At 42.0% G+C, this 144,179-nt stretch overlaps 1 protein-coding gene and 1 pseudogene across 10 annotated transcripts; one reads left to right on the plus strand and one right to left on the minus strand.

The window, feature by feature from the left end:
* Positions 1-9,304: 9,304 nt before the first annotated feature.
* On the minus strand, positions 9,305-88,490 carry LOC106601847 (nuclear GTPase SLIP-GC). Of its 10 annotated transcripts, none has more exons than XM_045715624.1 (29): positions 88,169-88,488; positions 83,363-83,444; positions 83,016-83,131; positions 77,304-77,393; positions 77,063-77,148; positions 76,885-76,969; positions 76,415-76,469; positions 75,414-75,500; positions 75,189-75,282; positions 74,449-74,665; positions 70,714-70,938; positions 66,115-66,315; positions 65,592-65,852; positions 65,101-65,194; positions 64,140-64,516; positions 60,793-60,959; positions 59,002-59,119; positions 58,539-58,647; positions 58,253-58,380; positions 52,270-52,354; positions 49,552-49,703; positions 49,368-49,444; positions 49,024-49,229; positions 48,549-48,799; positions 48,230-48,349; positions 47,467-47,617; positions 44,515-44,556; positions 43,981-44,259; positions 41,471-43,101 (listed from the first exon to the last, which is right to left on the minus strand). In XM_045715624.1, exons 2-29 carry the CDS (start codon positions 83,433-83,435, stop codon positions 43,088-43,090), a joined length of 3,960 nt encoding a protein of 1,319 aa, XP_045571580.1. In that variant the 5' UTR covers positions 83,436-83,444; positions 88,169-88,488; the 3' UTR covers positions 41,471-43,087. The 10 variants fall into 10 exon arrangements, 9 of the variants coding, with proteins under 9 accessions (XP_045571584.1, XP_045571580.1, XP_014049727.2 ...); XM_014194252.2 differs by having other exon boundaries at positions 41,471-44,259; positions 64,140-64,313; positions 64,395-64,516; positions 88,169-88,487; XM_045715625.1 differs by having other exon boundaries at positions 41,471-44,259; positions 64,395-64,516; positions 88,169-88,487.
* Positions 88,491-113,995: 25,505 nt separating this feature from the next.
* LOC106601834 (protein mono-ADP-ribosyltransferase PARP14-like) lies at positions 113,996-118,639 on the plus strand (annotated as a pseudogene).
* Positions 118,640-144,179: the final 25,540 nt, after the last annotated feature.

The following is a 144,179-nucleotide window of genomic DNA, read 5'->3' on the forward strand; positions in this document are numbered from 1 at the left end:
GTTTAAATGAGTTGGGGTGATGGGTGTACAGTGTGTTGTATACAGTTTAAATAAGTAGGGGGTGAGGGGTGTACAGTGTGTTGAATACAGTTTAAATGTGTAGGGGTGTACAGTGTGTTGTATACAGTTGAAATAAGTAGGGGGTGATGGGTGTACAGTGTGTTGAATACAGGTTAAATAAGTATGGGGTGAGGGGTGTACAGTGTGTTGAATACAGTTTAAATGAGTAGGGTTGAGGGGTGTACAGTGTGTTGAATACAGTTTAAATGAGTAGGGGTGATGGGTGTACAGTGTGTTGAATACAGGTTAAATAAGTATGGGGTGAGGGGTGTACAGTGTGTTGAATACAGTTTAAATGAGTAGGGGTGAGGTGTGTACAGTGTGTTGAATACAGTTTAAATGAGTAGGGGTGTACAGTGTGTTGTATACAGTTGAAATAAGTAGGGGGTGAGGGGTGTACAGTGTGTTGAATACAGTTTAAATGAGTAGGGGTGAGGTTCGTACAGTGTGTTGAATACAGTTTAAATGTGTAGGGGTGTACAGTGTGTTGTATACAGTTTAAATGAGTAGGGGTGAGGGGTGTACAGTGTGTTGAATACAGTTTAAATGAGTAGGGGTGAGGGGTGTACAGTGTGTTGAATACAGTTTAAATAAGTAGGGGGTGAGGGATGTACAGTGTGTTGAATACAGTTAAAATGAGTTGGGGTGATGGGTGTACAGTGTGTTGAATACAGGTTAAATGAGTAGGGGGTGAGGGGTGTACAGTGTGTTGAATACAGTTTAAATGAGTAGGGGTGAGGGGTGTACAGTGTGTTGTATACAGTTTAAATAAGTAGGGGGTGAGGGGTGTACAGTGTGTTGAATACAGTTTAAATTAGTAGGGGTGAGGGGTGTACAGTGTGTTGAATACAGTTGAAATAAGTAGGGGGTGAGGGGTGTACAGTGTGTTGAATACAGTTTAAATGAGTTGGGGTGATGGGTGTACAGTGTGTTGTATACAGTTTAAATTAGTAGGGGTGAGGGTGTACAGTGTGTTGAATACAGTTTAAATAAGTAGGGGGTGAGGGGTGTACAGTGTGTTGAATACAGTTTAAATGAGTTGGGGTGATGGGTGTACAGTGTGTTGTATACAGTTTAAATTAGTAGGGGTGAGGGGTGTACAGTGTGTTGAATACAGTTTAAATGAGTAGGGTTGAGGGGTGTACAGTGTGTTGAATACAGTTTAAATGAGTAGGGGTGATGGGTGTACAGTGTGTTGTATACAGTTTAAATTAGTAGGGGTGAGGGGTGTACAGTGTGTTGAATACAGTTTAAATAAGTAGGGGGTGAGGGGTGTACAGTGTGTTGAATACAGTTTAAATGTGTAGGGGTGTACAGTGTGTTGTATACAGTTGAAATAAGTAGGGGGTGAGGGGTGTACAGTGTGTTGAATACAGTTTAAATTAGTAGGGGTGAGGGGTGTACAGTGTGTTGAATACAGTTTAAATAAATTGGGGGTGAGGGGTGTACAGTGTGTTGAATACAGTTTAAATGTGTAGGGGTGTACAGTTTGTCGTATACTGTTGAAATAAGTAGGGGGTGAGGGGTGTACAGTGTGTTGAATACAGTTTAAATGAGTAGGGGTGAAGGGTGTACAGTGTGTTGAATACAGTTTAAATGAGTAGGGGTGAGGGGTGTACAGTGTGTTGAATACAGTTAAAATTAGTAGGGGTGATGGGTGTACAGTGTGTTGAATACAGATTAAATAAGATGGAGGGTGAGGGGTGTACAGTGTGTTGAATACAGTTTAAATAAGTAGGGGGGAGGGGTGTACAGTGTGTTGTATACAGTTGAAATAAGTAGGGGGGAGGGGTGTACAGTGTGTTGAATACAGTTTAAATGTGTAGGGTTGTACAGTGTGTTGTATACCGTTGAAATAAGTAGGGTGTGAGGGGTGTACAGTGTGTTGAATACAGTTTAAATGAGTAGGGTTGAGGGGTGTACAGTGTGTTGAATATAGTTTAAATGAGTAGGGGTGAGGGGTGTACAGTGTGTTGAATACAGTTTAAATGAGTAGGGGTGAGGGGTGTACAGTGTGCTGAATACAGTTTAAATGATTAGGGGTGTACAGTGTGTTGTATACAGTTGAAATAAGTAGGGGGTGAGGGGTGTACAGTGTGTTGAATACAGTTTAAATGAGTAGGGGTGAGGTGTGTACAGTGTGTTGAATACAGTTTAAATGTGTAGGGGTGTACAGTGTGTTGTATACAGTTGAAATAATTAGGGGGTGAGGGGTGTACAGTGTGTTGAATACAGTTTAAATGAGTAGGGGTGAGGGGTGTACAGTGTGTTGAATACAGTTTAAATGAGTAGGGGTGAGGGGTGTACAGTGTGTTGAATACAGTTTAAATAAGTAAGGGGTGAGGGATGTACAGTGTGTTGAATACAGTTAAAATGAGTTGGGGTGATGGATGTACAGTGTGTTGAATACAGGTTAAATAAGTAGGGGGTGAGGGGTGTACAGTGTGTTGAATACAGTTTAAATGAGTAGGGGTGAGGGGTGTACAGTGTGTTGTATACAGTTTAAATAAGTAGGGGGTGAGGGGTGTACAGTGTGTTGAATACAGTTTAAATGTGTAGGGGTGAGGGGTGTACAGTGTGTTGAATATACTTTAAATGAGTAAGGGTGAGGGGTGTACAGTGTGTTGAATACAGTTTAAATGAGTAGGGGTGAGGGGTGTACAGTGTGTTGAATACAGTTTAAGTGAGTAGGGGGTGAGGGGTGTACAATGTGTTGAACACAGTTTAAATAAGTAGGGGGTGAGGGATGTACAGTGTGTTGAATACAGTTTAAATAAGTAGGGGGTGAGGGGTGTACAGTGTGTTGAATACATTTTAAATTTGTAGGGGTGTACAGTGTGTTGTATACAGTTGAAATAAGTAGGGGGTGAGGGGTGTACAGTGTGTTGAATACAGTTTAAATGTGTAGGGGTGTACAGTGTGTTGAATATAGTTTAAATGAGTAGGGGTGAGGGGTGTACAGTGTGTTGAATACAGTTTAAATGAGTAGGGGGTGAGGGGTGTACAGTGTGTTGAATACATTTTAAATGTGTAGGGGGTGAGGGGTGTACAGTGTGTTGAATACAGTTTAAGTGAGTAGGGGGTGAGGGGTGTACAATGTGTTGAATACAGTTTAAATAAGTAGGGGGTGAGGGATGTACAGTGTGTTGAATACAGTTTAAATAAGTAGGGGGTGAGGGGTGTACAGTGTGTTGAATACAGTTTAAATGTGTAGGGGTGTACAGTGTGTTGTATACAGTTTAAATAAGTAGGGGGTGAGGGATGTACAGTGTGTTGAATACAGTTTAAATGAGTAGGGGTGAGGGGTGTACAGTGTGTTGAATACAGTTTAAATAAGTAGGGGGTGAGGGATGTACAGTGTGTTGAATACAGTTTAAATGAGTTGGGGTGATGGGTGTACAGTGTGTTGTATACAGTTTAAATAAGTAGGGGGTGAGGGGTGTACAGTGTGTTGAATACAGTTTAAATGTGTAGGGGTGTACAGTGTGTTGTATACCGTTGAAATAAGTAGGGGGTGAGGGGTGTACAGTGTGTTGAATACAGTTTAAATTAGTAGGGGTGAGGGGTGTACAGTGTGTTGAATACAGTTTAAATAAGTAGGGGGTGAGGGGTGTACAGTGTGTTGAATACAGTTTAAATGTGTAGGGGAGTACAGTTTGTTGTATACTGTTGAAATAAGTAGGGGGTGAGGGGTGTACAGTGTGTTGAATACAGTTTAAATGAGTAGGGGTGAAGGGTGTACAGTGTGTTGAATACAGTTTAAATGAGTAGGGGTGAGGGGTGTACAGTGTGTTGAATACAGTTTAAATTAGTAGGGGTGATGGGTGTACAGTGTGTTGAATACAGTTTAAATAAGTAGGGGGTGAAGGGTGTACAGTGTGTTGAATACAGTTTAAATAAGTAGGGGGGAGGGGTGTACAGTGTGTTGTATACAGTTTAAATAAGTAGGGGGTGAGGGATGTACAGTGTGTTGAATACAGTTTAAATTTGTAGGTGTGTACAGTGTGTTGTATACAGTTGAAATAAGTAGGGGGTGAGGGGTGTACAGTATGTTGAATACAGTTTAAATTAGTAGGGGTGAGGGGTGTACAGTGTGTTGAATACAGTTTAAATAAGTAGTGGGTGAGGGATGTACAGTGTGTTGAATACAGTTTAAATGATTAGGGGTGAGGGGTGTACAGTGTGTTGAATACAGTTTAAATGAGTAGGGGTGAGGTGTGTACAGTGTGTTGAATACAGTTTAAATGAGTAGGGGTGAGGGGTGTACAGTGTGTTGAATATAGTTTAAATGAGTAGGGGTGAGGGGTGTACAGTGTGTTGAATACAGTTTAAATAAGTAGTGGGTGAGGGATGTACAGTGTGTTGAATACAGTTTAAATGAGTAGGGGTGATGGGTGTACAGTGTGTTGAATACAGGTTAAATAAGTAGGGGGTGAGGGGTGTACAGTGTGTTGAATACAGTTTAAATGAGTAGGGGTGAGGGGTGTACAGTGTGTTGAATACAGTTTAAATAAGTAGGGGGAGGGGTGTACAGTGTGTTGAATACAGTTGAAATAAGTAGGGGGGTGAGGGGTGTACAGTGTGTTGAATACAGTTGAAATAAGTAGGGGGTGAGGGGTGTACAGTGTCTTGAATACAGTTTAAATGAGTAGGTGTGAGGGGTGTACAGTGTGTTGTATACAGTTTAAATGAGTAGGGGTGAGGGATGTACAGTGTGTTGAATATAGTTGATATAAGTAGGGGGCGAGGGGTGTACAGTGTGTTGAATACAGTTTAAATAAGTAGGGGGTGAGGGGTGTACAGTGTCTTGAATACAGTTTAAATGAGTAGGTGTGAGGGGTGTACAGTGTGTTGTATACAGTTTAAATGAGTAGGGGTGAGGGATGTACAGTGTGTTGAATACAGTTGATATAAGTAGGGGGCGAGGGGTGTACAGTGTGTTGAATACAGTTTAAATAAGTAGGGGGTGAGGGGTGTACAGTGTGTTGAATACAGTTGAAATAAGTAGGGGGTGAGGGGTGTAGAGTGTGTTGAATACAGTTTAAATGAGTAGGGTTGAGGGGTGTACAGTGTGTTGAATATAGTTTAAATGAGTAGGGGTGAGGGATGTACAGTGTGTTGAATACAGTTGATATAAGTAGGGGGCGAGGGGTGTACAGTGTGTTGAATACAGTTTAAATAAGTAGGGGGTGAGGGGTGTACAGTGTGTTGTATACAGTTGAAATAAGTAGGGGTGAGGGGTGTACAGTGTGTTGAATACAGTTTAAATGTGTAGGGGTGTACAGTGTGTTGTATACAGTTGAAATAGGTAGGGGGTGAGGGATGTACAGGGTGTTGAATACAGTTTAAATGAGTAGGGGTGAGGGGTGTACAGTGTGTTGAATACAGTTTAAATAAGTAGGGGGTGAGGGGTGTAGAGTGTGTTGAATAAAGTTGAAATTAGTAGGGTTGAGGGGTGTACAGTGTGTTGTATACAGTTTAAATGAGTAGGGGTGATGGGTGTACAGTGTGTTGAATACAGGTTAAATAAGTAGGGGGTGAGGGGTGTACAGTGTGTTGAATACAGTTTAAATGAGTAGGGCTGAGGGGTGTACAGTGTGTTGAATACAGTTGAAATAAGTAGGGGGAGGGGTGTACTGTGTGTTGAATACAGTTGAAATAAGTAGGGGGTGAGGGGTGTACAGTGTGTTGAATACAGTTGAAATAAGTAGGGGGTGAGGGGTGTACAGTGTCTTGAATACAGTTTAAATGAGTAGGTGTGAGGGGTGTACAGTGTGTTGTATACAGTTTAAATGAGTAGGGGTGAGGGGTGTACAGTGTGTTGAATATAGTTTAAATGAGTAGGGGTGAGGGATGTACAGTGTGTTGAATACAGTTGATATAAGTAGGGGGCGAGGGGTGTACAGTGTGTTGAATACAGTTTAAATAAGTAGGGGGTGAGGGGTGTACAGTGTGTTGAATACAGTTGAAATAAGTAGGGGGTGAGGGGTGTAGAGTGTGTTGAATAGAGTTTAAATGAGTAGGGTTGAGGGGTGTACAGTGTGTTGAATATAGCTTAAATGAGTAGGGGTGAGGGATGTACAGTGTGTTGAATACAGTTGATATAAGTAGGGGGCGAGGGGTGTACAGTGTGTTGAATACAGTTTAAATAAGTAGGGGGTGAGGGGTGTACAGTGTGTTGTATACAGTTGAAATAAGTAGGGGGTGAGGGGTGTACAGTGTGTTGAATACAGTTTAAATGTGTAGGGGTGTACAGTGTGTTGTATACAGTGGAAATAGGTAGGGGGTGAGGGATGTACAGGGTGTTGAATACAGTTTAAATGAGTAGGGGTGAGGGGTGTACAGTGTGTTGAATACAGTTTAAATAAGTAGGGGGTGAGGGGTGTAGAGTGTGTTGAATACAGTTGAAATGAGTAGGGTTGAGGGGTGTACAGTGTGTTGTATACAGTTTAAATGAGTAGGGGTGAGGGGTGTACAGTGTGTTGAATACAGTTTAAATGAGTAGGGGTGAGGGGTGTACAGTGTGTTGAATACAGTTTAAATGAGTAGGGGTGAGGGGTGTACAGTGTGTTGAATACAGTTTAAATAAGTATTGGGTGAGGGATGTACAGTGTGTTGAATACAGTTGAAATAAGTAGGGGGCGAGGGGTGTACAGTGTGTTGAATACAGTTTAAATAAGTAGGGGGGAGGGGTGTACAGTGTGTTGTATACAGTTGAAATAAGTAGGGGGTGAGGGGTGTACAGTGTGTTGAATACAGTTTAAATGTGTAGGGGTGTACAGTGTGTTGTATACAGTTGAAATAAGTAGGGGGTGAGGGGTGTACAGTGTGTTGAATACAGTTTAAATTAGTAGGGGTGAGGGGTGTACAGTGTGTTGAATACAGTTGAAATAAGTAGGGGGTGAGGGATGTACAGTGTGTTGAATACAGTTTAAATAAGTAGGGGGTGAGGGGTGTACAGTGTGTTGTATACAGTTGAAATAAGTAGGGGGTGAGGGGTGTACAGTGTGTTGTATACAGTTGAAATGTGTAGGGGTGTACAGTGTGTTGTATGCAGTTGAAATAAGTAGGGGGTTAGGGGTGTACAGTGTGTTGAATACAGTTTAAATGAGTAGGGGTGAGGGGAGTACAGTGTGTTGAATACAGTTTAAATAAGTAGGGGGTGAGGGGTGTAGAGTGTGTTGAATACAGTTGAAATGAGTAGGGTTGAGGGGTGTACAGTGTGTTGAATATAGTTTAAATGAGTAGGGGTGACGGGTGTACAGTGTGTTGAATACAGTTTAAATAAGTAGTGGGTGAGGGATGTACAGTGTGTTGAATACAGTTTAAATGAGTAGGGGTGATGGGTGTACAGTGTGTTGAATACAGGTTAAATAAGTAGGGGGTGAGTGGTTTACAGTTTGTTGAATACAGTTTAAATGAGTAGGGGTGAGGGGTGTACAGTGTGTTGAATACAGTTGAAATAAGTAGGGGGCGAGGGGTGTACAGTGTGTTGAATACAGTTTAAATAAGTAGGGGGGAGGGGTGTACAGTGTGTTGTATACAGTTGAAATAAGTAGGGGGTGAGGGGTGTACAGTGTGTTGAATACAGTTTAAATGTGTAGGGGTGTACAGTGTGTTGTATACAGTTGAAATAAGTAGGGGGTGAGGGGTGTACAGTGTGTTGAATACAGTTTAAATGAGTAGGGGTGAGGGGTGTACAGTGTGTTGAATATAGTTTAATTGAGTAAGGGTGAGGGGTGTACAGTGTGTTGAATATAGTTTAAATGAGTAGGGGGTGAGGGGTGTACAGTGTGTTGAATACAGTTTAAATGAGTAGGGGTGAGGGGTGTACAGTGTGATGTATACAATTTAAATGAGTAGGGGTGAGGGGTGTACAGTGTGTTGAATACAGTTTAAATGTCACGTCCTGGCCAGTCTAAGTGTTAATTGGTATTGTAGTTTGGTCAGGACGTGGCAGAGGGTATTTGTTTTATGTGGTTAGGGGTGGTGTGTTTGTTGTAGGGCAGTTGATTTAGGTATTCCGGGGTTTTTGGGCACTGTTTGATTTTCATGTATTCTATGTTGAGTCTAGTGTGTCTGTTTATATGTTTGGGTTCATTGGGGTTGGGACTCTCAATTGAAGGCAGGTGTTGTCTATTTGCCTTTGATTGAGAGTCCCATATATGAGGGTGTGTTTGTGTTTGTCTTTTGTGGGAGATTGTTTTTGCACTGCGTTTTTGGATAGCCTGCAAAACTGTTGCACTGTCGTTGTTTATTGTTTTTGTATAGTGTTCACGTTAGCGATTAATTAAATTCAAAGATGAACACGACATCCGCTGCATATTGGTCTACTTTGTCAGATGAGGACTTTTCTATTTCTTCAGAAGACGAAGACAGCTGTGACATTAAATGAGTAGGGGTGAGGGGTGTACAGTGTTGTATGCAGTTTAAATAAGTAGGGGGTGAGGGGTGTACAGTGTGTTGAATACAGTTTAAATGTGTAGGGGTGAGGGGTGTACAGTGTGTTGAATACAGTTTAAATGAGTAGGGGGTGATGGGTGTACAGTGTGTTGAATACAGTTTAAATGAGTAGGGGTGAGGGATGTACAGTGTGTTGTATACAGTTTAAATGAGTAGGGGGTGAGGGGTGTACAGTGTGTTGTATACAGTTTAAATTAGTAGGGGTGAGGGGTGTACAGTGTTGTATACAGTTTAAATGAGTAGGAGGTGAGGGGTGTACAGTGTTGAATACAGTTTAAATGAGTAGGGGTGAGGGTTTTACAGGTTCATAACCAACTGGCATTTGATCTAACCTGTTGGAATTAGACACTCCCACACCGTTTGGTCATTACTTCCTCTGTCTAAAAGACTCAGTCTGATGTTCTCTGCCCCCGACATGCAGTCTAAAAACACCTGAAATGTGGGGTGGAAGTTTGGGCTATAGTCATAGTGAAACTGCCCACTCTGAAACACAAAATTTAAATTAATATTATCCAAATATAGACATCAACAGAGAGCTAGAATTACTGTATCTGGCCATATAGCCCTTAGAACTTGTTATCCTGTGGGAACTTCATGGTGTCAGGTACATGCACATAAAAACCACACATCATACCAGCAATAGCACATTACAAAGGAATACTTATATAGGAATGTATGGTAGTATGTGATGGCTATGCTTACTTTTGGCTGTATGGTAGAATTTGCCACGAGCTCACAGCAGAGACCATATTTTCCTCTAGGACTCAATGTGCAGTTGGAGCTGGATATAATGAAAGTACTCCCCTTCTGTTGATGTTCCACCTTCGAAGATAATTGTTCCATTACTTCAGGGCAAACTGAAACCTTCACACTAACAGAAATCAAGTAATGGCTACAGTGCCTTCAGAAAGTATTCATACCCCTTGATTTATTCCACATTTTGTCGTGTTAAAGCTTGAATTCCAAATTGTTTTCCTTTTCTCACCCAACTACACACAATACCCGATAATGACAAAGTAAAAACATGTTTTTAGAAATCTTTGCAAATCTTTTGAAAATTAAATGAATATTTAATATTTAAATATTCAATTAAGTATCTAATTTGCATAGGTATTAACACCCCTGAGTCAAAACATGTTAGAATCACCTTTGGCTGTGATTACAGCTGTGAGTCTTTCTGGGTATGTTTCTAAGAGCTGTGCACACCTGGATTGTACAATATTTAACGAGGCAGGTCAATTAAGAACAAATTCTTATTTACAATGACAGCCTACCCCGACCAAACACGGACGACGCTGGGCCAATTGTGCGCCGCCCTATGGGACTCCCAATGGGATGCAGCCTGGATTCGAACCAGGTACTGCAGTGACGCCTTATTCTTAAATAAATTATTCGATCTCTGTCAACATGGTTGTTGATTATTGCTAGAGTCATTTTCAAGTCTTGCCATAGATTTTCAAGCTGATTTAAATCAAATCTGTAACTAGGCCACTGATGAACATTCAATGTTCTCTTGGAAAGCAACCAGTGTATATTTAGCTTTGTGATTTATGTTATTGTCCTGCTGAAAAGTACATTTGTCTCCCAGTGTCTGTTGGAAAGCAGACTGAACCTGGTTTTCCTGTAGGATTTTGCCTGTGCTTTGCTCTATTCCGTTTCTCCCTAGTTCTTGCCGATGACAATTCATTACAGATAATTATATGCGTGGGGTACAAAGATAATGTAGTCATTCAAAATCATGTTAAACACTATTATTGCACACAGAGTGAGTCCATGCAACTTATTATGTGACTTGTTTAGCATATTTTTACTCCTGAACTTATTTAGGCTTGCCATAACAAAGGGGTTGAATATTTTTTGACTCAAGACATCTCAGCTTTTCATTGATAATTCATTTGTAAAAAAAAAAAATAATAATAATATATCATTCTACTTTGACATTATGGGGTATTGTGTGTAGGCCAGTGACACAAAAGCTCAATTGAATCAATTTTCAATTTAGGCTGTAACAACAAAATGTAAAAAAGGCATGGGGTGTGAGTCCTTTCTGAAGGCACTGTAGCTTGACTTTTTCAGTCTACAAAACAGCTCTTGCAGTGTGCAGAATGAATTCCTTGAGACTGTAAATATTACCTTACAAAGTGGCACATTCTTGGGCAACAAAATAACATTCAGTATGCGCTGCTGAGGTCTGTTCCCTTGTGGTTGGAGGAACAGCAGCACCTGGCTTCGGACCGGGAGGATGGAGAACACATCCCTGATGAGGCCAAAGAGGGAGAGGTGTGTGATGTTTACAATCACGTGTGTAGCAGTCGTCTTCAGTGGCTGAACAATCTCCATGTTGCCATCAGTAACATGGGCTACGGACAATTTCTCATCCTTCTCTGCAGAATAAGAACAATGCTTTAATTGACTGTAAATAATGCTTTAATTTACTGTAAGTCTCATCCAATGTATTATTATTATTGAATGTATTATTCAGTGGTAGTGTCATGTCATACCCGTTTTATTATTGTATTATTAGAAATGATGTATCACTTACCATCACACATACAGTGTGGGAGATGCAGTTGGCAGACAGACTGCTCAGGACAGTCAATGCTGAATAGGGGTCCTGCTGGTGTCATGGAGCCCAGGAAGATGCTGTCCCATTGAGTCATCATGTAAACCACATCTCCCTTCCCTTCCATCAGAAACACCAGTCCAGTGGAACTGCACTGGAAAAGACCTGCCTTGGGGCATTGGAGCCTGCAAGGCAGACAAAGGGCAGAGGTGACATTTAAAAACTCATTTTATAAATCAAAAGTGTCCAGTGCTCTTGACATAATGTCTTTGTAGATTATGTGTGGAACTGATTAGTGGTAAACATGACCATAGGAAAAGGCCATGATGAAGTAGTGGACGTTTCAGTAATCAATAGTTACCTATATGTAGGGTTGTGGTTATGTGTTGTAAGTTCTTTGACAATCTCAGGATTTAACATTGTTACACCTGTTGACACCTGTAACAGAAAAAGGAAGACCAGGCAACCCTAGTACATGGGATCAAATACTCTCAGACTGAATTGTTATGGTTGAGATGTGGTTAATCAACTCCCCACAAACATACCTGCACACACTTCCTACCATTCCCAGACTGTGATTCAAATACTTTAGTTTTTGTGTGTAAATCCAGTCTTGGAGTGAATTGCACTGTACTAGAGCAATCCATCAGTTTCTCATAGCACATCTTCATCTTGTTATACTCCACAGTGACATCATCTGCACAAGAGAAAGGATTCAGGACAAGCATCAGCTTTTAAATTAGAATTTCAGGATTTTAGAACTTGATGTTAGATATTGGCCAAATCACCTGAAATCAACAAAAAATAAGGGGGTGTCACGTCCTGACCAGTAGAGGGAGTATTTGTTTTTAATTTTGGTCAGGACGTGGCAGAGGGTATTTGTTTTATGTGGTTTGGGGTGTGTGTGTGTTGTATTTAAAGGGGGGTTTGATTTGTTAGTTCCGGGTTTTGGGTTATGTTCTATGTTTGTATTTCTATGTTCTTTCTAGTTCTTTGTATTTCTATGTCTAGGTTTGGGTGTTGGACTCTCAATTGGAGGCAGGTGTTTTTAGTTGCCTCTGATTGAGAGTCCTATATATAGGTATGTGTTTTGTTTTGTAGTTTGTGGGAGATTGTTTCATGTATAGCTTAGGGCCTTACAGGACTGTTTACTCGTTGTTGTGTTTCTTTTGGTGAATGTGTTTATTTAGGTTTTTCCTTCTTTCCTTAATAAAAGAAGATGAGTACACATATACCCGCTGCGTTTTGGTCTCAATCCGACGACAACCGTGACAGGGGGGTAGATTAGCTTTAATATTGGGGATAGATTGTAGCTTCCATCAATCTAATTGTCTGCATCCTTTCCAATCCCCCATATATTTTTGGGTAAAAATATATATTTATATATATATACACATACCCACGTGGATAAAGTTAGCTGATGTTTGTAGTGGCTGTTTAAAGAAATCTTTAACATATTATTTTACCTTTTCACGTGTGAGTTCCAAATATCTCTAATGGTTGCCCAGGTGTGACTTTCTTTATGCGTGTGATGTCAGAATACACTCACTGTTCCAACATGTGATTATTATGCAACAGGACAGTTAACCTGTGCTGCCCTCAACCCAAGGCACGCTGCCTGCTAATTATCTATTGGCTATGTTTCAACTTCAAATTATTTTCTATAAAGTTTTATTTTCTAAGAACAGTTTGAATTGAGGTGTGTGCCTCATTTTCTTTATATTGTGTTTTCGTTTCTACTGTAGCATACTGTATGTATGCATGCATGGAGCATCATGTATTAACAAATAATGCATTTAGATTCTTGCATTGTTGTACTGATTATGCTAATGCTAAGCTTTTTGCCAGCTATGTGCGGCTCCATGTTTGATGACATCATGCATTGCATTCTGGTTGTCACATAAGGGTCCGTCAGACCAAAGATGTTATAACAAAACGAGGTTAAGGGACAGTTCATTTGACTCAGTTATGGTGCTTTCAAGACAACTCGGAACTCTGAAAAATACAAGGTCAAATCATGACGTCAGTGATCTTCAGGTTGGAAAGTCAGAGCTCTAGAAAAAGGCCCGAGTTCGAAATCGGAGTTGGATGACCATTCAAAACTATTTTTCAGAGTCTAAGCTAGTTTTTTTCAGAGTTCCCAGTTGTCTTGAATGCACTGAAGTCAGACCTCAGAGTTCCAAGTTCCCAGTTGTTTTGAATGCGGCATCAGATTGTAACTATGATACCTCCGGGTTGACAGCTCAGACCCCAGTTTCCAGTGGGTTTATTTGTATTTATCTTATAAACTTCTCCTGTGTTGCCTCTCATTTATTGATAAATCCCCCATCATAGTAATATTTCCTGCATCATATCCCCCCATGATACCTTCCCCCATTTATACCCCCCAAGGACTTAAAAAAAAAACACAAATTAAATGAACCCCCACACACAAACCCCCGTTAAATGGTTTCCTCCTTGTCAAGTCATGTGCTCTGGTTCTTGTATACACTGTAACAAGTACATCGAAGATTTGTAATATGCTGAAAAGTGTCCAAAATAAGTTCATATTTTTCAGGCAATGGACTTTGTTTATTTGCGTTTTAGTGAATGTCATTCTGGGATTAGGGAGTTTGCTTGTCAAACATAAACAAACATGGCTGCCATCATTAAAGAATTTAGCTGCTGTGTCACGTCCTGACCAGTAAAAGGGGTTGTTTGTTATTGTAGTTTGGTCAGGGCGTGGCAGGGGGTGTGTGTTTAGTGTGTTTCGGGGATTTTTGGGCAATGTTCTATGTTAGTCTATTTCTATGTCTGTGTCTATTTATTCTATTTCTATGCTTAGTTTATTGGGTTGACCTTCAATTGGAGGCAGCTGTTCCTCGTTGCCTCTAATTGAAGGTCCTATTTAATAGGGGTGTTTGTTCATTGGGATTTGTGAGTAGTTGTTGTTCCATGTGTAGCTGTGTGCCTTACAGGACTGTTTCTCGTCATTGTTTTTGTTCAAGTGTTTTGTTTTGTTTCTTTATTAAATAATAAGATGAGCATACACATTCCCGCTGCGTCTTGGTCCCATCCTTATGACGAATGTGACATGCTGTTAGCTTAGCCGACACACATCTCTTTTGTAAACAATATTACATTTATCCCTTGTACTCACCAGAGATGTGGTACATTGTAAATCAGTCTAGCTGTTAGGTCGCTAACTTATGTTTTGTTTTTGTCAGCTTAACCTGTTATTTAGACTGGTTTATGGAATGAGTTTGGCTGTGGATGTGTTTCGCTTGATGCTTGGATGATGAAGTTTGCATTTATGTTTTACAATAAAAGGTGAAATTGAGGAATAAAGTTGTGAAGGCTTTTATTTCCCATCAGTTCAAACATTGTTTACATGCTTTTCAGACAACAATGCTGTTTAGATGCATTTGTTGCATCATACTTTCTGTTGCTATTGTTCCAATCACGTATCTGTGATGGTACGCTGCAGGGACCACTCAACACTGGATCATATGTGATCGTATACGACAAAGGTTTATTATGTATCTGTGAAGAGAAAATCTCACTTTTAAAAGTTAATATTCTGTTAATTCATACCCAATAATGTTGTTGACTCATACCAGACTCGTATTTGTGGTCAAAGCATAAAATGGAGAATAAAATTAAAAAGAAAAAACACTTAAAAAAACCTACTTTAAACTTTTTTTTTTACTATTTCCTCATAGAGGATGATGTCAGTCGGCCAATCAGGATGTATTTTGGCATTCATATTTTTAATGACCAGTATATGCCCATTCCAACACAGAAAAGCTGCTTTTAACATTAATTTACATTTTTTTAAAGTAAAAAATATGTCACTCCTATTGTCATTAATTATAGGTCATGTTTCATAGAAATGTGGAAAAACTGGACTGTTACTTTAAAACCATTAACCTCTCTAGGGTCGGCGGGATGAAATCGTCCCACCTACTCAACAGCCAGTTGAATCCCTTGGCGCGTTATTCAAATACCTTAGAAATGCTATTACTTCAATTTCTCAAACATATGACTATTTTACACCATTTTATAGACAAGACTCTCGTTAATCTAACCACACTGTCCGATTTCAAAAAGGCTTTACAACGAAAGCAAAACATTAGATTATGTCAGCAGAGTACCCAGCCAGAAATAATCAGACACCCATTTTTCAAGCTAGCATATGTCACATAAACCCAAACCACAGCTAAATGCAGCACTAACCTTTGATGATCTTCATCAAATGACAACCCTAGGACATTATGTTATACAATACATGCATGTTTTGTTCAATCAAGTTCATATTTATATCAAAAACCAGCTTTTTACATTAGCATGTGATGTTCAGAACTGGCACCGCAAACTTCCGGTGAATTTACTAAATTACTCACGATAAACGTTCACAAAAAACATAACAATTATTTTAAGAATTATAGATACAGAACTCCTCTATGCACTCGCTATGTCCGATTTTAAAATAGCTTTTCGGTGAAAGCACATTTTGCAATATTCTCAGTAGATAGCCCGGCATCACAGGGCTAGCTATTTAGACACCCAGCAAGTTTAGCACTCACCAAAGTCAGATTTACTATAAGAAAAATGTTATTACCTTTGCTGTTCTTCATCAGAATGCACTCCCAGGACTTCTACTTCAATAACAAATGTTGGTTTGGTTCAAAATAATCCATAGTTATATCCAAATAGCGGCGTTTTGTTCGTGCGTTCAAGACACTATCCGAAGTGTAAATAAGGGTCACGCGCACAATGCATTTCGTGACAAAAAAATTCTAAATATTCCATTACCGTACTTCGAAGCATGTCAACCGCTGTTCAAAATCAATTTTTATGCCATTTGCCAATGTAGCACAGAAATGATTATTTAGTCCACTGTCACATTAACTGATGATTGTACTTTTACCACAACCAAGTCTAAATGCTGTGCACCAGGTGTTTATAAACTAGGTTCTTCTTGAGTGTATTTTGGTGTGCTTTCAAGCCGCAAATATCTAAATTCAGCGGTCATAATTCAGCGGTCATAAAGTGCGGTCATAATTGCTATGGTAACCTGTGGAAACATGTCGATCCCAAGAGGAGTACTAACCTTAACCCATCTGAAAATGCACCCCTAACCTGCTGTGTGAAAGCAGAATGACAATAGCAACAGCACTTGCGTATATAGTATATTATTGTCACGTCCTGGCCAGTATATAAGGTTAATTGTTTTGTAGTTTGGTCAGGGCGTGGCAGGGGGTATTTGTTTTATGTGGTTCGGGGTGGTGTGTTTGTGTAAAGGGTGTTTGATTTAGTAATTCCGGGTTTTGGTTTATGTTTAGTTAATTCTATGGTTAGTCTAGGTTGTGTGTTTCTATGTTTGGTTGATTGGGGTTGGGACTCTCAGTTGAAGGCAGGTGTTGTCTATCTGCCTTTGATTGAGAGTCCCATATATTAGGGTGTGTTTGTATGTGTGATTTGTGGGTGATTATTCTGTGTATAGCCTTGTGCCTTACCAGACTGTTTATTTGTCGAGTGTTCGTTTTTTGTGTTTTGTTATTTTGTATGTTCATTTTTGAGATGAATTAAAAATCAAGATGAGCATTCACGTACCTGCTGCGTATTGGTCCACATTTTCTGATGACGATTTCGCATTATCGTCAGAAGACGAAGACAACAATTGTGACAGAATCACCCACCACCAAAGGACCAAGCAGCAGAGGAAGGAGCAGACGGAGTTCGAGTTGGACTGGCGGGAGAAGTGGACTTGGGAGGAAGTTCTGGACGGGGCCGGACCCTGGCATCAGGCTGGGGATTATCGACGCCCGCAGGGGGAAATTGAGGCAGCCAAGGCAGAGAGGCGGTGGTACGAGGTCAAGTACGCGCTGAAGGAGAAGCACGAGAGGCACCCCCAAGAATTTTTTGGGGGGGGGCACACGGGTAGTTTGGCTAGGCGTAAGAAGAGCCGGAAGCCAGCTACTCGTGGTTATATGGAGGAGCGTATGGGGTGGAGAGCGCTATGTTTCGCTGAGGAGCGCACTATCTCACCCATACGCACGCACAGTCCGGTGCGCGTTATTCCAGCCCCTCGCAGGTGCCGTGCTAGAGCGGGCATCCAGCCTGGTAGGAGGATGCCTGCGCAGCGCATCTGGTCGCCGGTACGCCTCCGAGGACCAGGCTACCCAACTCCCGCTCTACGCACGGCTACCATCAGGCCCCTGCACAGCCCAGTCTGCCCTGTACGGGCACCCCCTCGTACAGGGCTACTAGTTCCATCCAGCCAAGACGGGTTGTGCAGGAGGTAAGATCGAGACCGACTGTGCGCCTCCATAGCCCTGGGTTTCCAGCTCCTGTCTCTCGTGCGGACCCGGAAGTGCGTCAACCCAGTCCGACTCGTCCTGTTCCCGCTCCCCGCACTAGCCTGGAGGTGCGTGTACATAATCTGGTAAGCCCAGTACCAGCACCACGCACCAGGCTACAAGTGCGTCAACCCAGCCTCGCCAGTCAACAGTCTTCATCAGAGCTGCCCGCCAGTCAACAGTCATCATCAGAGCTGCCCGCCAGTCAACAGTCATCATCAGATCTGCCCACCAGTCAACAGTCATCGTCAGAGCTGCCCGCCAGTCAACAGTCATCGTCAAAGCTGCCCGCCAGTCAACAGTCATCGTCAGAGCTGCCCGCCAGTCAACAGTCATCGTCAGAGCTGCCCGTCAGTCAACAGTCATCGTCAGAGCTGCCCGCCAGTCAACAGTCATCGTCAGAGCTGTCCGCCAGTCAACAGTCATCGTCAGAGCTGCCCGCCAGTCAACAGTCATCGTCAGAGCTGCCCGCCAGTCAACAGTCATCGTCAGAGCTGCCCGCCAGTCAACAGTCATCGTCAGAGCTGCCCGCCAGTCAACAGTCGTCAGAGCTGCCCGCCAGTCAACAGTCGCCAGAGAGGTCAGACTGCGCTGAACTGCCGGAGTGGTCGGACTGCGCTGAACTGCCGGAGTGGCCAGACTGCGCTGAACTGCCGGAGTGGCCAGACTGCGCTGAACTGCCGGAGTGGCCAGACTGCGCTGAACTGCCGGAGTGGCCAGACTGCGCTGAACTGCCGGAGTGGCCAGACTGCGCTGAACTGCCGGAGTGGCCAGACTGCGCTGAACTGCCGGAGTGGCCAGACTGCCCTGAACTGCCGGAGTGGTCAGACTGCGCTGAACTGCCGGAGTGGCCAGACTGCGCTGAACTGCCGGAGTGGCCAGACTGCCCTGAACTGCCGGAGTGGCCAGACTGCCCTGAACTGCCGGAGTGGCCAGAGTGGCCAGACTGCCCAGACTGTCCCGAATTGCCAGACTGCCCAGACTGTCCCGAATTGCCAGACTGCCCAGACTGTCCCGAATTGCCAGACTGCCCAGACTGTCCCGAATTGCCAGACTGCCCAGACTGTCCCGAATTGCCAGACTGCCCAGACTCTCCCGAATTGCCAGACTGGTCCGACTGCCCCCCGGCGATGCCAGACTGGTCCGACTGCCCCTCGGCGATGCCAGAGTGGCCCGACAGCCTGGAACGGCCGGAGCCAGAGCCACCTCCAGAAATAGGTGGGTTGGGGAGGGGGGGTGTAGCACAGTGCCGTCGTTGACGGCAGCCACCCTCCCTTCCCTCCCTTTAGAAAAGGGGACTTTTTGTTGGTGTTGCTTGGGGTTATTTTTTGTTAAGGTGCTTCTGGGGTAGCACCTTTAAGGGGGGGGTACTGTCACGTCCTGGCCAGTATATAAGGTTAATTGTTTTGTAGTTTGGTCAGGGCGTGGCAGGGGGTATTTGTTTTATGTGGTTCGGGGTGGTGTGTTTGTGTAAAGGGTGTTTGATTTAGTAATTCCGGGTTTTGGTTTATGTTTAGTTAATTCTATGGTTAGTCTAGGTTGTGTGTTTCTATGTTTGGTTGATTGGGGTTGGGTCTCTCAGTTGAAGGCAGGTGTTGTCTATCTGCCTTTGATTGAGAGTCCCATATATTAGGGTGTGTTTGTATGTGTGATTTGTGGGTGATTATTCTGTGTATAGCCTTGTGCCTTACCAGACTGTTTATTTGTCGAGTGTTCGTTTTTTGTGTTTTGTTATTTTGTATGTTCATTTTTGAGATGAATTAAAAATCAAGATGAGCATTCACGTACCTGCTGCGTATTGGTCCACATTTTCTGATGACGATTTCGCATTATCGTCAGAAGACGAAGACAACAATTGTGACAATTATCTGTTTAATATTAGCAAACATCCATCCATCTGCTCTGTAACGTGAAGGGTTGTTACACATACAGACATTACACAACTGAATTTAATTTGAACGGTAACATACATGCCAAATGCTGCTATTCAAGGTGATATGGGCTGAAAACCTATATGGCATCACCAGTGGCTATGCATTTTTGCAACATGCCAAATGAACATCTATGTAAAAGTATATTATTAAGGGCTTGCAATGTTGCTACTGCAAAGAAAACATTTATATACCATGTCAAATCCTTTTTTAACTCCATCCATATGACTCAGCTGATACAGAGAGTATTCTAGAAATGACCGTAACGCTTTTGAATTATTTTAGAGAGCATTGAACTAAAGTGGTACCAACTGATAAACAAACCTGAAAGTAACAAACTGCGCACCTACTGTCTTTTTAAATGCACTTTTGGGACAGAACCCTATATGTACTGTTTTATCCAATCAATATCGAAACTCTTGAAAAATGTAGATATGGAGTGGCCCATCTCACTATTGAGACTGGTCGATACAAAACACTCCCCTAGATAAACGTGTATATACTTTTTGCAACAATGATTCCATTGAAACATAACATCATGCCTTGCTTTATTGTGGGTTATTCAACGAAATTAGGGGTGATCTTTTTTGTCAGCTGTCCAACCAAAATGAACATTTTAACAGTCTTGATGAAAATAATACATTATGTGACATTTTATCAGGTCCCGTGTGGCTCAGTTAGTAGAGCATGGTGTTTGCAACGCCAGGGTTGTGGGTTCGATTCCCACGGGGGACCAGTAAAAAAAAGACAAAATAATGTATGAAATGTATGTATTCACTACTGTAAGTTGCTCTGGATAAGAGCGTCTGCTAAATGACTCAAATGTAAATGCCAAAGCCTGCCACCCTATCCTCCAACAAATACATCATTTTTTTGTGCCTAATTGTCCTTTTATTGACTGTACTTTTTTATGCATACGTGTATAGATTATGCAATTCATTGTAGATTATGCCTGTACCACGTTTGACTATGATTGTTTTAGTGTCTCAAAACGAAATTTGAGTGGTCCACAATGTGATAAAAACAAATCTGTATTTTGTAGTATTGTATCATTGTGGAGTGACACTTTAATACATGTTTCAAACTATACTGTATAATGTGTCCAGAGCTTATATCAGCTAACTTACTGCATACTGCATTTCAACACATTTTGCCATGATGCAGAGAGAAAAATGTGTAGTTTTATAATGCTATTTTACACTTTGATATGAGGCTAAGAGAAAATGTTGCAGTTTTAAAGTTAATTTCCGGCAATTCTACACTTTTTGCAGTGGGACAGAGGAAAACGTGTTCTTTTATAGCTCGCGCTGCATTTGATTAAATTTTTCTCTGTGGATTATATATATTTGTGCTAATTTCCTGCTATTCTACACATTTTGTCATGAGGCTGAGAGAAAATGTGGGAGTTTTAAAGCACATTTCCTGCTATTTTACACATTTTGCCATGAAGCTGAGAGAACATTTGACAGTTTCAAAGCAAATTTCCAGCAACTCTACCCATTTTGCAATCATATGCTATCCGGCACTGAATGTGTCAAACCTTCAGGTTTATTAAACCACCCAGCATATCTTCCATGGCCTTCCGGAAAATGTTGTTATTCTTCATGTGATGATGTAGCTCATCTTTCATCCTTTCCAGAGAATCTTTTCCTGCATGCTCTGATGCCCCTAAAACACAGTCATAATATTGTTTCCATAACCATTGTATGACTTCATATGCTATTAACATTGCACATTCTACATACAGAGCATTCAGAAAGTATTCAGACCCCATGACTTTTTCCACATTTTGTTACGTTAAAGCCTTATTCTAAAATGGATGAAATAGTTTTTTTCACCTCATCAATCTACACACAATACCCCATAATGACAAAGCAAAAACAGGTTTTTAGACATTTTTGCAAATTTATAATGAGGAAAATGTTTTATTTAATACATTTTCTAAAATGTGGAAAAGGGGAAAGGGTCTGATTACTTTCTTAATGCACTGTACTTCAATCTGAATCTATCTCACGCCAATGTGAGTTACAAAAAGTTATCAAATCGCTTTGGGGCCCTGTTTGAGTGTTTTCAACTTCCCTGGCGCTATCACAAAATGGTTTGATATAGGGTGTCAATGGAAAAGCTCCTATTTAAAAATATATATACTTTTTTAATAGCTTACTGGTGCTATCACTTTGTTCATTAATTTCTCGCATGATTCTTCAGACTGTCGAACTCCTTCTGAGAAGCATCATTCAAAAGTCTCATAAGCCTCATCCATAGTTTGACCAATGGACTTGATCTTATCCTTGTGCCACTGTTCCACCTGGCACACCTCTTCTTTGCTGTCTGTCTGAAATCCAAACTCAACATAATCAATATAATACACTGATTCACATGTAAGGAGTATGTTTTCTGAGAGAAATACTTTGTTCTGCCTAAGTACAATACCATGTCGCTGCTTTTGGCTCCTTGTATCAGAGAGAGTATCCCTGTCACGTCCTACCCAGTATAAAGGGTTATTTGTTATTGTAGTTTGGTCATGGCGTGACAGTGGTGTGTTTGTTTTGTGTTGTTGGTTTTTTTTGGGTATTGTTCTATGTATTCTATTGTATTTCTATGTTCTTTCTATGTTGTGTATTTCTTTGTGTTTGGCCTGGTATGGCTCTCAATCAGGAACAGCTATACATCGTTGTTGTTGATTGGGAGTCATACTTAGGTAGCCTTTTTTCCACCTGTCTTTTGTGGGAAGTTGTTTTTGCACTGCTATGGTTAGCCTGCAATACTGTTTAGCTGTTGTTCGTTTTTTGCGTTTTCTTGTTTTGTGTAATATTCTAATAAAAGAATTATGAGCATTCACGTACCCGCTGCATTTTGGTCCAATCCTTACGACGGCCGTGACAGAACTTCCCACCACAAATGGATCAAGCAGCGGGGTAAGGAGCTGGAGAGGAGCTATCTGGAGTCGTGGACTTGGGAGGAGAACCTAGCCAGAGAGGGACTATGGAGGAAGGCTGGAGAGGACCGGGAGTGTTATGCTGGAACACAACTGGCATGGAAGCCTGAGAGGCAGCCCCAAAAATATTTCTTGGGGGCACACGGGTAGTTTGGCAGGGCCAGGGTTGAGCCCTAAGTCAAATCCCCGTGCTTACCAGAGGCAGCGTGGTACTGGTCAGGCCCCGTGCTATGGGGTGATGCTCACGGCGTCGAGGCCGAGCATCCACAGGCCGGTGTGCTCAGTGCCAGCGTCCCGCATTTGCCGGGGGGAAGCGGGCACACAGCCAGTACGGGTGGTGCCAGTCCTGCGCTCGAGACCGCCAGTGCGCCTCCACAGCCCAGTGTATCCTGTTCCCGCTCCTCACACTAGCCTTGGGGTGCGTGTCTCCAGTCTGGTACCTCCAGAACCAGCCCCACGCACCAGGCCTCCAGTGCGTCAGCCCAGTCCAGTTCGTCCTGCCCCTGCTCCTCGCACTAGCCCTGTGGCGCGTGAAAATAGTCTGGCGCCTCCTAAGCCAGCCCCACGCATCAGGCCTTCAGTGCGCAGCTCCAGTCCAGAGCTTCCGGAGACAGTTCCCCGTCTAGAACTTCCGGCGACAGTGCCCCGTCTAGAGCTTCCGGCGACAGTACCCCGTCTAGAGCTTCCGGCGACAGTTCCCCGTCCAGTGCATCCGGCGACGTCCTACAGTCCGGAGCCGACAGAGACGGCCCACAGTCCGGAGCCGACAGAGACGGCCCACAGTCCGGAGCCAACAGAGACAGCCCACAGTCCGGAGCCGACAGAGACGGCCCACAGTCCGGAGCCGACAGAGACGGCCCACAGTCCGGAGCCGACAGAGACGGCCCACAGTCCGGAGCCGACAGAGACGACCCACAGTCCGGAGCCGACAGAGACGGCCCAGAGTCCGGAGCCGGCGCAGCCAGAGTCACCCTTCAGTCCGGAGCTGGCGCAGCCAGAGTCGCCCTTCAGTCCGGAACCGGCGCAGCCAGAGTCGCCCTTCAGTCCGGAACCGGCGCAGCCAGAGTCGCCCTTCAGTCCGGAACCGGCACAGCCAGAGTCGCCCTTCAGTCCGGAACCGGCGCAGCCAGAGTCACCCTTCAGTCCGGAGCTTCCAGAGGCGCCCTTCAGTCCGGAGCTTCCAGAGTCGCCCTCCAGTCCGGAGCTTCCAGCGACGCGCTTCAGCTCAACATCTCCAGCGACGTACCTTAGCCCTGAGCCTTCAGCGGGGGTGGACAGGTTAGGTTGGGGACTAAGGCCGGAGACTGAGCCACCTCCGTGGTAGGAGGATTGGGGAGGGGGGGTGTTGCACAAGAACCGTCGGTGACGGTGGCCACACTCCCTTCCCTCCTCTGTAGTTTTGGGGATTTGTTTTGTTGTGGGTTATTGTTTTGTTAGTTTTTTGTTTCAGGTGCATCCGGGTTCTGCACCTTTGGGGGGGGGGGGGGGTACTGTCACGTCCTGACCACTATAAGGGTTTATTTGTTATTGTAGTTTGGTCCGGGTGTGGCAGAGGTGTGTTTGTTTTGTAGGGGTTTTTTGGGTATTGTTCTATGTTTTGTATTTCTATGTTCTTTCTATGTTGTGTATTTCTTTGTGTTGGCCTGGTATGGCTCTCAATCAGGAACAGCTATACATCGTTGTTGCTGATTGGGAGTCATACTTAGGTAGCCCTTTTTCCACCTGTCTTTTGTGGGAAGTTGTTTTTGCACTGCTATGGTTAGCCCTGCAATACTGTTTAGCTGTTGTTTGTTTTTTGCGTTTTCTTGTTTTGTGTAATGTTCTAATAAAAGTATTATGAGCATTCACGTACCCGCTGCATTTTGGTCCAATCCTTACGACGGCCGTGACAATCCCATAGGCTCCAGAAACATAGCCTGAAGTCTTTGTGCGGCGATCATTGAGATTTCTGAGAAATTCCTGAAGTTTGGGTATTTCTGCAACATCAGTTAAAAAACAAATATTTATTTCTACCTTTGGTTGGTGTCAGTGTTCTTTTCATGCTATTATTGATCCTGGACTCAAGTCTTGATTATTTTGTTTTCCTATTTCTGTTTCAGTTTGATTACCAAAAATGATTGATGAAGGCCATAAGCCTACTGTAGTTATGCATGCAGATCTCAAGTTAGGAATCAGGTCTTAGTATGAGTCAAAAGTGCAAGATATTCTTTGCCTAGGAGATGAGTCTTCTTACAATAGAATGAAATGTTAAAGAGGATATGAGGATAGCTTAGCATGCTGTATGTATGCACACTACCCACGAGATTTTATATAAAACAAGAAACTGCATTATTGACTATTATTGACATATTATCCAGGTTACATTTGGAGTTGTTGTTGACTGGGACATATCACATGTTTCAATTTGACAGATACTACAGGTCATGTTGAAATAGCTATTCTGCTTGGGTGAAGTTTGTTGCTATGTAAAGCAGTTTGCATTACAATACACACAAATAATCTCAAAGAGAGCATAGGCATGTAAATACAGGACACAATTAGATGTAATCTGTCTCTAAAGGCTTAGAAAAAAGTTTTACAAAATGGTTCTTTGTGGAGGGATAGGGGTCTACCAAGAACCGTTTGAGCATAATAACCCTCTTTGGAAAACAAGGGTTCTTTGTAAGGCAGGTGGTTCTACCTTGAACCTTTAACATCCTAAGAACAGATTTTAGAAGAAAGGGTTCTTAGATGATTCTCTGGAAGAAAAAATGATTATTTGGAAGGCAAGAAGGGTTCTACACAGAACCATATATAATATTTTCCAGTATGCTCTATTGCAGGGAGATTTTCAGAATTGTTTGTTTTACAATAATATGTGTTTTTCTCTGCATGTACATTGATTGGTTGATACATTTTATGCTACACAAAGATAAATAACATACTGTTTTCTAAATTTATCCAATCTGTTGGATGTATTGCGCCCGTTACTGAGATGGTTGTTCCAGTTAAAATGATTGAGATAGTCTCAGTATTCAATCTTCCCTACCCTGGCAGTCATTCTGAATGCAGGTTGCAGGAGACAATTCCACTTGTTGGATATCCTTACTCTGGCTGGATTCCAATAGGAATTACACATTACTTTGCAAGCCAGCATAATGTGACTTGAAGGCCTGATGTGGCCTGTAAACCAGGATATTCCCAACACCACTGTGTTTGGGTATAACTAGGCCCTCAAAGAAAGGCTTTGTGATATGTGAAATGTATTGTCATAAATAATAACATTTAAAGGCTAATAAGGCAGGTGGAACTATTCATATAGGGTTCTAGCAAGAACCCTCCAAAGATAATAAGGGTTCTCAGTAGAACCTTTCATAAACAGTTCTAGGCAAAACCCTTCATAGAGGGTTCTAGGTAGAACCATATACAGAGGTTCTTTGAAGAACGCTACATAGATGGTTCTAGGTAGAACCATATACAGGGGTTCTTTGAAGAACCCTACATAGAGGGTTCTAGACAGTTCCCAAGCACCAAAAATAGTTGTCCTGTGGGGACAAACCGAAGAACCCTGTACGGATCTACTTAGCACATTTTTTCTAATATTGTATGTCGTGGAGTCAAAAAAACACGTTCAGTTATCGTACCTGTCTCTTCTTGTTGGAAATGCTTTTCCTTTTGGTATTCCTTGGAACTCACAGTAAACACCTGAAGGAAATCCTTTCCCCCACTGAAGTGTTTCTGAAATGTGTTTATGAGACAATGACAGACAATTAAATTAAGTTCGCACACTGACATTTTGCAAGGTCTAAAAATGAAAATTCATTGTGCTCATGCTTCAACTAATTTAAAGTAATCAAATATATTTTTAAGATTTTGAAGAATATGACTGATAAATACCAGATTAGAATAACTGTCTTAACTTATTGTAAATAAAAATACGTACCTATTACTCAATAGTTTGTTTTGTATATTAGACAACAAAAATGTCTGATCAAAAGCTTTACGGTACAATTTAATCTTGCTCTCATGGAATTCCATGAAGTTCCTAAATCTTCACCACTACAACATACAGTATGAGCATGTTGACAAGTCACAGAATGCTCCTTTATGTCAGACATAACTTACCTTAACTTATTTTTGTTTGTTGAATTAGTCCCTCACTTGCCTCTTGTCACGTCCTGACCAGCAGTGGGAGTATTGTATTAGTATTTTGGTCAGGACGTGGCAGAGGGGTTTGTGTTGTATGGTTTATCTAGTTGTTCTGTTTCTTTGTTAGTCTGTGTGGCTCCCAGTCAGGAACAGCTGTATGTCGTTGTTCCTGATTGGGAGTCATATATTAGGAGTGTGTTTTTCACCTGGGGTTTGTGGGTCGTTGTTTTAGCACTGCTGTTATGTCTATAGCCTGCTAAACTGTTTCCTGTCGTCGTTTCTATTGTTTATTGTTTTTCCGTGTTCACAGTTTAATAAATATAATGATGAGCACGCAACCCGCTGCGCCTTGGTCCTCTCTCTCCTACGACAGCCGTTACACCTCTTGGTTGTTTAATTTCTTCTCAAAATACAGGTACGTGCATCAGCCTTTTGATTCTCCTCAATGTCGTCTGTCTTGGTGCAGATGAAACTGATGCTTCGACATTCTCCACCAGGTCCAAAGAGGCTAACGGTGCTGTCTAAAATCTCCCAAGATTCCTTTTCTGAAGTTGCTCGTGCAATGTCGCTCACAATCCACACAGCAGAGCAGTTTCCAACAAACTGAAGAAGTGTGACATTAACTTAAAACATTCCAACAGTAAAGGTATAATATACACTATATTATTCATAGCATACATAGGCCTACATACATAGCTTTTATAGGCCTACATACATAGCTTTTGTAGGCCTACATACATAGCTTTTACAGGCCTACATACATAGCTTGTACAGGCCTACATACATAGCCACGGGAAGTAGGAGTGCTAAGGGTGCTGCAGCATCCCCTGAAAAATCAACAACAACAAAAAATAATTTTTTTATTTGTATTTATTTAATAAAAATACATTCAAATAGTGCACTGGGCCTTTACTAGTATTAGTGGACCTATATAGACATCTGTAGTGCAGGCACCAAAAAAATTCAGCACCTCTGCTTTAGGTAGTTGTGTAATTAATGTTTAATTAACAACAGTATCTTAAAGGATTATAGATGGAATTGTTAGATTTATTGCCCTGTCATTTTCTCTGCTTTTGTCATTTTAATGGTTTCCAAAAAGAACAAAACCCTGTCCTCAAATATTTACATCAAAAGGTGCAAAGTTATGGGCAAAGACCGAAAGCATCCACATCAAACAGCCACTTTGTGTGCAGTATTAATTTACCATCCTTACAAACCACTTAATGTAAATGTACATTATTGTATTAAGCAGAGGCTGGTCAACTAGGTTTGTACCTGTAGACCTTCCATCACCATGAAGAAAAACAATGCACAATACTCTAATTGACTACATTGAGACATCAAGTGGTTTGTGATGATGTGATGTGTTGATGTTGCTCAGTTGGAAGAGCACGGTGCTTGCAATGCTAGGGTTGTGGATTTGATTCCCACAGGGGACAAGTATGAAAATGTATGCACTCACTACGAAAGTTGCTCTGTATAAGAGTGTCTACTGAAATGAAAAGACCATTTCAGCTTTCACTTTGAAATAAGTTGCATTTGCAAAGTATTTCAAGAAAAATAATTCACCAAAGTAGTGCACTGGGCCTTTTACTAGTCCTGTATTAGGGAACGATATAGACGTCTTCAGCGCGGGCGATTTCTTATCTTTTTCATCCCAAAATACTTCCCGCAGCTATGATTATATAATATGTATTTATTAATCAATTGTACATAAATATAAATAAAATAAAATACATAGATACAGTCAGCCATTTGGACCTGTACCTATGATACTTGTCAGGTTAGCTCAAGGAAGCAGGAGGGGTGAAGTCAGGCGCAGGAGACACAAATCCGTGAACACACGTTTAATTGGTATTCACTCAGTCCAAAACTAGATAGGGCAGGGCGCATAAAACAAATGCCCAAAATACCAGCCCACACACAATGCAGGGACGCAGCCCACAATAAACTCTGCGAAAACCAAAGGGAAACACCTGTTCCTCAGACAAGAAACGTCATGACATAAAACAATCACGCACAAACAACAAGCCGACATAGCACGACTAAATACCGACGACGACCGCCGAGCGCCGCCCGGGCGAGGAGGGGTGCCACCTTCCGTTGATGACGTGACAATATTGATCTAACACCAACCAAATTAGAAGTTGCATGTATACAATTTGAATTAGAACATAGGATCATCATCAATAAGAATTGTAAATAATTACCGATTTCCACATCTCGTCTCTGCTCTTGTTGCAGTCTCCATTGCCTGGAAGATCAACCAGCACAACATGCTCCAGGAGGTCTTTGGAGTTTGGCACCTTGATGGTTATACACTTCACAAGCGGCCAATACTGTCTTTTAAATGTATCACTCTGTGTGTCACTCCGTGTGTAACAAGTTATCTTTTCAGAGAGTTCTTCAGCCTGCAATTGTAACGAAGCATCAATGACAAAAAAATAAGTGTTTTTCTTAAAATACACTTTGACAAAGATCAAAGAACCTAAAAGATTTGTTATCAGACCTGGTTGCCGACCTAAAATGTTTTTTTAACCAAAATGTTTTTCCCCAAAAGCACACAATCTTCACGGAAGTGAACTAGCATGACACTGTCACTTACTGTGTCACATAGAAATATTTTCTTGACTGATTGTCACTCCCTGACCTTAGAGAGACGTTTTATTCCTCTATTTGTTAGGTCACGGTGTGATGTGGGGTGGGCATTCTATGTTGTATATTTCTTTGTTTTGACCGAGTAGGGTTCCCAATCAGAGGCAGCTGTCTATCGTTGTCTCTGATTGGGAATCATACTTAGGCAGCCTTTTCCCACCTGTGTTTTGTGGGTAGTTATTTTCTGTTTAGCTTATGTGCCTGACGGAACTGTGCGTTTTCATTTTTCCCTTTTGTTATTTTGTTTGAGTGTTTCTTGAAAATAAATATCATGAACACTTACCACGCTGCATTTTAGTCAACTTCTTCTTCAACTACAAACGACGACCGTTACAGAACTACCCACCGCCAAAAGACCAAGCAGCGTGGTCAGGATGAATGGACCTGGGAAGAAATCCTAGAAGGGAAAGGACCCTGGAGGCAGGACGGGGAGTATCGCCGTCCAAAGGAGGAAATAGAGGCAGCGAGAGCAGAATGGCGACGCTATGAGGAACTAGCACGGCAACAACGGAAGCCCGAGAGGCAGCTCCAAAAACAAATTGTGGGGGGGGGAGATTGGCGAGTCAGGGTTGGGACCTGAGCCAACTCCCCGTGCTTACCGTGGGGAGCATGTGACCAGTCAGGCACCGTGTTATGCTGTGATGCGCACTATATCTCCAGTGCGCATTCATAGCCAGGTGCGCTCTGTGCCTGCGCCCCACATTTGCCGTGCTAGAGTGGGCATTCAGCCAGGACGGATTGTGCCGGCTCAGCGCTCCTGGTCTCCAGTACGCCTCCTCGGTCCAGGATATCCTACGCCAGCTCTATGCACTGTGTCGCCAGTACGCCTTCACAGCCCAGTTCGTCCTGTGCCAGTAGCCCACACTTGCCGGGTTAAAGTGAGCATCCAGCCAGGACGGGCTGTGCCAGCCATATGCTCCAGACCTCCAGTGCGCCTCCACGGCCCAGTATATCCTGTGCCAGCTCTACACACTGTGAAGCCAGTGCGCCTTAGCCCAGTTCGTCCTGTGCCAGCGCCCGCACTTGCCGGGATAAAGTGAGCATCCAGCCAGGACTGGTTGTGCCAGCCCTACGCTCCAGACCTCCAGTGCGCCTCCACGGCCCAGTATATCCTGTGCCAGCTCCGCACACCCAGTCTCCAGTGCGTCTCCCCAGTCTGGTGAGACCTGTTCCGGTTCCGCGTAAAAAGCCTCCAGTGATGATCCATGGTCCGAAGCCTCCAGTGATGATCCATGACACGAAGCCTCCAGTGATGATCCATGGCCCGGAGCCTGTAGTGATGATCCATGGCACGAAGCCTCCAGTGATAATCCATGGCCCGGAGCCTCCAGTGATGATCCATGGCACGAAGCCTCCAGTGATGATCCATGGCACGAAGCCTCCAGTGATGATCCATGGCGTGGAGCCTGTAGTGATGATCCATGGCACGGAGCCTGCAGCGACGGTCCCCTGTCCGGAGCCTCCAGCGGCGGTCCGCAGTTCGGAGCATCCAGCGGCGGTCCACAGTCCGGAGTCTGCAGCGGCGGTCCGCAGTCCAGAGTCGCCAGCGGCGGTCCGCAGTCCGGAGTCTCCAGCGGCGGTCTGCAGTACGGAGTCTCCAGCGGCGGTCGGCAGTCCAGAACCTCCAGAGGGGGTTCCCTGTTCAGAGCCTCCGGCGATGATCCACGGTCCGGTTCCTCCGTCGACGATCCATGGTCCGGTTACACAAAAGCGGAGGGATCAGCGGGCGGAGCGGGGGCAACGCCCCGAACCGGAGCCGCCACCAAGGGTAGATGCCCACCCGGACCCTCCCCTATAACTTCAGGTTTGCGGCCGGGAGTCCGCACCTTTAGGGGGGGGTACTGTCACGCCCTGACCTTAGAGAGACGTTTTATTCCACTATTTGTTAGGTCAGGGTGTGATGTGGGGTGGGCATTCTATGTTGTATATTTCTTTGTTTTGACCGAGTAGGGTTCCCAATCAGAGGCAGCTGTCTATCGTTGTCTCTGATTGGGAATCATACTTAGGCAACCTTTTCCCACCTGTGTTTTGTGGGTAGTTTAGCTTATGTGCCTGATGGAACTGTGCGTTTTCGTTTTTCCCTTTTGTTATTTTGTTTGAGTGTTTCTTGAAAATAAATATCATGAACACTTACCACGCTGCATTTTGGTCCACTTCCTCTTCAACTACAAACGACGACCGTTACACTGATAAACGAAACTCTGGAATTTCTCTGAAGTGCGTTCTGTCCATTAATTCTTCTAAGGTTGCCCCACGTCCATCTTTTCCATACAAAGCTGATATATTTTCATTATCGCCATCATCCCTTTCCTGGTCTTCATCATTTCCATCCTCATGAGATCTGTCTCTGAAGATGGACCATAGCTCCTCTTTCCATTCCTAATAAAAATGTCAAACCACAACAAATGTGTAATACATACTGTTTCTCTTAGTGTTACGACACAACCTAGCCAGCCTACTTCTAACGCTACACTAGCAATGCAATGTCTAGGGGTCCAAGGCCATGTGGAATTGTTGTTAGATGGTCATACCATAGGTCAATTAGCTATTTGATGTTGAATTTTAGGACACCTATATATATATACACTACCGGTCAAATGTTTTAGAACACCTAATCATTCAAGGGTTTTTCTTTATTTTTACTATTTTCTACATTGTACAATAATAGTGAAGACATCAAAACTATGAAATAACACATATGGAATCATGTAGTAACCAAAAAAGTGTTAAACAAATCAAAATATATTTGAGATTCTTCAAATAGCCATCATTTTCCTTGATGACAGCTTTGCACACTCTTGGCATTCTGTCAACCAGCTTCATCTGGAATGAGTTTCCAACAGTCTTGAAGGAGTTCCCACATATGCTGTTAGCTGCTTTTCCTTCACTCTGCGGTCTGACTCATCCCAAACCTTCTAAATTTACTAAGTGATTTAAACATACATTTTTTAAACCGGTACTGGGTTACCTTCAGACAGGTCTTCAGACAGGCTGTGGGTGTCGTTGTATATGTTGTATGTGTTCATGATAGTCTCAGCTTTCGATGGTGGGGTCATATTAATTTGAAGCCTAAACCGTTTCGACTCTACAGACAGAAGTTGGTACATTCACTGTACTGACTTCAGATGAGTCCCGTGAATCTTGTGGTGGTCGTAGAGCAAACCAGAGAACACCCCCGAGTTTTTAGCATAAATGCCAGATGTCTTATTTTCGGGATGTCTTCTAGTCTGAAAAACACTGCTGTAGCTCTGCCACCTTCAACCGAAGATGCGGAAGGCCGACATCGGCAGATGCGGTGGATTGAGACGCAGCCCATGCACAAAACCAGATATCTTTAGCTTAAACAGACAGATGTTGATGGGTTTTTTATTTTGCTAGTTAGATTGGCATGCCCATGAGTCAATCGACAAGCCTGGCACATCACCTGGACCCGGTTGCTTCTGCCCCTAGTGATGATGTGTGGAAGTGAAAGTGTAGTGTCTATCTGTGACCTACTACTAATCTATCTACAGTATCTATTGTTTAACACCTGCAACACACTCAATTGAGCATCCAAAACACATATAACAAACTGTACACTATGACCCAATTTACACCTTGCATTATCCCTATCCAAACAGCTGTGATAGGATTACATTCTGAATTCTGGCCTTGCATTTACTTACAATTACACCTGGTATTAAAATGCTTGCAAGTTGGCCGGATTGTGTCTGCGCTGTGTTCGGATCTCACTTTTCCCTTGAATTTAAGACATCTTCATGACTGTATGGCAGAGCATTTTGATGTGTACATGGAATAAAGATTTAAGAAGACCAGCGCTTATACCAAGAACCCCCTCCACCCAAATATGTGCCGTGATGTGCAATGATGTTAGGGTACATTGTATTGTTGTTTCTTTTATTGTTGCTCCTTCTTTTAATGCAAGGTATATATTGGGTCAATGACAGACTTCGATTCAGATCTTAGTTTTAGTTACCTTGATATGTTTCAAAGAAGCCTTTCATTAATTGTACTATTCATCATGACACCACTTTAAAAACATTGCGATAAAACAGATGCTATTACCTTCTCTGTGATAAACTCAATCTCTGCCATGTACTTCGAGTCTGTCATATTGGCCTCCATCTGAATCATGACCGAGGTGCATGCCCCTTGGTTTCCAGAGGGCAGCAATTTTGTCTCACCCAAGATGGTGTTAATCAAGAAGCTCTTACCAGCTCCAGTCTTCCCAAAAACACCCACTATCTCTTTTTTGTCTTTCTCCAGCGTTTGGATTTTACCTCTGTTAGAAATGAAAGACGAAAACAAGTAAAGCAATTTAGTGGCCTATACGAGTCTTTCTCCATGTGTTTTCTCTCCAGATTAAAAAATGCTTACCTGAGGAAGTCAATGAGTTTGGTAGAAGGCAGATCATCAAGTTTGCTTTCGACAAGTTGCATGATCTTCTTCACCTCTGTCTTGGTTTCAATTTCTGTCAGAGTTAAACACAGGTCACCAACCAGCTATAATCTTGTTGTGTCAACATGTTTATAAAGGTGGAAAAGATATTACAGGGAAATAATGAGAAGAATGCACAGTGGCATTCAGATCTGCTATATCAAAAACTGAGATAAAATGTTGTTGTTTGCTGAAGTTAAAGGAGTACTCCACTCAAATAACCATATATTTACTACTGTTAGAGAGATGGCTACAAGAGCAGAGCACTGGACTCTATAACACTACTTTTGAGGTCTGAAAACATCTGAAAAATTACAGTCAACTGTAGGATTAAGGATTAGCCCCTTACTAAGGATTAGCTCCTTATTTTCAATTTTCACCTAAAATGACATACCCAAATCTAACTGCCTGTAGCTCAGGCCCTGAAGCAAGGATAGACATATTCTTGGTACCATTTGAAAGGAAACACATTGAAGTTTATGGAAATGTGAAATTAATGTAGGAGAATATAACACATTACATCTGGTAAAAGATAATACAAAGAAAAAAACATCCGTTCTTTTGTATTTTTTTTTGTACCATCATCTCTGAAATGCAAGCGAAACGCCATAATGTGTTATTCCAGCCCAGGTGCACTTGAGATTTTGGCCACTAGATGGCATCAGTGTATGTGCAAAGTTTTAGACTGATCCTATGAACCATTGCATTTCTGCTCAAAATTCTGTATCAAGACTGCCCAAATGTGCCTAATTTGTCTATTAATAACTTTTCATGTTCAAAATTGTGCTCTCTCCTCAAACAATAGCATGGTATTCTTTCACTGTAATAGCAACTGTAAATTGGATAGTGCAGTTAGATTAACAAGAATTTAAGCTTTCTGCCAATATCAGATATGTCTCTGTCCTGGGAAATGTTCTTGTTACTTACAACCTCATGCTAATCGCATTAGCCTACATTAGCTCAACCGTCCCGTGGAAGGGACACCGATGCCGAAGAAGTTTTAAGGAGACACCAGTTAGTCCTCTCACTCAAACCCTTGTAATGTTTTTTGTCTTATGTTGTACCTACCCCAAATTATTCTTGTCATGTTACTAAATCTATCCAGATTATATTTTATATTTCATGATCAACTAACGCAGCAAAAAGTACAGTAAATGTAAAATGCACAAAAAATCAATCAGTGTAATTTATGGATTCAGTCATGAGTCAGGTGTACTGTGATGTTATCACCTTTAGTCTAATAATTTCCCACCATCTCCAAACTGTTCCCTTTTAATTGCTACCATGGTTATACATATGCTTTCCATGTTTCTTCTGTAAGAACATTTCAATGAAGCCCTATCCATATAGGTCAATTCCCACAAATGTAAAGGGTTAAAACGATTGTGGTCCATATAAACACCATCATCCACCTACCAAATGTTTCAGTTATTCTGGACGCAGCATCACGTTGTCGTTTCTTTGTTTGTTTGTTTGCATGGGCCTCATCAGATTTCCTTTTGCCTGGAAACAATTGGAAACATCTTTCATTAATTAATACACAAATCATCCAGCAGCAGTCACAGATCTTCCAATCTCGTTATAGCCAGTGCTGTAAGCAAATTAGTTGCATCAGTCGGTGAAAAAGCATTTCAGATTGTCTACTTACTGCATGCTTATGATAAACGGTACAAAGGGATACTTGCAACTCAAGTGTAAAGTATATCATAATTCAATAGTATGACATGATTTACTAAGTGATTTAAATATATATATATATATATAGTATCACTTTAGATGTTTCGCATGGTCGTCTTCTAAAGGTAGTATTTTTGCGTTGTTTTGCTGTATGTGTAAATCTGAAACATCAGTGCTTTTCACCTGGGATATTCACTTGAAGTGGGGGTATCTTACTGGTTGAGGTTTCACTCTGAAGAAACACATAGATAATCAACAGGTTAACAAAGGAATCACTCCACAAAACTTATCACAATTGCTTTAGTTTCAGAAGCATTTTCTTGAATAATTTTGGTCTCTTCCTGAATGTTGTTTTCACTGATAACCTGTCTGGGATAGGGGGCAGTATTTTCACGGCCGGATGAAAAACTTACCCAATTTAAACAGGTTACTACTCTGGCCCAGAAACTAGAATATGCATATTATTAGTAGATTTGGATAGAAAACACACTTAAGTTTCTAAAACTGTTTGAATGGTGTCTGTGAGTATAACAAAACTCATATGGCAGGCAAAAACCTGAGAAAAAGTCTGAGAATTGTAGTTCTTCTTTTGATTCTCTATTGAAACTACAGTGTATGTGGGGTGACGTTGCACTTCCTAAGGCTTCCATTGGCTGTCAACAGCCTTCAGAAAGTGGTTTGAGCATTCTCCTGTCACTGGGCAGATAATAGGAGCTCCGTTTCTGAGTGGACTGCCTGGCAACAAAGGGATTGGATATGCGCCGTCACGCGAGCGCGCCGTTACTTATTTTTCTTCTTGAATGAATATGCTATTGTCCGGTTGGAATATTATCGCAATTTTACGTTAAAAATACCATAAAGATTGATTTTAAACAGCGTTTGACATGCTTCTAAGTACGGTAATGGAACATTTTGACTTTTCGTCTCTGGTTCCGCGCTCACGCATTATGCCTTTGGATAAGTGATCTGTATGCACAAACAAAACGGAGGTATTTGTACATAAATATGGATTATTTCAAACAAAAACAAAATTTCTTGTGGAAGTAGCAGTCCTGGGAGTGCATTCTGACGAAGATCAGCAAAGGTAAGAGAATATTTCTAATACTAATTCTGAGTTTAGGTTGGGCCGAACTTGGCGGGTGTCTGTATAGCTCGCCGTGATGGCTGAGCTATGTACTCAGAATATTGAAAAATGTGCTTTCTCCATAAAGCTATTTCAAAAATCTGACACAGCGGTTGAATCCAGGAGTAGTCTATCTATAATTCTTTAAATAATTGTTATATATTTTGTCAACGTTTATGATGAGTATTTTTGTAAATTAATGTGCACGTTCACCGGACGTTTTGGTGGGAATACATTTTCTGAATATCACGCACCAATGTAAAATACTGTTCTTGGATATAAATATGACCTTTATCGAACAAAACATACATGTATTGTGTAACATAATGTCCTAGGAGTGTCATCTGATGAAGATCGTCAAAGGTTAGTGCTTCAATTAGCTGTGTTTTGGGTTTTATTGACACATGTCCTTGCTTGGAAAATGGCTGCATGATTATTTTTGTCTATGTACTCTCCTAACATAATCTAATGTTTTGCTTTCGCTGTAAAGCCTTTTTGAAATCGGACAATGTGGTTACATCAAGGAGAAGTGTATCTTTAAAATGGTGTAAAATAGTTGTATGTTTGAGAAAGGTGAATTATGACATTTTGTTGTTTTTGAATTTTCCGCCCTGATATTTCACTGGCTGTGTCCCGCAGGTGGGACGCTAGCATCCCACGTAGCCCACAGAAGATAACCTTTGACTGATGTTTGACTGATAATGGAGCACCTGCTGTGTGTGGAGCACCAGTTTAGGCTAGTTCTCTGTCACAACTGGATTCAACATTATTTGGTTGGATTTCTTTGTTTCAAACTGTTCTAGGCTACAGCACATTTTAGTATCAACCTGTGATGGATAGATACTGTTTCTTATGGATGAGTGAAGGTAGAACTACTTGTTATGAAATGGGTGGATGTACTTCCTATGAAAAGAACAGAACAGAAGAAACATGCACGTCGCTGAACAAGTCTACTGTAAACAGATTATAATGAGAAGATCTGCTGGCAAGAAAGTAGGCCTACTTCATAAATCAAATCAAATCTTATTGGTCTATCTACTTCATAGCAATAGAACCTTGTGTGAAAGAAAAATTCAAGACTAAAGTTTTATTAGATAGTACTGTGTAGAATGTGTTCTCACTATACCAATTTCACTGTTCCTTCCCCATCTCTCTTTCCCTTTCTCTACTTTCCTCACTCTCGTTCCCTCTCCTTCCTTTCCTCTCTCTCCTTTACTCTCTCTCCTTCCCTTTCTCTCCTTCCCTCTCTCCTTCCCTCTCTCCTTCCTGCTCTCTCCTTCCAGCTCTCTCCTTCCAGCTCTCTCCTTCCCTCTCTCTCATTCCCGCTCTCTCCTTTCCCCTCTCTCTCTTTCCATCTCTCACGCTCAAACCTCTCATGCCAGTAAATGTATTCCTATTTATAGTTTTCCTGTAACCCCAACTGTTCTATTGGTTGATGTTTCCATGAAGTCAGAGTGCATCATATTAAAAATGACAACAGGGATTTGATTTAAAAAGGCTGTGTTGGGGTGCAATGTCACATCTCAATGTCTTTGGCTTGCAAACATACAGGCTAAATGAGTTAATGTCACATTCTGACCATAGAAAGCTGTTATTTTCTATGGTAGAGTAGGTCAGGGCTTGACGGGGGGGTTTCTAGTTTAGATTTTCTATGATGTTACGTTCTAGTTTTGTATTTCTATGCTGGGTTTTGTTTGGGATGATCTCCAATTAGAGGCAGCTGGTCCTCGTTGTCTCTAATTGGAGATCATACTTAAGTAGGGGTTTTTCCCACCTGGGTTTGTGGGAGAATATCTTTGAGTCAGTGTATGTTTCACCTCTGTGTCACAGTTTGTTGTTTTTGTCATTTCGTTTATTTATGTATTGCAATAGTTTCACAGTGTAAATAAAATGTGGACCGACACACACGCTGCACTTTGGTCCGCTTCTCCTTTCGACTCCCGTGACAGTTAAACTACTGAATGTATGTATAATATTTGTTTGATAGAACACATGGTAGACCTGCCCTGATCTGATCTGGCTAAATAGACCTGGGATAATCTCCTCATTCAAAAGACAGTTCAACATGACACACCTGCCCTGAACTGATCTGGCTAAAGAGACCTGGGATAATCTCCTCATTCAAAGGAAAGATATTAAGTTACCGTACAAAGATCATGTTCCATAAACCAGATCAGATTTACATTTATATTTTAGTAATTTAGCAGACGATCTTATCCAGAGTGACTTACAATTATCTGATATGATAGATGTTAAAAACCTCAAGATCAATTATGTTCGGAATAACAATGAGGCTAATAATAAACAATGATTTCCTTTCAGTTACAGTTGCTGTGCACCTGAAGTATGTAAACATTAAGACAGTTCGACCAAAACCATAAAAACTCACACGCCTTGTAGATCCAGAATCTCCTCATTACCGGCTATCAGAATAAGCCTAGCTTTAGGCTATTGTTTTTACGTGTATTTCACACTATGTTGGGGGGTAAATCGGACTGTAATACTTGTATGGATGTCGTCCCCAATATTTTAATGTCATCGTCACCACACTTACAAAAAAACATGTCAAATTTGCAGTTTCACATGTGCAATAGCTATTTTCTACCTTTTGAACTTAAATTTCACATGTGAAACCATATTTCCACATGTATTACATTTAGAGTTCACATGTTAACACCTTTTCACATGTGGGGCAAATAACATGTTTTCACCTCACATGTGATTTGTAATTTCACATTTGATATTTGTGGTTTCACATGTTAACTCAACATGTGGAAATCTCACTTTCATATGTGGAATTGCATTTTCAAATGTAAAAAACATTTATGTGAAAATCACATTTGTCGTTTCACAGGTAAAACAACACGTGAAAATGTTACATTCACATGTGGAATTGCACGTTCACGACACACACGCTCATAATCAATCAATCAAATTTTATTTATAAAGCCCTTTTAACATCAGCAGATGTCACAAAGTGCTATACAGAAACCCAGCCTAAAACTCCAAACAGCAAGTAATGCAGATGCACGGTGGCTAGGAAAAATGCCTAGGAAGAAACCTAGAGAGGAAGCAGGCTCTGAGGGGTGGCCAGTCCTCTTCTGGCTGTGCCGGGTGGAGATTATAACAGTACATGGCCAAGATGGTCAAATGTTCATAGATGACCCGCAGGGTCAAATAATAATAATCACAGTGGTTGTTGAGGATGCAACAGGTCAGCACCTCAGGAGTAAATGTCAGGTCCGGGACAAGGTAGCATGTCCGGTGAACAGGTCAGGGATCCATAGGTGCAGGCAGAACAATTGAAACTGGAGCAGCAGCACGACCAGGTGGACTGGGGACAGCAAGGAGTCATCAGGCCAGGTAGTCCTGAGGCATGGTCCTAGGTCTCAGTTCCTCCGGGAGGAGAGGGAGCATGCTTAAATTCACACAGGACACCGGATAAGACAGGAGAAATACTTAAGATATAACAGACTGAACCTAGTCCCCTGACACATAAACTATTGCATCATAAATACTGGTGGCTGAGACAGGAGGGGAGACACTGTGGCCCCGTCTGATGATACCCCCGGACACTGCCAACCAGGCAGGATATAACCCCACCCACTTTGCCAAAACACAGCCCCCACACCACTAGAGGGATATCAACAGACCACCAACTTACCACCCTGAAACAAGGCTGAGTATAGCCCATGAAGATCTCCTCCACAGCACACCGAGGGGGCGCAGGACTGGACAGGAAGATCATGTCAGTGACTCAACCCACTCAAGTGATGCACCCCTCCTAGGGAAGGCATGGAAGAGCACCAGTAAGCCAGTGACTCAGCCCCCGTAATAGGGTTAGAGGCAGAGAATTGCAGTGTAGAGAGGGGAACCTGCCAGGCAGACAGCCGACTCACACACACACACACACACACACACACACACACACACACACACACACACACACACACACACACACACACACACACACACACACACACACACACACACACACACACACACACACACACACACACACACACACGTTCTATGACAGAGACGTGCTCTATGACAGAGACATGCTCTATGACAGAGACATGCTCTATGACACTGCATGTTTGAGCTATAGCTGATTATCTATTGGTGGATGTGAGAAAACATTAAAGGGCAACCAAAGTAACCTATCAGCTTGAGGTACACTGTGTGGATGGCCTTTTCTGAACCAGCTCAGCCAACACTAACACCAAGGTCAACCATGTGAAAACCATGACTTGAATTCATGCTCATACCAACCTGCTTTTAAAATCTGTAGGTTACATCAACATTATACACATGGCCTCCTGTAGGTAGATATTGTAGTTGTGTGGTGTTGCTGCTTTGTCTTTGAAATGTGTGTGTTTATTAAATACAAAAAGTGCTTTGTTTTGTACATTGATATTATAGTTGACAAAGCCTTTGGCACTATTTTCCTTGCATGCTGTTGCGTAACCCGGTGACGGCTGTCTAATTTCTGAACTATTCTCATTGGATGATGAGGTTCATCAATATCAGGTGTGATGAGACCTGGGTGTGGCCGCCCAGAGGAAGGAGCAGATGAGAGGAAATAGAGCTGTTGGTTTTGATTTGACATTAAGTTTGACCCAGTTTTTGAAGAATAATTTATAGTTTGATGCCCAGTTTCCCCCTGACTTTCTCCTGCCACTTTCTAGTTGGAAGTATTTACTGTCCTGTTGATGATGAACGTTGGGTGATGTTTGTCCATCTGGTTCACTAATCTACATGTTGAGTGGGCCTTGTCTTTTTCTAACTCTAAGGAACAGAGAAAACAGATACTGTACTGTTACCTGGTGATGGTTTGCTCATTTCCACATTTGTCAGCTCAACCTGGATTGTTAGAACCTGTGTATAATGTGTTAGGCAGAGCTCCTTATGCTCCTGTTTAAACCTGGTTGTGGTATAGTATGGCAGTGTTACATGTTGATAATATACATTTAGCATGATGTATTTCTTGTAATAAGACCCATGATAATTGGAATTTGAAAATGAATTCTAATCATGTTGAACGTTTGTATTGACCATATAGTAGCTATTTTGTTAGTACAATCATTAACCCTCCTCACCCTAAACACTACACCATGTTGTTTCATGTGAAGGGAATCGCCACACCATAACTATTTATAGTCATTATTTATTGAGAAATAAACCCATAAGAGGACATGATTTTCAAACACCCTATTTCCCCCACAACGGACATAACAATAATCAACAATACACAAGTAACAAAATGACTAAACATAACTATTAGGTTATAACAACATCACATTGACACATTTTGGTTAAATGGTAAATTGGAAAGAAACACATCCAGCTATTATTTCTGCATAAAAGCATCTATAAAATGATTAATCAATAATTCAAGCATAAACAATACCTCATCAATCCTTTGAATGAATGAAAAATAAACCAACACATGATTAATAAACTGTAGTAGCTCAAAGAATATGCTTCCATTCAAAAGCAGACAAACTTAGTAAACATCTGTGTAATAAAGGACTTTTTGATAAGATATGAAAATTCAGACCAATTAAATAAACCGAAAAATATATGACAATACTCAACATTGCATATAATGTTCTGACTACACCGTTTCCATAGAGGCTTGCTTTTCCAAAAGGAGAGTAAGGCAACATTTCAGAGAAATAGAATGGAAACGTTGGTAAACAGCAACAATTGGACCATCACAAGGTTAAAGTTTGCCCTCTAGGATATGTATTTTCCTTCTATCTTTGTGGTGGCTGGACCTGTGTAGGCTACAGTACTACCAGAGTACAGAGTAGTCAGTCAGAAATATACAATCTGACTATTACTAACATGACTCTGCACCCTTATAGTTCAACACATTTGTAGAAAATGAATGGTATTAAGTCAACATTTCAATATTAAAATTGTAATTTATATTCACTACATTAATATAAGTGAATGAGAGAAATTAGGAAATGCACCACCCTATTACATAGAAAAAAATCGAATTAAGAAGACAAAAGACATTTAAAAATGAACATGGTTACAAATTATTGAAAACACTAGGACACACTACTAGCATGAAGAAATCTGGTGTGTTTGTGGTAACATTCCACTCCTTGCCACTAATTGGTGCATTTATCAAGAAGGCACGCCAGCGCCTGTTCTTCCTCAGGTGGCTGAAAAAAACTTGGCACCAGTTTCTACAGATGTACCATTGAGCTGCATACTGACTGGCTGTATCACCGCCTGGTACGGCAGCTGCATCCCTCTCCACCACAAGGCTCTACAGAGGGTGGTGAAGGCTGCAAAGTTCATCACTGGGGGCAAGCTCTGAAGCATTAAAACTGCTGAACAGCTTATCAATGACTGTCTACCTGCAATCACTGGCTGTCTACGCACAGCACTCCACACATTCCCACCCACACAAACTCACACACACCCACATTCTTTAATTTACACACAGTGTATCCTGTGCACGTGATGAATAAACTTTGATTTGATTTTGATTGATTCTTGACATGCCGTACAGCCAGACTGTTTGGCATGACAAGAAGTGTCAAGTAGTGGAATGTTAGCACAAACACAAGACTATAACATCTTTAAATTTAAATCCTCATAGACTTCCTGCTGTCAGTCATATCTCCCAACACTCCAATGCAGATTAGGAGCATAGTGACTGTAGTATTCTGACATCCTGCTCTGGAAGAGGGACCACTTGCTGCCCTTTGTTCAACGGTCGAGAACCATCCCAGGCCATCCCATTCATCAGCGGTAAGCTGCTGCTTCCCAACAAAACACATAAGAATACACACTATGGGAATACACACTCTGAATACACACTATGAGAATACACACTATGAATACACGCATAAGAGCACACACTATGAGAATACACACTGAGAATACACACTATGAGAATACACACAAAAATACACACTATGGGAATACACACACTGAATACGCATAATAATACACCATATAGGAATACACACCACGGGAATACACACTCCGAATACATATGCTGGGAATACACACTCTGAATACACACAAGAATACACACGCTGGGAATACACACTCTGAATACACACATAATACAACACACTGTGGGAATACACACATAATAATACCCACTATAGGAATACACACTCTGAATACACACATAATAATACACACGATGGGAATACATACTCGGAATACACACATAATAATACACACTCTGAATACACACATAAGAATGCACACTATGGGAATACACACTGAATACAAACAAAAATACGCACTATGGGAATGCACACATACAAATACATACTATGGGAATACACACTATTGCAATACACACTATAGGAACAATATACTCTCTGTCCACAAAATGTATTCTAAGTGCGGGCCATCTATTTGAAATATTATGGCTATTTTGGGAAACTTTGCAATTTACAGGGTCCGTTCTAATGTCCCTCCATGTTTCAGGTACTCATAGTGGGAGAGCAATAATAATAAAATATGACATTTATCAGACACTTTTATCCAAACGGACTATATATATTTATACATATATGTTTACGAATGGGTGCTCCTGGGAATCAAACCGACTATCCTAGCGTTGCAAGCACCATGTTCTACCAATTGAGCTACAGGGGAGAGGAGGAGTTTGATCTTACCCAGGTCCTGGACAAGACGAGGTTCATGGTTAAGGAGAGCTTTGTAGAAGGCAGATTTCACTGTTGTTCCTCCTACTTGTACAGCATCAAACATCAGTCTCATTTGTACCTGACTGGGCGAAGCCATGAGGATTCTTGAGTACAATTCATCTGGAATCATCTCCTCCACAAGCAGGTCACCTGCTACATACTGCACCATCGTGACCCTCTGAATGAGATCAGCCATATGCTTATCCACAAACGCTTCACCTGAGAGCTTGTTCAGTTCAGGCTCAGCACCTGAGATTCATGTCAGAAAATGCATACACATCTAGGTCATATTATTAGAGCCACAATTATCTAAAACCCTCAAGAACAATTGTGTTCTACATAACAAGCCACGAAATACAACAAAACATATTTAATGACCTGAATGTGTCTCTCTTAACAAGACTGATCACTTGATGATGTACATAACAATAACAATGATTGATTGATTGATTGATTGATGACAAGACTCAAACACATTCCATATCAAAGAAAACAAAACCCTACCTGGATTAAGGTTGATCGGATTGACATGAGGTGGTTCGAAATCTGAAGAAAATCGAAACAGATTTATTTTTATCCAGTGTGTTGAACACAGTTTAAATAAGTAGGAAGTTAGGGGAATACAGTGTGTTGAATACAGTTGAAATAAGTAGGGGGTGAGGGGTGTACAGTGTGTTGAATACAGTTTAAATTAGTAGGGGTGAGGGGTGTACAGTGTGTTTGAATACAGTTTAAATGAGTAGGGGGTGAGGGGTGTACAGTGTGTTGTATACAGTTTAAATAAGTAGGGGGTGAGGGGTGTACAGTGTGTTGAATACAGTTTAAATAAGTAGGCGTGAGGGGAGTACAGTGTGTTGTATACAGTTTAAATAAGTAGGGGGTGAGGGGTGTACAGTGTGTTGTATACAGTTTAAATAAGTAGGGGGTGAGGGGTGTAATAGTGTGTTGAATATAGTTTAAATAAGTAGGCATGAGGGGTGTACAGTGTTGTATACAGTTTAAATAAGTAGGGGCTGAGGGGTGTACAGTGTGTTGAATACAGTTTAAATAAGTAGGCATGAGGGGTGTACAGTGTTGTAAACAGTTTAAATGAGTAGGGGTGAGGAGTGTACAGTGTGTTGTATACAGTTTAAATGAGTAGAGGTGAGGGGTGTACAGTGTTGTAAACAGTTTAAATGAGTAGGGGTGAGGGGTGTACAGTGTGTTGTATACAGTTTAAATGAGTAGGGGTGAGGGGTGTACAGTGTTGTAAACAGTTTAAATGAGTAGGGGTGAGGGGTGTACAGTGTGTTGAATACAGTTTAAATGAGTAGGGGTGAGGTACAGTGTGTTGAATATAGTTTAAATGAGTAGGGGTGAGGGGTGTACAGTGTGTTGTATACAGTTTAAATGAGAATGGGTGAGGGGTGTGCAGTGTGTTGAATACAGTTTAAATGAGTAGGGGTAAGGGGTGTACAGTGTGTTGAATACAGTTTAAATGAGTAGGGGTGAGGGGTGTACAGTGTGTTAAATTCAGTTTAAATAAGTAGGGGGTGTCATGACTGTCCTGATCAGGTCTGGGTACTGGAGACCACCACCCTACAGATTATCTCCCAAACCCCCAACAGAGGAGGAGAGATCTAGGGGTCTGAAGATGTGGGGGTTTTATGACCCCTCACGCCCATAATAAACCTTAGGCCACAGAGAAATTCCTTTGTCCTCACAATGGAGAACTGGCCTCAGAATATTAAACATGCAATAAAGGGACTTTGGAACAATGGTTTCCGTCAGCCACAATGGTGGTCATGACGAGAGGTGGAATATGAAAATGTATGTAACTTTTGTATTGTTATTAAAGTTTAAGAGATGACGTTATTATGAAAACATTGTACCTTTAAGAGTTTTCCCAGTATATGCCTGATGTTTATACATTGTACGTTGTGTGGAAAATATCCAAATCAAAGAGAATGTTTTGGTTAAGGATGAAATGTGAAGTTAGTGTCTAAAATTGGATTTTAGTCAAATCTAGGCCTTGTCCCTTAACTTGGTACGCCCAGAGAATTGCCCTAAAGGCGGTTACGCCCACTTCTGACACGAGGGTATAGGAACCGGAGAGTGAAGAATTAACATATCAGACTAAGTGACCCCAAGCTGCAGCGAAGGTCTAACAAAGTCAACGAACCCCAAAACGAAACACAAGGTTGAAGACAAAGAAATATTTTTCTACACGAGCTACGGACGAGTAGCTGTGTCTAAGCGGGTGAATTCAAGCCGAACCACCCAGCCTCCACTCTCCATTGAATCGTGGTATCTACACCGTTCGAGCCCTAAGCTGTGAGCTCTGAGCTACAGAGCTGTCTGTCCTCAGAAGACCCCTTTCAGATCAAGGGCGAGGGATCAGACCACTAAGCCAAGAAGGACACTGACATTGTGAGGACAACCAGAGAGTTGCGCCGGAGAAGTGCGTCATTGAGAAGCCTAAACGACCCACGCGGAGCTTCCCACCTGAGACCTCCAACACGTAATTACATCATTATATTCTGACCCATAAGAGCGGCAGTTCGGGGCAAGGCTAGGTTTAAATAAGCATAGCTGACAAATGAACCCAAATGTATTTTTCTCTCGTGTACTTTCTTGGTTTCTCTCTCTTTTAAATCCCCATTTTGGGTAACACGCGCCATAGTGTGTTGGCCCGTTATACTAAGTCCTAATCAATAGCTATACTGTGTTTTGTGTATGTGTATTTTTATCATCATTTTAGCTTGCTAGTAAATAAATAATCAACTAAGATTGGTGTGGTAAACTCATTGGTGTAGCCCGGGTTCGTGCAGATTCCCGGATTATGCGACATTCAGACATGAGACAAGAGGTTGATTAATTTAGTGACTGTTGTAAAATCGATATTCTGATATCCTTTGAGTTAATTTGGGAAATAGAAACTCAATCAAAATAATTTTCCCATGGTGCCCCAGGTTAATGAGTTAATAATTGCTTGATTCATTGCTTAATTCATTTAATCACGCAATTATAAACCGTTAATCATTCGATGAGCAACAGTCGTCACATTAACTAATACCACGTCACGACAGGGGTGAGGGGTGTACAGTGTGTTGAATACAGTTGAAATGAGTAGGGGTGAGGGGTGTACAGTGTTGAATACAGTTTAAATGAGTAGGGGTGAGGGGTGTACAGTGTTGAATACAGTTTAAATGAGTAGGGGTGAGGGGTGTACAGTGTTGTATACAGTTTAAATGAGTAGGAGTGAGGGGTGTACAGTGTTGAATACAGTTTAAATGAGTAAGGGTGAGGGGTGTACAGTGTTGTATACAGTTTAAATGAGTAGGGGTGAGGGGTGTACAGTGTGTTGTATACAGTTTAAATGAGTAGGGGTGAGGGGTGTACAGTGTGTTGTATACAGTTTAAATGAGTAGGGGTGAGGGGTTTACAGGTTCATAACCAACTGGCATTTGATCTAACCTGTTGGAATTAGACACTCCCACACTATTTGGTCATTACGTCCTCTGTCTAAAAGACTCAGTCTGATGTTCTCTGCACCCGACATGCCGTCTAAAAACACCTGAAATGTGGGGTGGAAGTTTGGGCTATAGTCATAGTCAAACTGCCCACTCTGAAACAGAAAATGAAAAAGAATATTAGCCAAATATAGACATCAACAGAGAGCTAGAATTACTGTATCTGGCCATATAGCACTTATAACTTGTTATCCTGTGGGAACTTCATGGTGTCAGGTACATGCACATAAAAACCACACATCATACCCAACACCACAAACCAGCACATTATAAAGGAATACTTACACTGAGTGTACAAAACATTAAGGACACCTTACTAATATTGAGTCACACCCCTTCTTCCCACAGTTGTGTCAAGTTGGCTGGATGTCCTTTGGGTGGTGGATCATTCTTGATACACACGGTAAACTGTTGAGCGTGAAAAACCCAGCAGTTTTGCAGTTCTTGACACAAGCCAACTGCTGTACCATACCCCGCTCAAAGGCACTTAAATATTTTGTCTTGCCCATTCACCCTCTGAATGGCACACATACACAATCCATATCTAAATTCTTTAACCTGTCTCCTCCCCTTCATCTATACTGATTGAAGTGGATTTAACAAGATTCACCTGGTCAATCAATGTCACGAAAAGAGCAGATGTTCCTAATGTTTTGTACACTCAGTGCATATAGGAATGTATGGTAGTATGTGATGACCATGCTTACTGTTGGCTGTATCCTAGAATTTGCCACCAGTTCACAGCAGAGACCATATTTTCCTCTAGGACTCAATGTGCAGTTGGAGCTGGATTGAATGAATGTACTCCCCTTCTGTTGATGTTCCACCTTCAAAGAATAAAGGTGCATTACTTCAGGGTAAACTGATCAAATACCTTCACAATAACACTTCGGAGAGAAATCTATTAATGGTAATGAACCATTTTACCACCACTTATCAAGCTAGAGCAATATCTACGTTCAAGTTAATTCTACAAAACAGCTCTTGCAGTGTGCAGAATTAATTCCTTCATACTGTAAACATTACCTCACAAAGTGGCACATTCTTGGGCAATAAAATAACATTCAGTATGCAATTCTGAGGTCTGTTCCCTTGTGGTTGGAGGAACAGCAGCACCTGGCTTCGGACCGGGAGGATGGAGAACACATCCCTGATGAGGCCAAAGAGGGAGAGGTGTGTGATGTTTACAATCACGTGTGTAGCAGTCGTCTTCAGTGGCTGAACAATCTCCATGTTGCCATCAGTAACATGGGCTACGGACAATTTCTCATCCTTCTCTGCAGAATAAGAACAATGCTTTAATTGACTGTAAATAATGCTTTAATTTACTGTAAGTCTCATCCAATGTATTATTATTGAATGTATTATTCAGCGTTAGTGTCCCATTATACCTGTTCTATAATTGTATTTTTAAAGTAATCTTGATATTGTATATTAAAACAATCAATATACTGAAATGATGCATCACTTACCATCACACATACAGTGATGCATCACTTACCATCACACATACAGTGTGGGAGATGAAGTTGGCGGACAGACTGCTCAGAACAGTCAATGCTGAATAGGGGTCCTGCTGGTGTCATGGAGCCCAGGAGTCTGCTGTCCCATTGAGTCATCATGTAAACCACATCTCCCTTCCCTTCCATCAGAAATACCAGTCCAGTGGAACTGCACTGGAAAAGACCTGCCTTGGGGCATTGGAGCCTGCAAGGCAGACGAAGGGCAAAGGTGACAGTTGTAAACTTTTTGGGGGAATAAAAAAAGTCAAGCACTCATTTGGTAAACATGAGCATAGGAAAAGGCCATGATAAAGTATTGAACGTTTCAGTGATCCATAGATACCTATAAGTAGGCTTGCGGTCATGTGTTGTAAGTTCTTTGACAATTTCAGGATTTAACATTGTTACACTTGTTGACACCTGTAACAGAAAATGGAAGACCAGGCAACCCTAGTACATCGGATCAAATACTCTCAGACTGAATTCCTATGGTTTAGATGTGGTTTATCAACTCCCCACAAACATACCTGCACACACTTCCTACTATTCCCAGACTGTGATTCAAATACTTTAGTTTTTGTGTGTAAATCCAATCTTGGAGTGAATTGTACTGTACTAGAGCAACCCATCAGTTTCTCATAGTACATCTTCATCTTGTTATACTCCACAGTGACATCATCTGCATAAGAGAAAGGATTCAGGACAAGCATCAGCTTTTAAAGGAGAAGTTCAAGATTTTTATAATTTGATGTTAGATAGTGGCCAATCCCCTGAAATTAACTCTATTTGGTTTGATGTTACTTTAAGGTGATTTGACTATTTCATTTTAAGAAGAAAAAAACACATCCTCAAATGTCTCCATCATTTCTATTGTTTGTTAGCTTGTGGTGGCTAAAGTTATCTGAAGTTTGTAGTGGCTGTTTAAAGAAAACCAAACATGGATTATATACTGCTCAAAAAAATAAAGGGAACACTTAAACAACACAATGTAACTCCAAGTCAATCACACTTCTGTGAAATCAAACTGTCCACTTAGGAAGCAACACTGATTGACAATAAATTTCACATGCTGTTGTGCAAATGGAATAGACAACAAGTGGAAATTATAGGCAATTAGCAAGACACCCCCAATAAAGGAGTGGTTCTGCAGGTGGTAACCACAGACCACTTCTCAGTTCCTATGCTTCCTGGCTGATGTTTTGGTCACTTTTGAATGCTGGCGGTGCTTTCACTCTAGTGGTAGCATGAGACGGAGTCTACAACCCACACAAGTGGCTCAGGTAGTGCAGCTCATCCAGGATGGCACATCAATGCAAGCTGTGGCAAGAAAGTTTGCTGTGTCTGTCAGCGTAGTGTCCAGAGCATGGAGGCGCTACCAGGAGACAGGCCAGTACATCAGGAGACGTGGAGGAGGCCGTAGGAGGGCAACAACCCAGCAGCAGGACCGCTACCTCCGCCTTTGTGCAAGGAGGAGCTGGAGGAGCACTGCCAGAGCCCTGCAAAATGACCTCCAGCAGGCCACAAATGTGCATGTGTCTGCTTAAACGGTCAGAAACAGACTCCATGAGGGTGGTATGAGGGCCCGACATCCACAGGTGGGGGTTGTGCTTACAGCCCAACACTGTGCAGGACGTTTGGCATTTGCCAGAGAACACCAAGATTGGCAAATTCGCCACTGGCGCCCTGTGCTCTTCACAGATGAAAGCAGGTTCACACTGAGCACATGTGACAGACGTGACAGAGTCTGGTGACGCCGTGGAGAACGTTCTGCTGCCTGCAACATCCTCCAGCCAGCATGACCGGTTTGGCGGTGGGTCAGTCATGGTGTGGGATGGAATTTCTTTGGGGGGCCACACAGCCCTCCATGTGCTCGCCAGAGGTAGCCTGACTGCCATTAGCCACCGAGATGAGATCCTCAGACCCCTTGTGAGACCATATGCTGGTACGGTTGGCCCTGGGTTCCTCCTAATGCAAGACAATGCTAGACCTCATGTGGCTGGAGTGTGTCAGCAGTTCCTGCAAGAGGAAGGCATTGATGCTATGGACTGGCCCGTCCGTTCCACAGACCTGAATCCAATTGAGCACATCTGGTACATCATGTCTCGCTCCATCCACCAACGCCACTTTGCACCACAGACTGTCCAGGAGTTGGCGGATGCTTTAGTCCAGGTCTGGGAGGAGATCCCTCAGGAGACCATCCGCCACCTCATCAGGAGCATGCCTAGGCATTGTAGGGAGGTCATACAGGCACGTGGAGGCCACACACAATACTGAGCCTCATTTTGACTTGTTTTAAGGACATTACATCAAAGTTGGATCAGCCTGTAGTGTGGTTTTCCACTTTAATTTTGAGTGTGACTCCAAATTCAGACCTCCATGGGTTGATAAAATGGATTTCCATTGATTATTTTTGTGTGATTTTGTTGTCAGCACATTCAACTATATAAAGAAAAAAGTATTTAATAAGATTATTTCATTCATTCAGATCTAGGATGTGTTATTTTAGTGTTCCCTTTATTTTTTTGAGCAGTGTAGTTTCTCCTGGCCAATGGATTACTTTAAGGGTAAGGAACCAACTGTCATGGTTCCACCTGTCACCAGAGGGCAGCAGAGATCGCCCTAGAGACATTAATGACACTCAGGTGTGTCCTATTACTCATTATGATTTCCCTGTTAAAAGAGGTGTGTTTTCTGGTTTCCTTTGCAGAAGGTTGAATTGTTTGCTGTGTACATTTGGCTCCTGATTGAGTTTGAGCCTGTGTTGTTATTTTTCCAGTGTTACTGTGATCCTTCGGTTACCGTTTCTAATTAAAGAATTTATGTTTATCCTTAAGCACTGATTCCTTGACTGGTCTCTTCTCTGCACCTAGGTCCAACCTCACCACGTCACACTAACATCAATTTGTAAAATACTAAATGTCTCCTTTAAGTAAAAAGCTATCTAGCTGTCATGCAGTATTGAGGTTTCTTTAGTCATTTTAGGCTGCCATGGACAAAATCCTGAATTGTTTGTGTTCTTGTCTTACTTTATTATAACCCAAAATATAAATGTTTATTACTCAATTGTTTACAAACAACAATATTGAAAGTAATGTGAGTAATGTATTACTTGAAAACATTTACTTATGACAAGCTAAATGCAGCTCAAGATAAAGGGGACATGGTTTCCAGACTTGTTCTGACGAGTACTTGACTTGATTTCAACTATATTGGAATAGGTAAAGCATTTGGTCCGTTTCATTTACCTGGGAGAAATGAGCTGTTGGGGGTCTTCAGTGAGAGATCCATTGATTCTTGTAGTTTACACTTCAGCTGCATCATGATGTGATCCTAATGTAGCACAGAAATTATTATTTAGTCCACTCTCACACTAAGTGATGATTGTACTTTACCACAACCAAGTCTAAATGCTGTGCACCGGGTGTTCATAAACTAAGTTCTTCTTAAGTGCATTTTGGTGTGCTTTCAAGCCGCAAATACTTGAATTCAGCAAGTGTGATCATAATTGCTATGGTGGCCTGTGGAAACATGCAGATCCCAAGAGAAGTACTAACCTAAACCCATCTGAAAATGCACCCCTAACCTGCTGTGTAAAAGCATGACAATAGCAACAACACTTGAGTACATTTACCTTTAGCAAACATCAATCGATCTGCTGTGTAAACTGAAGGGATGTTACATGTACAGACATTACACAACTGTACTTCATTTGAACACTAACATACAGTACCGGTCAAAAGTTTTAGAACAAACTGATTTAAGTTTGCCTGCATTAAAGTCCCCGGCCACTAGGAGCGCCACTTCTGGGTGAGATTTTCTTCTTTGCTTATGGCCTTATAGAGTTGGTTGAGAGTGGTCTTAGTGCCAGATTTGTTTTGTGGTGGTAAATTGATGGCAACGAATAATACAGATGAGAACTCTTTTGGTAGATAGTTTAGTCGACATTTTATCACAAGGTGCTCTACCTCAGGCGAGCAATACCTCGAGGCTTCTTTAATATTAGACATCGCGCACCAGCTGTTATTGACAAAAAGACACACCCCCACCCCTAGTCTTACCAGAGGTAGCGTCTCTGTTCTGCCGGTGCATGGAAAATCCCGCCAGCTCTATATTGTCCGTATCTTCGTTCAGCCACGTCTCGGTGAAACATAAGATGTAACAGTTTTTAATGTCGGGTTGGTAGGATAATCTTAATAGTAGGTCATCAATTGTATTTTCTAATGATTGCACATTAGCAAGAAGAATGGAAGGCATTGGGAGTTTACTCGCTCGCCTACGGATTTTCAGAAGGATCCCCAATCTGCGTCCCCTTTTCTTCACGCAAAAGGCTTGGCTCTGGGCCTGTTCCAGTGAAAGCAGGATATACTTCTCATTGGACTCGTTAAAGGAAAAAGTTTCTTCCAGTCCGCGGTGAGTAATAGCTTTTCTGATGTCCATAAGTTATTTTCGGTCATAAGAGACAGTAGCAGCAACATTATGTACACAATAAGTAAAAAAAATAAGTTACACAAAGCGCAAAAAAAAAATGCACAATTGGTTGGGAGAATGTAAAACGTCAGCCATGTTCTTCGGCACCATCTTGACATACCATGAGGAGAGGGACGGCAGCAACACTGTTACACAAGTAACCATTTCACAAATATACTTTGATTTGATTTGATATAGTGATGTTTACAAGAGACGGTAATGTGAAGCCCAACATGATCTACACCAAAGTCAGATTAGGATATTTTTACTACTACTTTTTGATACTACTTTAACCACTTTTAGTCTTAATCTTTGGTTATTTACTTCACAACTAACTCTGTTTAGCACACGGCCTCACATGTGAATCCTTAAAGAGATGGGTGGGGCTAAGGCTTAAGAGGGTGTGAACAATGCTGAATGGGGTGTAGACAAAGAAGATCTGAGCTCTTCTGTAGGTGTACCAAAATATTCAAGGCCCATTTTGACAAAAGTGTGGTTACAAGTTTATCAACTTTCAAAGCAGAATTACTTTCCCATTGTTCCTCAAATGCAGTGTATGATACAGTACATTCGGAAAGTATTCAGGCCCCTTGACTTCTTCCACATTTTGTTACGTTAAAGCCTTATTCTAAAATTGATTGAATCGTTTTTTTTCCCCTCATCAATCTACACACAATACCCCATAACGACGAAGCAAAAACAGTTTTTTAGAAATTTTTGCAAATGTATATTTTTTTTTTAATGGAAATATCACATTTACATAAGTATTCAGACCCTTTACTCAGTACCTTGTTGAATCACCTTTGGCAGCGATTTCAGCCTCGAGTCTTCCTAGGTATGACATTACAAGTTTAGCACATCTGTATTTGGGGAGTTTCTCTCATTCATCTCTGCAGATCCTCTCAAGGTCTGACAGGTTGGATGGGGAATGTTGATGCACAGCTATTTTCAGGTCTCTCCAGAGATGTTTGATTGGGTTCAAGTCCGGGCTCTGGCTGGGCCACTCAAGGACATTCAGAAAATTGTCCCGAAACCACTACTGTGTTGTTTTGGCTGTGTGCTTAGGGTCAGTGTCCTGTTGGAAGGTGAACCTTTGCCCCAGTCTGAGGTTCTGAGTGCTCTGGAACAGGTTTTCATCAAGGATCTCTCTGTACTTTGCTCCGTTTATCTTTCCCTCGATCCTGACTAGTCTTCCTGCCGCTGAAAAACATCCCCACAACATGATGCTGCCACCACCATGCTTCACGTGACGCTTGGCATTCAGGCCAAAGAGTTCAATCTTGGTTTCATCAGACCAGAGGATCTTGTTTCTCATAGTCTGAGTCCTTTAGGTGCCTTCTGGAAAACTCGAAACTGGCTGTCATGTGCCTTTTACTGAGAAGTGGCTTCCGTCTGGCCACTCTACCATTAATGCCTGATTGGTGGAGTGCTGCAGAGATGGTTGTCCTTCTGTAAGGTTCTCCCATCTCCACAGAGGAACTCTGGAGCTCTGTCAGAGTGACCATCAGTTTCTTGGTCACCTCCCTGACCAAGTTCCTTCTCCCCTGATTGCTCAGTTTGCCGGGCGGCCAGCGCTAGGAAGAGTCTTGGTGGTTCCAAACTTCTTCCATTTCAGAATGATGGAGGCCACTGTGTCCTTCAATGCTGCAGAAATTTGTTGGTACCCTTCCCCAGCTCTTAGCCGAGACACAATCCTGTCTCTGGGCTCTACGGAGAATTCCGTCAACCTCATGGCTTGCTTTTTGCTCTGACATGCGCTATCAACTGTGGGACCTTATTTAGACAGATCAGATGTGTGCCTTTCCAAATCATGTCCAATCATTTGAATTTACCACAGGTGGACTCCAATTAAGTTATAGAAACATCTCAAGGATGATCATTGGAAACAGGATGCACCTGAGCTCAATTTCGAGTCTCATAGCAAAGGTTCTGAATACTTATATCATTAAGGAATCTGGTTTTTATTTGTAATACATTTGCAAACATTTCTAAAACCAACCCTGTTTTCGCTTTGTCAGTATGGGATAATGTGTATCAATTTTAGAGTAAGGTTGCAATGTAACAAAATGTGGAAAAGTGAAGGTGTCTGAATACATTCCGAATACACAGTATACAATTGTCTAGCTCTGAATTTTTACTTTTATCCAATGTAAAAAACACGTTTAAAAATTTGGTACATAAGACCGAATTGAGGCGGTGAGTCACATATCGTAGAAATTCGTGTTTATTTTTTTTTTGGTGTTCATTAGGCTTAGCGTTGTGGTTAGGTTTAAAATCAGGTTTTAAGAAGATAAATGGTAGAAACAGGCAGGTTTAAGACTGTGGCTGTGGTAAATAGTGACAACCTTTGAAGATGGTATGTTTTTTTATCTAGGCTGTCACCTGGAAGTGATGCCACACTGACCTTTCACCTCTCATCTGCAGTCAAACAGAGAAGAGGTGAAGTGAAAGGATTTACTCCTCCTAAAATCTGTCTGCGTGAGCTAAGGTCTATAAGAGAGTATAGAATTACGAGAAGCTTATTTGATTGAATAGTAGTTTCGTAATGTTTAGGCTGTTACAAATGTACTGATATAAGTGGATGCACATGACGTTCCGGCAACTTTGACAAAAACTACTTAGTTGTGCATGTTGTTCACACTTATCTGCCCTCTCATTGGCTAGAATACTCCCACCTGATCTCCCCTGCCTTCAATCACTGTACCCACTGAGTGTACAAAACATTAGGAACACCTGCTCTTTCCATGGCAGAATGACCAGGTGAATCCAGGTATGATGCCTTATTGATGTCACTTGTTAAAAAAAAAAAATATCAATCAGTGTTGATGAAGGGGATGAGATGGGTTAAAGAAGGATTTTTAAGCCTTGAAACAATTGAGACATGGATTGTGTATGTGTGCCATTGAGAGGGTGAATGGTCAAGACAAAAGATTTCAGTGCTTTTGAACGGGGTATGGTAGTAGGTGCCAGGCACACCGGTTTGTTTGTGTCAAGAACTGCAACGCTGCTGGGTTTTTCACGCTCAACAGTTTCCCATGTGTATCAAGAATGATCCACCACCCAAAGGACAACCAGCCAACTTGACACAGCTGTGGGAAGCATTGGAGTTAACATGGGCCAGCATCCCTGTGGAACGCTTTCGACACCTTGTAGAGTTCCTGCCCCGAGAAATTGAGGCTGTTCTGAGGGCAAAAGGTGGGGAGGGTGCAACTCAATATTAGAAGGTATTCCTAATTTTTTGTACACTCAGTGTATTACCATTGTTAGAGTGGTCGCTTGGCTACCTTGTAGTCAATATAATAGCTTTGGGTCAAAATGAAAGGAACTGGTTTCTGTCCATCTCTTAATATGTCTTGTTTTAAAAGGTTTGTAACGTGCAAAAGTACAATGTTAATAGGGAAATTGCTACATTTTTTTACGAAATGTCCCAAATTTTGACCGAGTTGTAAAACGTGTTGACATTGTGCCAGGGGCTTAGCTAACTTAACTAGCTAGCTTGCTAACGTTACATTAGTGAATATGGAGGAAACGCTAGCTGGCTTTACCTCCCTGTGTTAGTACATTTTACTCACTAAAAGAGTTATTGCTAGCTATGAGTCTGAAATGGGGAATTGAAATTGAATGCTTTGAATATGAATATTTGTTCAATCTATTCAAGAAAAGTAACATGCAAAAGGTAGGATTCTTTGGCGATGTCCTCAGCAATTGTTTTCTGTGCTAACTAGCTAATGTTACATCTGGAAAATTTTTATAAAATGTTAATATTACTTTTAACATTCTATATTGTAGGATGTCCGTATTCTTTTTGATAAGTAAGGAATGATTTATACATGCTGAATGCATGGGAAAATAGATATGACAGTATATTGACTGCATAAAATTCATACACAGACCTTTATTGTTGGTATTATAGCTCAGTGGCAAACTGCACAGTTAATTACCACGGAATGATTAGCTATAAATGCTTTATGAATGGGAAAATAGATTTGACTTTACTTTGACTGCATAGAATTCATACATAGACCCTTAATGTGTGCGTTATAGAACAGTATGACCATCTTAATTGTGATGTGGAGGAGGGCTGTTAATGAGTTATGATATGAACCTCAACTACACGATTTGATCCATAAAATGTACCCTAGGGATTCAACCCTGTGGGGATCTTCATGCACCATTGACCTCAGTGAGAGGAAGAAGAAGGTAAGTCATGGGCCTATAGCGGCCGGTGGGAGAAATGGGGCTGGTACATGCTACATTTCAGCTTAATTTTCAAAACGTGGTTTGGCAAAGTCTCTAGCACTGGTATGGCAGAAGCACACTTTTGAGAACAGCCATAATGATGACACTAGGCTGTCATTGTAATGATACATCTATTAAGATACTGTACCTAAATATGAGCTTTTGCATAGCATGACACGAATGAGCTATAGATATGCTATATTTCAATAATCTTTATTGATGCGTTTGGGACCTGTAATAACACGTTCATGAAACGCTTATAGGGTGTAATAAATGCATTATGGATATGTAGTCAAAGTCACTCATTACCCTTTTACTATTTGTTTTTATGCATACATGTGTATAGATGATGTAATGTATTATAGATTAAGCATGTACCATGTTTGACCATGATTGTTTTTAGTGCCTCAAAACTCAATTTCATGTGTTATTTGTTTATCAGTATTTTGTATTATTGTATCATTGTTGAGTGTCACTTAAATGCATTTTCAAACTCTAACTCTACTGTACAGTGTTTCAAACCTTGAGGTTGGTTAAACAAACCAGCATATCTTCCTTGGCCTTCCGGAAAATGTTGTTATTCTTCATGTGATGATGTAGCTCATCTTTCATCCTTTTCAGAGAATCTTTTCCTGCATGCTCTGATGCCCCTAAAACACAGTCATCATATTGTTTCCATAACCATTGTATCTGCTATTAATACATTCTAAATATGTTTAAAAACGTGTTACTTCCCAAATATCATTACAATTTTCATAACTAGAATACAACACTTTCTCAGATAATACATTTTCATTTTAAGACTTACTTATATAACATCGAAGCATGGTGTCCTTGATTGACTCGGTTAAAGTGGAGTAGATTTTTTTCTTTTTCTCGCGGAGGTCAAAGATTAGTTTTGCCTTCAATTCAGTTTCCTTTCAGATAGAAAAACATGGTCAAGAAGACCCTAATTTAAGTGGTTTCCTTACCCTGTAAGCAGTCTATGGACCAGATAAGAGTAATCTTATTTCTGGAGGGTGTGTTTACAAGGCTACATTCTAAAAATGGTGTGTGGGGGAGGGGGGAGGGGTTCAATGTTGCATTTCCTGATTGTTTGTTTCAAAATGGCACTCGCACATCTGAGCTATCTTCTATCTTTGTTGCAGGTGCATGGTAACAATTGAATACATGAAAGACATGAGAAAACCACACAATGCTCTTGCTAGTATTACCATTCTTTATCAAGCTTTACATATCGGCCTCAAGACTGATTTATTTTTAAACCCTACCTCTGTCTTGAGGAATGTCAGATGCAGTGACACTCCCGGGTGCTCCCCAACCAAGCTGTTTGTGTCAAGGGTGAATGTATCAATCTGCTCCCTGATTGGGCCACCTTTGCCCTCGTTTCTGAAACACAATATGTTGAAATCAGAAAGATGGTTACTAGATTTGATTAAACAGGGCCCTAACCATTCCATGTGTATTCTCTACACGCATTCGGAAAGTACTCAAATTCCTTTACTTTTTCTACATGTTGCGTTACAGCCTTATTCTAAAATATATTAAATAAAAACAATTCCTCTTCAATCTAAACAGAATACCTCATAATGACAAAGCACAAACAGGTTTTTGGACATTTGTGCAAATTTATAAAAACTAAAAAAGTATTCATACCATTTACTATGAAACTCGAAATTCAGCTCTGGTGCATCCTGTTTCCATTGATCATACTTGAGATGTTTCTACAACTTGATTGGACATGATTTGGAAAGGCATACAGCTTGGCACACCTGTATTTGGGGAGTGTCTCCCATTCTCCTCTGCAGATCCTCTCAAGCAATGTCAGGTTGAATGGGGAGCGTCGCTGCACAGCTATTTCCAAGTCTCTCCAGAGGTGTAAGATCAGGTTCAAGTCCAGGCTCTGTCTGGGCCACTCAAGGACATTCAGAGAATTGTCCCGAAGCCACTCCTGCGTTGTCTTGGCTGTGTGCTTAGGGTCATTGTCCCGTTGGAAGGTGAACTGTCACCCCAGTCTGAGGTTCTGAGCGCTCTGGAGCAGGTTTTCATCAAGGATCTCTCTGTACTTCTCTGTTCGTCTTTCCCTTGATCCTGACTAGTCTTCCAGTCCCTACTGCTGAAAAACATCCCCACAGCATGATGCTGCCGCCATGATGCTTCACCATAGGCATGGTGCCAGGTTTCCTCCAGACGAGACGCTTGGCATTCAGGTCAAAGAGTTCAAACTTGGTTTCATCAGACCAGAGAATCTTGTTTCTCATGGTCTGAGAGTCCCACCAAGTGGGCTGTGAAGTTCATTTTACTGAGGAGGGCCTTCAGTCTGGACACTCTACCATAACGGCCTGATTGGTGTCGTGCTGCAGGGCTGGTTGTCCTTCTGGAAGGTTCTGCTATCTCCACAGAGGAACTCTGGAGCTCTGTCAGAGTGACAAATTGGGTTCTTGGTCACCTCCCTGACAAAGGCCCTTCCCCCTGATTGCTCAGTTTGGCTGGGCAGCCAGCTCTAGGATGAGTTTTGGTGGTTCCAAACTTCTTCCATTTAAGAATGATGGAGGCCACTGTGTTCTTGCGGACGTTCAATGCTGTAGAAATGTTTTGGTACCCTTCCCCAGATCTGTGCCTCGACACAATCCTGTCTCGGAGCTCTACGAACAATTCCTTCGACCTCATGGCTTGGTTTTTGCTCTGACATGCACGGTCAACTGTGAGACCTTACATAGACAGGTGTGTGCCTTTCCAAATTATGTCCAATCTATTGAATTTACCACAGGTGAACTCCAATCAAGTTGTAGAAACATCTCAAGAATAATCAATGGAAACAGGATACACCTGTGCTTAATTTCGAGTCTCATATCAAAGGGTCTGAATAGATATGTTAATAAGGTCAATTCTAAAATCCTGTTTTCGCTTTGTCATTATGGGTTATTGTGTGTAGATTGATGAGGGGAAAGAAATATTTAATCAATTTTAGAATAAGCCTGTAGCGTAACAAAATTTGGAAAAAGTCAAGGGGTCTGAATACTTTCCAAATGCACTATATATATAACGATTAAATTACTTACGGGAAATGTATCTTAAACTGTTCATCAATTAGACTTCTCATACATGAGGCTAAACTCTCATTAAGGTTTATTTCCCTTCTTCTTTCTCTTTTCCCTTTTGGTTTGTAAACTCCACCATTCTTGCATAAAGACTTCACTACTTGATATCCACAGCCTTTTTTCCCTCTCTGGGAATAAAAAATGAAAATATGTTAAACGTTAACAGCACATCACTGGAAATTTGTCATGCGTGAATATCTCTTCAATAGTTGCTTTTCCAGTATCGTGCAAGCCTACAGTATATCTGTGCGAATCAATGCGTGCTATCGCCAGAGAAATGTGAAAATCGAGAGACTGGATACATGATAACTTCATGTATATAAGAATGTACAACTCTCCCATTTCTTTCTCCCTCTGGTAGTTTGGATAATGACGACTTGTGCACATTACTTCGGTTTATTGTGGGTTCTTGAGTCTTGAAGCACAGACTGAGTCATGAGGGACAGACAAGTGCTTCTGTTGGTGTTTTGGACCCGGGTTTGTGCAGTAATGATGCTTTTCTCTGGCTTCAGTTAGATGGTTGTTTCTTTCTCGCTCTAAGTTGCCTTCTGCTGGTTGTCTTTTAAGTGCTTTTTGGGCTGGCCTGCCCTTTCAGTGCTCTTGCTGCAGCTCGCCAAAGAAAATCCTTCTTGGGAGACCGTGCTGGGGAAACCCGATGGTGTGGCCAGTCCATCAGAGCTGTGCCTTTCTGCTGTTTGCCCTCTGCATTACATCCAGGTTGGAGACCTTGTCTTACCACTGCATAACCATAATTGATCTCAGAGATTGTGTATGGAATGTTTCCAGCTGTTTGATGTGGTGACAGTTCAGGGTCCAAGTTTCACAGACCTACAGCAGGGTTGTGATCACTACCATAGTATAGATTTTCAATTTTGTGGAAAGAGGGATGGTGTTATGGTTGAGTATCCTGTTCCTCAGTCTTCCCAATGATTGGCTTGAGCCGTCCTCAGAGACGGTGTTCCCTAGGTATGTGACGTGTTCGACATTCCGGAACTCACATGAGTTGAGGCACAATCGTCGGCAAAGAGGGCCTTATGGACAAGATGTTCCTGTGTTTTGGTCTTTGCTCGGAGCCTGCGCAGGTTGTAGATTGAAGCATCATTCTTGTATCTGATGTAAATGCCTTTTATGAGTTCCTTAGTGACGTTTTTGAAGACGTCAGTAAAAAAAATATATACAGTACCAGTCAAAAGTTTGGACACACCTACTCTTTCAAGGGTTTTTATTTTGACAATGTTATACATTGTATAATAATAGTGAAGACATCAAAACTATGAAATAACACACGGAATCATGTAGTAACCAAAAAATATATATTTTAGACTTTAGATTCTTCAAAGTAACCACCCTTTGCCTTGATGGCAGCTTTGCACACTCTTGGCATTGTCTCAACCAGCTTCATGGGGTAGTCACCTGGAATGCTTTTCCAACCATCTTGAAGGAGTTCCCACATACACTGAGCACTTGTTGGCTGATTTTCCTTAACTCTGCGGTCCAACTCATCCCAAACCATCTCAATTGGGTTGAGGTCGGGTGATTGTGGAGGCCAGGTCATCTGATGCAGAACTTCATCTCTCTCCTTCTTGTTCAAATAGACCTTACACAGCCTGAAGGTGTGTTTTGGGTCATTGTACTGTTGAAAAACAAATGATAGTCCCATTAAGCGCAAACCAGTTGGGATGGCGTATCGCTGCAGAATGCTGTGGTAGCCATGTTGGTTAAGTGTGCCTTGAATTCTAAATAAATCACTGACAGTGTCACAAGCAAAGCACACCCACACCATCACACCTCCTCCATGCTTCACGGTGAGAACCACACATGCGGAGATCATCTGCTCACTTACTCTGCATCTCACAAAGACATGGCGGTCGGAACCAGAAATCTCAAATTTGGACTCATCAGACCAAAGGATTTCCACCGGTCTAATTTCCATTGCTCATGTTTCTTGGCCCAAGCAAGTCTCTTCTTCTTATTGGTGTCCTTTAGTAGTGGTTTCGTTGCAGCAATTCAACCATGAAGGCCTAATTCAAGCAGTCTCCTCTGAACAGTTGAAGTTTACTTGAACGCTGTGAAGCATTTTTTGGGCTGCATTTGGAGGTGCAGTTAATTGCAGATTTCTGGAATCTCTAATAAACTTATCCTCTGCAGCAGAGGTGAATCTGGGTCTTCCTTTGCTGTGGCGGTCCTCATGAGAGCCAGTTTCATCACAGCGCTTGATGGTTTTTGCGACTGCACTTGAAGAAACTTTTAAAGTTCTTGACGTTTTCCGGGTTGACTGACCTTCATGGCTTAAAGTAATGATGGGCTGTTGTTTCTCTTTGTTTATTTCAGCTGTTCCATAATATGGACTTGGTATTTTACCAAATAGGGGTATCTTCTGTATACCAACCCTACCTTGTCACAACACAACTTATTGGCTCAAACGCATTAAGAAGGAAATAAATTCTTACCGGGAAATAAAATCTCCTTACCGGAAAGCAAAACATTTCCCTGTTAGTCGTCGCATCCCACACTCTTAACAGATGCTGCCAATACCGATTATGTTACTTGCATCCGTCCATGAAAGATTACTCTCCCATTTACTTTCTGTTTCTATCTCACGCTAAACTGGGTTACAAAAAGTAAATCACATCACTTTTGGGATCCTGGTTGAGTCTCTTGATTTTCAGCTTCTCTGGCGCTAGCACAAACTGGCTAGCACGGATATACTGTACACTGATTTTACAAAACATTAAAAACACCTGCTCTTTCCATGACAAAGACAGACCAGGTGAATCCAGCTAAAAGCTATCATTCCTTATTAATCTCACTTGTTAAATCAACTTCAATCAATGTAGATGAAGGGGAGGAGACAGGTTAAAGAAGGATTTTTAAGCCTTGAGACAATTGAGACCTGGATTGTGTATGTGTGCCATTCAGAGGGTGAATCGGTAAGACAAACGATTGCCTTTGAACGGGGTATGATAATAGGTGCCAGGCGCACCGGTTTGTGTCAAGAACTGCAACGCTGCTGGGTTTTTCACACTCAACAGTTTCCCGTGTGTATCAAGAATGGTCCACCACCCAATGGACATCCAGCCAACTTGAACAACTGTGGAAAGCATTGGAGTCAACATGGCCAGCAACCCTGTGAAGCACTTTCGACACCTTGTAGAGTCCATGCCCCGACAAATTGAGGCTGTTCTGAGGGCAAAAGAGACCGGGTGCAACTCAATATTAGGAAGGTGTTCCTAATATTTGGCATACTCAGTGTAGGGTGACAGTACAAAAGCGGCTATTCTTAAATGTTATTTTTTAAAGTAGCTTACTGGTGCTATCACTTTATTCATTAATTTCTCGCATGATTCTTCTGACTGTCGAACTCCTTCTGAGAGGCATCGTTCAAAAGTCTCATAAGCCTCATAAATAGTTTGACCAATGGACTTGATCTCATCCTTGAGCCTCTGTTCCAGAACCTGGCACACCTCTTCTTTGCTGTCTGTCTGAAATCCAAACTCAACATAATCAATATAATACACTGATTCACATGTAAGGAGTATGTTAACTTGCTGTAAGTACAATACCATGTCGCTGCTTTTGGCTCCTTCTATCAGAGACAGGATCCCATAAGCTCCAGAAACATAACCTGAAGTCTTTGTGCGACGATCATTGAGATTTCTGAGAAATTCCTGAAGTTTGGGTATTTCTGCAACATCAATTCAAAACAAGATATTTATTTCTACCTTTGGTTGGTGTCAGTGTTCTTTGATGCTCTTATTGATCCTGGATTCAATTCTTGATCATTTCATTTTCCTATTTCTGTTTGAGTTTGATTAACTGAATTATTGATTATGGGCATAATCCTAGTTATGCATGCAGAATTTAAATTAGGAATCAGCGCTTAGTAGTGGTCAAAAGAGCAGAATGTTATTTTCCGAGAAGATGAGTCTCCTTAGAATATAGTGAAATGTTTCAGAGGATATGAGGATAGCTTAGCATGCTGTATGTATACACATTACCCACAATATTTGAGAAAACACAACAACCTGCATTATTGAGTATCATATGGTCCAGGTTACACTTGTAATTGTTATTGATTAAGACATATTACATGTTTACATTTTCCAGATACGACAGGTCATATTCAAACATGCATGCTGCTTAGATGAAGTTTGTTGCTATGTAAAGTAATTAACAACACTAATAGTCTAAAAAAATGCATAGGCATAAAAATAGGGGACACAATTCTCTCTATGTTGTAGAATCAATAAACACGTTCAGTTATCGTACCTGTCTCTTCTTGTTGCAAATGCTTTTCCTTTTGGTATTCCTTGGAACTCACAGTAAACACCTGAAGGAAATCCTTTCCCCCACTGAAGTGTTTCTGAAAGGTGTTTATTAGACAATGACAGCCAATTAAATCATGTCCACACACTAAGATTTTGCAAGCTCAAAAAATCTATATTCATTATGCTCATGCAAGCAGTTGTGCTTCAACCATTTTTTTAAATAATTAAATACATTTTGAAGATTTTGATATGACTGATAAATACCAGATTAGAACAACTTTCTTACCTTATCATAATTACAAATAAGTACCTATTACTCATTTTTTTGTTTTGTATATTAGACAACACAAATGTCTAATGAAAAGCTTTAGTGTACAATGTAATCTTGCTTTCATTTAATTCCATGAAGTTCCTAAATCTTCACCACTACAAGATACAGTATGAGCATGTTGACAAGTCACAGAAGATTCCTTTACGTCAGTTGTGCCTTACCTTAACTTCTTTTTGTTTGTTGAATTTGTCCCTCACTTGCCTCTTGGTTGTTTCATTTCTTCTCAAAATACAGGTACGTGCATCAGCCTTTTGATTCTCCTCAATGTCGTCTGTCTTGGTGCAGATGAAACTGATGCTTCGACATTCTCCACCAGGTCCAAAGAGGCTAACGGTGCTGTCTAAGATCTCCCATGATTCCTTTTCTGAAGTTGCTCTTGCAATGTCGCTTACAATCCACACAGCAGAGCAGTTTCCAACAAACTGAAGAAGTGTAACATTAACTTAAAACATTCCAACAGTAAAGGTATAATATACACAATATATTATTCATAGCATACATAGGCCTACATAATATGTTTAATCAATTGAACATAAATATAAATAAACTCAAATACATAGATATAGCCAGACATTTGGCCCTGTACCTATGATGTTAATCTAACATCAACCAAATTAGAAGTTGTATGTATACAATTCTAAATAGAATATTGAACCATTAGTAATAAGAATTGTAAATAATTACCGATTTCCACATCTCATCTCTGCTCTTGTTGCAGTCTCCATTGCCTGGAAGATCAACCAGCACAACATCCTCCAGCAGGTCTTTGGAGTTTGGCACCTTGATGGTTATACACTTCACAAGCGGCCAATACTGTCTTTTAAATGTATCACTCTGTGTGTCACTCCGTGTGTAACAAGTTATCGTTTCAGAGAGTTTTTCTGCCTGCAATTGTAATAAAGTATCATTACATGCATTGGTGAAAAAACGAAGTTATTTTCTCCAAACGAACACTTTGACAAAGATCAAAGAGCCTAAAAGATGTAGTTCCATATTTTCCTGCAATCGCTTACAAAAGGGAATTTGTTGTGGCAAACTTCTTGCAAGTTTGTAGCAAATTTGCTGCAAACTACATAGTGGGCCACAAAATGTTGCCAGAAGTTTGCAAATGTTTGCCGCTAGCTAGCTGGCTGGCGCTTAGCTAGCTAACGTTAGCTATCCTATTTTTTCACAATTAATGTGATAGCTAGCTAGCTAACTAATGATATGCCTAAACATTTATATTTTCTGGTGAATACATTTCTGTCTTTTGACACTAGCATATTGTCATGCATATTGGTATTACTGTTCACTAGCATGTTAGCTAGCACAACAGCTAAGGTAGCAAAAATATGAGCTGACTTGACATCAAAGCAAGACTTCACTTTTGCAGATGCATACCCTTCCCCTACCCGTGGTGTTGGAGGATTCATTAACACCCTGGAAAAATGCTTTTGGTGCACTCACTCATAACACGTTTTCTGAGTGATAAATTAGTTTATCATCTTCAAGCTTGTTACAGGCTTTGGTTTTTCCATTTATGTTTTGAGGTTGGGCTTTAGCACATTAGCACGTAGGGCACACCAGTTGGTGTCACCTCGTTAGTCAGTATGTGTTACACCTGTGCTGGTTGCCATCTCTTTAGTGGGAAGGTGTTTCAGCTGTGCTTGCCCAGGTGCTATTTACGAGTGCCTGGCCCAGTGTTCTAGTTGTCAACACCTGTAGTTGGCGCTCCCTATTTGATTTATAGAAAAAATATTCCTTTGTCTGATTCCGTTTTGGGTTGCATCCTGTCTTTGTTTGGTGTGGGTTTTTCTTTTGTTTGCCTCTTCTTTGGCAAATATAGTGGGCGCTCATGGTGGGTGTATTTTGGGTTCCAGTTGTTATTGCTAGTCAACTTTCAGTGGACAACCCCATGAGTGTCTTGCAGAACCCCTCCTACAACCCCACCTGTTTCGTTTTGGTTGTTGGTCAGTGAGTCTTTGTTAGTTCCCCCTTCTGTTTGAGTGCCATTTTTTGTTTTCTTGCTGGGGACAAGCTCAATAACGTAAGCAAATGTATGTATTCTCATAAATGTAGCCCAAACATTCATTCTTTGTAATAATTAAGTATTTCATTGCTTTAAACTAGTAACTAGCGCATCTTGGTCATGTGGTGTTCCTTCTCTCTTTCTAGAAGCAGTCAGTTACAATGCAAATAGACAGATTGAGGCATTCAATAAAACTGAGGACAGATAAATATGTGTACACCAGGTCAAGGCTTCTTGCATGCATAGCGTTGATATGAAGTTAATTACATTTTTGCAAAAGTAATATGACTTGCCATATTAGGCATAACTCAATTTTATGTTGCTTTTCTTCAACCCAAGACTTACTTTTTTAAATGTAATCTTTATTTAACTAGCCAAGTCAGTTAAGAACAAATTCTTATTTACAGTGATGGCCTACACCGGCCAAACACGGACTACGCTAGGCCAATTGTGCACTGCCCTATGCAACTCCCAATCACGGCCGATTGTGATACAGCCTGGAATCGAACCAGGGTGTCCGTAGTGACGCCTCGAGCTCTAATTCAGTGCCTTAGACCGCTGCACCCCTCAGGAGCATTTACAGTGCTTTCTGAAAGTATTCAGATCCCTTGACTTTTTCCACATTTTGTTTTGTTACAGCCTTACTCTAAAATGTATCAAATATTTTTTTTTCATTAATCTACACACAATACCCCATAATGACAAAGCAAAAAAAAATTTTTTAAATGTTTGCAAATGTGTATATAAAATAAATGGCACAGTTACATAAGTATTCAGATCCTTTACTCAGTACTTTGTTGAAAAACCTTTGGCAGCGATTAAAGCCTCGAGTCTTCTTGGGTATGACACTACAAGCTTTGCACACCTGTATTTGGGAAGTTTCTCCCATTCTTCTCTGCAGATCCTCTCAAACTCTGTCAGGTTGGATGGGGAGCATCGTTGCACAGCTATTTTCAGGTCTCTCCAGAGATGTTTGATCGGGTTCAAGTCCGGGCTCTGGCTGGGCCACTCAAGGACATTCAGAGATTTGTCACAAATCCACTCCTGCGTTGTCTGTCTTGGCTGTGTGCTTAGGGTCATTGTCCTGTTGGAAGGTGAACTTTCTGAGGTGAACCAGTCTGAGGTCCTGGGCGCTCGTGAGCAGGTTTTCATCAAGGATATCTCTGTACTTTGCTTCGTTCATCTTTCCCTTGATCCTGACTAGTCTCCCAGTCCCTGCCGATGAAAAACATCCCCACAGCATGTTTCTGCCACCACCATGCTTTACCGTAGGGATGGTGCCAGGTTCCCTCCAGATGTGACGCTTGGCATTCAGGCCAAAGAGTTCAATCTTGGTTTCATCAGACCAAAGATTCTTGTTTCTCATGGTAAGAGTCCTTTAGGTGCCTTCTGGCTGTGAAGTTCATTTTACTGAGGATGGCTTCCGTCTTTCCACTCTACCATAAAGGCCTGATTGGTGGAGTGCTGCAAAGATGGTTGTCCTTCTGGAAAGTTCTCCCATCTCCACAGAGGATCTCTGGAGCTGCCACTGTGTTCTTGGAGACCTTCAATGCTGCAGACATTTGTTGGTACCCTTCCCCAGATCTGTGCCTCGACACAATCCTGTCTTGGAGCTTTACGGACAATTCCTTCAACCTCATGGCTTGGTTTTTGCTCTGACATGCACTGTCAACTGTGGGACCTTATATAGACAGATGTGTGCCTTTCCAAATCATGTAAAATCATATTGAATCTACCACAGGTGGACTTCAATCAAGTTGTAGAAACATCTCAAGGATCATCAATGGAAACAGGATGCACCTGAGCTCAATTTCGAGTCTTATAGCAAAGGGTCTGAATACTTATGTAAATAAGGTATCCGTTTATTCTTAATACATTTGCACAAATTTCGAAACTTATTTTTGCTTTGTCATTATGGGGTATTGTGTGTAGATTGAGGGATTTAAAAAAAATGGAATTTTAGACTAAGGTAACGTAACAAAATGTGGTACAAGTCAAGGGGTCTGAATACTTTCCAAATGCACTGTACACCTGAGTCAGGAAGAAGAGAACTAGTAAACTGTCTTAGTGACGAATATTGTGTACTGTGGCTCTCTAGGAACAGTTGGCCACACATTAAAATATAGTAGTTTTTAGTAGACCTAAAGCCACGGTTTAATCTAGATACATTGTTTGTTAATATAGCATTTATACAAGGCAGAAAAATAGTTTCCTTGCTGAAAAATATATAGAATGCCAGTTTCAGTGAGAAGCATTGCAACATCAAGGCAACTTTGTAACAGCTGACCCAGTTTTTTTCAAAACCTGGCCATTAGCCGCTGAGCCTACCTTTTAAGATGCCAAAATATTAAATGTTTGCAGTATCTTCATTTTGTTTTGTGTTTTCTGATTGTTTTAGTGCATGCATTCAACAAGGTTTGGACTAAGGACTTCCACAGTTCTCCAAAGTTCACTCAAAAAGGCAATCGTTCTGAACTGGGTTTGATTTAGTTTTGTTATTTTCATTAATGAAATGTTGTTAATTATCTTTTAAACTTCCATTGGTTGAAAGCTATTGCTCAGTTGTCACTTGGCTCATGTACATTAATGTATTTGCCCTTTTAAACATATATAAGATCAACATCCCCTTAGAGTTCAAATTTCAAGTTGGCTCATGTACATTCGTGTATTTGCCCTTTTAAACATCCTAAGATCAACATCCCCTTAGTGTTCAAATTTCTCTCATTTAGATGTTGTAGCAACTGTACATAAAAATACATATTAAAACAATTTATTTGCGAAATATCCAGTCTTTGCTCTTATTAATTTTATCTGTTAAGACATTGCATACATGTTTAGTACATTTAGCAATTTTAGTATGTTTGGTTTAGTTTTCTGTGAGAAGCAACTTCATTTAAAGTTAAATGTGATTTGGTTTACGTAGATAAAACATTTCAATTTTAACACACAGTAACCAAAAACCTGATCTAATTTCATATTTATACTGTGTTTGCGGCAAACAGTTGATTTTTTTTCTTTCCCACAAGCTTCCCAGAATTGTTTCTGCAAATTTGCAGCAGTAGTTTGCCACAACTAATTTGCATGTGAAAATATGCGCTTGCTGCAAATTTCTTCTGTTTGCCAGAAGCCAGCTTTTTTTGTTAAGGGAATAAATACATTATTTAATATAATTTGCAATCAGATGTGGTTATCTTCCTAAAATTATTTTTTTTAACAATGATTTTCACCAAAGCACACAATCTTCACAGAAGTGAACTAGCATGACAGTAACTTACTGTGTCACATAGAAATATTTTCTTGACTGATAAACGAAACTCTGGAATTTTTCTGAAGTGCTTCCTGTCCATTAGTTCTTCTAAGGTTGCCCCACGTCCATCTTTTCCATACAAAGATGATATCTTTTCATCATCGTCATCGTCATCATCCCTTTCATGGTCTTCATCATTTCCATCCTTGTAAGATCTGTCTCTTAAGATGGACAATAGCTCCTCTTTCCATTCCTAATAAAAATGTAAAACCATTACAAATGTGTAATGCACACTCTCTTCATTTGAAGCCAAGTCCTGTGTTACGAAACCACCAAGCCACCCAAATGGTGACCAACACATAGTATACAAATAGGAAACAAAAGGCAGTGCGCAAAACTAAAGATTTACACACAAGAAACTTAGGATGGCCCTTAGAGGCTACAGTCCAGCATCACAGCAATCTGACTAATTATGACCCACACCTCAAACTCACTCGCAGTTTACTACTGCTGTTACTAAAATTACTGCTCTGCTATTAGGCCTTTTACTACTACTACTGCCTACTGTCACTATTACACTATGGCAACTAAACCACAACTATTTATAATAGTCACAACTAGGCTGTCTCCACATCAATTCCATTCCCCTCCCGCAGAGGTTAAAACCTGTTGGGGATAGGGGGCAGTATTTGCACGGCCGGATAAAAAAACGTACCCGATTTAATCTGGTTACTACTCCTGCCCAGTAACTAGAATATGCATATAATTGTTTGATTTGGATAGAAAACACCCTAAAGTTTCTAAAACTGTTTGAATGGTGTCTGTGAGTATAACAGAACTCATTTGGCAGGCCAAAACCTGAGAAGATTGCAAACAGGAAGCGCCCTCTCTGACCATTTCTTGGCCTTCTTTGTCATCTCTATCCAAAACAGAGGATCTCTGCTGTAACGTGACACTTTCTAAGGCTCCCATAGGCTCTCAGAAGGTGCCAGAACGTTGAATGATGACTCTGCAGTTACTGGCTGAAAAACAGAAACTTCCGGTGAATTTACTAAATTACTCACGATAAACGTTCACAAAAAACATAACAATTATTTTAAGAATTATAGATACAGAACTCCTTTATGCAATCGCTATGTCCGATTTTAAAATAGCTTTTCGGTGAAAGCACATTTTGCAATATTCTGAGTAGATAGCCCGGCCATCATGGCTAGCTATTTTGACACCCACCAAGTTTGGCACTCACCAACTCAGATTTACTATAAGAAAAATTGGATTACCTTTGCTGTTCTTCGTCAGAATGCACTCCCAGGACTTCTACTTCAACAACAAATGTTGGTTTGGTTCCAAATAATCCATAGTTATATCCAAATAGCTGCGTTTGTTCTTGCGTTCAAGACACTATCCGAAGGGTGACGCGCCGGCGCATATCGTGACAAAAAAATTAAAAATATTTCATTACCGTACTTCGTCAAACGCTGTTTAACCTGTTGGGTCTAGGGGGCAGCATTTGCACGTCTGGATAAAAAAAATGTACCCGATTTAATCTGGTTACTAATCCTACCCAGTAACTAGAATATGCATATACTTATTATATATGGATAGAAAACACTCTAAAGTTTCCAAAACTGTTTGAATGGTGTCTGTGAGTATAACAGAACTCATTTGGCAGGCAAAACCCTGAGACATTTTCTGACAGGAAGTGGATACCTGATGTGTTGTATTGACTTTAAACCTATCCCATTGAAAAACACAGGGGTTTAGGAATATTTTGGCACTTCCTATTGCTTCCACTAGATGTCACCAGCCTTTACAAAGTGTTTTGAGTCTTCTGGAGGGAGATCTGACCGAACAAGAGCCATGGAACGATGATGGCCCATTAGACACCTTTGCGCGAGTTCATGTTGGGTACCCTCGTTCCAATACGTTATAAAAGAGTATGCATTCGTCCACCTTGAATATTATTCATGTTCTGGTTAAAAAAGGCCCTAATGATTTATGCTATACAACGTTTGACATGTTTGAACGAACGGAAATATATTTTTTCCCCTCGTTCATGACGAGAAGTCCGGCTGGCTTACATCATGTGCTAACGAGACGGAGATTTTTGGACATAAATGATGAGCTTTTTTGAACAAAACTACATTCGTTATGGACCTGTGATACCTGGAAGTGACATCTGATGAAGAGAATCAAAGGTAATGGATTATTTACATAGTATTTTCGATTTTAGATCTCCCCAACATGACGTCTAGTCTGTATCGCAACGCGTATTTTTCTGGGCGCAGTGCTCAGATTATTGCAAAGTGTGATTTCCCAGTAAGGTTATTTTTAAATCTGGCAAGTTGATTGCGTTCAAGAGATGTAAATCTATAATTCTTTAAATGACAATATAATATTTTACCAATGTTTTCTAATTTTAATTATTTAATTTGTTACGCTGACTTGACTGCCGGTTATTGGAGGGAAACGATTTCCTCAACATCAATGCCATAGTAAAACGCTGTTTTTGGATATAAATATGAACTTGATAGAACTAAAAATGCATGCATTGTCTAACATAATGTCCTAGGAGTGTCATCTGATGGAGATTGTAAAAGGTTAGTGCATCATTTTAGCTGGTTTTATGGTTTTGGTGACCCTGTCTTTGACTTGACAAAACATTACACACAACTCTTGTAAATGTACTGTCCTAACATACTCTAAATTTATGCTTTCGCCGTAAAACCTTTTTGAAATCGTAAAACGTGGTTAGATTAAGGAGATGTTTATCTTTCAAATGGTGTAACATAGTTGTATTTTTGAAAAATTTGAATTTTGACATTTATTTGGATTCAAATTTGCCGCTCTTGAAATGCACCTGCTGTTGATGGAGTGCACCACGGGTGGCACGCTAGCGTCCCACCTAGCCCCAAGAGGTTAAAATCTATTTTTATGCGATTTTTCTCGTAAAATAGCGATAATATTCTGACCGGGCGACGTTGTTTTCGTTCAAAGAATGAAAATGTAAAATGGACTCTTCACGTGCACGCGCGCGCCCGTTTCATTGTTCTCAGATCGACCACTATCCAAATGCGCTACTGTTTTTCAGCCAGGGACTGCAGAGTCATCATTCAACGTTCTGGCGCCTTCTGAGAGCCTATGGGAGTCTTAGAAAATGTCACGTTGCAGCAGAGATCCTCTATTTTCCATAAAGAGGCTATAGAAGGCCAAGAAATGGTCAGAGAGGGCACTTCCTGTGTGCAATCTTCTCAGGTTTTGGCCTGCCATATGAGTTCTGTTATACTCACAGACACCATTCAAACCGTTTTAGAAACTTTAGGGTGTTTTCTATCCAGATCATACAATTATATGCATATTCTAGTTTCTGGGCAGGAGTAATAACCAGATTAAATCGGGTACGTTTTTTATCCGGCCGTGAAAATACTGCCCCCTATCCTAAACAGGTTAAATATCTTTTATGTGCAACCTGGAATTGAAATTTAAAAGGACGAGTGCACATAGCAAGAAAACGCCCCTCAAATCTGTGCCGTTTGCCTGCAATGTTAGGCTACCTTGTATCGATGTTTCTTTTATCGTTGCTTCTTCTTTTAAATTAATGCAAGGTGTCAATTGGGTCAATGACAGACCTCGATTCAGATCTTAGTTTTAGTTACCTTGATATGTTTCAAAGAAGCCTTTCATTAATTGTACTATTCCTCATGACACCACTTTCAAAACATTGTGAGATTAGGATATAAACAGATGAAACAGATACTATTACCTCCTCTGTCATGAACTCAATCTCTGCGATGTACTTCGAGTCTGTCATATTGGCCTCCACCTGAATCATGACCGAGGTGCATGCCCCTTGGTTTCCAGAGGGCAGCAATTTTGTCTCACCCAAGATGGTGTTAATCAAGAAGCTCTTACCAGCTCCAGTCTTCCCAAAAACACCCACTATCTCTTTTTTGTCTTTCTCCAGCGTTTGGATTTTACCTCTGTTAGAAATGAAAGACGAAAACAAGTAAAGCAATTTAGTGGCCTGTACGCATCCCTCCACATTTAAAAATGCATACCTGGAGCCTCCCGAGTGGCACAGCGGTCTAAGGTACTACATCGCAGTGCTAGCTGCGTTACTACAGATCCTGGTTCGATCCCAGGCTGTGTCGCAGCCGGCTGCAACCAGGAAACCCATGAGGCGGTGCACAATTGACCCAGCATTGTCCGGGTTAGGGAAGGGTTTGGCCAGCTGGCATGTCCTTGTCCAATCTCGCTCTACCGCCTCCTGTGGCTGGCCGGGCGCATGCACGCTGACACAGTCACTAGGTGTACAGTGTTTCCTCCGACACATTGGTGCAGCTGGCTTCCGGATTAAGCGAGCATTGTGTCAAGATGCACTGCGGTGTGTTTCAGAGAACACACAGCTCTCTACCTTCACCTCTCTCATTGCAGCGATGGGACAAGACTAACTATCAATTGGGGAGAAAAATGGGTAAAAAAAAATTTTTTAATTATGCGTACCTGAGGAAGTCAATGAGTTTTGTAGAAGGCAGATCATCAAGTTTGCTTTTGACATGTTGCATGATCTTTTTCACCTCTGTCTTGGTTTCAGTTTCTGTCAGAGTTAAACACAGGTCACAAACCAGCTATAATCTTGTTCTACAATATATCATGTTAAATGGTTTCCAATTAAAAGAGTGTTTCTTAAAATGATTGTGGTCCATATAAACACCATCATCCACCTACCAAATGTTTCAGTTATTCTGGATGCAGCAACACATTGTCGTTTCTTTGTTTGTTTGTTTGCATGGGCCTCATCAGATTTCCTTTTGCCTGGAAACAATTGGAAACATCTTTCATTAATTAATACACAAATCATCCAGCAGCAGTCACAGATCTTCCAATCTCGTTATAGCCAATGCTGTTATGCAAATGAGTTGCATCAGTCGGTGAAAAATAATTTCAGATGATCCATTTACTGTGTGCATATGGTAAAGGGTACAAAGGGTACATGCAACTCAAGTGTAAAATATCTCATAATTCAATGCTTAACTGAGTGAGATTTATTATATGTTTTGGAAATATAGTATAATTACATTTTTCTCCTTGTCATTTTCTAAAATGAGTATTTTAGTATAACTTTTGTGTACATTTTTACATCATTTAGCAGACACTCTTATCCAGATCGACGTACAGTAGTGAATGCATACATTTCTTTATTTTTTATTTATTTTGGACTGGCCCCCCGTGGGAATCGAACCCACAACCCTGGCGTTGCACACACCATGCTGGCGTTGCAAACACCATGCTCTACCAACTGAGCCACAGTGAAGGTAAGTGGAGATCTGAAACAACTGTGCTTTTTACCTGGAATATTCACTTGAAGAGGGCGTATTTTACTGGTTGTGTCAGGTCCTGACCATAGAAAGATGTTATTTTCTATGGTAGAGTAGGTCAGGGCGTGACAGGGTATTTTTTCTATGTTTTCTATTTCTATGTTTTCAGGTTCTAGTTTTGTATTTCTATGTTGGGGTTTTGTTTGGGATGATCTCCAATTAGAGGCAGCTGGTCCTCGTTGTCTCTAATTGGAGATCATACTTAAGTAGGGTTTTTTTTCCACCTGGGTTTGTGGGAGATTGTTTTTGAGTAGGGTATGTTTCACCTCTGCATCACAGTTTGTTGTTTTGTTCTTTAGTTTATGTATTGCATAGTTTCACAGTGTAAATAAAATGTGGAACAACACACACGCTGCACTTTGGTCCGCTTCTCCTTACGACAACCGTGACAGGTTGAGGGTTCACTCTGAAGAAACACATAGATAATCAACAGGTTAACAAAGGAATCATTCCACAAAACTTACAACACAAACATATCACAATTGTTACCTTCTGTATAGCCTTTATCTATACTTTTCTTGCTTTAGTTTGAGATGCATTTTCTTTAATAATTTGGGTTTCTTCCTGTGTTGTTTTCACTGACTGGTGTTTATAGATTAGATGTTTGCTATGTTGTATAGTGTTGTGACTATGAGAAAGTGCTTGCTAAATACATTTGATTGTTATTATCTTAATGTTTTATTTTAGTCCTCGTGGAGTGCTCTGCTATCCTAATGTATGATAATTAATCTCTGTAAAATGGCCTAAGAAATATCCAAGCAGTGCCAAGAAGTGATTCCTTAGCTGTGACCATGGACAAATGAGATATAGATTTTACCCACCTGGTCATACACTGTTTCCCCCACTCCAGAGGTGTTCGTTGTGGGCACACTTCCTCCACATGTACCTAAGAGTTTATCCAATGACCTGGTGACAGACTCACAACAATTGTCATTTTGTTGACACCAACGGGACGTTATATTAAGTCAGTGATGAATAAAGAAATTATGTGTTTCTTACCTTTTAGTCTCTGATCGTTTAGGAGTTTGATTTCTGGGTTTTATGTTTTTTTGACGAGGCTCTTGATTGACCATCTCACCAGTAATCTGGAGACAGAAGCCGTGCTGAGTTATAGGGTGACACATATAAAGGTCTGTATGCTGATCTAAATAAAAAACTATGCATTTGGTTTAGTTAATTGTACTTTAGGGCTGAGATTTCATGTACTGTATATGGTTATATAGGAGGGTAAAGATGGTACATTTTCTGAGGAACTCTTGGAGGCCTTAATGGATACTGATGACCACGTGGCCGCTTGAATGTTCTTATCATCATCGGGTTGCTTCTGTTTCTGCAGTTAAAAAACAAAATTCTCTCAGTTTTTAGGCTCTGCCACGGTATATAGTCATTACTATATTAACAACATGTTTTTGTCATAAACATCAACATTATCCAAACCACAAGCTAGAAGAAGAAGCATTTTAATTTCACTGGTAGAATCAGAAAGTTTTGACTTCTTGGGCATTCGTCTGCTCATAGTGCACCACAAAGTCCAACATTCATAGCAAATGTAGATACTGCCCACTAGGTAGATGGGACGTGACCACAACCTTGGTTGATGGCGTTGGCGCCTGAAGAAATGGCAGCAGTTTTACGGGTGCCTAACCAATTGTGCTGTTATGTGTTTTTTTTCTCGTTATTTGTAACTTATTTTGTACATAATGTTGTACCACCGTATCTTACAGCAAAAAAGAGCTTTTGGATATCAGGACAGCGATCACTCACCTCGGATTAGACAAAGATTTTTTTATTCAACAAGCAGGACGCACAGGATGTACTTCGAACACATGACAAGGCCAACATCCCCGTCATTGGCAAGAGAAAGAGACGCAGGTATAGAGGACACAGAGCGGGGTGCCTCGTAAGGATCCGCAGAAGGAGAGTGGGAAAGCTGCCATTACCGTCAATATTACGTGCCAACGTGCAATCATTGGACAATAAATTAGACGAGGTACGATCCCGAATACTGTAACATCTTATGTTTCACGGAATCGTGGCTGAATGATGACATGGATATTCAGCTAGCGGGATATACAATGCACCGGGTACATAGAACAGCACACTCCGGGGAGACGAGGGGGGGGCGGTCTGTGCATATTTGCAAACAACAGCTGGTGCACAAAATCTAAGGAAGTCTCTAGATTTTGCTCGCCTGAAGTAGAGTACCTTACGAAAAGCGTAGACCACACTATTTGCCAAAGGGTTTTCATCCATACTTTTCGTGGCAGTTAATTTACTAAGACTGCACTCAGTCAGCTGTATGAGGAAATAAGCAAACAGGAAACCGCTCACCCAGAGGCGGCACTCCTTGTGGCCGGGGATTTTAATGCAGGCAACTTAAATCAGATTTACCTAATTTCTATCAACATGTTAAATGCGCAACCAGAGGGAAAAAAATTCTAGATCACCTGTACTCTACACACAGATGCATACAAAACTCTCCCTCGCCCTCCATTTGGTAAATCTGACCACAATTCAATCCTTCTGAGTACTGCTTACTAGCAAAAATTAAAGCAGGAAGCACCAGTGACTCGGTCTATAAAAAAAAGGTCAGATGAAGCAGATGCTAAACTACAGGACTGTTTCGCTAGCACAGACTGGAACATGTTCCGGGATTCTTCCCGATGGCATTGAGGAGTGCACCATCAGTCACTGGCTTTATCAATAAGTGCATCGAGACATCGTCCACACATTGACTGTACGTACATACCCCAACTAGAAGCCATGGATTACAGGCAACATTCGCACTGAGCTAAAGGGTAGAGCTGCCACTTTCAAGGTGCGGGACTCTAACCCGGAAGCTTATAAGAAATCCTGCTATGCCCTCTGACGAACCATCAAACAGGCAAAGCGCCAATACAGGACTAAGATGGAATCGTACTACACCAGCTCCAATGCTCGTCTTATGTGGCAGGGCTTGCAAACTATTACAGACTACAAAGGGAAGCACAGCCGCGAGCTGCCTAGTGACACAAGCCTACCAGACGAGCTAAATCACTTCTATGCTCACTTCGAGGCAAGCAACACTGAGGCATGCATGACACCATCAGCTGTTCCGGACAACTGTGTGATCACGCTCTCCGTAGCCAACGTGAGTAAGACCTTTAAACAGATCAACATTCACAAGGCCGTGAGAATTCTATTCATTTAATACAGCTCAGCGTTCAACACAATAGTACCCTCAAAGCTCAACACTAAGCTAAGGATCATGGGACTAAATACCTCCCTCTGCAACTGGATCCTGGACTTCCTGACGGCCCCCCCCCCTGCCCAGGTGGTGAGGGTAGGTAGCATCACATTCGCCACGCTGATCCTCAACACTGGAGCCTCTCAGGGGTGCGTGCTCAGTCCCCTCCTGTACTCCCTGTTCACCCATGACTGCGTGGCCAGGCACGACTCCAACACCATCATTAAGTTTGCAGACGACAACTGTGGTAGGCCTGATCACCGACAACGACAAGACAGCCTATAGGGAGGAGGTCAGAGACCTGGCCGGGTGGTACCAGAATAACAACCTATCCCTCAACATAATCAAGACGAAGGAGATGATTGTGGACTACAGGAAAAGGAGGGCCGAGCACGCTCCCATTCTCATTGATGGGGCTGTAGTGGAGCAAGTTGAGAGCTTCAAGTTCCTTGGTGTCCACATCACCAACAAACTATCATGGTCCAAACACACCAAGACAGTTGTGAAGAGGACACGACAAAGCCTATTCCCCCCTCAGGAAACTAAAGATTTGGCATGGGTCCTCAGATCCTCAAAAAGTTTGACAGATGCACCATCGAGAGCATCCTGACTGGTTACATCACTGTGTCATGACGTGGCCCTCTTTGGATATAGCAAGCACCAACCCCCTCTCTCTCACCACCTCTCTCTTCCCCCTACACCCAGGCTCTGTTATCTCAGGTCGTAAATTCCTAGAGGAGATTCTCCTAAGGGCCAGGCAGTATAGAGAGAGGGTTTCACATAGAGAGAACAAAGGAACTTCTTCTACATCACAGAACCTGAGAACTGAACAATGTCCATGTTTTGGAGAATGTGTAAACAGTCGGTGGAGAATCCAGCTATGACCGGTCCATTTTGTTTAATGTTTGTGACCTCATGAGAGACAATACAGCCACATTACCATAACTCTGTTTATACAAGGGCCTCCGTTAGGAGGTATGCATCTAATTATTGTATAAAATGAATGAGTAAAGATGAAACTATTTGTGAAATGATGTAATGTGATTTTAAATTGTTTAATGAAAGAGAATCCAATTCCCTTTTAAAGTTTAACTACGTCATTGGCCCGCCACATGAGCACAGACATTGATCTGGCGTCATGGGACAGCCCTTTTTACTGTACCGAATATAACCCCCACCTGGAGAAGTCCACTTCAGACCATGCGTACCTTGATTACCGAGAGGACTAAGGTTTGAGTAGAGACCATGCATTCCACGGTTGTTGAATTCCTAACCAAACCACATGGAGCATTGGCTGCACTGGTGGAAATGGTTAAACTCTGAGACTATCGATACCGACAGAATAAGAGCAAATCTTCGATACTAATTACTAGTCTGCAGCTAGAATTTATGTTGACTGAATGCGAAGACCGACAACCGCCGAAACATCTATCTATAAGAACATTTCAGAACTCTGAAGTATCCATTCTAACCAAAGACTTCGTAGAAGAGAGAGACGGGCCGATGAACTTTCCAACAGAAAGACGGACGATTCCAACAGAGATCACGACGACTCACTGAGCATAAATATATATAGATTGCAATTATTCCCGAATGAGTGAGCGTTCATGTGCAAAGGGTTAGCCTTTCAATTATTATACTTATCAACTGTGTAGTGACTCTTGTCTTTCCCGGCCTTCTCAGTCCACACCCACTTCCCTTAACCAACCAAACCGCCATATCGGTTTAGCCCACTAGGGAACATCCCCTATCATTTCCTTGTAACCACATATCTATTGTTTGTTTGTGTATTTCTGTGATTATTTAGTTAGTTAGTAAATAAATGATTAAGACAATTGATGTATGGATGATTCATAGCAAAGACTGGGTTTGTGCAGATAACCAACAACTTTCAACATTTGGAATGAGACTAACGTGAGGTAAAGAATAATTCATTAATTAGAAGACTAATTGATCGGATATTAAAATATCTGAAAAGTTATATTAGGAAAATTATAACTTTGTAATCTGAAGATTTTCCTTGGTGCCCCGACTTCCTAGTTAATTACATTTACATGATTAGTTTAATCACGTATTAATAATTACAGTGGATTGATTTGATAAAATAAGTCTTCACTTTAATGATGCCAAAAACACGACAACTGCCTGGTACGGCAACAAGGCACTACAGAGGGTAGTGCGTACGGCCGAGTACATCACCGGGGCCAAGCTGCCTGCCATCCAGGACCTCTACACCAGGCGGTGTCAGAGGAAGGCCCTAAACATTTTCAAAGACCCCAGCCACCCCAGTCATAGAATGTTCTCTCTAGTGCCACATGGCAAGCTGTACCAGAGTGCCAAATCTAGGACCAAAAGGCTTCTCAACAGTTTTTACCCCCAAGCCATAAGACTCCTGAACAAGTAATCAAATGGCTATCCAGACTATTTGCATTGTCGCGCCCCCCAGCCCCTCTTTTAGGCTGCTGCTACTCTCTGTTTATCATATATGCATAGTCACTTTAACTATACATTCATGTGCATACTACCTCAATTAGCCCGACTAACCGGTGCCTGTATATAGCCTCGCTACTGTTATTTTCCACTGTCTTTTTACTGTTGTATTTATTTCTTTACTTATCTATTGTTCAGCTAATACCTTTTTTTTTTTAATATCACACTGTTGGTTAAAGCTTGTAAGTAAGCATTTCACTGTAAGGTCTACACCTGTTGTATTCGGCGCACGAGAAAAATAAAGTTTGATTTGATTGGTTTACTTCGAACGACCAACACACAGTAATCTCAGAACATACTGTAGTGGAATTTTTTTTTTATGTTTGTTTTTCACTAACGTTTGTCATCATGCCCGTGTGTTGTTCTGTCTGGCTGTCATAACTACAATCAACCGTGAAAATTAGTCATCTTTCACTGTTCTACCTACCAAAGATTTACCCCGATGCTGCCAGTGGTTTGCGGCTATCGAGAATGATGCTTACGGTGACCAAAGATTATCAGAGGGATTTTCTGGCTGAACGGAATCCATTTAGTGTACAGCTGAGAAGTGATGCGACACTGTACCATAACTTTCTCTCTTCACAACAAAATGGACGTTTCTTGATTAGAAGTAACGTAACATTCGCTGGAATAGGTAAATTAGCTAGCTAACATTACAGTCCTGCATTGAACTCTGTAACCCACCAGCTAAATCATATAGCTAGCTATCTTTTGGATGGACACTGTCAATCAATTTCGCCTATGCCATTGTAGTCACTACAGGTTGACATGGGAGCGAATATTCATTACTGTCCCATCTTGTCCTGTACAAATGTTTCCCGTCCTGTCTTCATCCCGTTGCAGTTCTATAACCCTGGAACTTTCCTGTCTCATCTGAATAAAAATCACTCCCGTCCTGTGCACATTTTTTACGTGCAGAAATATGAAATAACTTCCTCCTAGCTGCTTTTCCTCTCTGATTCAGAGGGATTGGGCTAAATACGGAAGACATATTTCAGTTGAATTAATTCAGTTGGACAACTGACTAGGTATCCCCCTTTCCTTTCCTATCTCTTTTCTGTCTGTCCCCACTCTGCCCCACACGAGTTGTAGTCTTTCAGAGACTGGAAAACATGTGCCAGATTTGTAGATTTAGCAATTAATCCCCTGATAGGAACATCACTGAAAAGACGTCCAATGGATCTATAATCATAATCTGTGTAACAGTAGTTATTGTACACCAAGTTTGTAAAGTACCTTGATAAATGCTTTGTGTTTTTCTCTAAATGCAGACCGTGGTCCTATTTTTGGAATCAAGTTGATGAAGTCTTTCTCCTTAAGGGAGAGGAAACTTTCTTCATCAATTTCTTCATCTGAAATTAAGGAAATATACATTTTAGGCATCTCAATATCATAAAATAATAATTACTGTATCAAATTAACAAATAAACATACATGTTTACAATTGAGGTGATATCTTTACTTGAATGTATAATAATACCATGTACAATAATAAATCAATTATTTTAATCAAATCAATCAATAATTGTGTTAATACACAATGTATTATACAATGTATAATAATACATCACAAATATATTCACCTTCAAACCTCTGAATCAAGTCACTGTGGTTCCACTCAGTTAATTTGTCTCTGACGAAATCAAATGATGCCATGAGACTTCACTATGAAGGGAGAGACATTTTTTACAATTTAGATCATTTAGATATTTGTGGTAGTCGATATCACATTAACTTTATTCCAAAAGGTGTATGTGCAACTATAAAGAAAAACATGATTATTTATTAAAACAACAAAAGCACATGCCATTCAGTATTTAAGCTTCATTTTCAAGAGAAAATCACGTTCTCATGTTCTTGTGAATCCTAACCAGTTTGTAATTGCAGGATGTCCGCAGGAATTTTTGAGACACTTATTTGTTCTCAAGAGAGGAAAGTTTCTCTGAATATAAGTATATCTGTCTTTTCACCCCTTATCTACATATTCTTTTTTTTAAATATATGTAATGATTCTACTATTTACTTTGCTATAACTATTTGAAAGGTTGAGGCGCCTTTCAAGACCCTTATTTTGTATTATTTACCTCTGCAACACATTCACTTTTCATTTCTCTTTTACTTCTGATCTTCATATTGTTTTGTCTTTTAATTCTCATTATGGATGCAAATTTTGGTCAATTTTGCTGCCGACTAACTAACTAAATTAATTCCAAAAAGTACAATTATGTGACCATTGAAAATACTATGCATGGGTACAAGAACCTGACATTTTTCATTAAGTTAAAAAACATAAGAATAGCAAGCCTATCATCTCATATTTATTGAACATGCAACTACAGTAATGAAGCAGACAATGTAATACATCATTTTTTACCATTTTCCAAAATGCAATTAGCAGAAAACACTGCTCTTAAAGATGCACTGATGCATGTGGTTTCATGTGACAGAGATCAGTGGTGTAGAGTACTTAAGTAAAAATACTTTAAAGTACTACTTAAGTACTTTTGAGGGGTATCTGTACTTTGCTATTTATATTTTTGCCAACTTTTACTTTTACTACACTACATTCCTAAAAAAAATAATGTACTTTTTACTCCATACATTTTCCCTGACACCCAAAAGTATTCATTACATTTTGACAGGAAAACGGTCCAATTCACACACTTATCAAGATTACATCCCTGGTCATCCCTACTGCCTCTGATCTGAAGGACTCACTAAAAACAAATGCTTCTTTGTAAATTATGTCTGAGTGTTGGAGTGTGCCCCTGGCTATCCGTCAATAAAGAAAAACAAGAAAATTGTGCCATCTGCTTTGCTTAATATAAGGAATTTGAAATGGTTTATACTTTTACTTTTGATACTTAAATACATTTTAGCAAATCCATTTACTTTTGATATTTAAGTAAATTTAAAACCAAATACCTTTAGACTTTCAATCAAGTAACATTTTACTGGGTGACTTTCACTTTTACTTGAGTCATTTTCTATTAAGGTATCTATACTTTTATGACAATTGAGTAATTTTTCCACCACTGACAGATGAATATCTCCATTAGAAACTTAGAAAGAGGGGAAATATAAATATGCAACAACTTGGACGGGTTTTTAATATGACCTCTTGAGCTGACAAAAATCCTAGTCACCAAAATCAGGTACTAAGTTTTATTTTTATCGATAAAAATAAAAAAAGTCTGATATGTAAGTCTAACATTTATGTCTGGTTTCAGCTCCTCCAATGGTGTGTATTATTACACTGCCATCAAGTGGATGTAAGTGCTACTACATGACTTAGTTTCATAACAGCCCATTTTATAATGTTCATTGGCTCAGAGAGGCTCATGTGAGTTGTATGGTGTAGCTGTGGCTCTGAGTATTGTTTATTCATCCTATGTAATGTACAGTATTCCCAGTGAATTTGGTGATGCGTTTTTTTTTCTAATATCCAGAGAAATTAGTAATTAATTTTGTCAGGTTTATGTCCCATCCTGATATTATGCAAACTTAATGTAATGTGAGTATGAACAGATTTTTTTGTTTCAAAGTGGCAGCATGAATTAAGTTAGCTTGAATTAGTGTTTAGCTTAGGTAAAATTTGATTTAGAATTTGATTACTATCTTGAAATATGATAATTCAATGCTAAAGTTATTGCAAATGACATAAGAAAGTGATACATGTTTTACAGACATTACAAAACTGTTGTATGATAGAAGTAACCTCCACTCTACTGGTTAATTGATGAAACATGCTCTTTTTCTATGGCCAAATAGAAAGTCACGTCAAACCAAATATCGAGTTGATTTCAGTTGGTTTTATCACTACCAATGATTTTTTGCTAAATTACAGATTTTTCCAGAACCATAGACTAGTTTCAGGGTGAGGAAACAACTCAACTTAAGTTTTAAAATACTGAACTTCCCCTTTAAGTAAAAACTAATAGAAGATGTGTTTATCCTGTATCTAGTCCCCCCATTTGAAAAAGTCATAAGTATTTGGACAAATAAAAATTCACAGGACAAATACAAATTCAGTGTTACGAAATCGATTAACTAGCCGGCTAATATTATTGCACTTGTTAACTCTAGGGGTCTTGGGCCAACCTGCAGAGGGCACACTACATCACATATCTCTGCCCAGGTCTCAGCTAGAGATACACAAGGATCACCTCCCTCACTAGGGAGAACCATTTCCTGGGAATCACTGTTTATGTATTCTCAGAAAATGTTGTGATGTTTTTTTCCCCCTGTTCAGAGAAGTTAGTCATTGAAGTTGTTAGGTTTATGTCTTATCGTACATCCTGATATTACCAGGTTCTGACCAATAGATGGTATTGTCCCCTAATGGTGCTGTTCCCTCAATGTTAAAAGTATAGTTCACCTAAATTACTAAATCACATATTGGTTTCCTTACAATGTAAGCAGTTTATTATGGACAAGGTATGGCAGCAACCCATGCTTTGGTTGGAGGGCTCTGCTAAGTTAAAATATGGAATCGTTTTTTTAAACGGAACAGAGCGTTTTAGCAACATGAAACCTTGTTAAAATATGTTCATATACACCCTAAGAAGAATATCACACTTTTTATTTAATTTTTTCTGACAAGCAAGCACTTAGATATTGTCATTTTCACGTTTTCATACTTTCATAGAATGTTTGGGAATGACGTAGAGTAAGACATTTGTAAAAACTTCTATAGCAATATAGTGGGAAAGCAGCTGTGCATTTTGACACTTTATAGACACTGCACTTTGAACTGGACTGTGTGTTAACATGCAATAGCAACAGTGCAACTTTAGATAATTAGAAAGCATTGGCCACAAGCCACAAAATACACCTGAATGGAGTTCTGCAAATATGCAAATACTATGGGAGTCCTATTACATTTGGAAACTTTACAGTCCTATTGATCAAACAACCATGAAAAGTTAGGCTCTCTCTCCCTCAGTTGCTTCTGCACATCAACAACAACAACAAGATCAACAACTAATGCTAGCCAGAGTGAGATAAGCAAATATCTAACAAGGGAACAGTAGATAAACCCTCAAACTTTTCAGCTTGTAGTTGGCCATCAAAATTGCCTGCTCGCCCTTCTGCAGCTTGCCTGCCAATGCATGATTGTTCCAACCCACATTTTGACAACTGAATGGGAACTTGCCTGCCTGCTCGCCAATTTGATCGATCCCAAATACATTTGATTGACAAGTAAGATATATGCTAACTGTGGATAACAGTCGTTCAAGTTCACCATAGCTAGCAAGCAAAGTGATTCACATTTCTTCCTAGCTAACCAAATGACACATGCAACTATAGCTGTAGCCACTGAAAAGGTGTGTAAAAGTTGCCCACACCCAAAGACATGACATCCTCCCAAAAGCAGGAAAGTTAGCTACTGTAGCTAACACATTGCCAGCCTTAGTTACATTTGTCCGTTTTTGTCCAAAGTATTGATTCATTGAAACTGAAACAGTGATCATTCTGAATGGGTGGAGGCAGCAAACAATGTACCAGGCCAGCTGTGATTTACAACCTGATAGCAATACTTTGTTGGACTACCAAGAAATGTATTGGTGAATTATATTAATCATATACTGAACTGAATCCATCTATTCTGCCAACAATACCTTACCCCAGGTCATGGAATTTTTGGGTAAAATATAACCTATTTGTAAAACCTCTTATAAAGTTGGTTTCGTAGCATAAACTAGGAATTTGATATTTTTACTGAAATTATGATTGTCTGTTTCATATCTGCCAAGTATAACTGAATTTACAAACGCCCTAAACATGGTTGTTCTGACTGGTGTAAGTAAACATCTGCCTAATAAATGGAATAAAATGTTTGCCAGTAACACAGTTACAGTCATGAACCCTCTTGATAACATGAAAACACCCTAGCAGCTCTACCAGGGCTCTACCAAGGGTGAGTAAAAGGTTTAGAGTGTTTTTCTCTTGTTTATTGTACGTCTGTAAGTAGCTAACAAGCTAGCCAACTTTAGCCAGTTAGCTTGTGTGCTTGACTGCCATTTTGATTCAGAATGTTCAGATCAACCCTACTCCAACACTCAACGCTCCAACGCTACTCCAATCTGACAACACTCTAAATTTACAAATGCCCAGAGCGCACTCTGAGCGCACTCTGACACTCTAGAGTGAATTTACAAATGCACCCAAAGTTGCAAATCTTTTACATTACAAAATCTTCTCATTTGTAGGAATTTTAGCATTTCATTATCACCTTTTAAGATATTATTCAAAATCTGAATCAATTTAGACAAGCTTAACCCTAATCAAAGATAATTTAATAAATGTTGCTACTTATATAAAAAAAAAAAAATATATATATATATATATATATATATATATATATATATATATATATTTATACTCACATAAAGTTGCAAATCCCTTCAAAATTACTGATTTGTTTTCTTACTCTGAAAGCAGTCCTAAGCAATTTCAGGCTTTTCTAAGCTGTGTCTTTCAAACACCTTTTGCATGAGGAAATTGAAATGACTGCAAAGTTATGTCTTTCCTTTAAATGAGCCCACACTGATCTACTGAGAGTTGACCATGAAATGTGTGAAAAGTTTAAACAAAAACATGCTGACACACCACATAAAGGCAATGTTCAGCAAATATATATTCTGTGCTACTGACACGGCCCTCTAGCAAGAAAACACACTGAACAACAGGAGTATGTGGCGTTGAAATAGTACAGCAGTATGGGTATACTGTAGGTGTGGCTGTACTTTGTCATGTTGTGAAGCAGTTTAACGTTTATTGGCATGAGTTTTGCCCTGGAGGCATAACTGAGCGGTTTCTGCTAGAAGGCCCAACTGCAGTCAAAATTGGTTATATCGTAAAAATGTATAAAAACAAAAATTAGCTTTCAGGAATTCATTTAAGGTTACGTTTAAAATCAAATTTTATGACTTTGTGGCAGCTAGTGACTACTCTGCAGACCGCTAAAATATACCTTTTGGCTGGACAGCCAAAACAGATCATCGCTAATTTTGTTGTATAACCCACAGTAAAGCAAGGCATGAGTTTCAGTTTCAAAGGAAACCATTGTTACAAAAAGTATGTACGTTTATCTAGGGCAGTGTTTTGCAAGGCAACATTTCAGAGAAATAGAATGGAAACTTTGGTAAAAAGCAACAAAAGAAAAAAATCGAATTACGAAGACAAAAGACATTTAAAAATGAACATGGTTACAAATGATTGAAAACACTAGGACACACTACTAGCATGAAGAAATCTAGTGTGTTTGTGGTAACATTCCACTCCTTGCCACTCCTTGGTGCATTTATCAAGAAGGCACGCCAGCGCCTGTTCTTCCTCAGGTGGCTGAAAAAAACTTGGCACCAGTTTCTACAGATGTACCATTGAGCTGCATACTGACTGGCTGTATCACCGCCTGGTACGGCAGCTGCATCCCTCTCCACCACAAGGCTCTACAGAGAGTGGTGAAGGCTGCAAAGTTCATCACTGGGGGCGAGCTCTGAAGCATTAAAACTGCTGAACAGCTTATCAATGACTGTCTACGCACACCACTCCACACATTCCCACCCACACACACTGACGGACACCCACATTCATTAATTTACACACACACACACACACACACACACACACACACACACACACACACACACACACACACACACACACACAGTGTATCCTGTGCACGTGACGAATAAACTTTGATTTGATTTTGATTGATTCTTGACATGCCGTACAGCCAGACTGTTTGGCATGACAAGAAGTGGAAAGTAGTGGAATGTTAGCACAAGCACAAACACAAGACTATAACATATTTAACTTTAAATCCTCATAGACTTCCTGCTGTCAGTCATATCTCCCAACACTCCAATGCAGATTAGGAGCATAGTGACTGTAGTATTCTGACATCCTGCTCTGGAAGAGGGACCACTTGCTGCCCTTTGTTCAACGGTCGAGAACCATCCCAGGCCATCCCATTCATCAGCGGTAAGCTGCTGCTGCCATTGGTAGAAGAATGGGATTAGACATGTTACTGTAAATGTACATACTTCCCATCAAAATACATAAGAATACACACTATGAGAATACACACTATGAATACACACATACGAATACACACTATGAGAATACACACATAAGAATACACACTATGAGAATAAACACTATGAGAATACACACTATGAATACACACATAAGAATACACACTATGAGAATACACACTATGAGAAAACACACTATGAATACACACATAAGAATACACACTATGAGAATACACACATAACAATACACACATAAGAATACACACTATGAGAATACGCACTCTGAATACACACACATGCGAATACCCACTATGGGAATGCACACTCTGAATACACACACTAATACACACTATGGGAATACACACTCTGAATACACATATATATGAATACACTCTGTCCACAAAACTGCACTGAACTCTGCAGCAGTACCTTACAATATTGTAGCAGGAATGATCTGGTAACTGATCTTTAATAATATTGTATGCTGTCTATAAGAAGGCAGTGATTGTTTAAGCAACAAAATAATTACCAAGTTTAAAGAAGAAAGTGGGGGAAATGCAATGCACACAATGTTGCAATATTCCAAACATGCAGAAATGAGTTGAAGTTTTGATGGAGAGACAAATACTTAATGTATTAAAACTGTACAAGCCCTACGTGAGGGCCATCTATTTGAAATATGATGGTCATTTTGGGAAGCTTTTCAAGTTACCGGGGCCGTCCTAATGTCCCTCCATGTTTCAGCTACTCATAGTGGGAGAGCAATAGTAATAAATGATATGACATTTAGCTAACTCTTATTCAAAGGGACTTAGTCATTTTATTTTTATTTAACCTTTATTTAGCTAGGTAAGTCAGTTAAGAACAAATTCTTATTTACAATGACAGTTTACCCCGGACGACGCTAGGCCAATTGTGCGCCGCGGTGCTTGAGGTGTCACTACAGACCCGGGTTTGATCCCAGGCTGTGTCACAACCGGCCATGACCGGGAGTCCCATAGGGCGGCGCACAATTGGCCCAGCGTCGTCCTCGTTAGGGGAGGGTTTGGCCTGGAGGGCTTTGTGGCAGGCCGGGCGCCTGCGGGCTGACTTCATTTGAACAGTGTTTCTTCCGACACATTGGTGAAGCTGGCTTCTGGGTTAAGCGGGCGGGTGTTAAGAAGCGCGGTTTGGCGGATCATGTTTCGGAGGATGCATGACTCGAGCTTCAAAAAACCACACATCATACCCAACACCACAAACCAGTAGTAGCACATCACAAAGGAATACTTACACTGAGTGTACAAAACATTAAGGCACCTTCCTAATTTTGAGTCGCACCCCCACTTCCCACAGTTTTGTCAAGTTGGCTGGATGTCCTTTGTGTGGTGGACCATTGTTGATACACACGGGAAGTTGTTGAGCTTGAAAAACCAAGCAGTGTTGCAGTTCTTGACACAAACTGACTACCATACCCCCATTCAAAGGCACTTAAATATTTTGTCTTGTATGGTAGTATGTGATTACTATGCTTACTTTTGGCTGTATCCTAGAATTTGCCACCAGCTCACAGCAGAGACCATATTTTCCTCTGGGAGTCAATGTGCAGTTGGAGCTGGATTTAATTAAAGTACTCCCCTTCTGTTGATGTTCCACCTTCAAAGAATATAAACTCAGCAAAAAAAGAAATGTCACTTTTTCAGGACCCTGTCTTTCAAAGATAATTCGTAAAAATCAAAATAACTTCACAGATCTTCATTGCAAAGGGTTTAAACACTGTTTCCCATGCTTGTTCAATTAACCATAAACAATTAATGAACATGCACCTGTGGAACGGTCGTTAAGACACTAACAGTTTACAGACGGTAGGCAATTAAGGTCATAGTTATGAAAACTTAGGACACTAAAGAGGCCGTTCTACTGACTCTGAAAAACACCAAAAGAAAGATGCCTGGCGTCCCTGCTCATCTGCGTAAATGTGCCTTAGGCATGCTGCAAGAAGGCATGAGGACTGCAGATGTGGTCAGATGGTACAAAAAAATACAAAATAACGGTTGGTTTTTTCTTTGTATTATCTTTTACCAGATCTAATGTGTTATATTCTCCTACATTCCTTTCACATTTCCACAACCTGCAAAGTGTTACTTCAATATATCCACATAATTTTCCTCCCTCGTGATGTTATCTATTTTGTGAAGTGCACCAGTCCCTCCTGCAGCAAAGCACCCCCACAACATGATGCTGCCACCCCTGTTACCTTATTTATTACAATGACAGCCTACCAGGAATCAGTGCCTTGTTCAGGGGCAGAACAACAGATTTTTACCTTGTCAGCTCGGGGAATCGATCCAGCAACCTTTCATTACTGGCCCAACATTCTAACCACTAGAATACCTGCCACCCCATCTACGCTTAGTCACTTTTACTGTAACTACATGTACAGTGCCTTGCAAAAGTGTTCATCCCCCTTGGCGTTTTTTCTATATTGTTGCATTACAACCTGTAATTTAAATTGATTTTTATTTGGATTTTATGTAATGAACATACACAAAATAGTGAAATTAAAACAATAACTTGTTTTAAAAAAATGTAACAAATAAACAATGGAAAAGTGGTGCGTGCATATGTATTCACCCCTTTCGCTATGAAGCCCCTAAATAAGATCTGACGCAACCAATTACCTTCAGAAGTCACATAACTAGTTAAATAAAGTCCACCTGTGTGCAATCTAAGTGTCACATGATCTGTCACATGATCTCAGTATATATACACCTGTTCTGAAAGGCCCCAGAGTCTGCAACACCGCTAAGTAAGGGGTATCACCAAGCAAGCGGCACCATGAAGACCATGGAGCTCTCCAAACAGGTCAGGGACAAAGTTGGGGAAGTACAGATCAGGGTTGGGTTATAAAAAAATATCCGAAACTTTGAACATCCCATGGAGCACCCTTAAATCCATTATTAAAAAATGGAAAGAATATGGCACCACAACAAACCTGCCAAGAGTGGGCCGCCCACCAAAACTCACAGACCAGACCAGCAAGGAAGGCATTAATCAGAGAGGCAATAAAGACACCAAAGATAACCCTGAAGGAGCTGAAGGAGCTGCACAGTGAAGCATGCTGGTGGCAGCATCATGCTGTGGGGATGTTTTTCCATCGGCAGTGATTGGGAAACTGGTCAGAATTGAAGGAATGATGGATGGAACTAAATACAGGGAAATTCTTGAGGGAAAACTGTTTCAGTCTTCCAGAAATTTGAGACTGGGATGGAGGTTCACCTTCCAGCAGGACAATGACCCTAAGCCGGGGGTCGGCAACCCGCGGCTCTAGAGCTGCATGCGGCTCTTAAGCGCCGCCCTAGTGGCTCCCTGGAGCTTTTTCAAAAATATTGTTTTAATATAATTTATTATCCAATGCTGTAAAAATGTGTATAATAAATATTTTATTTCAACATTTCTGTCAACGTAGATTTACGTCATAACCTGCGACACACGTTTCTTTCAGCTCGGCGTAGTGCCAGACAGGTGGCTGTTGCAAACAAACCGGCGGGTGTGTCATGGGCCATGGATCCCAAAGGGAAAAAGAGAAAGATGGCTGAGGAGAACAGAGGATTCCACAGTTCTTGGACCGAATCATTTGCTTTCATTGCCAATGCGGAAGGATTGCCTGCATGTTTGCTTTGTAATGAGAAGTTGTCAAATAACAAAAAGAGTAACGTGGAAAGACATTTCCATTCTTGCTGACAGTTATAGGAACATGAAGAAATATGCATTTGGAGTATTATCCATCTTTGGATCAACATACCTGTGCGAGCAGATATTCTCAAACATGAACTACATAAAATCCAAATACCGCACCCGCCTCACAGATGAGAGCTTGCAGTCCTGCGTGAAGATTAAAGTTACATCTTACATGCCCGATGTTGAGAAGCTGTCCAGTGATGTCCGAAAACAGAAGTCACATTAAACGGGTAAGAACACAATCCTGTCATAGGCACATATTTAGTAACAAAGTGGCTGTTTTTATAAAGTGATTTCTGATTTTTGTCAGTATATATTTGGAATGACACATAGGGATATTATTGTGTTTTGTTGCTCAGGTCCGATGATGGCTGCATTGTATTGTGCGTGTCAAAAGAGAAGAGGGTGCTGCTGCATTTTACCCTTGCACATTTGCAGAAAACTAAAGAGAAGAGGATAATGCACAGAAATCGAACTTAAACTGTATTATTTAAATTTTATATACTTTACCTTTTCAAAAGGCTGCTGTTTTATTGCACTCTGTCTGTTGCCCAGATAAGGGGGAAAAGAGAAGAGGATTGTATCGTATTATTGAGGATTGAAAAGGACTGCATTTTATTTCCATGGGGAGGTCTGAAATTACAGGAGGCCTATTATGCACGTTGCACATTTTGTTGTTGTTTTTCCGAATCCTAAAATAAAAATGACATCAAAAATCTGATTTCTGTATTGTATTTCTATAATTTCATCAATGCAACGAAACATAATACATTAATATTATAATGGAAGTTAAACTTAAAGCACCATCGTACAGCAGAGTAGTCACGTGGTTGTCACGTCCTGACCAGCAGAGGGAACAATTGTATTAGTTTTGGTCAGGACGTGGCAGAGATTTTTTGTGTTACGTGTGAGTTGGTTGTTGGACTCCCAATTGAAGGCAGGTGTGTTGAGTTGCCTTTGATTGGGAGTCCTATATAGTAGTGTGTGTTTTTCCTTGTGGTTGTGGGTAATTGTTTCTGTTCAGTGTGTTATGCTGTCAGTACTGTTTAGCTGTCGGTTGTTTGTTTTGTAAGTGTATAGTGTTCCGTTTTGCATTAAAGATGACGAACACGTACTCCGCTGCGTTTTGGTCCACTTCTCTCCATGACGACAGCCCTTACAGTGGTGCGTCATTCTCTCCAGCGCTGCAGGTAAAATAAACGTTTAATCATGAATGCTCATTATGTATTTGTAGCCTACTTATCATTTTGATAGTAGGCTAATATAGCTAATATAGACACTTACAGCATGTGTTGCCTTCTTTATAAGGCTTATATAAGGCTTTTAATTTTGTTGCGGCTCCAGACAGATTTGTTTTTTGTTTTTTTTGGTCCAATATGGCTCTTTCAACATTTTGGGTTGCCGACCCCTGCCCTAAGCATACTGATAAAGCAACACTCAAGTGGTTTAACGGGAAACATTTAAATGTCTTTGAATGGCCTAGTCAAAGCCCAGACCTCAATCCAATTGAGAATCTGTGGTATGACTTAAAGATTGCTGTACACCAGCGGAACCCATCCAACTTGAAGGAGCTGGAGCAGTTTTGCATTGAAGAATGGGCAAAAATCACAGTTGCTAAATGTGCCAAGCTTATAGAGACATAACCCAAGAGACGTGCAGCTGTAATTGCTGGCTCTACAAATAATTGACTTTGGGGGAGGGGGTGAATAGTTATGCAGGCTCAAGTTTTCCGGTTTTTTTGTCTTATTTCTTGTTTGTTTCACAAGATAAAATATTTTCTTCATAGTGGTAGGCACTCTTAGTGGCCGGAGACTTTAATGCAGGGGAACTTAAATCAGTTCTACCAAATTTCCATCAACATGTTAAATGTGCAACCAGAGGGAAAAAATTCTAGATCACCTGTACTCCACACACAGCGACGCGTACAAAGCTCTCCCTCGCCCTCCATTTGGTAAATCCGACCACAACTCTATCCTCCTGATTCCTGCTTACAAGCAAAAATTAAAGCAGGAAGCACCAGTGACTCGGTCTATAAAAAAGTGGTCAGATGAAGCAGATGCTAAACTACAGGACTGTTTTGCTATCACAGACTGGAACATGTTCCGGGATTCTTCCGATGGCATTGAGTACACCACATCAGTCACTGGCTTTATCAATAAGTGCATCGAGGACGTCGTCCCCATAGTGACTGTACGTACATACCCCAACAAGAACCCATGGATTACAGGCAACATTTGCAGTGAGCTAAAGTGTAGAGCTGCCGCTTTTAAGGTGCGGGACTCTAACCCGGAAGCTTACAAGAAATCCTGCTATGCCCTGTGACGAACCATCAAACAGGCAAAGCATCAATACAGGACTAAGATTGAATCATACTACATCGGCTCCGACGCTCGTCTTATGTGGCAGGGCTTGCAAACTATTACAGACTACAAAGGGAAGCACAGCTGCGAGCTACCCAGTGACACGAGCCTACCAGACGAGCTAAATCACTTCTATGCTCACTTCGAGGCAAGCAACACTGAGGCATGCATAAGAGCATCAGCTGTTCCCGGCGACTCTGTGATCACGCTCTCCGTGGCCGACGTGAGTAAGACCTTTAAACAGGTCAACATACACAAGGCTGCGGGGCCAGAAGGATTAGCATGACGTGTGCTCCAGGCATGTGCTGACCAGCTATCAGGTGTCTACACTGACATTTTCAACATGTCCCTGATTGAGTCTGTAATACCAACATGTTTCAAGCAGACCACCATAGTACCTGTGCCCAAGAACACAAAGGCAACCTGCCTAAATGACGTCCGTAGCCATGAAGTGCTTTGAAAGGTTGGTAATGGCTCACATCAACACCATTATCCCAGAAATCCTAAACCCACTCCAATTTGCATACCGCCCAAACAGATCCACAGATGATGCAATCTCTATTACACTCCACACTGCCCTTTCCCACCTGGACAAAAGGAACACTTATGCGAGAATGCTATTCATTGACTACAGCTCAGTGTTCAACACCATAGTGCCCTCAAAGCTCATCACTAAGCTAAGGATCCTGGGACTAAACACCTCCCTCTGCAACTGGATCCTGGACTTCCTGACGGGCCGCCCCCAGGTGGTGAGGGTAGGTAGCAACACATCTGTCACACTGATCCTCAACACTGGAGCTCCACAGGGGTGCGTGCTCAGTCCCCTCCTGTACTCCCTGTTCACCCACGACTGCACAGCCAGGCACGACTCCAACACCATTAAGTTTGCAGACGACACAACAGTGGTAAGCCTGATCACCGACAACGACGAGACAGCCTATAGGGTGGAGGTCAGAGACCTGGCCGTGTGGTGCCAGAATAACAACCTATCCCTCAACGTAACCAAGACTAAGGAGATGATTGTGGACTACAGGAAAAGGAGGACCGAGCACGCCCCCATTCTCATCAACGGGGCTGTAGTGGAGCAGGTTGAGAGCTTCAAGTTCCTCGGTGTCCACATCAACAACAAACTAGAATGGTCCAAACACACCAAGACAGTCATGAAGAGGGCACGACAAAGCCTATTCCCCCTCAGGAAACTAAAACGATTTGGCATGGGTCCTGAGATCTTCAAAAGGTTCTACAGCTGCAACATCGAGAGCATCCTGACTGGTTGCATCACTGCCTTTTACGGCAATTGCTCGGCCTCTGACCGCAAGGCACTACAGAGAGCAGTGCGTACAGCCCAGTACATCACTGGGGCTAAGCTGCCTGCCATCCAGGACCTCTACACCAGGCGGTGTCAGAGGAAGGCCCTAAAAATTGTCAAGGACCCCAGCCACCCCAGTCATAGACTGTTCTCTCTACTACCACATGGCAAGCGGTACCGGAGTGCCAAGTCTAGGACAAAAAGGCTTCTCAACAGTTTTTACCCAAAAGCCATAAGACTCCTGAACAGGTAATCAAATGGCTACCCGGACTATTTGCATTATGTGCCCCCCCCAACCCCCCCAACCCCTCTTTTTACGCTGCTGCTACTCTCTGTTTATCATATATGCATAGTCATTTTAACTATACATAAATGTACATACTACCGCAGTTGGGCCGACCAACCAGTGCTCCCGCACATTGGCTAACCGGGCTATCTGCATTGTGTCCCGCCACCCACCACCCGCAAACCCCTCTTTCACGCTACTGCTACTCTCTGTTCATCATATATGCATAGTCACTTTAACCATATCTACATGTACATACTACCTCAATCAGCCTGACTAACTGGTTTCTGTATGTAGCCTCGCTACTTTTATAGCCTTTTATAGCCTCGCTACTGTATATAGCCTTTCTTTTTACTGTGTTTTATTTCTTTACTTACCTATTGTTCACCTAACACCTTGGTTCGAGCCTGTAAGTAAGCATTTCACTGTAAGGTCAACACCTGTTGTATTCGGCGCACGTGACAAGTAAACTTTCATTTGAAATAAACTTTCATTTGATGTTGTGTAAATCAAATGATACAAACCCCCCAAAAATATATTTTAATTCCAGGTTGTAAGGCAACAAAATAGGAAAAATCCCAAGGGGTGAATAGTTTTGCAAGCCACTGTACATATTACCTCAATTAGCCCGACTAACCGGTGCCTGTAAATAGCCTCGCCACTGTTATTTTCACTGTCTTTTTACTGTTTTATTTCTTTACTTATCTATTGTTTACCTAATACCTTTTTTTACTCACAAATTGCCCTGTTGGTTAGTAAGCATTTCACAGTAAGGTGTTACCTGTTGTACCTGTTGTATTCAGCGCACGTGACAAATACATTTTGATTTGATCAAGTCACTGTGGTTCCACTCAGTTAATTTGTCTCTGACATAATCAAATGATGCCATGAAACGTCACTATGAAGGGAGAGAAAAATAGTACATTTTATATATTTGTGGTAGGAGACTACACGTTAACTTTTTTCCAAAAGGTGCAACTATAAAGAAAAACGATGATTTGTTAAATCAACAAAAGCAAATTCCATTAATCGTTTAAGCTTAATTTTATATTTCCTAATTGTAGGATGTCCACAATTTTTCACATCACATTTCAAAGAATAGTAAGACACCGAGACTTTTTCTCACATGAGTAAAATCTTTCTCTGAATGCAAGTGTATTGTACTTTGGTTTAATAGGGAAAAACTTTACTTTCATTCATTTTCTTTTCACCCCTAATCTACTTTTATTGTACGTTTCATTTTCCTTAGTGTTACTTGCAACTATTAGTTTATCCTTTCTTTAAAAATTCATGAATCAACTCTTTTTTCACCTCTCCTGCACATGCATTTCTCATTTCTCTTTTAATTCTCATCATATTGTTTTTGTCTTTTAATTCTCATTTGGAATGCTAAGTTATGTCAAATTTGCTTCTGACTGGGCCTCCCGAGTCTCAGCCGGCTGTGACCGGCCTGCTTCTATCTCCAGGCCATCAGACTGCTAAATAGTCACCACTAGCCGGCCTCCACCCAGTTCCCTGCCCTAGTCACTGTTAGGCTACTAGCCAGCTACCTCCCGGTACTCAACCCTGCACCTTAGAGACTGCTGCCCTATGTACATAGTCATTGAACCCTGGCCACTAAAATAATGTTTACATACTGTTTTACCACTTCATATGTATATACTGTATATTTATATTAGGGACTCTGACATTGCTCTTCCTGATATTTCTTAATTCCTTTCTTTTTATTATTTGGATTTGTGTGTATTGTTCAGTATTACTGCACTGTTGGAGCTAGGAATATAAGCATTTCGCTGCACCTATGTGTATGCGACCAATACAATTTGATTTACAGCTTACTTTCTCTAGCTCTCTTTCCCCCCTCGCTTGCTCACTCACTCACACTCACACACAAGGTTGGACATGTTTTACTATCACTCTCGTTTCCGCAAAATCAAAAGTGCAGGCTCAGTGGTTATGGACGCAAAGAGGGATTTGTTCAAACAGTTCTGCCTCCATCTAGTGGTTGATAGTTGATGGTGACTGGGCTCGTTCGAGACAGAGTTGGAGGCAAATCAGAATAACATTAAATTCAACCCATAAATTAAATTGTACATTTGATTGATGTGAATTTAATTAATGTGAAATCAACAAAACCTTTTACTATGTCATTGGATTTAGGTTAAATGTTGGGTAAAAAAAGGACAAACATTCCCGAAATTCCTTTATGTTGATTACTTTTTGCAAATCCAATCCGTTTTAACCTCCAATCCGTTTAACCGCTAAAATCTCATAATTCCATTTTCTCAAACAATCAACTATTTTACACCATTTTAAAGATAAACTTCTCGTAAATCCAACCACATTGTCTGATTTCAAAAAGGCTTTACGGCGAAAGCATAAAATTAGATTATGTTAGGAGAGTACATTGACAAAAATAATCACACAGCCATTTTCCAAGCAACTAGATGCATCACAAAAACCCAATACACAGCTAAATGATGCACTAACCTTAGACGATCTTCATCAGATGACACTCCTAGGACATTATGTTACACAATACATGTATGTTTTGCTCGATAAAGTTCATATTTATATCGAAAAACAGTATTTTACATTGGCGCGTAATGTTGGGAAATGTTTTCCCTCCAAACCCCCAGTGAATCAGCACAATGAGCACACATATTACAGAAATACTCATCAAAATGTTTGATCAATATAGAAGTGTTATGCACAGAATTATATATACACTTCTCCTAAATATAATCGCTTTGTCAGCTTTCAAAAAAGGTTCACGGCGAAAGCACAATTTGCAATAATCTGAGTACAGCCCAGATGACACTAACAACTAGCAAACAGAAACCCGCCATCTTGGAGTCAATAAAACTAAGAAATTACATTATAAATATTCACTTACCTTTTGATTATCTTCATCAGAAGGCACTCCCAGGATTCCCAGCTCCACATATTTATTTCCAAATAATCAATTTTGTTCGCGCGTTAGGTTCACTATCCAAATCCACTACGCGCGTGCTTACTTAGTACAGACGAAAAGTCTAAAAAGTTATACTACAGTTTGTAGAAACATGTCAAACGATGTATAGAATCAATCTTTAGGTTGTTTTTATCATATACCTTGAATAAAATTCCAACCGGACCTATCCGTTCTCTTTAGGAGTGAATATGAACTCAGCTCGCTCCCAAGTCATTGCGCATGACTTGAGCCCATGCCTTATAATGGGACACCAGTTTACCACAGCTGGTATTCCCTTCAAATTCACCATAGAATCTTCAAACACCGTTCTAAAGACGGCTGACATCTAGTGGAAGCTTTAGGAAGTGCAAAATGAACCCTAAGTCACTTTATACAGTCAAGGCAATCACTTGAAAGGACTACAAGCACCAGACTTCCCACTTCCTGTTTGACTTTTTCTCAGGTTTTTGCCTGCCATATGAGATCTGTTATACTCAGACACCATTCAAACAGTTTTAGAAACTTCAGAGTGTTTTCTATCCAAATCTACTAATAATATGCATATTCTAGTTTCTGGGCCAGAGTAGTAACCTGTTTAAATTGGGTACGTTTTTCATCCGGCCGTGAAAATACTGCCCCCCAGCCCTAAGAGGTTGCTTTAACATCATGCAATTTTTTTTCTCTTGAAATGACGTGGACACAATGTTGATTGAACCAGTTTGAGCACCATGCATAGTGACTGTTAAAAAAAGAAATTATGTGTTTAATTGTTTTTGTTTTTAACAAGATCCCCATGTTTACTCCTGTAAAATATTATCCTTGGTCACAAAGAGAACACCTCAAGTCAATTGCCCATGTGAGTAAATTCAGAATTATTATAGACAACCTACAAAACTATATATTTTTAATCTAATGTAAAAAGTTTTAGGTCAACATGTTTTTGTTAGAAAAAAACTAAATGTTACCAAAAAAACAAAGTGTGTCCAATATATAATGTACAATAATTCCACTATTTGGCGTCATGTATCATGATGAAATTGTTATAATATGCAAAATTGCCAAATTGTGAAAACAATTCATGTAATGAACAATTACAGCAAATTTGTCACACAGCCTTCTAGCTGCACTTTATGCAACCAACCCAAATGATCTGTAGGCCCACACATACCTAACCGGTTCTGTTGAACAGGAATTTGAAGTGGTTTAGATTAGTTTAACACCAACTTGAGCGTGAGTCTTTCATTAACTTCCTAATCAGCTTTTCCTTTATGTTATAAATCCTTTTTTTTTTTTTATTGAACCTTTATTTAACTAGGCAACTCAGTTAAGAACAAATTCTTATTTACCATGACTGCCTACACCGGCCATACCAGGACGACGCTGGGCCCTATGGGACTCCCAATCACGGCCGGTTGTGATACAGCCTGGATTCAAACCAGGGTGTCTGTAGTGACGCCTCAAGCAGTGAGATACAGTGACTTTGACCGCTGCACCACTCGGGAGACCTTAGGTAATGAGGTGGTAACATTTTATTAAATTGTCCCCCTGTGACACATTGATAATAGAGTTGCTCAACAAACTATACTGCCCATATAAACTAAATGAAAGAATATTAGTGTAGTTTTGCAAATATCAACTGAATCCCTGTTGATAGCCACAACTAAATGTAGATATAGTCAACTGACTATGAACATATTTTGACTTATATTCTACAAGGCTCAAAGTATATATTATACTATGCACAAAGTACAATTTGTTTCAACAGATTTCTAGTTCACTGTAAAAAGCAGGCAACATTCAACAGACCATCTAAGTTATGAACAGACAACCAGTAAAGGGTGAAAGAGCATGTGTGGGACCCAATAAATAATCCCGTATACACTGGAAGAGGTCTCAAACAGACTTGACAGCTAAAGCAGGGGTGCAATTTGAAAGCCCTCAAGGGCCTAATTTCAGCTATTAATGTTAATCTACAGACTATTACAGACTATTACATACGGATGACATTTCAGCTGGTGGCAAACCTCTGTGTTTGTTAATGGTTGACATGTTATGCTCGACCCGCTCAGTGTTCCACCAGAAAACACCAGAAAATTGGCCAAAAGAGTGGAGCAGCTCACCTGCTTGTGACTATTAGATTTGACAATTATATGTTCAATGTTTCGTTGGATTTTTTTTTTTTTTAAGGAACAGTTCACCATATTATAACGAGAGTTCTGTTCACGTAACAGGGTTGACCTTAAAATGAGGCACATTTTTTTTCTTTAAATTAATCACATGAAATAAATAAGTCTTCAGAAATGACTATGTCAAGGCAACAAAATAACTAGGACTTTACAATGATGGTGAAAACTTAGGAGAAATATTGGGGTTAAGTGGGTCAAAATCTTCCTAGAAGTCACAGGAGATACTTAGAGAGATATGTCAAAATGCTGAATTTTAGCACTTTAGCAAGTATTTTTTTGCTGATTTATTGAATTTTCCGTGTGTTCTATGTCAAAAGGAACTTAATTTAATATAACAGGCTTTAAAAATGATATATTTGTGCAAAATTTTGAATTAAAATATCGAACGGATGCAAAAGCACTAATTTCATGGAAGGACTCAATTTGCATAGAGCAATAAGCAAAAGTGAAACCAGAAACAAGACCTACACCCTGCAGTAAATTTGTTCAGTCGGGGTCCAGCAGTAATGTCGATTTTAGCAGGTACGTAAATCTTGGTGGGGCAAACTCCCCCAATTTTATTTTGATGCATGCCAGCAAATAAACTACAATACATGAATTGCACTATAACCGTGACAAATGCTGCCCACGAACTTTTAGGGCCTACATAAAGCTGTCCCAACAGCAGAGTTTTCTTTTCAGCACCATGGAGTGAAGCCTTACCACCACTAAACCTGGCTATCAGCAGAGCCTTGTCTGGCAGCCAGTGGCAGTTCTAGCTTATATTTACCATTATTTTACCAGGTAAGTTGACTGAGAACACATTCTCATTTACAGCAGCAACCTGGGGAATAGTTTCAGGGGATGAATGAGCCAATTGGAAGCTGGGGATGATTAGGTGGCCATGATGGCCAGATTGGGAATTTAGCCAGGACACCAGGGTTAACACCCCTACTCTTACAATAAGTGCAATGGAATCTTTCATGACCTCAGAGAGTCAGGACACCCATTTAACGTCCAATCCAAAAGACAGCACCCTACACAGGGATATTTTTTTAGACCAGAGGAAAGAGTACCTCCTACTGGCCCTCCAACAACACTTCCAGCAGCATCTGGTCTCCCATCCAGGGACTGACCAGGACCAACCCTGCTTAACTTCAGAAGCAAGCCAGCAGTGGGATGCAGGGTGGTATGCTGCTGGGCTCCGCATTTGAGAGACTTTGGAAGGTTGACAGCACTCCAACCTTCTCTCCCACATTTTCCAATGTGGAAAATCTTTCCTGAAGGGCTGAGGTTGCTGCATCAACAACGACATTGAAAAATGTCACCCCCAGCTTCTTCAGGGCATCACTCAAAGGCTCATCAAATGATTTGTATGAAAAGTGCCACTTTGTGGACCTCAGCCTTTTTTGTTGTAGAACGGCCTCCACATTCATACCCTCGCAAATATTTTTTTGTTGTTTTTTTGTTGTTATTCTGTCTCTCACTGTTCATATAAACCTACCATTAAAATTATAGACTGATCATTTCTTTGTAAGTGGGCAAACGTACAAAATCAGCAGGGGATCAAATACTTTTCCCCCCCACTGTACATACATACATACATACATACATACATACATGCATGCATACATACAGTTGAAGTCGGAAGTTTACATACACTACATACACTTCATTTTTCACCACTCCACAAGTTTCTTGTTAACAAACTATAGTTTTGGCAAGTTGGTTAGGACATCTACTGTGTGCATGACATAAGTAATTTTTCCAGAAATTGTTTACAGACAGATTATTTCACTTATAATTCACTGTATCACAATTGCAGTGGGTCAGAAGTTTACATACACTAAGTTGACTGTGCCTTTTAAACAGCTTGGAAAATTCCAGAAAATGTTTTACATTTTAGTCATTTAGTAGATGCTCTCATCCAGAGTGACTTACAGTAGTGAATGCATACATTTTTTATATATAAATATTTTTTTGTACTGGCCCCCCGTGGGAATCAAACCCACAACCCTGGTGTTGCACACACCATCAATTGAGCCACAGGGAAGGCTATGATGTCACTGCATTCATCCACCTCTGGCCTGCTCGCCTCCCTACCTCTGAGGAAGCACAGTTCCCGCTCAGCCCAGTCAAAACTGTTCGCTGCTCTGGCACCCCAATGGTGGAACAAGCTCCCTCACGACGCCAGGACAGCGGAGTCAATCACCACCTTCCGGAGACACCTGAAACCCCACCTCTTTAAGGAATACCTAGGATAGGATAAAGTAATCCTTCTAACCCCCCCCTTAAAAGATTTAGATGCACTATTGTAAAGTGGTTGTTCCACTGGATATCATAAGGTGAATCCACCAATTTGTAAGTCGCTCTGGATAAGAGCGTCTGCTAAATGACTTAAATGTAATGTAAATGTTTTAGAAGCTTCTGATAGGCTAATTGACATCATTTGAGTCAATTGGAGGTGTACCTGTGGATGTATTTCAACATTAGTGCCTCTTTGCTTGACATCATGGGAAAATCAAAAGAAATCAGCCAAAGCCTCAGAAAAAAAATTGTAGACCTCCACAAGTCTGGTTCATCCTTGGGTAGTAATTTCCAAACACCTGAAGGCACCACGTTCATCTGTACAAACAATAGTACGCAAGTATAAACACCACGCAGCCGTCATACCGCTCAGGAAGGAGACACGTTCTGTCTCCTAGAGATGAATGTACTTTGGTGCGCAAAGTGCAAATCAATCCCAGAACAACAGCAAAGGACCTTGTGAAGATGCTAGAGGAAACCGGTACAAAAGTATCTATATCCACAGTAAAGCGAGTCCTATATCGACATAACCTGAGAGGCCGCTCAGCAAGGAAGAAGCCACTGCTCCAAAACTGCCATAAAAAAGCCAGACTACGGTTTGCAACTGCACATGGGGACAAATATCGTACTTTTTGGAGAAATGTCCTCTGGTCTGATGAAACAAAAGTTAGAACTGTTTGGCCGTAATGACCATCGTTGATGTTTGGAGGAAAACGGGGAAGGCTTGCAAGCCGAAGAACACCATCCCAACTGTGAAGCACGGGGGTGGCAGCATCATGTTTTGGGGGTGCTTTGCTGCAGGAGGGACTGGTGCACTTCACAAAATAGATGGCATCATGAGGTAGGAAAATGATGTGGGTATATTGAAGCAACATCTCAAGACATCAGTCAGGAAGTTAAAGTTTGGTTGCAAATGGGTCTTCCAAATGGACAATGACCCCAAGCATACTTCTAAAGTTGTGGCAAAATGGCTTAAGGACAACAAAGTCAAGGTATTGGAGTGGCCATCACAAAGCCCTGACCTCAGTCCTATAGAAAATGTGTGGGCAGAACTGAAAAAGCGTGTGTGAGCCAGGAGGCCTAGAAACCTGACTCAGTTACACCAGCTCTGTCAGGAGGAATGGGCCAAAATCCAACTTATTGTGGGAAGCTTGTGGAAAGCTACCCGAAACGTTTGACCCAAGTTAAACAATTTAAAGGCAATGCTACCAAATACTAATTGAGTGTATGTGAACTTCTGACCCACTGGGAATGTGATGAAAGAAATAAAAGCTGAAATAAATCATTCTCTCTACTATTATTCTGACATTTCACATTCTTAAAATAAATTGGTGATCCTAACTGGCCTAAGACAGGGAATTCTTACTCGGATTAAATGTCAGGAATTGTGAAAAACTGAGTTGAAATATATTTGGCTAAGGTTTATGTAGGTAAACTTCCGATTTCAACTGTACATAAATACAAACAGTACCAGTCAAAATTTTGGACACACCTACTTATTCAAGGGTTTTTCTTTATTTTGACTATTTTATACATTATAGAATAATAGTGAAGACATCAAAACTATGAATTATGGAATCATGTAGTAACCAAAAAATGTGTTAAACAAATTGTAATATTTTAGGTCCTTCAAAATAGCCACCCTTTGCCTTGATTACAGCTTTGCACACTATTGGCACTCTCAACCAGCTTCACCTGGAATGCTTTTCCAACAGTCTTGAATGAGTTCCCACATATGCTGAGAAATTGTTGGCTGCTTTTCCATCACTCTGTGGTCCAACTCATCAAAAACCATCTCAATTGAGTTGAGGTAGGGTGATTGTGGAGGCCAGGTCTTCCGATGCAGCACTCCATCACTCTCCTTCTTGGTCAAATAGCCCTTACACAGCCTGGAAGTGTGTTGGGTCATTGTCTTGTTGAAAAACAAATGATAGTCCCACTAAGCGCAGACCAGATGCGATGGCATATCGCTGCAGAATTCTGTGGTAGCCATGCTGGTTAAGTGTGCCTTGAATTCTATATAAATCACTGACAGTGTCACCAGCAAAGCACCCCCATACCATCACACCTCCTCCTTTATACTTCACGTTGGGAACCACACTTGCGGAGATCATCTGTTCACCTACTCTGCGTTTCACAAAGATACCGCGGTTGCAACCAAATCTCAAATTTGGACTCATTTTCACCGGCGTAGTGTTTCGTGTTTCTTGGCCAAAGCAAGTCTCTTCTTATTATTGGTGTCCTTTAGTAGTGGTTTCTTGGCAGCAATTTGACAATGAAGGCCTGATTCACGCAGTCTCCTCTGAACAGTTGATGTTGAGATGTCTGTTACTTGAACTCTGTGAAACATTTATTTGTGCTGAAATCTGAGGTGCAGTTAACTCTAATGAACTTATACTCTGCAGCAGAGGTAACTCTGGGTCTTTTTTTCTTGTGGCGGTCTTCATGAGAGCCAGTTTCATCATAGCGCTTGATGTTTTTTTGCAACTGCAATTGAGTACTTTCAAAGTTCTTGAAATGTTCAGAATTGACTGACCTTCATGTCTTAATGTAATGATGGACTGTCGTTTCTCTTTGCTTATTTGAGCTGTTCATGCCATAATATGGACTTGGTCTTTTACCAAATAGGGCTATCTTCTGTATACCACCCCTACCTTGTCACAACACAACTGATTGGCTCCAACGCATTAAGAAGGAAAGAAATTACACAAATTATCTATAAACAAGGCACACCTGTTAATTGAAATGCATTCCAGATGACTACCTCACAAAGCTGGTTGAGAGAATACCAAGAGTGTGCAAAGTTGTAATCAAGGCAAAGGGTGGCTATTTGAAGAATCTCAAATCTCAAATATATTTTGATTTGTTTAACACTTTTTTTGGTTACTACATGATTCCATATGTGTTATTTCATAGTTTTGATGCATTCGCTATTATTCTACAATGTAGAAAATAGTAAAAATGAAGAAAAACCCTTGAATGAGTAGATGTTCTTAAACTTTTGACCGGTAATATATGGGTTGTTGTCTTAGCTAGTTGCTGTGGCCCACCCGTATGCTATGTTTTTGGGGAAAAGATACTAATGCATTTACTTGAAATCTTGAATTTAATGCTATTAAGGCTTTGGGAAATACATATAATTTTGGTCCCACTTAGTAATTAGTGTCCCATAATACCTAGGCCTATGTAACCTATTCACATGGCAGTTACATAGGCAGGTAAAGTGTAATTTGGGCCTACACCATATGCATATTGTTACATAATACTTACAACTGTTATACCTTTACTGAGATTGTAATCACACAATCTTACATTTTTATAGGTGCAGTACTTAATCTGTAAAAACAACAAATTCATTATGGCTAACTTCATCTCATTTTGGAGAAAACCCAAAGTCATCTTGTGTGGGCGTATCAGATACAGCTACGGTAGCTACAACCTTCTGTCATTAATATAGTTGTTGATATTCAAGTACAGCAAAGCCACATCCTGTTTCCATGTTTCTTTTTCCTACTGTGTGTCAAGTTTCCAGGTCTTCATTTGTTTACTATTTAACTGTGCCCACTTTTGTTTGTCCACGTTGGACTGAAGCCTGTTTGATATGCATTGCTTACATTTCATCCTCAGCTGCTGTTGTTCCAAAAGACTTACCTGAGAGTGGGGATGGAGAAACAGCCTGTCCTGAGGACAGTGCAAGTGCAGCAACAGATAAGACAGAGCTGCAATCCACCTCAGCATTGTTGGGAAACATTCAGGAGAGTATGAACTAGGCATTTATGGAATGTTGGTAAAGAACATCATGAATGCCCAAACCTTAGCTTCTCCTACTGCATCACAGAGATTCAGTCTGGAGATCCTGCCTGACATCAGTATGGCTGTAGTGACTTTCCAAAATGTAAAAGGTAAACAATACAACTGGGGGCTGGGGGTGGTGTAGTGTCCCTGTTATTGTCACATCTTTGTTCAGTCATTGAAACCTAAGCAATATCTTAAGCGCATAATCTACCCTGTTCTTATTTGGCAGATACTGAGTACTTTATCTCAAACTGCACCAGCCACAAGATATTCAAGCAGCAAGAATTATCAGTAAAGCTACTGGAAGTCACAGCAAAAGTGAAAGTTGAAAACATACCTCCAAATTACAGTTCAGACCATCTCCCTCTGTACTATGAAAAAGAAGGTGAAGTTGTCGACATTGAAATGTGTGAAGAGGACCAATAAGAATGACGCGGTAAATGGTCATTCTTATATTCTATGTTGTGACAGAGTTTTTCATAATGCAGGATGATATATTGACAAATATTTCTGTGTAATTAGCTGTTCACAGAGTCACAAAAAAGCACCACGATGAGAAGCAGCCTATCAAAGCTTTCCCATTTTATGAATCTCTGGACACAGGCCCTGTATGACAAAGATCAACCCACATTGAAACTCCCAGCTGCCTTCACTGAGAACATCGACCAGTCCATTTGGAGATACTTTTGTGAAAAGCAGGAAGCTACTGTGACCATCAACAAGATTATGGCGGAAAACTTCTGCAAAGTAGACCTGCAACACCATACTGTCCAGTTAAGGCCCCTACAATCTCTACTCAAAAAGAATGATGTCAAGCCTTGTCTAAATTCAAATCCTTGGAGCTGCATGTACAGGACTGTGCATAGGAGGAGTCTGAAAAGGAGATCTGCAAGGCAATGTCTGGTGAGGCAGTGGTTGTAGTTCCTGATAAGGCCAAAGGTGCACTCATAGTGGTGTGCTTGGTAGATGAAGTAGATAGGCTCAGTCAGTAACTAAATGAAATCATGAACAAGATTGCCAGAATAATTGAGAGGGAGAAGACTAGCAAAACAGAGGAGCTCCACCTGCCTCCATCAACCTACCATGTAATTTCGCAAGATGGTCTGCAAGGCAAGATTGCAGGTGAATACCCAGAACTGAAGATAGTGTAGTGTCTTTGGCTATGCCGGATTAAGTGATATGACATGCTAACTTATAAAATGATTTCTCTGTAATTAATATTACCTGATTAAGCTAATCATGTAAATGTAATTAACTAGAAAGTCGGGGCACCACGGAAGAACGTTTATAGAGCCGTTATCTTCCGAATAAACTCTTAAAATACTTTGTAATATTTTACATCGATAGCAGTCAATATTAACCCTTGTTTTATTTTCAGTCTCATAATGAAAATTGTAAGTTCTTGGCTATCTTCACGAACCCTGGCTAACAAGTTGAATCAGCAATACAAAATTGGGTTTAATTATTTATTTACTAAATACCTAACTAATCACACAGAATTACAAATACACAGAATACAATGATGTCATACAGAAAACGTCCCGGTAGACGGAACAGATATGACGGCTGGTTACACAAAGAAAAGGGGGTTGGGCTTGAATGAAAGAGCGGGAAGATTTAGGAACAGAGAAACAGCAGCTATGCTATCATAAATACATTATCTTATGCATTCTAAATTACCACCCATTTGGAAAAGGAAAATGCAATAAATATTTACTCTGAGCTGCGCTTCGGTAGATTGGTCGTAGATGCTGGCCGGGTTGGCCAACAGATCTCCCTGTTTTCGGAAGAATGTCAATGGTGGTCCATTGGATACGTGGTGGTATCTTCGTCTGGTTGTTAGACTGGATCCGTCGTCCGTCCTTTCCTAACCCACGTTAGCAGCGGCCGCTGCTAACTCAACGGCTAGGAAGTAGCACTTCTGTAGTGAATAAGCTCAAAGTTCATACCAGTTCATACCAGAGCTCACGCCGAGGTTGGCTTAGTTCTGTACTTGACGTGTGTCCTTCTAACGTAGAGGCTGCAGACCTCCCGTACTGGAACCACTGGTTATCTTTTCGTCAAAGGCTTATATAGTGGAGAGGGGGAGGGAGGTGTTTCATCGTTTATAACCCCTGTCTCTTCACAGGGTTGGCCACTGATTGAGCAGGGCACTTTCCTTATGAAAACCCAAATCTCTCATTTGGAAGCTAAAATTACATTTCATCTCCTAACAAACATTTTCAATATCAAACATTTCAATTGCATAACAATTCCATGTGACTCTGATAACTAGAGGGTGTATACTTTCTCAGATACAGTTTATGTCGTCCTGTCATCAGTCATAATGTCTCAGATGACAACCGAACTGACATACATACTCATTACGTTCCCAAGCATATTTCCAACTGGTTTTATTAACAAAATATGTGGTACCTTTCCCCATTTGTTTGATGTTCCCAGACTCTCTATATTTAACACAGGCTATTCAAGTCCTTCAGTAGACTCCGAGAGGGGAAGTGGTAAAAGGTATTTATGGGGGGGGGGGGGGTCATAAACCTTACCCACAGGCCAACGTCATGAGAGTAGCAAACAACCGTGAGAGCCAGAATGTGATCTTAACAGGCTTAATGCAAGAGGTGTGGGGTGCTAATAGGAAGATTATAGATGGGGTGTCGGCACTGAAACGGAAGAAGGTGGAAGTGAGCAACTATGTTCTTGAGTTTCTGCAGGAGGAAGACCAAGAAAAGCTTAGCAACTCTCTTTTCACGTCACAGAGTGTTAATGCAGCACTGGAAATAGATAGAAATGGAGTGGAACTCCTGGCTGTCTCAGACCTGGCCTTGAGTGAAGCAAAAAGCCAACTTGAAAAATGTTTGTTTTCCAAGTACATAGATGTTGAAGACTCTAATGTCCTGGAGATGTCAGGGTGGAAGGACCTTACCTCCCATTTGGAAAAAACATACAACAATTTGTCTAGGGCTTTCATGGTGAAGACGTCTGGTGTCCATCCAAATATAAAAGTGATAGTGGCTGGCAATACGGACATTGTCAATTCAGTGCAAAAGGAACTTGGTGGCTTCTTATTTCAAAATGCTCCAGTTGATGAAATTGATGAAATTCTTCAGATTAAGTCATTGTCAAATTCATCCAAGAAAAAAAGAGTGCTTGGTCCGATATAGTCAAAGGTGGAGTAAAGGTTTCTTTCCAGGATGGGGCCATTTGCCTTAGTGGCATCAGGGTCCATGTCTCTGACTGCTTGACCTTATTTAAAGACCTAGTATCGTCAACATACTTTGATACTTTGCAAGTCCCCGAACCTGGAGCAAAGAAGTTCTTCCAGGACAAGAGAGGCCACCAGGTCTCTGGGGAAGCCCAGGTTTCCTGTGCCGATGGTGGGGAAGGCCACTGACATTAGTTGCTGCTGCTCCGCCAGAACCAAGCACTTCTTCACGATCTCACTCAATGTCTGCAAGATGTCAGGTAGACATGTTTATCATAAAGGAATTGCTGCAAACTTGTTTAAATCTTTGTAATTTCATTGAGCATGTTTGAATAGTATTGTGTGTTTACATTGTATTGGCATGGTATGTGAAATACAAAGAAACATTTTAATTCTCAGTTGAGGAACAACATCTAAGAATATGGTTTTCCAGTAAATGTTTCAGTGAAGGTAGACAGTCAGAGTTAGACAGCATTCTACCTTCTGTGCTGCTCCTTGTCCATTACTCCATCTAGGAGCAATGGTATGAAAGACCAGCTTGCTTTTGAGGTTGCAGCCTTTGGTGATGATGACTTCCCCAACCTTGCCAGCAGTGGCATGTTGGTTTATCAGTTCCAGAAGTTCGGGGCCAGCAGCATTAAGGAGTGCAGTTGAGACTGCTCCATTATCCAGTATCAGGTCATCACCGACTGTATTCACAACAACCTCAGTCAAAAACAGATACAATGCATTCAGAAAGTATTCAGACTCCTTGACTTTTTCCAGAATTCATTACGTTACAGCCTTATTCTAAAATGTAATAAATAAATAAAAAATCCTCATCAATCTACAAACAATACCTCATAATGACAAAGCAAAAAACAGGTTTTTAGAAATGTTTGCACATTTATTAAATATTAAAATACTTTATTTACATAAGTATTCAGACCCTTTGCTATGAGATTTTAAATTGAGCACAGGTGCATGGTGGTGGCAGCATCATGCTGTGGGGATGTTTTTCAGTGGCAGGGAGTGGGAGACTAGTCAGGATCGAGGCAAAGATGAACGGAGCAAAGTAGAGAGATCCTTGATGAAAACCTGATCCAGAGCGCTCAGGACCTCAGACTGGGGCGAAGGTTCACCTTCGAACAGGACAACGACCCTAAGTACACAGCCAAGACAACGCAGAAGTGGCTTTGGGACACGTCTCTGAATGTCCTTGAGTGGCCCAGCCAGAGCCCAGACTTGTACCTAATCGGACATCTCTGAGACCTGAAAATAGCTGTGCAGCGACACTCCCCATCCAACCTGACAGAGCTTGAGAGGATCTGCAGAGAAGAAATGGGAGAAACTCCCCAAATACAGGTGTGCCAAGCTTGCAGTGTCATACCCCAAAAGACTCAAGTCTGTAATCGCTGCCAAAGGTGCTTCAACAAAGTACTGAGTAAAGGGTCTGAATACTTTTGTAAATGTGATATATATTTATTTTATACATTTGAAAACATTTCTAAAAACCTGTTTTGCTTTGTCATTATAGGGTATTGTGTAGATTGATGAGGGGAAAAAACTATTTCACCAATTTTAGAATAAGCTTGTAACAACAACATTTGGAAAAAGTTAAGGGTTCTGAATACATTCTGAATGCACTGTAAATAAGAATATTAAGCATTCTAGTTGCATGGTTGATTAGTTAGGAAATTAATTGCATAGATGGATAAAATTAACTATTGATTAAACGAAGGGATAACCAGAGATATAATATACACAAGTAAACATGTATGATGATTAGGGTAAACTATACCAGACTATTCAAAATAATTATCTGATTTGATTTTAGTAAGATTGACATTTATAAAAGAGAGCAAAGACATAATGATAAGTTTACCAAAGCATCTTGGATGTTTCCTTTTATCAGCGTGATGGTCAGCCCCTCTTTGGTCTGCGCTCTCTCTGACCCACTTGTGCTCTGCTCCCATCTATAATAATGGGTCTCTGTGGATAAGGCCAGATGCTGTTGCAGATTATTTCCCCCATGGTTCCCAAACTCATTCGGCACAATTTCCTCCATAGCCTGGACTGTCTTGTCATTGTTCACCAGATGCATCTCATCAACCAGCTGGACTACACAAGCTGTCTTAATTTTGACAGCTTCAACATACATGGCCTCCTTGTCCTGGATAAAGTCCTCAAATTCAGCAGTAAGATGAACCCCAAGCATTTGAAGGAGGTGGTGCTCATCCTCCACCCAAGTGATGTGCCGACTTTCAAGGTATAAGGCTAAATTGAGTGCCTTTAAATATACACAATAATGTTTAGAGGGCATTTGATAACCAGGAGGTGGTAATAAAATAAGTCATATGTGAATGCAGTTGAATTGGTCAAATGGTATTGCATTGAATTAGTATTTTATAATGTTCTCTGTTTCGCTGTCAGGCTATCACTGATGAATTTAACAAAAGGTTCATGACCCAGTCTGCAATTTCAAAGGGCTCAGCATCCACTCAACAAGGTAAAGGTGCAGCTCATATAATCCTCATAACAAACACTCGTTCGAACCTGATCCTAAGTCGTTTTGCAGCTGTTAGCACGAAAATCTGGAGATTTACTAAATTGAGCGTGATGCTACGGAGTGATCAAATCTCATGTCAACCCTCAGTTTTAGAGATGACCAAGCAGATGGTAATTTTTTTAAATGTGTTATCCCGATCAATGAGTTTAGTTTGTGTGCACGCATCTTTTCTCAGAGTTGTAGAAGTGTCTACAGAGCTGAAAGCCTTTTAATGTTTACGTTCCAATAATTCAGTTGACTATCAATATAAACACCAAGGTATTACACTGTCTGACACAATGCCAACTTTCTCCTCCTTGATTTTTAGCAGGAGGAGCTTATTCTTTTCTGAAGTCAAAGATGATTTATCTGCTATAATTTATCAGCTTTTACACCATTTATATCCTACCGTTAGGGATTTCTCTAAGATCACTTCAAGCTCAGGGATGCATGAGACAACGATGGGAGGGGTGGTTATACAGGTCGTCACAGGAGACATAACCAAAGAGACTACTGACGTCATCATCAACTCCACCAATAAGACCTTCAACCTTAAGACAGGTACATCCAACCTTACCTCTGTCTCACCTGAGGTTCCCTGTTTTAGATTAAACGTTCAACAACAGCTGTTTTATTGGTTTTATCAGTAGGTTTTATTTGGGATTCAATATGCATTGGATTCAGCAAGTCATTATTTGTGTCACCTCCCACTTGGCTCACACTGGTTGAATCAACGTTGTTTCTACGTATTTTTTATTAAATTACGTTGAACCAACGTGGAATAGACGTTGAATTGACTTCTGTGCCCAGTAGGCTATAATGTGCAACAGTGTAGTTAATCTTAATTAGCTGTGTTAGTAACTGAGAATTAAGTCTCCCACTTTATTTGAACATTACCCTAGAGACGGTTTATGTTCAAATTATATCAGCAAACTGCTCAACTGACTCTCAACTGTTTAAATGACTATCAAATAACCTTAACCCTAAGTTGTTGCATATTTTTAGAGTTGCAGTTGATTGTTTATTGATAGTTTGACCATCTATAGGGGATCATCCCAAAAAAGTGGGACCAAAATGTATTTTCCAGTAACAACCTGCCTGGTCAAGAGGTGAAGATACCAATATTTGTGACTCCAAAAGACAAGCTTGACTGACCCTATCTTAAGAATAATGTAATTTTCCAAATAATTGGCACTGCATACTCAGTGTATTTGGTCATTATAGTGAAATGTAGTGTGCCATCCCTTAGTTAGGAAAGACGTCATTTATGCAGTCAAGACCAATACATGTAGAGGTGTGTACTTTAAAAAAACATTCTTCTCTTATTCTTCTCCAGGGCTGTCGAAAGCCATTCTGGATGCAGCTGGTCCTACTGTGGAGGCAGAATGTCAACAACTCAGTAAAACCAGTTATAGTTTTGTCATTATTTATTTTGAAAACATTCTACCCCAAAACTCTGCATGAATGCAACCATGTGGCAAAATTGGGTTCTGATTTGAGAAATTAGTTTGCACTGCCACTTATATGCTGGTCCGGGAAATGCTGGTCCCTTCTAAAATTCAAAACATACCCTTATTTTTCTTGAATTACATACACATTTGTATGGAATCTAAATATGCTATTAAAGTCAAGATTCTGGCAATTAGGCCATATTTCTACTTACCGAGAGTCAACTCTTTATGTCTCTGCGTGCAGTATGAAGCATGTGTTATATTAAATTAATGACCCACAAGCTATATTTCCAGATGACCAGCCAATGATTTTGACCGAGCCAGGCAAACTGCAGAGTAAGAAGATCCTTCACCTGGTTGGCATCAGTGACCCTCAGAACATCCACAAGTGTGTCAAGGGTGCACTTCAAATGTGCGCAAGGAAAGACTTGAAATCCATCTCATTTCCTGCTCTCGGCACAGGTGAGTCACACAAACAGAGAACATGACTGACTGTATAAAGAGTATAGGAGAAATATCAAATAACATTGATATAGCATTTGTTAGACAGAATAACACTTTACTTAAAGCCTAAGGCTTTTTTACTTCTTATAAGCATGTATGAACCTTTACAAAGTAGTGTTATATTGAATTCCATTTCTAATTCAAACAGTTACAATTTCCATTTGAATTCCAATTCATATATACTTTTTTAAGGACAAGGCAATGTACAGGTGAGCCAGGTGGCAGACGCCATGTTCGATGCGCTAGTGGAAATGGTGGGCAAGAAGTCAGTGAACACCTTGAGGCTGGTCCGGATTGTCATCTTTCAGAGTGCCATGCTGACTGAATTTTACAACAGTATGCTGAAAAAGGAAGGCACATATGCTCAGGAAGAGGAGGACACTGATGCACAGGAAGCGGGCACTGCCCTTCAAGATCAAGGCAGCCTGTTTAAAGCCTTTGAAAAGATTGGCACCAAAATAAAATGTATGGAATGCCTTTAGTATATACCGAATGCATAATATATCTAATAAACATTTTTGGTTCGCTAAGTTTCTTCATTCTATTTTACAAGAAACATGTATTTCTATATATTGCATGATTACTTAAACACTTTCAATGTCAATTTGTTTGTTTTCTGTTTACATTTTTTTACAGAAACAGTTAGATAAACAGCTGCATTAACTGAGACTTGCATTTACAATCTGTTACAATCTGTTCATATTCTTACAGCAATTTTCAATAGGAGTAAAGGTGGTAAGCCACAAAAGCATGAGAGATTTGTCTTCATGGATAAAGAAGTGGAACCGGCTTGTTTCCTCATCTGTGGGGATTCTCAGGCTAAAGTAGATGAAGCCAAGCACTGGGTCAAGGACCTGATCTTGAAGGACCAAGACAGCTCCATCATCACTGACGATGCCATCATCAACTGAACCACTTCTGACCGCCAGCGCATTAGTAACATGATCAACACCATGGAAGTGAGAGTGGAACAGGAGTCATCTAAAGCCAAGCTGACTATAGAAGGCATCACCAAAGATGTGCTCAAAGTTACTTCTGAAATCCAGAAGATGCTCCAAAGGATCCGTAGTGAAGAGGAACTCAATAGGAGTGCTGAGCTAGCCAGCACCGTGGTGGAAAGGCAGTACCAGCAGCGGGGGGGTGGGGGGGGGGGCAGTACCAAAGCTTCGACCTCATCCACAACTTCCATCTGGAGCAGGCAAATGAGACCAAGAAGCAGCATGTGAAGGTCACTATGCAAGGTCGGATGTACAAGGTCACCCTGCCAAATGGGCCTGCGACAGATAACCATGGCAACAGCCTCGATATCAGACGCATTGACAAAGCAGGTACCTATCCTTTTGGCCTTCCATGTAAACTTGATCAACAATTTTCACAAAATCAGTACACCACATTCACATTCTCTAAAGTGTTCTCTTGGGAGTTTATGATTGGCTTAGATTGATATTGATGTATGCGTATTCAAATAACTTTTTTTTGATATTGCTTGCTCATTAGCTATGGTCCTCTTGGTTGGGAGTAAGCCTTGCATACACATGAGGATAGAATTCCCACTGTTGTATTCCCATTATAGTACTAACAAGAATTTACAACAATGTAAAGCCAGTGTGTTTGTCTGACCTTAATTATTCAACTGTATTCTCCAGCTCATGACAGTCTTCCTCAGTATTGGGATGCCATGCCAGACAACTCTTCATGCCAGTCCTTCCCCATCCAGCCAGGAACCTCTGAGCATGATGAGGTCCTAGGCCTGTTTCAGGCCACTTGCCAAAACACTGTTCTAAAGGTATCTATGTCTGCTGCTAAATGTATTTCAATACAAGTTAAATGCAATTAAAAGTTAGGTGCAATTAAAAAAGACAACTCTGAGATCTCTCCACTGTCATATCACCAAGAATCACACAATCCTCTTCAATTCCACCCCTTGTTACATACACATTCTTGCGGGCCTGCCAAATGGAATGGTTACAGTTGTTATAGTGTAATCATTTGACCATGTTTTTAATGGAATGAGTTGTGCTTTTTAATCCAGATCTAGGCTTAATCTGCGTTTTGAAAACCGGTCATATTAGGGTAGGACATCTAGCTGTATTGACAGTCTTTTACAATGTTTTTTTGCATATGAATGTGTGGTTTTTCCCCCTTCCTTCAGATTGAGAGGATCCAGAGCAAGAAATGGATTCCAAGAACGGTCACCAGAACAATGAGAAGAGGCTGTTCCATGGAACTTGCCCCCTAATCATAGATAAAATGAACGCAAATGGGTTCAATCGGAGCTACGCTGGGAAAAATGGTAAGATGTACAAAATGACAAACACCAGAGTTATAAAGTAGGGCCAAAAACGTCAGTTTTTATATGAGTGGTACAAAATCAGATCAAATAATAAACAGGTATGAGTATTAGGAAAGTGTACTCATTTTGGTTTTGCCACTAACGTAGCAACTACATCTGCAACAGGCTGATCACTCACCAACGAAAGTTAGGCTAAAATAATGAACGCTAGTTAGCCAGCTAGCTAAGTTCTCTGACCACCTCCTACCACTCAGCAGAAGTCTATAGATCATTTATGAGATGATAATAATGTCATCACTTTTTGCAGCGGCAGCGTATGGAAACGGCACCTACTTTGAGGCCAGCTACTCTGCCGATGACACATACTCAATCCCAGATTCCCAAGGGCAGAAGCACATGTACTTGTGCCATGTTCTGACCGGAGATTTCACAGAAGGACAACAAGATATGATCGTGCCTCCAGCTAAAAGCAAATCAACTACTCAACTCTATGACAGCGTGACAGACGACCCAACAGCACCATCCATGTTTATTGTATTCGACGACATTCAGGCTTATCCTGCGTACTTGATCACTTTCATCTAGACATTAAAAGGAGCATTTACTATCTTACTATCATGAGTATAACTTTTCATCTGCTTCTTTAAAAAATATTAGGCTTTCCCTGTGGTTATAGTTATCTCTTTTATTATATAGCAAATCAAGATTACTTTTTTTTCTCAATAAATCAGGATCCACTGTGTTTACTTACAGTTTTGGTTCATGTACAGTATGTGCATTTTCAGAACGCTTAGTCCAAAAATCTAAACGGATAATAAAAAAAGCTGTTTCAAGACTCTAAGCACATTTTCAATTGACTAAGTACAACACACAAAATCATAGTAACTTTTTTGTCACGTCCTGACCAGGTAAAAGGGTTATTTGCCATAGTAGAATGGTCAGGGCATGGCAGGGGGGTTGTTTTATGTGTTTTGGGGTTTGTTTGTTTCTAGGGGAATTTGTTCTAGTTTTCTATTTCTATGTTTCATTTTCCATGTTTGGCCGAGTATGGTTTCCAATCAGAGGCAGGTGTCTTTCGTTGTCTCTGATTGGAAGCCATACTTAGGCAGCCTGTTTTCCTTTGGGTTTTGTGGGTGGTTGCTTTCTGTTTAGTGTGTTAGTATACCTGACAGAACTGTTTGGCTGTCATTTGTTTTCTTTGTGAAGTGCTTTCATTAAAAGTAAAAGATGAGCACTCAACATGCTGCGCCTTGGTCCCCTTTCATCGACCGTTGTGACATTCATCTATAATACATGTTCATAAAGTAATTACTCTTCACAATGCAATGCTCAAATTACTAGATATGATTGTCTTCTAATTGATTAAAACACAGTTTACTATTACTTAATCCGACTGTTCTTACTTGATAATCACTTAACCATTTGGTGAACCTGTAGATTTTAAACTGGTTTGTCTACTACAGACTGAGAACTACATATAAAGCATGAATATATATATATATATATATATATATATATTGTAATGGACCGTAAGTAAGCATTTCACTGTTAGTCTGCACCTGGTTAACGAAGCATGTGAACAATAATATTTGATTTGAAGTACTATTATGATGATGACTATTATGATTTTACTTGACAGTAAGTTTGACAAAATCTGATATTGACAAGATCAGAGATGTACTGTATTTAACAAATGCATCCTCTATAAAGTCAACAGGTATCCAAAACGAAGTTGGTGGTGTCTTTATGGTGGGGGGTTTCATACTGTTTTACTAAAATTGCATTGGCCGCTACAGTACTGTAATACCGTAAAATATGTAATTTACATAGCAGGCACTTTAATCAGTGATAACACTGAGTCCACAAATGTTTGTGTGTGACCCCAGTGGGTATTGAACCCACAACTCTGGTGTTGCTAGTGCCATGCTCTTACTAACTGAGCCACATAGGACCACACCAATACATATAGTATATGCACTACAATACAACACATGATTACAATACAGGTAGAAGGTGTATGATTGCCATCCCCATAACTGTGCCACCCTCCTTCAGGCCATGGATAAGGATAAAATGACATCAATCCAGACCTATGTCAGGATTGGATTCGCGCTGCCAAAAGGTTTTTCTCCAGGTGCATGAACAATTAGGACATTTACTACAATGGCAAAATGCTCAAGACAGGCTTGATGCAAACTAAAGCCTGCTAAACGTTATGTTTCTTTCATTCATTCAAATGTTTTCATTTGATTAAAGTACACCAACTATATGTTGTAATTACATCTGGACAATATATTTATTTTTCCTGTAGAAATGATGGAAATTAGATTTCTAGTCAATTTTGATGGGTAGTGCAAGTGTATTGCCTAATGTGAAAATTGTTTAATGTCCTGTAGCATATTACATTCAAATGGCAATTTTGCTATTCGATGAACTGGTTATTAAAACAACTATATTGAGAAGATATAGTATCATTATGTTCTGTTTTGGCGATTAAATCCAGGTTCTCATGGTATTTCATATTAATGTATATTTTAGATCAATAGTTGTGTGGTGAACGATGTCTGGAGACTAAATTAATGCACAGTAAAAGGTTTTCTGCATTACAAGTGTTATCAGTTTGGAGTTTTGTACTGAGTTTTTAAAACATCCACATCAAAGAGTTTGAAAAAAACGAACTCGCCACAGGTTTGAGTGAGAATAGACACTGGGGGCTGGATTCAATCCCTATCACCGAAGTATCGCGGAAGATCCGTGTTATAGCTCGATTGAAATTTAAAGGAAATGTTACCGTAACATTTTAATACGGGTCTTCCGCGATACTTCCTCAATACGGATTGAATCCAGCCCATAAATTATACTTTGAGCATAGTATAACTTATACTTTGAGTCAAGTAGAATGTAAATCAAAATCTGTTGATAGTTAGTAGACTATATCTACACTTGTTGTGTGGCTATCAAAAGGGATTCAATTGATGTTTGAAAAACTACACTAATATTCTTTAGTAAAACACCAAGCAAACAAAATGAACTGCCAAACCTCATTGGTGTATTTTAACTCGCCATAGGTTTAAGTGAGAATGGAAACCAAGTACATGTGTACTGAACATTACTTTATGGTACAGACATTGATACATTTGCCCAATAAGCACTTGTTGTCTCTCAAATTGTTACAGTTGTTGGTTAACTAGCTAGCGAACTTTAGCCATATTAGAATAGACTTGACATGAGTCGAAACACCTCAAAACAAGATATGGTATCAAAAACAAGATACAGCTAGCTGAAACAAGAAATCTACGATTCACCACACAACAGCTTCTTGTCATTGATGCTAGCTATGTTACCATTCATAATCATAACAACACACAGCCTTTAGCCTCAGTTCCAAGTACATCATTGCTGTGATGTTGTTAACACACCCGTCTATACTGCAGCTTGAGCTGTGTGTCCAAGGAGTGACGGTAGTGGGCAGCATAGTTCTACGTTTGAGCCTTTAACTTTTCTGTGTCTTCAGTGACTGATATGGATATTTCAAATCACCCCTCTCCTGTCCACCCCCACCCACAAACACTTCCATCAAATATCAGTCACGCACACGCAGGCATACACACACGCACGCACACACACACACACCATCAAACACATACCCTCCCCATCATTCCACATGCTGCCGCACTACAATCTGAGCTCAGGCCCGGTTTCACAAAGTGACCCATTAACCCTGTCCAGGGAGTTGCTGAGAGAGAGAGGGATGGAGGAGGGAGAGGACAAACAGAGGGAGGGGAGAGGACCACCCAGCACAGTGCTATGGAATACAAAGGGCATGGGGAGATGAGCTGTGTGTGTGTGTGTGTGTGTGTGTGTGTGTGTGTGTGTGTGTGTGTGTGTGTGTGTGTGTGTGTGTGTGTGTGTGTGTGTGTGTGTGTGTGTGTGTGTGTGTGCGCGCACACACACACACCCCAGGCATGTAAATCTGTGTTTTTGGGTGTTTCTGCCCAGCAACCATCCAATGCTGCTTACAGTTTCCCCCACTCTCGCTGCCCCCGTATTGACATAAAGCAGGCAGGCCCAAAAATAACACCAACACAACCAGTTTAGATTCACCGGCACAAGTGATTCGTCTAAACAGCAGGTAGCCAGGTAGGAGGGTGCAGACAGACAGGAAATGGCCAGAGTCTTGTCTCCGTATGACCCGACAGTTTCCTAGTTACAGTATGCATTTATAGGCAACCATTATGTTTCTCCACCTAGCTATTTTGTCCAGTAGAAACAGAGTACCTGGGCGTAACATGTTTGGATCCTCTAAGAGGAAATAACTCAATATTCTATTTAAACTTTATGTAAACTCATTACAGGCAGACTCAAGCAGACAGAGATAATATATTAGCATTGGAGACAGTTCTGGAGATGGAGAGAATGAGAAGCAATGGGAGGAAAAAAAGGGGTGAGTACGAGGGATGAGAATTACGGCTCTAAATCTGTCTGTCCCATAGACTTAGTTAGACGACTCCGCTTTTTATCTGTCCCATTATGGTGTCTTTGGGCAGCGACATTGAAGCCATTTCTATTTTGATGTGCCGTAAAGCTAATATTGGTGATTTACCGCCAGCTGCAGTGCTGGCATCCTGAACCATATCTTGTGTGTCGTTCATTTATCGTGGCCACTAGATGGCGGTGATACTGTATATCCTAAAGCCGTTTACAAACCATGGAAACCAGTTTGAAGACAATGCTCTGTCATTGGCTGATCACTCCCAAGCCACAGGAATCCCCACCCAGTTGACTACTTTAAAATGGTGAAAGCCCTCTATAGCAATGTCCATGCTAAAATGGTTTGTTTCCAAAATGAGTCCTCTAACTATCTGTATCGTCTGTCCTTTTTCAGAACTCACACTGCAGTTGATTGTGAGTGAACAGGAAGAAGAAGGGAGAGGAGGAGCAGAGGAGGTGATGATGGACAAAAAGAAAGACAGTGGGAGGGAGAAAGAGAGAGGAGGAGAGGGAGTCAATAAAAGAGACAAAACGAGGTATTCAGACATGTCAAGGTGGGGGAGTCAGTGTATGGTGAATGGTTGGAACCTGTCAGAATAACAGACAAGGTTCCACTAGCCATTTAAACAGAGCCCTCATCTTCTCCATCCAGTCCAGGGTTGTGTTCATTAGTCACCAAACGGACGAAAACAGACTGAAACAGGGAACTACCTGAATGCTCATATTCGCTTTCCTTTGCAAAACGTTTTGCTACGGTGTGCTACGGTGTGCCCTAATGAATATGATCCCATCTCTCTGCTGCTCACCCTGCTTACCTCAGGCTTAGCTGACCTTTCCATGACCCTGGTCTAGTCAGTGGCGACACCCAGGAACACCCAGCCACCGCTCCCACTGAACAGCCTCTTTAAGATCCACAGCCCCAGACAGCCTTGATTGCAGGGACAGGGGGCTGAGGACCGGGGCTAGCCTGACTCAACCATCCCCGTCCGGCTGTAACCAAACCCCCAGGTCAGTCCCGACACAGCGGCCCCTCTATACGGCCCGTTTGTGTACCTGCTTGTTTCCCCTTATTACCACATGACCACATTACTCATTACCCATGAGCCTCTGGGTGTTTCTGGCTATATTTAAGAGTCGGATAATGCTGAATTTCAGGGGGATTTTTCCTGTCAGGCTATTGGGCTGATTCAGAAACTACGTCCAGGAAAACAGACAGACTGACTGAGCCTCAGTGGTCAACCAGAACGTGTTAATGTGAGAATAAATAGCAGCTTCATTAACTCTTAAGAGTTCTTGAGGGGGAAAGTGGCTTCCACAATAGAGATGGAAGGTGAATGGTGTAAGTAAATAAATGGTGCAGCTGCTTGTTTGTTTGTGTGTGTTCGTGTGTGTGTGTTGTGGGTTTCAAACAAAAACCTGACCCGCGGTGCCCGGCGCACCTGTGTTTGTTCTCGCCTGTGTGTTTGCGTATGTGTGTGTGTGGTCGTGCGTGCACTGTGTGACCGAGGGTCTGACCTGACCACTTCCAAATCCACTGGGGTCAGTAACAGGTCTCTGTTATTGAGAGATCTGAGATTAAACTCTACTGTGCTGTCCACCTATATGACTCATGTCCTCACTGTTCCTCTCCTCTGCTTAGACTCAGCACTATTAGAGTGTTATAGCTGTTTGATATCACTTGGAGGTACTAATATGTAGAGAATAAGCTGAAACACAGATTTACAGTAAACCCCCCCCACACACACACACACACACACACACACACACACACACACACACACACACACACACACACACACACACACACACACACACACACACACACACACACACACACACACACACACAAACAGGCATGCAGAAACTCACACACACCCTCACAGGCGATGTCATTCTTCTGCCAGCGTATGAATGCTGTTATTGTTCATAGTGCCCTTGATTTGTCCTCTATCCTCTTTTCAAGTCCTCAAACTTCAGATAATATTGTTTTTCACGAGCGGGACAGAGGACAGAGACCAGAAAGAGATCCCGCTTTCATTTTGCAGAGTGACACGGTGGATATGGATGTGACAGACAGACAGACAGACAGACAGACAGACAGACAGACAGACAGACAGACAGACAGACAGACAGACAGACAGACAGACAGACAGACAGACAGACAGACAGACAGACAGACAGACAGACAGACAGACAGACAGACAGACAGACAGACAGACAGACAGAGGCGCAAACTCTCACGCACACACGCAATGGGATGAGGGGAGAACCCTGTAAGAAACAGAATAGAACATGTAAACAGCTTTAACTGCCAAATCTTCATTAAGTATTACAGACCTGCAGGCCAACCTGCTGCAAAGCAACCAGATTAACGACAGGACACTTTTTAGGATTTAGGAATCTTGTTTACATCCATACAATTCATCAGAGGTGGTATGATGGAAGCTACAACTGACAGCATAAGTGCATATAACTCTTGGTAGGCTAGTCCCAGATCTGTCTTTTTGTTGTCTGGCCAACTGTGGGGTTGGTGGCAAAGACGGCACAAACATATTCAGGACCAGGCAATACAGCATAAACAGATCTGGGACCAGGCAATACAGCAGAAACAGATCTGGGACCAGGCAATACAGCATAAACAGATCTGGGACCAGGCAATACAGCAGAAACAGATCTGGGACCAGGCAATACAGCAGAAACAGATCTGGGACCAGGCAATACAGCAGAAACAGATCTGGGACCAGGCAATACAGCAGAAACAGATCTGGGACCAGGCACGACTGGGACCAGACAATACAGCAGCAAGAGATCTGGGATCAGGCAAGACAGCTCAGATAAATCTGGGACCAGGCAATACAGCACATACAGATCTGGGACCAAGCTGCCCAGCAAACAATTCCGAATTGGCACGACGTGGGCCCAATGTGGGTTTAAACATTGAACCCATGTAGGCAGCCCATGCACATTTGCGCATTGGCTCTACATTGGCCCCAAGGCAGGTAGTCCCAAGGGCAGCCCTCACTTCACCTGAAATCAGCCCACCCTTTTGGGTCAGCTGCGCATTATATTGTATCACAAAGACAAAGTTGCTACTATCATATACATGTTTTCACCAGACATACAGTATGTCACATGCATTTATCGAAGTCTTTTTACAGACTTCATCATTGGCAGTGAACAATGTTGTTTTCTGTTGACGTCACACAACAGAACAGTTCAACTGGAACGACACTCTCAGTAATGGTTTCACAAAAATACCTTGTGAACTCTGAACTATAAGGTTCTATCTGCAAAAAAATTATTCCCAGATAATTGGCTTTAAAGTTCTGAACCCTCATTGGTTTCAATGGTGTCTGCAATTATTATCTCGTATTCTTTTTTACTTGACAACATGAATTGGGATTGGTGTGGGCTAGCCTGTGTTGGGCTGGTGTGGGCTAGCCTGTGTTGGGCTGGTGTGGGCTAGCCTGTGTTGGGCTGGTGTGGGCTAGTCTGTGTTGGGCTGGTGTGGGCTAGTCTGTGTTGGGCTGGTGTGGGCTAGCCTGTGTTGGGCTGGTGTGGGCTAGCCTGTGTTGGGCTGGTGTGGGCTAGTCTGTGTTGGGCTGGTGTGGGCTAGCCTGTGTTGGGCTGGTGTGGGCTAGCCTGTGTTGGGCTGGTGTGGGCTAGCTTGTGTTGGGATTGGTGTGGGCTAGCCTGGGTTGGGCTGGTGTGGGCTAGTCTGTGTTGGGCTGGTGTGGGCTAGCCTGTGTTGGGCTGGTGTGGGCTAGCCTGTGTTGGGCTGGTGTGGGCTAGCCTGTGTTGGGCTTGGTATGGGCTAGTCTGTGTTGGGCTGGTGTGGGCTAGCCTGTGTTGGGCTGGTGTGGGCTAGCCTGTGTTGGGCTGGTGTGGGCTAGCCTGTGTTGGGCTTGGTATGGGCTAGCCTGTGTTGGGCTGGTGTGGGCTAGCTTGTGTTGGGATTGGTGTGGGCTAGCCTGTGTTGGGCTGGAGTGGGCTAGCCTGTGTTGGGCTTGGTATGGGCTAGTCTGTGTTGGGCTTGGTATGGGCTAGTCTGTGTTGGGCTGGTGTGGGCTAGCTTGTGTTGGGATTGGTGTGGGCTAGCCTGTGTTGGGCTGGAGTGGGCTAGCCTGTGTTGGGCTTGGTGTGGGCTTGCCTGTGTTGGGCTGGTGTGGGCTAGCCTGTGTTGGGCTGGAGTGGGCTAGCCTGTGTTGGGCTTGGTGTGGGCTTGCCTATGTTGGGCTGTTGTGGGCTAGCCTGTGTTGGGCTTGGTGTGGGCTAGCCTGTGTTGGGCTGTTGTGGGCTAGCCTGTGTTGGGCTGGTGTGGGCTAGCCTGTGTTGGGCTTGGTGTGGGTTTGCCTGTGTCGGGCTTGGCGCGGGCTTGCCCGTGTTGGGCTTGGCGTGGGCTTGCCTCTGTTGGGCTTGGCGTGGGCTTGCCTCTGTTGGGCTGGGGTGGGCTGGCCTGTCTTGGGCTTGGTGTGGGCTTGCCTGTGTTGGGCTGGTGTGGGCTGGTCTGTCTTGGGCTTAGAGTGGGCTTGCCTGTGTTGGGCTTGTTGTGGTCCAGCCCGTGTCGGGCTGGTGAGGTTGGTGTGGTCTAGCCCGTGTTGGGCTGTTGTGGGGTTGGTGTGGGCTTGGTGTGGGCTAGCCCGTGATGGGCTGAAGTGGGATTACTGTGGGCTAGTGTGGGGTTGGTGTGGGCCCACCTTGCCCACTGAATACCCACATGGTGCCAATGGGGTCATGTTTGCTGGGTAATTGCATGGTACCTTGAATTACGATTTGCGAACAACTGATCATGTCATTCTTGTGAGTTTACGTCCTAATCTAATACTAACTAGAAGTGTCAGTGCTGCTTTCTCTCTCCTTGACTCTTCAAGTTAATCTGAATTACACAGAGACAACATATGAGGGATGATGCTCTACAGACAAACATTCTACATTTTTAATCACTCAACATTATTAACATTATTATCAAGCTTCCTCCTTCTCTCTCTCGTTATCTCTCTGTTATTGCAGACGTTACCTCCGGCTCTCTCTTTAATGTCGATTTACTGACGTCTCTCTGGCTGGCTGGTTACTCGTGTGTTGCGCCACACAATCCTTGTTCCTACTTGCTACCCGTTAGTGGACGCCTCTCTCTCTCCCTTTCTCTCTCCCTTTCTCTCTGCCTCCCCTCTCTTTCTCTCTGCCTCACTCTTTTTCCATATCCTTCTCTCTATCTCTCTCTTTCTCTCTCCTCTCTCTCTCTCCCTCCCTCTGTGTGATTGGCTCTGAGTAATCTCCTGTGTGTAGGCGGACGGAGTGTGTTGGTATTTCGGGAAGCTGGTAAACATTCGGCCGTGGCCAAGAAACGCTAGGGATGTTGTGTGTGGTGTTGACTTAATTGGAGAGGAGACAGGCCTCTGTCCCACAGAGAGCTTCCAGCTTAGAGTTTACTGTATATCCGACCTGGATCGTGTTCATTACGCACCAAATGGAAGAAATAAGACTAAAATGGGGAGGGACTACCTTTACTTGTCCAATAAGAAACTCTACATTTATTTTCAATCAAATGTATTTATAAAGCCCTTTTTACATCAGCCGATGTCACAAAGTGCTGTACAGAAACCCAGCCTAAAACCCCAAACAGCAAGCAATGCAGATGTAGATGTAGAAGCACGATGGCATGGAAAAACTCCCTAGAAAGGCCAGAACCTAGGAAGAAACCTAGAGAGAAACCAGGCTTTGAGGGGTGGCCAGTCCTCTTCTGGCTGTGCCGGGTGGACATTATAACAGAACATGGCCAAGATGTTCAAACGTTCATAGATGACCAACAGGGTCAAATAATGATAATCACAGTGGTTGTAGAGGATGCAATAGGTCAGCACCTCTGTTGCAAAATTATTGAAACAATTTTCTATTGCATGCTCTAATGAATACTATAAATAGTATTTCTTTGTTTTTCTATCAAATAATATAGCTGCGCTTGATTGAGCTTGCCTGGCACAATGGACCTAATACAATATTCACAAAAGTGTAAACCCCACCCGTCTGGTACTTTAGGCAGACGTTATCAAACTCCCAGGGTATTGAAAAGAAAACAAATACAATTTGAATCCAGGTCTGGTGTATAATATACACTGAGTGTACAAAACATGAGGAACATACTACTCTTTCCATGACATAGACTGACCAGGTGAATCCAGGTGAAAGCTATGGTCCCTTATTGATGTAAACTGTTAAATCCACTTCAGAGTGTAGATGAAGGGGAGGAGACAGGTTATAGAAGGATGTTTGAAGGTTGGCGCCCCCCCCTTGGGTTGTGCCATGGCGGAGATCGTTGTGGGCTATACTCGGCCTTGTCTTAGGACGGTAAGTTGGTGGTTGGAGACATCCCTCTAGTGGTGTGGGGGCTGTGCTTTGGCAAAGTGGGTGGAGTTATATCCTGCCTGTTTGGCCCTGTCCGGGGGTATCATCGGATGGGGCCACAGTGTCTTCTGATCCCTCCTGTCTCAGCCTCCAGTATTTATGCTGCAGTAGTTTATGTGTCGGGGGGCTAGGGTCAGTCTGTTACATCTGGAGTATTTCTCTTGTCTTATCCGGTGTCCTGTGTGTATTTAAATATGCTCTCTCTAATTCTCTCTTTCTCTCTTTTTGTCTTTCTCTCGGAGGACCTGAGCCCTAGGACCATGCCTCAGGACTACCTGGTATGATGACTCCTTGCTGTCCCCAGTCCACCTGGCCGTGCTGCTGCTCCAGTTTCAACTGTTCTGCCTGCGGCTATGGAACCCTGACCTGTTCCCCGGACGTGCTTGTTGCACCCTCGACAACTACTATGATTATTATTATTTGACCATGCTGGTCATTTATGAACATTTTAACATTTTAACATTTTGACCATGTTCTGTTATAATATCCACCCTGCACAGCCAGAAGAGGACTGGCCACCCCTCATAGCCTGGTTCCTCTCTAGGTTTCTTCCTAGGTTTTTGGCCTTTCTAGGGAGTTTTTCCTAGGGAGTTTTTCCTAGCCACCGTGCTTCTTTCACATGCTTTGCTTGCTGTTTGGGGTTTTAGGCTGGGTTTCTGTACAGCACTTTGAGAATATCAGCTGATGTACGAAGGGCTATATAAAAATAAATTTGATTTGATTTGATGTTTAAGCCTTGAGACAATGGCTCATGTGTGTGTGACATTCAGAGGGTGAATGGGCAAGACAACATATTAAAGTGCCTTTGAATGGGGTATGGTAGTAGGTGCCAAGCGCACCAGTTTGAGTGTGTCAAGAACTGCAACGCTGCTGGGTTTTTCACGCTCAACAGTTTCCTGTGTATATAAAGAATGGTCCACCACCGAGAGGACATACAGCCAACTTGATACAACTGTGGGAAGCATTGGAGTCAATATGGGCCAGCATCCCTGTGGAACGCTTTCGACACCTTGTAGAGTCCTGCCCCAACAAATTGAGGCTGTTCTGAGGGCAGTAGGGGGTGCAACTCAGTGTACATACTAAACAAACAGACTTTCTATACTCTGAGGGACTAGGGGCTCTGAGGGACCAGGGATTCTCTCTGCAGAAGAAGAGGTGAATGTCGGTGCGAGGCATGAATGGAATGATGTTACCGCAAGCTAAACGATCCGCATGGTTTAGGAGGACGGGTTGTTGAGAACGTTTCCTACTGTTAGAATATGTTAGGTTGTTACCTGGTTACCAAACACCAGCACATCAGACTCAGATGGGATCCTCTCTTCAAAAACAGGAAATACCAAAAAAGAAGGTGAAGAGGCATATCTTGCTCTCTCCCGTCTCTCTCTCTGTGAGACCGTAAAAGGCCAAGAAGCAGTGGGTGATGGATGGCAGAGAGAGGACAACCATCTCAAACTCCACTGTAAAGCCACACTGTTGTGTCCATTTCTCTCTCTCTCTCTCTCTCTCTCTCTCTCTCTCTCTCTCTCTCTCTCTCTCTCTCTCTCCCCCTCTCCTTCCCCACCGAACCACCACTTATTCACAGACAGGTCTCTTCCTCTTATCCACCCCTCACCCCCTCTTCCCGTCCTCCATTTCCCCCTGTCACTACCCCGACTCAGAAACTCTGCTGTGTTTATCCCGGTACAGTACAAACTGCTCTCTAGCAACTGTCTCCAGGCTCGGCAAGGCAGGCGCCCCTGTCGTCTGGGTGCTGCTGTCACCACATCCGGGTGGCAGGTATCCCTGAGCCGACAAGTTGAAAAATCTGACGACGTGCCCTTGAGCCTGGCCGTGAGCCCACCCTCCAAGGGTGTCTCAGGGAGAGTTAGGATAAGCAAAAAACAAAAAATGTATCCTATTCACACATATTAATACACACTATTAGTATGTGTGGAATAGGACAAATATAAGTACCCACCAAATCTCTATTTCTACAGGTATTCCTCATACCTACATCACTGCAGGGCACAGACTGGTAAACAAACAGCACCCAAAAGATGAAGCTGAGTTTCCCCTTATATGCTGATCTAAGTTCAGTGTCAAGCTAATTCCCCCTTCCCCTGAATAGTAAAGGTTAGGATTTGGGGTGGGTAAGCTGATCCTAGATCTGAACTCTATGCTATATGTTGGTATACCGAATACCCACAGTATACCTGCTTTGCTGAGGAAAATCAAGGTGGATATGGTCTCACAGCAGAACACAGAACATGGACCACAGTGTGCAAGCCGTACTAAGACAACATCCAAATAGCCCGTAGGCATACGTATCTCACATAGGCAGAGAGCTAATCTCTCCTGTAACTCTCCCCTATCTCACAATCTGGCTCTCTGGGTCAGGGATTAGGGTTTGGCCTGGGGGGAAATGGGACAGGTGTGTGTTTGCGTGCATGTGTGTGTGTGTATGTGTGGTGAGGTGATGGGAAAAGGTGTTTTGTTTCTCCCAATGACTAGTCCGGTCAAAAGAGTTCACGAGACACATAACAAAAACCACCAAACCCCTAAAAACGCTTGGTTCAACTGTCTATCTTGTAAATGCCCTCCTCTCTAGCTTCAACCTGGAGTTTACAAGGATGCTGTTACTCAAGTCTAAGCCCCGCCTCTTCTCTGACACATCAAACCAAATTTAACTCTAGAGAAGAGGAGTGGTTAGAGTTTACAGGACTGTCACTCAATCCTAAACCCTGCCTCCCCTAACATGCCTTAACGTGGAGAGGAGGGAGTTCATCTGGAGTTAGAAAGGAGGGGGTTCATCTGGAGTTAGAGAGGAGGGGGTTCATCTGGAGTTAGAGAGGAGGGGGTTCATCTGGAGTTAGAGAGGAGGGGGTTTTCATCTGGAGTTAGAGAGGAGGGGGTTCATCTGGTTAGAAAGGAGAGGGTTCATCTGGAGTTAGAGAGGAGGGGGTTCATCTGGAGTTAGAGAGGAGGGGGTTTTCATCTGGAGTTAGAGAGGAGGGGGTTCATCTGGAGTTAGAGAGGAGGGGGTTCATCTGGAGTTAGAGAGGAGGGGGTTTTCATCTGGAGGTATAGAGGAGGGGGTTTTCATCTGGAGGTATATAGGAGGGGTTTTCACCTGGAGTAAGAGGAGGGGTTTTCCTCTGGAGTTAGAGAGGAGGGGGTTTTCATCTGGAGTTAGAGAGGAGGGGGTTTTCCTCTGGAGTTAGAGAGGAGGGGGTTTTCATCTGGAGTTAGAAAGGAGGGGGGTTCATCTGGAGTTAGAGAGGAGGGGTTTTCATCTGGAGTTAGAGAGGAGGGGTTTTCATCTGGAGTTAGAGAGGAGGGGTTTTCATCTGGAGTTAGAGAGGAGGGGGTTATCTTCTGGAGTTAGAGAGGAGGGGGTTTTCATCTGGAGTTAGAGAGGAGGGGGTTTTCATCTGGAGGTATAGAGGAGGGGTTTTCAACTGGAGTAAGAGGAGGGGGTTTCATCTGGAGTTAGAGAGGAGGGGGTTTTCATCTGGAGTTAGAGAGGAGGGGGTTTTCATCTGGAGTTAGAGAGGAGAGATTTTCATCTGGAGTAAGAGGAGGGGTTTTCATCTGGAGTTAGAGAGGAGGGGGTTTTCATCTGGAGTTAGAGAGGAGGAGGTTCATCTGGAGTTAGAGAGGAGGGGTTTTCATCTGGAGTTAGAGAGGAGGGGGTTTTCATCTGGAGTTATAGATGAGGGGGGTTTCATCTGGAGTTAGAGAGGAGGGGGTTCATCTGGAGTTAGAGAGGAGGGGTTTTCATCTGGAGTTAGAGAGGAGGGGTTTTCATCTGGAGTTAGAGAGGAGGGGGTTTTCTTCTGAAGTTAGAGAGGAGGGGGTTTTCATCTGGAGGTATAGAGGAGGGGGTTTTCATCTGGAGGTATAGAGGAGGGGTTTTCATCTGGAGTAAGAGGAGGGGGTTGTCCTCTGGAGTTAGAGAGGAGGGGGTTTTCATCTGGAGTTAGAGAGGAGGGGGTTTTCATCTGGAGTTAGAAAGGAGGGGGTTCATCTGGAGTTAGAGAGGAGGGGTTTTCATCTGGAGGTATAGAGGAGGGGTTTTCATCTGGAGTAAGAGGAGGGGGTTTTCCTCTGGAGTTAGAGAGGAGGGGGTTTTCATCTGGAGTTAGAGAGGAGGGGGTTTTCCTCTGGAGTTAGAGAGGAGGGGGTTTTCATCTGGAGTTAGAAAGGAGGGGGTTCATCTGGAGTTAGAGAGGAGGGGTTTTCATCTGGAGGTATAGAGGAGGGGTTTTCATCTGGAGTAAGAGGAGGGGGTTTTCCTCTGGAGTTAGAGAGGAAGGGGTTTTCATCTGGAGTTAGAGAGGAGGGGGTTTTCCTCTGGAGTTAGAGAGGAGGGGGTTTTCATCTGGAGTTAGAGAGGAGGTTTTCATCTGGAGTTAGAGAGGAGAGATTTTCATCTGGAGTAAGAGGAGGGGTTTTCATCTGGAGTTAGAGAGGAGGGGGTTTTCACCTGGAGTTAGAGAGGAGGGGGTTCATCTGGAGTTAGAGAGGAGGGGTTTTCATCTGGAGTTAGAGAGGAGGGGGTTTTCATCTGGAGTTATAGATGAGGAGGTTCATCTGGAGTTAGAGAGGAGGCGGTTTTCATCTGGAGTTAGAGATGAGGAGGTTCATCTGGAGTTAGAGAGGAGGGGTTTTCATCTGGAGTTAGAGAGGCGGGGGTTTTCATCTGGAGTTAGAGAGGATGGGGTTTTCATCTGGAGGTATAGAGGAGGGGTTTTCATCTGGAGTAAGAGGAGGGGGTTTTCCTCTGGAGTTAGAGAGGAATGGGTTTTCATCTGGAGTTAGAGAGGAGGGGGTTTTCCTCTGGAGTTAGAGAGGAGGGGGTTTTCATCTGGAGTTAGAGAGGAGGGGGTTTTCATCTGGAGTTAGAGTGGAGGAGGTTCATCTGGAGTTAGAGAGGAGGGGTTTTCATCTGGAGTTAGAGAGGAGGGGGTTTTCATCTGGAGTTATAGATGAGGGGGTTTCATCTGGAGTTAGAGAGGAGGGGGTTCATCTGGAGTTAGAGAGGAGGGGTTTTCATCTGGAGTTAGAGAGGAGGGGTTTTCATCTGGAGTTAGAGAGGAGGGGGTTTTCTGCTGAAGTTAGAGAGGAGGGGGTTTTCATCTGGAGGTATAGAGGAGGGGGTTTTCATCTGGAGGTATAGAGGAGGGGTTTTCATCTGGAGTAAGAGGAGGGGGTTGTCCTCTGGAGTTAGAGAGGAGGGGGTTTTCATCTGGAGTTAGAGAGGAGGGGGTTTTCATCTGGAGTTAGAAAGGAAGGGGTTCATCTGGAGTTAGAGAGGAGGGGTTTTCATCTGGAGGTATAGAGGAGGGGTTTTCATCTGGAGTAAGAGGAGGGGGTTTTCCTCTGGAGTTAGAGAGGAAGGGGTTTTCATCTGGAGTTAGATAGGAGGGGGTTTTCCTCTGGAGCTAGAGAGGAGGCGGTTTTCATCTGGAGTTAGAGAGGAGGTTTTCATCTGGAGTTAGAGAGGAGAGATTTTCATCTGGAGTAAGAGGTGGGGTTTTCATCTGGAGTTAGAGAGGAGGGGGTTTTCATTTGGAGTTAGAGAGGAGGGGGTTTTCTTCTGGAGTTAGAGAGGAGGGGGTTTTCATCTGGAGGTATAGAGGAGGGGGTTTTCATCTGGAGGTATAGAGGAGGGGTTTTCATCTGGAGTAAGAGGAGGGGGTTTTCCTCTGGAGTTAGAGAGGAGGGGGTTTTCATCTGGAGTTAGAGAGGAGGGGGTTTTCCTCTGGAGTTAGAGAGGAGGGGGTTTTCATCTGGAGTTAGAGAGGAGGGGGTTTTCATCTGGAGTTAGAAAGGAGGGGGTTCATCTGGAGTTAGAGAAGAGGGGTTTTCATCTGGAGGTATAGAGGAGGGGTTTTCATCTGGAGTAAGAGGAGGGGGTTTTCCTCTGGAGTTAGAGAGGAAGGGGTTTTCATCTGGAGTTAGAGAGGAGGGGGTTTTCCTCTGGAGTTAGAGAGGAGGGGGTTTTCATCTGGAGTTAGAGAGGAGGGGGTTTTCCTCTGGAGTTAGAGAGGAGGCGGTTTTCATCTGGAGTTAGAGAGGAGGTTTTCATCTGGAGTTAGAGAGGAGAGATTTTCATCTGGAGTAAGAGGAGGGGTTTTCATCTGGAGTTAGAGAGGAGGGGGTTTTCATTTGGAGTTAGAGAGGAGGGGGTTTTCTTCTGGAGTTAGAGAGGAGGGGGTTTTCATCTGGAGGTATAGAGGAGGGGGTTTTCATCTGGAGGTATAGAGGAGGGGTTTTCATCTGGAGTAAGAGGAGGGGGTTTTCCTCTGGAGTTAGAGAGGAGGGGGTTTTCATCTGGAGTTAGAGAGGAGGGGGTTTTCCTCTGGAGTTAGAGAGGAGGGGGTTTTCATCTGGAGTTAGAGAGGAGGGGTTTTTCATCTGGAGTTAGAAAGGAGGGGGTTCATCTGGAGTTAGAGAAGAGGGGTTTTCATCTGGAGGTATAGAGGAGGGGTTTTCATCTGGAGTAAGAGGAGGGGGTTTTCTTCTGGAGTTAGAGAGGAAGGGGTTTTCATCTGGAGTTAGAGAGGAGGGGGTTTTCCTCTGGAGTTAGAGAGGAGGGGGTTTTCATCTGGAGTTAGAGAGGAGGTTTTCATCTGGAGTTAGAGAGGAGAGATTTTCATCTGGAGTAAGAGGAGGGGTTTTCATCTGGAGTTAGAGAGGAGGGGGTTTTCATCTGGAGTTAGAGAGGAGGGGGTTCATCTGGAGTTAGAGAGGAGGGGTTTTCATCTGGAGTTAGAGAGGAGGGGATTTTCATCTGGAGTTAGAGAGGATGGGGTTTTCATCTGGAGGTATAGAGGAGGGGTTTTCATCTGGAGTAAGAGGAGGGGGTTTTCCTCTGGAGTTAGAGAGGAATGGGTTTTCATCTGGAGTTAGAGAGGAGGGGGTTTTCCTCTGGAGTTAGAGAGGAGGGGGTTTTCATCTTTAGTTAGAGAGGAGGAGGTTTTCATCTGGATTTAGAGAGGAGAGATTTTCATCTGGAGTAAGACGAGGGGTTTTCATCTGGAGTTAGAGAGGAGGGGGTTTTCATCTGGAGTTAGAGAGGAGGAGGTTCATCTGGAGTTAGAGAGGAGGGGTTTTCATCTGGAGTTAGAGAGGAGGGGGTTTTCATCTGGAGTTATAGATGAGGGGGGTTTCATCTGGAGTTAGAGAGGAGGGGGTTCATCTGGAGTTAGAGAGGAGGGGTTTTCATCTGGAGTTAGAGAGGAGGGGTTTTCATCTGGAGTTAGAGAGGAGGGGGTTTTCTTCTGAAGTTAGAGAGGAGGGGGTTTTCATCTGGAGGTATAGAGGAGGGGCTTTTCATCTGGAGGTATAGAGGAGGGGTTTTCATCTGGAGTAAGAGGAGGGGGTTGTCCTCTGGAGTTAGAGAGGAGGGGGTTTTCATCTGGAGTTAGAGAGGAGTGGGTTTTCATCTGGAGTTAGAAAGGAGGGGGTTCATCTGGAGTTAGAGAGGAGGGGTTTTCATCTGGAGGTATAGAGGAGGGGTTTTCATCTGGAGTAAGAGGAGGGGGTTTTCCTCTGGAGTTAGAGAGGAAGGGGTTTTCATCTGGAGTTAGAGAGGAGGGGTTTTCCTCTGGAGTTAGAGAGGAGGGGGTTTTCATCTGGAGTTAGAGAGGAGGTTTTCATCTGGAGTTAGAGAGGAGAGATTTTCATCTGGAGTAAGAGGAGGGGTTTTCATCTGGAGTTAGAGAGGAGGGGGTTTTCATCTGGAGTTAGAGAGGAGGGGGTTTTCTTCTGGAGTTAGAGAGGAGGGGGTTTTCATCTGGAGGTATAGAGGAGGGGGTTTTCATCTGGAGGTATAGAGGAGGGGTTTTCATCTGGAGTAAGAGGAGGGGGTTTTCCTCTGGAGTTAGAGAGGAGGGGGTTTTCATCTGGAGTTAGAGAGGAGGGGTTTTCCTCTGGAGTTAGAGAGGAGGGGGTTTTCATCTGGAGTTAGAGAGGAGGGGGTTTTCATCTGGAGTTAGAAAGGAGGGGTTTTCATCTGGAGTTAGAGAGGAGGGGTTTTCATCTGGAGTTAGAGAGGAGGGGTTTTCATCTGGAGTTAGAGAGGAGGGGGTTTTCATCTGGAGTTAGAGAGGAGGGGGTTCATCTGGAGTTAGAGAGGAGGGGTTTTCATCTGGAGGTATAGAGGAGGGGTTTTCATCTGGAGTAAGAGGAGGGGGTTTTCCTCTGGAGTTAGAGAGGAAGGGGTTTTCATCTGGAGTTAGAGAGGAGGGGGTTTTCCTCTGGAGTTAGAGAGGAGGGGGTTTTCATCTGGAGTTAGAGAGGAGGTTTTCATCTGGAGTTAGAGAGGAGAGATTTTCATCTGGAGTAAGAGGAGGGGTTTTCATCTGGAGTTAGAGAGGAGGGGGTTTTCATCTGGAGTTAGAGAGGAGGGGGTTCATCTGGAGTTAGAGAGGAGGGGTTTTCATCTGGAGTTAGAGAGGAGGTGGTTTTCATCTGGAGTTATAGATGAGGAGGTTCATCTGGAGTTAGAGAGGAGGGGGTTTTCATCTGGAGTTAGAGATGAGTGGGTTCATCTGGAGTTAGAGAGGAGGGGTTTTCATCTGGAGTTAGAGAGGCGGGGGTTTTCATCTGGAGTTAGAGAGGATGGGGTTTTCATCTGGAGGTATAGAGGAGGGGTTTTCATCTGGAGTAAGAGGAGGGGTTTTCCTCTGGAGTTAGAGAGGAATGGGTTTTCATCTGGAGTTAGAGAGGAGGGGGTTTTCCTCTGGAGTTAGAGAGGAGGGGGTTTTTATCTGGAGTTAGAGAGGAGGGGGTTTTCATCTGGAGTTAGAGAGGAGAGATTTTCATCTGGAGTAAGAGGAGGGGTTTTCATCTGGAGTTAGAGAGGAGGGGGTTTTCATCTGGAGTTAGAGAGGAGGGGGTTTTCTTCTGGAGTTAGAAAGGAGGGGGTTTTCATCTGGAGGTATAGAGGAGGGGGTTTTCATCTGGAGGTATAGAGGAGGGGTTTTCATCTGGAGTAAGAGGAGGGGGTTTTCCTCTGGAGTTAGAGAGGAGGGGGTTTTCATCTGGAGTTAGAGAGGAGGGGGTTTTCCTCTGGAGTTAGAGAGGAGAGGGTTTTCATCTGGAGTTAGAGAGGAGGGGGTTTTCATCTGGAGTTAGAAAGGAGGGGGTTCATCTGGAGTTAGAGAGGAGGGGTTTTCATCTGGAGGTATAGAGGAGGGGTTTTCATCTGGAGTAAGAGGAGGGGGTTTTCCTCTGGAGTTAGAGAGGAAGGGGTTTTCATCTGGAGTTAGAGAGGAGGGGTTTTCCTCTGGAGTTAGAGAGGAGGGGGTTTTCATCTGGAGTTAGAGAGGAGGTTTTCATCTGGAGTTAGAGAGGAGAGATTTTCATCTGGAGTAAGAGGAGGGGTTTTCATCTGGAGTTAGAGAGGAGGGGGTTTTCATCTGGAGTTAGAGAGGAGGGGGATCATCTGGAGTTAGAGAGGAGGGGTTTTCATCTGGAGTTAGAGAGGAGGGGGTTTTCATCTGGAGTTAGAGATGAGGGGGTTCATCTGGAGTTAGAGAGGAGGGGTTTTCATCTGGAGTTAGAGAGGCGGGGGTTTTCATCTGGAGTTAGAGAGGATGGGGTTTTCATCTGGAGGTATAGAGGAGGGGTTTTCATCTGGAGTAAGAGGAGGGGGTTTTCCTCTGGAGTTAGAGAGGATTGGGTTTTCATCTGGAGTTAGAGAGGAGGGGGTTTTCCTCTGGAGTTAGAGAGGAGGGGGTTTTCATCTGGAGTTAGAGAGGAGGGGGTTTTCATCTGGAGTTAGAGAGGAGAGATTTTCATCTGGAGTAAGAGGAGGGGTTTTCATCTGGAGTTAGAGAGGAGGGGGTTTTCATCTGGAGTTAGAGAGGAGGGGTTTTCTTCTGGAGTTAGAGAGGAGGGGGTTTTCATCTGGAGTTAGAGAGGAGGGGGTTCATCTGGAGTTAGAGAGGAGGGGTTTTCATCTGGAGTTAGAGCGGAGGGGGGTTTTCATCTGGAGTTATAGATGAGGAGGTTCATCTGGAGTTAGAGAGGAGGGGGTTTTGATCTGGAGTTAGAGATGAGGGGGTTCATCTGGAGTTAGAGAGGACGTGTTTTCATCTGGAGTTAGAGAGGCGGGGGTTTTCATCTGGAGTTAGAGAGGAGGGGGTTTTCATCTGGGGTTAGAGAGGAGGGGGTTTTCCTCTGGAGTTAGAGAGGAGGGGGTTTTCATTTGGAGTTAGAGAGGAGGGGGTTTTTATCTGGAGTTAGAGAGGAGGGGGTTCATCTGGAGTTAGAGAGGAGGGGGTTTTTATCTGGAGTTAGAGAGGAGGAGGTTCATCTGGAGTTAGAGAGGAGGGGTTTTCATCTGGAGTTAGAGAGGAGGGGGTTTTCATCTGGAGTTATAGATGAGGAGGTTCATCTGGAGTTAGAGAGGAGGGGGTTTTCATCTGGAGTTAGAGATGAGGGGGTTCATCTGGAGTTAGAGAGGAGGGGTTTTCATCTGGAGTTAGAGAGGAGGGGTTTTCATCTGGAGTTAGAGAGGAGGGGGTTTTCATCTGGAGTTAGAGAGGAGGGGGTTTTCATCTGGGGTTAGAGAGGAGGGGGTTTTCATCTGGAGGTATAGAGGATGGGTTTTCATCTGGAGTTAGAGAGGAGGGCGTTTTCATCTGGAGTTAGAGAGGAGGGGTTTTCATCTGGAGTTAGAGAGGAGGGGGTTTTCATCTGGAGTTAGAGAAGAGGGGGTTTTCATCCGGAGTTAGAGAGGAGGGGTTTTCATCTGGAGTTAGAGAGGACGGGTTTTCATCTGGAGTTAGAGAGGAGGGGGTTTTCATCTGGAGTTAGAGAGGAGGGGATTTTCATCTGGAGTTAGAGAGGAGGGGTTTTCATCTGGAGTTAGAGAGGAGGGGGTTTTCATCTGGGGTTAGAGAGGAGGGGTTTTCATCTGGAGTTAGAGAGGAGGGGGTTTTCATCTGGAGTTAGAGAGGAGGGGTTTTCATCTGGAGTTAGAGAGGAGGGGGTTTTCATCTGGAGTTAGAGAGGAGGGGGTTTTCATCTTGAGTTAGAGAGGAGGGGTTTTCATCTGGAGTTAGAGAGGAGGGGGTTTTCATCTGGAGTTAGAGAGGAGGGGGTTTTCATCTGGAGTTAGAGAGGAGGGGGTTTTCATCTGGAGTTAGAGAGGAGGGGGTTTTCATCTGGAGTTAGGGAGCAGGGGGTTTTCATCTGGAGTTATAAATGAGGGGTTTTCATCTGGAGTTAGAGAGGAGGGGTTTTCATCTGGAGTTAGAGAGGAGGGGGTTTTCATCTGGAGTTAGAGAGGAGGGGGTTTTCATCTGGAGTTAGAGAGGAGGGGTTTTCATCTGGAGTTAGAGAGGAGGGGGTTTTCATCTGGAGTTAGATAGGAGGTGTTTTCATCTGGAGTTAGAGAGGAGGGGGTTTTCATCTGGAGTTAGAGAGGAGGGGTTTTCATCTGGAGTTAGAGAGGAGGGGTTTTCATCTGGAGTTAGAGAGGAGGGGGTTTTCATCTGGAGTTAGAGAGGAGGGGTTTTCATCTGGAGTTAGAGAGGAGGGGGTTTTCATCTGGAGTTAGAGAGGAGGGGGTTTTCATCTGGAGTTAGAGAGGAGGGGTTTTCATCTGGAGTTAGAGAGGAGGGGTTTTCATCTGGAGTTAGAGAGGAGGGGTTTTCATCTGGAGTTAGAGAGGAAGGGGTTTTCATCTGGAGTTAGAGAGGAGAGATTTCTCCTGTAGAAAAGGAAGTAAGCAGAGGTAAATCTCGTGTCATAAGTTGCACAGTGACTTCTTTACTCCATGCTGCTCTGGGATCAACAGCTTCAATTCGTCAGTTTGTATTTGACCTGGGTTTAACATTACATTACTACTATTTTTATCATACATTTTTTATATGAAACAAGCATATACATCTGAGTGGGGATGGTGTGTGTGGTTGACCGCCTGTGTTTCCCAGAGTGGAAAGCAGCTCTCGCCACGCGGGAACAAACACAACCACACACACGCTTTGTACACACACACACAGACACGCATGTTGATGGAGCCGTGGTTCTCCCACACTTCACAGGGTTCTAGGAAAACCCACAATCCCCTCCTCATATCTCCTCACCCCCTCCCAGCTTCCACCTAACTCGCCCCCCCATCCATTCCCCTGCCTTAGCTTCTACTGCCTCACACCCTCCCCACATCAATCCCCATTATGACACAACTCCCTTAGCACACATCGGTACACACACACACACACACACACACACACACACACACACACACACACACACACACACACACACACACACACACACACACACACACACACACACACACACACACACACACACACACACACACACACACACACTGCATACCAGTGAAGGCCATTAGCATGGCTGCCAGAGACAAGACCAGGAAGGGAGGGTGTGAGAGGTACATCACACACACACACACACACACACACACACACACACACACACACACACACACACACACACACACACACACACACACACACACACACACACACACACACACACACTCACACACACCCTCGTCATCCATCCCACTCTCAACGTCTGGTCTCTTCGCTGCCTGCCTACCTCCCTGTCCATGAATAAAGACACTTGTTTCCCCTTTTTCTTTCCCTCCATGTGTTTAATGTCCCAGTTTATCCTCTCTAACATGCTAGCCGCCTCCCGTTCTCAGAACACTGGCCAGGCAGTATGGCACCAATCAGGCAGAGAAAACACTTCTAACACACTCAGGAATCCACTCTCTCCCTACGCTCCTGGTGTGAGGAGGTTTTGTTACATGATGTCCTCAGTGATATTATGGATGAAAGGCAGAGATATGGATTCCAGTGTAGCTCCATGTTATATAGTCTAGTGTGGACTCCTGCTGTTGCTGGGGCCCTGTGTGTGTCCAAGGCTCTGCAGTGTAGCTCCATGTTATATAGTCTAGTGTGGACTCCTGCTGTTGCTGGGGCCCTGTGTGTGTGTGGGGGGGGAGGGACAGAGGGACGGGACTGCTGCCTGTGTCTACTCAACGTGAGACTGATGCAGGCGGTGGCCTCGGTGAGTCTCGACAGAGCCGGGCTCACTCAGCCGGTTACCATATCCTTCCTCCCGCCTACCTCTCCCCGGTCTCTCACCCCACCACCGTCATGGCTTCTTCACATGTGGCTCAGGAACCCCCATAGAACCTCCATGCCAAAACGTTTAAAGATACCTTCCAGCATTACATTTTAATGTGGCTCTGCGCTCAGTCTGATATCAAGTTGTCACCGTGCTACCCGTTAGTGGTGTGTGTGTGTGTGTGTGTGTGTGTGTGTGTGTGTGTGTGTGTGTGTGTGTGTGTGTGTGTGTGTGTGTGTGTGTGTGTGTGTGTGTGTGTGTGTGTGTGTGTGCCACCATTTAAAAGCAGATACAGTGTAAATGAGATGAATTAGTGATGGTTAATTTTGATAAGGTTCAGGCACCCGACATCCTGTGGTTGCCACACACACACACACACACACACACACACACACACACACACACACACACACACACACACACACACACACACACACACACACACACACACACACACACACACACACACACACACACACGCTGTATCACAACCGGCCATGATTGGGAGTCCCATAGGGCGGCGCACAATTGGCCCAGCGACGTCTGGATTTGGCCGGGGTAGGCCGTTATTGTAAATAAGAATTTGTTCTTAACTGACTTGCCTAGTTAAATAAAGGTTACATTTAAAAAAGAAACAATTTTAAATCTACTGCACTTTGGTTGGGCCTAGCTGTCCTGGACCCGCCTATCTGTCCCATCCCTCCTTTCTCTCGCTTTAACTAATCATAGCTGTCCTCAAACCCCTCTCCTGTCCTACTCCATCTCTACTGTATACCTTCCTCTTTCCCTCCCTCTCTCTTTCTTCTTCTTTCACTTAAACTAGGCCATCCTGGACTCCTCTGCCTTACACCCTCTCTCCAACCCTCCTTCTCTCTTCCTCACGTTCTAGCTAGGGCTTTCTGTCCCAGACCCCCTCTCCCTACCTCGCCCCCCTCCCTCCATCCCTCTTTCTCTCCCTTGCTCTGGGTTTTTGATATCCCTAAATCTGTCGTGAGGAATTTTAATTTGTAACTTGGCTGATGTGAGTGTGACGGAGGGTATGTGAGGAAAAACAGGTGCAGCTGGGTAGAGTTCCCCTCCAACCAGGCACAGAGACAGACTCAACTGGCTGCCCCCTTCTCCGCATTTTATCTGCCAAATATTTCAGAACAAATTGTCTCACGTGTGACCCCCAAAAAGAAGGGCTTTGGGCCTGGGGCTTTCTTGTACAGAGTGGAGGAGTGTGTGTGTGTGTGTGTGTGTGTGTGTGTGTGTGTGTGTGTGTGTGTGTGTGTGTGTGTGTGTGTGTGTGTGTGTGTGTGTGTGTGTGTGTGTGTGTGTGTGTAAGAGCGAGAAAGGGAGTTTGGGTGTGGAGGTCTTTTTAAACAGGGTGAGAGGAGGGGTAGGGGCTGAGAGAGAGAGAGAGAGAGATTTGAGTGCCACGCCTGAGTAGATGGAAATCCCCTTCGTCTCTTAGTGCCTCAACACAATGCTGCAGGGCACAGCTACAGAG

Source organism: Salmo salar, chromosome ssa03 (genome assembly GCF_905237065.1).
Source record: "Salmo salar chromosome ssa03, Ssal_v3.1, whole genome shotgun sequence".
Taxonomy (NCBI): domain Eukaryota; kingdom Metazoa; phylum Chordata; class Actinopteri; order Salmoniformes; family Salmonidae; genus Salmo; species Salmo salar.

Excerpts from the sequence above, each read along its gene's own strand:
- LOC106601847 (XM_045715621.1), bottom strand. The coding sequence starts at position 83,435 with ATGGCATCATTTGATTTCGTCAGAGACAAATTAACTGAGTGGAACCAC. Across the intron at positions 76,970-77,062 it reads AAACGATCAGAGACTAAAAG|GTCATTGGATAAACTCTTAG; the intron begins GTAAGAAACACA and ends GTCTGTCACCAG. Across the intron at positions 44,557-47,466 it reads GGAGTGTCTAATTCCAACAG|ATTTCGAACCACCTCATGTC; the intron begins GTTAGATCAAAT and ends GATTTTCTTCAG.